The 139,868-nt window shown below is 42.3% G+C and overlaps 3 protein-coding genes and 1 long non-coding RNA gene across 9 annotated transcripts; 2 read left to right on the top strand and 2 right to left on the bottom strand.

The window, feature by feature from the left end:
* Nucleotides 1-1,400: 1,400 nt before the first annotated feature.
* LOC147335931 (nuclear factor 1 B-type-like) lies at nt 1,401-65,786 on the top strand. Of its 6 annotated transcripts, XM_086284020.1 has the most exons (13): nt 1,401-1,774; nt 3,257-3,379; nt 5,933-6,464; nt 39,544-39,600; nt 41,497-41,565; nt 44,087-44,207; nt 44,768-44,886; nt 47,837-47,971; nt 48,079-48,263; nt 50,332-50,470; nt 51,115-51,197; nt 55,193-55,281; nt 58,778-65,786. In XM_086284020.1, exons 2-13 carry the CDS (start codon nt 3,353-3,355, stop codon nt 58,908-58,910), a joined length of 1,689 nt encoding a protein of 562 aa, XP_086140146.1. In that variant the 5' UTR covers nt 1,401-1,774; nt 3,257-3,352; the 3' UTR covers nt 58,911-65,786. The 6 variants fall into 6 exon arrangements, with proteins under 6 accessions (XP_086140146.1, XP_086140161.1, XP_086140140.1 ...); XM_086284035.1 differs by lacking the exon at nt 3,257-3,379; XM_086284014.1 differs by lacking the exon at nt 1,401-1,774 and having other exon boundaries at nt 2,874-3,379.
* On the bottom strand, nt 12,934-17,516 carry LOC147335932 (uncharacterized). Its single transcript, XR_015127273.1, has 4 exons — nt 15,833-17,516; nt 15,549-15,681; nt 13,872-13,936; nt 12,934-13,773 (listed from the first exon to the last, which is right to left on the bottom strand). It is a non-coding gene; the product is annotated as an uncharacterized LOC147335932 (long non-coding RNA).
* A 2,129-nt stretch (nt 65,787-67,915) lies between the features above and the next one.
* LOC147335933 (sterile alpha motif domain-containing protein 3-like) lies at nt 67,916-88,616 on the top strand. Its single transcript, XM_086284075.1, has 11 exons — nt 67,916-67,997; nt 68,268-68,489; nt 81,208-82,380; nt 83,313-83,508; nt 83,678-83,836; nt 83,995-84,082; nt 84,278-84,433; nt 84,892-85,098; nt 85,362-85,533; nt 85,639-85,718; nt 85,823-88,616. Exons 3-11 carry the CDS (start codon nt 82,110-82,112, stop codon nt 86,117-86,119), a joined length of 1,626 nt encoding a protein of 541 aa, XP_086140201.1. The 5' UTR covers nt 67,916-67,997; nt 68,268-68,489; nt 81,208-82,109; the 3' UTR covers nt 86,120-88,616.
* A 25,958-nt stretch (nt 88,617-114,574) lies between these two features.
* LOC147335934 (B-cell scaffold protein with ankyrin repeats-like) lies at nt 114,575-137,860 on the bottom strand. The gene is made up of 16 exons (XM_086287570.1): nt 137,779-137,860; nt 137,102-137,497; nt 133,772-133,905; nt 133,556-133,694; nt 133,149-133,291; nt 132,046-132,160; nt 131,089-131,285; nt 124,387-124,450; nt 123,912-124,133; nt 122,160-122,219; nt 120,363-120,550; nt 117,397-117,460; nt 117,208-117,237; nt 116,884-116,963; nt 116,668-116,720; nt 114,575-116,511 (listed from the first exon to the last, which is right to left on the bottom strand). Exons 1-15 carry the CDS (start codon nt 137,789-137,791, stop codon nt 116,688-116,690), a joined length of 1,878 nt encoding a protein of 625 aa, XP_086143696.1. The 5' UTR covers nt 137,792-137,860; the 3' UTR covers nt 114,575-116,511; nt 116,668-116,687.
* Between the last annotated feature and the right edge of the window lie 2,008 nt (nt 137,861-139,868).

Genomic DNA, 139,868 nt, shown 5'->3' on the forward strand with positions numbered 1-139,868 from the left:
ATCTTTCAAATGGTTATCGATCAGTCACTTTTACTACAGCTGAGTCCTCTTAGTCTTAACAATACAAACAAGCGCTGGATACACGTGACTGCGGTGACATTTTTGGATGTTATAAGCAGTGTGTTAATGTCACCACAGCAGTGATGACAGAGGCACTAAAAATCTATTGTGAGACTTTCCATTCAATTTACGATCACATTTTCTGCTATTGTTGTGGATTGGATGCTCTGTGTACAGTAATGGGCATCCACTGAATGATTATTCACGAGTTTAGTCTTTCGATATAGGGAAGATGTGCAGTCTTTTAAACACACCGAACAACATGTGCTGTTAGTGTTTCTCTGTGGGAACAATTGGATAATATTAATAATTAAAATGTGTTCATATATTTTCTTAATGAATATTAACTACATGTCTCATGAACACGATTTGATCTTGTAGGAAGAGCTTTATTTTCTAGAGGTTGTTCGTTTTTCAAGGTCACTCGAAACAAGCCTGATCTGTCTCCCTTTGTCCGATGAGCACTAATAACCCACACACCTTGTAATGACTATTGCTTCCTCCATGTGTGCCTCCTCCACTATTCGGCCAGCCCTCGTGGGCACATCTTAATATGTGAAAACGTTTTCCAACTATAGTTTACTGTCATTTTACACTGATAATAGCACTACTGCCACCTCCTCTAACTGCAAATATTGAAAATATGAATCTAATTTTCATTACCACAGGAGACTGCATTTAGGGCAATAACTGCTGCGATGCAGTGCTTTCATCATCACTCAGTAACTATCGCTATTCAGCCCTGCCGTCCAGCAGCAGCCGCTCTGTCAACCCCAAACATGCACGTCAGAGGAGCGGAAGTGAGGGGCCCAGGGTACAGAGTCCCGGGGCCACGGCTGCTGGCCAATGAGAAGCAAGAATGTAAAGGCTATTACAAAACTGCGCTCTGACAAGCTGCAGACAAACGGGTTGCTCGTACCGGAAATTGTAATGTTTCAATTTCAAAATAAGATGTATCACGCCAGCATACGAGCCGGAGTTGATCTGAATTTGATATTTCATACAAAAATATTAAGAAAACCTGTGATATAATTCACAGTAGGACAATACTTTAAAAAATATGCTGCCACCTATTTGAAGTACTTTTTTTTCAGGAAGACATATTTTTGATAAATTCTTGATTTCGTGAAGAGCAATAGCGGCCCCCTAAAATGCGCAAACATAGAAGAAATTACGAATAGGTCTCAAGGTATTTTACATATTATTACAATGCTACTTTGGGTAAATATTTTATGTCAATTTCTGTTCAATTTATAGTTTTAAGCTTAAATTGTTTTATTTTGAAAGGTCGTATCGGAAATGGCGCTGTTTAGCCTACGTGCGGTTTGACGGTTAGTGCTGAGAGCCGGAGGGGCGGCAGCCAGCCAGGCAGTGAAAGTGAAGGCGGAGACCAACCCAGTGCCGAAAACTCAGCCTCTTCTGGATCACGTTCAAGTTCACTGGACAACCCTAAAAAACGATCCAAAAAAGTAAGACTTTAAGAGGAAGGAAGACAAGAAAAAAAAAAAGAGAAAAAAACGCGAGGTGCTCCTAACTTCTTCTCACCGATATCTGCCAAGAATTGTCTTCCGGTGTTGACTTTTTTCTTGCGAGCACTACAAGAGAGAAAACCCTTCAAAGCACAAAGTTGAGCGTGAGAAATGTGAAGCTACCGGCTTGTGTGTTTCAACCAGGCTCCAGGATTCCCCATTAATCCATGCAGTACAGTGCAATGGTACGTGAACGTGGATCATTACTACTTTCAAATGTTGTGTAGCAATCCTTGTGTACCTTTCTTTAAAAAAATATACTGTCCCGTCCTCACGGCTGGTGGGGGGGGAGAGGTGGGTTGACTTTGCAGGGACCACAACACAGGCACGGTCGGGCCAAAATTGTTGTAAACTTGGCACAGACTGTCCCGCAGCCTATTTTAACATCCCAGTCCCCCTTAATCTGGCAAATGAGCTCCGTGTAGACTGTTAACAGCTCTGTAGGGCACACACGTGCGCGCGCACTGTAGCGGCACCGTAACAATGTTTAACTTTGACTCCTTTTAGCTCTACTACTATAATGTTACTGTACACCTACCCACCAAGCTTCGCCCTAAATGAGCACTTCCTAACGGCGTTATCAACGCTTTTAAGTCAGGGAGTTTTATTTTGAGGAGGGGTTTCTGAGAGCACAACATAATTTAATAAATTAAAACATTTAATACCTATAAACTCATTTTAACGGGTGCTAAAGTTTAAGCTAGGTGTCCCTTTTACCTATTGTTTCTAGAACAATGCAGGCTAATTGTGTTGGAAATAGGTTTTAAAAAAAAAAGTTTAATAAAATGTACTTCCCTTTATTTCTGTCCCCCCTAAAGAAATCATATTTTAAGAAGTTCTCCAGCAGACGTTAACAGGCTAATAAAGTACTGCTGCTTGGTGTGTAACTGACAAGCTAAAAGGTTTGTTATCACTGTGAGCCACCAACACTGGGTTGAATTATCTGAACTGGAAACGTAGAGTGCGTGTGTCTTGTTGACACGGAGCTCGGTGGTTAAAAAAGGGTGGCAGCGGGACGTTTTTCCCCCCGTTTGTTTACGTTCGTGTATGTGACCGAGGCTGCGGTCCAAAGTCCCAGAAGGTCATAAAATAATTCTGCAGAAGGAAGGAAGGAGGGAGGTGTGCGTTTATGTGTGTGTGTGTGTGTGTGTGTGGGGGGGGGGGGTTAATGAATTTTATGCGGTGTGTTCATATAAAGCCGAGAAGGAGAAGAAGGTGCTTGGAGGGGTTGGATATGGTGTGTGTTTGGAAGGGGGAGGAGGGGGAGGAGTGTGACTGTGCAATTACGTGGGTGAAAAAAGTTGGGTCTGATTTGCTGGAATCGCGCAGGACCGAGGGCGCACCGGTCGATTTCATATCAAGTTTGGTTAAAGCAGGGGTGAACATCCCACACTCGGCGCCCTCTGAAGCTCCCCGTAATGCTTTCATGAGATAACGCCGCACAGAGACGCGCGCAGAGCCCCGTGCAGTTCAGGAGTACAGCAGCGGCAGCCTCGTTTCGCACACCGGCTCTACGAGTACAGTCCGTGCATGTCAACTTAAAAACAGAGAATAAAAAGTCGGCTGCAGAAAATCTGTCTTTGTCTGCGGTGAAGACAATCTCTGGATTTGCAGAAATTCATGGATGTTATTGGATAATTACTTTTGGTTTTTACGCGGATCCACAGAGTCTCGCATAGCGCACAGCGGATCCAGGAATGGCGCGATAAAGTGATCTGAGGAATCGCTCCAAGTACAGTCACTTTCTGTGTAGCCGTCTCGTCATGTATTCCCCGATTTGTCTAACTCAGGTAATTGTGTCTTTTTTTTTTTTAAGTTATGCATCTTATCGCTGTGATTTTTAATTTGTATAAAAATTGTCACACGGTTTGTTTTTTTTGTTTTTGTTCTTTTTTAGCCCGGGAATAGAAAGTTGAGTGTCTGCGCTGTGAATTACTTTCATAATTCTTATAAATAATACAGACTTTCCCTTGTAAGTAAAATAAATAAATAAAAGATATGGCATTAAAGCGAGGCAAAAACTTCTCGACTGAGATTATATGTTTTTGTGATAAAGTCGTGACACATATATTTTAAAATGTCTTTTCTACGAAAGTCCTAACGAAAGATCGGCTGTGTCCTGTTGGCGCTTGAAGTGCAAATCTTCACACGTTCTTCGCTCTTTACAAACTTTTGCGTAAAGATGAGTTTTAAGATAGAACCAAAAGACTCTATTCTTGCTAATCCTGTGTAAGTGGTGCAGGTATTTTTCTCTGGTTTAATTAGCTTATTTGCGTCCTCCAATAACCTCTCTCTGTCTCTCTCTCTCTGTCTCTCTCACACACACACAGGCGCGCACCTCCCGGCCCTGCTTGAGCTGTGGCTATACATATATATTTATATATTTATGTATATATATTTTCCAGGCGTATATTTTTTATTTAGAATAAAGCCCCCATACTTTAGGGAAGTGAAGTTGGAAGAAGATAAAGCCACTTGCACTGTAGAAAGATCAAACGCGTGATAAAGTTGATTCAGCGGTTGGACAGAGTAGCTGACTGTTTTGGCTGACTCAGTTTTACTGTTTATATTTTACTTGGCATAAGTAAGTGATTGACTGAGATGTGGTTTAGCTTGTACTTAAGAGGATTGTGCTTTTATGGCCCCAGCTGAAGTGCACTGCACAGGCCCTGGCCAAGTCATTTATCTTTACAGCATTTGGCTTTAACCTGGCTAGAAAAAAAAATTAACAGAATATTTAAAGTGATTTTGAGCAGGAGTGAAAAAAGGATTTGAGAAACAGTTGCGAGCGAACACATTTACTAGCATTTACACTTGCTTTTGTCATTTTAATTGGCAGCTTTATAGTGAGGAGATGACATTAAAAGAAGTTTTGAATGGATTTTTAACCTCTCTGAAAGACAATGAGGAGCTATACTATTCACAGTGAATATAATACATTTACAAGCTGTTAATGGAATCTGCAACATACACAGAGTTACCTCTTTCAGTGTAATAAATGATCATAATTTGACATTAGTGTACTGGAGCAGAGTTTTATCAGCGATGGAGCCTGAGACCAGAAATGTGGCTTTTTAGAGGAGCACCAGCAGCAGCCACAGATAGAGAGGGGATTTCTGTGGTTTGCTATAGCCGGCTTGTTGCCTGACTGCCTACAAAAAGAACAATAACTCGTCAAAAGTCTTCCCACCCTAAAAACGCCTGTGTATAGTTATTAAATCTGGCATTTTAATGACCTCAAACAAAAATAATTTAATGTTTCCATCCCTCAGCTGCAGTCCTTTCTGATGAGTTCTAGAGATTCCCAGAGAACAAGAATTAAGAAATGAAACAAATATAATTTATTGTTGAATCAGTGAATCAGTATTAATATTAGCCATTTAGTTGCTGAGTTGTTGTAGGAATTAGTGTCTGTTTTGTTTTGTATTTTTGAAGGGGGGAAAAATTGAGTGGCAAAAAATCCATAATGATGTGTTTTATTCAAAGGTAACAATTTTGTAATGCAACACAAAGTAGTGTAATATGACTGTAATACGAAATGAGTTAAACAAAAATGAATAGCTAAATAAAAGTGAGATGAAACATTTTAACAGTAGGCCGGGCTACCTAACCTCAACTTTTAGGAATGAAGCTGGGCAGGTGCCATTCCATGTGTTAACCTCAATGCTTGAAACGATTTGGCATGAAATCCTTTGAGTACTCGATCAACCTTTGCAAATACCTTTCACACTATTGCTTCATTTGATGTGCCGCCTCTCTCGCCTGCCTGTGTTTTATTCCGTTTTGTACATTAAGCTGGCATGTATACATGAGGCCGTGTGCATCGTGTCTGAAGAATGAGTATCTCTCTGCCTTCCTTTTTTTATTTTTTATTTTTTTTAATGGTTGCATCCCACTTCCAGATTATGGTATGTGGATAGTTTGATAAGAGAAATGCAACTGTGTGGGGCGCATGCTCCCTGCAGCACCAGCAGCAGCAGTGTTACAGGAGTCCCACTCAGAGCATGCTCGTGAAATGCGAGCAGAGCTGCAAGTGCATTCAGTCACCGGGCTTCGAGTTGATATAAACGGTGGAATTTACTTGTCACACCTGCAGCATATCTAGGATGGTAAAGCTAGAGTTCCTAATATAAAGAGATCATTCTTAGCTTGAAGAAACTGCCAGTGACATTATGTGACTGATTATGAGGGATTTTAAAATTGTGGTCTGACTTCCCTTCTGCTTTAAATTAGTAGCTGGGTAAACACATATTTCTTCATGTTTGATGACATGAGTTTCTGATTCCGTTTCTCTCCTTCTCTTTCTGTCTCTTTCTCCACACTGTGCCCCTCGGATGCTCCAGGATGAGTTTCATCCCTTCATCGAGGCACTTCTTCCTCACGTCCGCGCCATCGCCTACACGTGGTTCAACCTCCAGGCCAGAAAACGCAAGTACTTCAAGAAGCACGAGAAGCGGATGTCCAAGGACGAGGAGCGCGCGGTGAAGGATGAGCTTCTGAGCGAGAAGCCCGAGGTTAAGCAGAAATGGGCATCCAGGCTGCTAGCCAAGCTGCGTAAGGACATTCGGCAGGAGTACCGGGAGGACTTTGTCCTCAGCGTGACGGGCAAGAAGCCCCCTTGCTGCGTGCTATCCAACCCGGACCAAAAGGGCAAGATACGACGAATCGACTGTTTGCGGCAGGCCGACAAAGTATGGCGTCTGGACCTGGTGATGGTCATCCTCTTCAAAGGCATCCCTCTGGAAAGTACAGATGGCGAGCGCCTCGTCAAGTCTCCACATTGCACCAACCCAGCACTTTGTGTCCAGCCACACCACATAACAGTATCAGTCAAGGAGCTGGACTTGTTTCTAGCATACTATGTCCAGGACCAAGGTAGGTTTCAAGTTCATACTGATTCTCTGTGTGTGTGAGAGAGAGACAGTTAATGTTGTGCGTGTGTGTGTGAGAGAGAGTGAGTGATGATTTAGCAAGGTCAAGAGTCGCATGAGTTATTTTCTGGCAATTCTAAATCTGCCAGAGGAGCAAATGTACGACTGTGACGGTCAGTACTGTGCATACATTTATACCACAAACATTTTTATTTTTCTAAGCAAGCCTCATTACAAAAACAATGTCATCAAAATTAGATAAGACCATGTGTTAACTGTGTTTGCTTTGCTGAAATCCAGCAGCAGCTTATATCCCTGTAATTCTCCTGTAATTATTCAGTTACCTTGTACACACACAACCACACACACACACAGGATTGCACAACTGCACACACACTGCATAACTGATCCATTTGTTTGGAAATCAAGTGGTGGCATTTGTGGAAAGTTTCAGTCTTAAATGTCCAAATGCTGAATATATGGAGCAGTGTTATATTTTATTAATTCATTTATAAATAAATAAATAAATAAATAAATAAATAACATTTAATGTAACCTAAGATTTAAAAAAAAAAAATCTTTCACTTTTTAATCTCAATATTTTAAAAATAATCATGGCATTTGTCCCTTTTTAGTTTTCATTCCACGATAAAAATTTCAAACTGGTTTGTCTGCAAACACTGTTGATTTTCCACCAATTAAAATGGTAATACGTGTGCTCAATGAAGCGATTTCTAATAGTAAGTCACATTACAGACATAAAAACACTTTCAGCTGTTATAAAATTTAAAGTTTCTGTTTTTTCTGTTTTCTTCTTTGTGTGTCATGTTATTTCATGTTATTTTCCTGATCCCTAAAAAAACTGGATTCTTTTACATGAAAGGTTTAGAGGACACATTTTGCACAGTTTAGGAAGTGTACTTTATAAGAGGGTAGTAGTTATAGTTTTTGTCATGCATATATTTTAAATTGATGTTTTAATTTATTTCTTTTTCTTTCCAGAATTAATTTGCTAGGATTTCTTTCTTTCTTTTCCCTTTAATAAAAAATAGTAAAAATAAAATAAAGGCATTTCTGAAAGTCCAGAATAGAAACGGTGTTTCTAGTGTACATCACCAGAAACTGGTTTACATAGTCAGTCATGCAGACTGTAAACTGGGAGATTTTCACTCAGAGCATGATCAGAGCAGCGCCGCATTCAGATGTGATCTCTTCCAGGTTCAATGAGTTCTACAGAAAACACTTTTCACAGGATACTGTGAATGATGTTGTTTTTTTTCCTACTCGGATCTCGAATCAGATAACACCTTTAAAAGGCCTTTGAAAATGAAATTCAGGTCTCCTCTGACTGCGAGTAAACACATTTCAGTCATATACATCCCACACTTTTAAACCTCTCATGTGCTGCCCTTAAATCTACTGCAACCACACCGAATAGCCGCCACTACACTGTGCTCCCATTGGAGGGTAGTGGTATAGCTAGCTCATTATCATCAAACCCTGAGCGCCATTTTGTGTTTGATAAGTGCCAGGGAAAGCAGAAGGCACAGCACAGAGACAATAATGGTTGCCATTGGCACCGGGGTTGGCATCAGACCCTCTTTTGTGTCTTTTGTAGGATGCCACCGCTTCCCTGGTTTACATCTGCTGCATTTTGAACTGCTCAGTACCAACTCGAGAAACGGCATTTAGTGCTGTTTTTTCACAAAACTGACTTTATAAAACAGCCGCTGTTTTAGTAAACTGTATCTGAGTAGAGAGGACGATCATGTTGAAGATTCGTTTCAGTGTTTATAATAAAAGGTTAAAATAATGTCATGTTTTTCTATATGGGAACGATCATTTGCCGCCATCCTCAAAATTCCCATTGAGTGAAATGCTTGGCAAACGCCGAATAGCGGGGATCACTCAGATGGCCATCTTTTTCTTTTCCTTCTCCAGTTTTTGCAAACTAAAGCGGCGCCTTCTTTTCTTTAAGTTACCGAGCGGTCCACAAACCCAGACAATGCAGCCATGTTGTGGTAGCGTGCGGCACGGCGCCATTTTGTTTTACACGGTGCCAGGGAGGCAGGCAAAATCACCAGTAATGGTTGTTAGAGGTTTGGAGGTTGGCATCAAACTCTCTTTGTCTGCTTGCAGCGTGCCTTTGATTCGTTGGTTGGCATCCGCAATGCAGTGGGCACGTTGGGAAAGTTTTTTGACAGTGGCAGAATGGAAGCCGCTGCCTTTGTTCTGCTGCAACTGCACGAAACAAACAAACATACAATCAAACACAAAGAAAGTAGCAAACGGCTCGGGCTGCAACAGAATCTGGTTATTGTGCGAACTTTGTGGGGGGGAAAAAAGAGCGAGTTCGGACTGTGATTTTTAATGTAGTTCTGCTTCTGCCGTGTTTTCTAATCCGTTATTTCGCTGCTGTTATTTATTCTGGAAAATCTTTTTTTTTTTGTTACTTTTCGTGAGAAAAAAAATGGGGTTCATAGAGTGTTTGTTTTTGATTCTGGTGGGCTGCTGCCTGAGAAAGGTCGGCGGGTTGGCAGCGAGTGTACCGGGTGAATTTTGAGAGGGCACTCAGCTCCCTTGTTCTGGGGCACAGACGCGTTTAGCCAGGCAGAGCTGTAGCACCCATGTGCATGCCCAGATGAATGCCCGCTGGGAAGTAGGCTGGGGGCTGGGAGTGGGGGTTGTGGCATCCATTGTGCCAACTGGCAGGCCACGTTCAATGCAGGGCCCGGGCTTCTCACACTCACACACACATACTGCCGTGGTAATCCACTGCACCATTTTATCATTTTCCAATAAAACAAGAAGGGGAATTCTTATTTGTTTTTGTTTTTTTTAAATCATCAACTCTCACCTAGATTCATATTTTGCATATCCAGTTTGACAGCGTGATGGAATAGTTGCAACGGGGCATGTAGATAATCATCGTGTCGGGACATGCTGGGAGTCTCTAGGCCTCGTTTGTATGTGGTTTTTGTTAGGCTGCTCATCCCTGTTTGTTCACGCAACTGCAGAGATATACTTATTGTGTTCACTTGTTCTTTCTGGCCATGTATGGAAAAAAGGAGAAATTAGAGAATAACATTGTAAAAAGGCTTTTTTTATTAAGATTATTAAGATCTTACATGATCTTCAGTGACTAATTCCTAAAAAGATTTCCGAGCATTTAGAAAGTTGGCAGTGGATTTCCTCAGAAACCGTGAGAGTCGAGGATTGCTGAGGTAGTCCAAATCGGGATGAAAGAAGTCAAGGTCAAGCAGCCTTCCCATTAGTCGTGTGCTGAAAGTTAACGTGGCCATAAAACATCATTACCTTTACTCCCACCCCCACACCCCCTGTGATGTTTTTTTTCCATGATAGTTTGTAGAAATGGATGGATTACCTCCGGATACAAGCCGCCATGTTAATCAAAACCTTGTTTTACAATTGCCAGGCTTAACCTCTGCCCCTAAGGTCACGACCTTTACAAAGAGATGTGACAGGGTGTCCTCTGAAGTTTAATTGAGCAAAACAGATCAGTGAAAACATGCCTGTGCTGGCCCGGGGCACGTGGAGGAGGAAGACTTTTTGCCGTGGGGGTGGTGGTGGTCAGCAGAGCTGTTGGGGAAGGGCGGATTCTCTTAAGCCCCTGTCGTTGAACTCTTCAATCGGGGTCAAACCACAGCAGTCATGGGATCACCGGTGGTCTCTTGGCAACTGTTTGTCTCCGCTCTTCTGCCACTTCTTGTGGTATAGCCGGTGGTCCCTTGGTTCACTGGCCTAAGTGAGGGGGAGTAAGCCCTTGTGATTGTCTCCCGCACACACCCCTTCACCCAATGAACCAATCCCTCAAGCTGGGTAGTCTGGCTGGTCGGTATCTTCAAGACTCTCCACTGCCTGCTCGCCACACTGCTCGGGATCGCTGTTTGCATCTTGTTTTCCGCCTGGCTGCCTCAGAGGCTTTGGTCAGGCGGCCAGTGCGGAGGTCTGACCTTCTGGGTCACAGTGGAGGTCTGTGACTAAGCAAAACATCTAACCCTCCCTGCCTCTCTCCCCCCTCGTATCCCCTTATCCTCCTCTGCCATCAGGAATCACCCCTGCGGCACACTGCCCGGCCAAGTGACTCTCACTCCTTTTCTCTCCCGTTCTCTTTTCTTTTCTCAGTCCCTGGCTTTCCCTCAAGCCTGAGACTCTGACCATGACAGCTGTCCCAGGCCCAGGCGCTTGGCCAGAGAAATGGCGGCTGGGTTTATGCCAGAAACGTGAAACAAAACTTGTTGTAAGGAGGAGCGCATTAAAGACACCGCTGTCAAGTTTAACTACAGTTACTCAACTCCTTGTAAATTTTGTGCCATAATGTTAGAACAAGTCTGGAGAATAGCTCTCATTGCAGTCGAGATGGAGTTTTATCTTGAACATGAATTTTAAGGAACAAGCTAAACCCCAAACCCTGGGAAAAACCGTAACCACTGATGCCAGAGATATATAGAAAAAAATCTTCACAGTGAACTGCACAACCCTGTGCTTAGCTTCCATGCTGGCTTCCTTATTAGTATGCAATAGAGCCTGCGGTGTCTGGCTACCTCTCTCTCAGAGCCATAACCTATCGAACACATTCTCTCAATCTAATCCACTTAGAACTCCCTCCCAGCTTCACCGCTTGCCTTATTGATTTCCGCTTCCCACTAAATGTCTTCCCGATCCTTTTTCTCTTAACCCGGCAGCTATTTATGTTTTGCAGTGCAGCCTTTCTTTCTTTCCTTTTCTTTTTTTTTTTTCACTTGCTTTCTTGCTCTCTCGCTTATTTTCTTTCTGTATTAATGTCTTCACCCCCTTTCCAGGATCTTTGGTTGTTTTGTGATCTCCATCTGACTTCCTTCTGCCTTCTTTCCTCTCCTGCTCTTTCTCAAACAGTAACCTGGGTGCATTGCAGCCAGGTTGCCTGGCACAGTATGAAGCTTGTGTTATTAGCAGCGGGGCTTTGCTCGAGCAAATACCTCAAGGCTTAAACAGGCCGTGTTACCTCCTTAGCCCTCTTTTGTGTGCCATGTGTACATAAATCGCCATGGAAACAAGGCAACTCGGAGCAGAGGCCACAGAGAAATGTGGATGCTTTCTTTCTCAACAAAATTTACAACTCCCTCCTTTGCTCCGCTACAGTGTGTTTAATTTGCTTGTGTCACAGTTTGCGCTGTTGCATCTGTCAAAAAAACGGGACGAGGCCTTTCTTCTGCATTGTGAGGCTCAGGCATTGTGTTGAAAAGGCTTTTCTTGTGTATTTCAGCAGGAGACTCAGTTTTGCGTTCGTGGCTACACTTGGTTAAGGTCTGCAGTTTGTGTCATTAGTCTATGGTTAAGATCTCAGCTTCCCCACACTTTCCCAGGCTTTTTTGGGGAGGACCCCAAATGCATTTCAAATCCCCCCGAGGCCACTTGACTGGAGGACCGGCACCTCCCACTTCACCCGGATAGATTCCCCACCCCCCATCCTGTCTGCCAGTCCTACCAAATGAAGACAAATGGGTACATTCACCCTTATCCCAGACCTTATCACTGTCCTGCCTTACAAAGCGGGCCCTCCCTGCTGCCTGAGCTTCTCCATCCAGTGGCTGCGCCCTCTTCTTCACCGTTGTACTAGCGTAACTGCTAGAAAAACCTACTGTTGTCCCATCTGCCTGCTAGACTGGTCATGTAAGACAGCAGAGTCTGGAGTGAAAAGAAGGATAAGAAGGTTTAGAGGGAAGACAAAAAGTCTTAGTTAGAGAATTTGTGTGAAGATGTTCTTTGACCTTGCATTTTTTCCAGTCAGTCAGGAGAAAAGCACCCTCGAGTATCAGAATGAGACTTTTATGCAAAAGCCAGTCCCCTTCACCCAGGATGGAGGCTTGTGAACAACCAATGAAGGGAAGAAAAAAAAGGAAGGGGTAGTAGGTGGGGTGTTATTGGGAACTTTGGGCAGGGACAGACAATCGGAGTGGTTTCCCAGGAGACACTGACTTCTCTGAGCAGCACCCCCCACTCTGCTTTGCCCCATCAAAGTCTTTTCAGGCCAGACAAGGCCGATCAGTGGCCTAGAGTGATGGTTGTCTCTTCCTTTGTCTGGCGTTACAGTACGGCCCATCACTGTGACGGCTCGACAAGACCTGAGTGGAACAGAAAAAGAGAGGCCCGCCATCACAGCGCCGTGCGAAATGTACTTTTGGGTGGGCATGTTGTTGTTTGGGGTGGGGGGCGAATCCCCAGAGAATTTCTTTCTAAAGTCAGTGCAGTGGGTCAGAGAGGGGATATGGTGTCTGGGGCTTGGGAATGGCCTGCTTGGGACGGATTCATCAGCACCCCATTGAGTTGTCAAAGCAAGCAAAAGGAACTGCACTCCTCCCTCGCATATGTTGGGTTGACTTTTCCCAAAAAAAAAACAAAACTCCCAAATTTAGAAACCAACTGTTAAGCAGCAGCGCAATAAACAATAAACACTGAGTGCATATATATTATTTTTACTGGCTCTTACAGTAAGAAAAGTTATATAGCAAAAAAGGGGAAAAAGAAGTCATTTACATTTTTAGCATGTACAGCAACTTGTTTTCACGAAGAAGCAGCAGGGCTGTGTTTGATTAAAGTGAGCCATACACGGGGTAGACAGGAGAGGAAATGTGGACTTCTCGTTGTTTGTAACGACATGAAAATCCCATATCTCAGGATCACCAAACTGCAGATGTTACACATTTTCCACAGAGGTACTTTCTCCTCTGTCACAGGCAGTTCTGCTTCTCTCTTTACATCAAGGCATTAATAAAAAAACTCAGCGATTAAAAAGGAGAACAGAAAAGTGCACATTTCCTTCATATTATCTGTAGATGCATGTGCATAAATATGGGAGAATTGCACCGCCATAAATGCAGCATTCACAACAACCCAGCAACTTAAATCAGAAGTGAAAATAAGCTCTTCCTATTTTAAACCATACTACAAATTGTAATCACAAAATGTAGCTATTAATTATAACTTTTTCAAAATGAAACGAGGGGAATTTTGATGTTGTAGTAGTGATGAAATTGTTAGCCCAAAGTGCTAATACTTGTGTTAGGAGTGGGCTGGTCCAGTGCCGTGTGTGCTCCCGTGATTAAAGCCAGCAGGAGCACTAACAGGATAGTTAATGAAGTCCATTATTTTTCTTGAAGAAGAAGAGGCTTCGTTACCATGGTGTCCACTAAAAGTCTGTGTGACGATCCGGATCCCAACAGCTTGAGTTCTTCTCGAATTGTCCCGCTCTCTATGCTGGCACAAAGCTCCAGCTGGTTGTTTAGCTCACAGGGACTTTCAGAGAAGCGTCCCTAAATTTGACATGCAAATCCAAAAATGTACACATGGAGACCTGTGTTCTCACTTATGCACGTAGAAACTGCAACAAATCCGTCTTGTGGTTACTCACCTGCACTTCTCCTCAAAAGACTGCGTTTAGTTTTGGTGAGCAGCAACTCCTCGCCACTCCGGGAGCTGTCAGGCATAAAAAAGAAAAAGCTGAAAGTGGGATTCCTTTTTAAAAGCTTGTTCCAGATTTACCAAGTCAAGATTGTAATTAGGCCTCCAACATGTGCACATACCTCCAACCCACAATTACACTGCACATTCCTGCTCGCCCCCTAAAAAAAAAGCCTCTCCTCCAGCATCCGTCTCCTAAACCTAATGCTGTATTCTACATTAGTAGGGAAATTTGGCTAACAGGAGGTCATCAGGCTCTTGTTATCTGTGTTGTATCCCACTCTTGCTCGTTGAACAAAACCCAGACGCTGACTAATTTGAGCTCTGCCCAACAGGGCCGTGATGTAATCGCAGATCTTCCCTCATAATTTTCACCGAATTGTTTGCAACCCGTGGTCTGGGATCTGTGCTGGTTTAGCATAGTCCTTTTGAGCAGTTATGATAATGACTCTAGTTGACCTACAGATGGCTAAATGAGTAATGCTCAAGCTCATCATCTCTTATGGGATCCCCGCCGAGTCTGCTCGGTGTTTCCCAGGAACATCTTCATCTGCTTATGCGGGCCCTGTTCTGCAAACTGTTAGACGCTCGCCTGACATTTTTTACTCCCTTTTTTTCTGCAAAACTTCTGGCTGTAACTTGCGTTGCCATGTGTGTCTTGTTAAGGGCAGTTATGACAAATGGCAGCAGCTGTACAAACTAATCTCTCTGTAGCTTTCACACATGGCGCCCAATTAACAATGGACCACTGTGGGGCCCTAATCCACGGTGCAGCCATCCTCTGGTCCCGCTTGCTGAGCCAACTGCCCCAGGAGACTCTTCTCCTCTCCGCTCCTGCTAGCCAGCCTCTTAACTCCATTCAGATGGGAGCCGAGGAACAACGCCTTCAGTTGGAGACACGGCAGCCATCTTGTTTGTTTCCATGTTGGGAATCCAGGTTCCTAACGGTAAAGAGTCTGGGTTTTTAATGTCACATTGGAGTGCTTTGGGATCGGGTTGCAGCCCCAGAGAGAAGACGTGTACGTTACATTTGAATGTTTGGACTCGTGCACATGCAAACGCGTGTGCTTTCTGCTTGTGGGCCTGTGTGGTATGGAATAAAATACATGCAAGCAGATGAAGTTGATAGATTTAGCAAAATGTCTCAAGAACAGGTGGGTGGGAAGAGTTTTTTTGTTGTTGTTTTTTTAAATATGTGTGTGTATGTGCAATCCAGATTCCCTGTCAGTGGGCATATTTCCAGTAGTTGCATGATGAAATACTGTTTCTCCGGGCCTCAGATTGTTGAACGCACTGTGTAATAGACTTAAAGTTCTGGTGGAGAGCGTATTACTCGGTGTGCTCACTGCTTGTGCAAATTTATGGGATAAACTGTGTGAAGGCAAGGGAATGGTAGCCCACAGTCCTTAATGGTTCTTTTTAACTTTGGAATTATACCAACAATCACATACATAAACCATATTCATTCAGTTTCCCAGGAAAAGTTTTATTATGACTTTCTTTTCATCCAAGGGCATGTCAGCAAAGCTTCATATGGCTTTGCTAAAGTATCCCTTTTTCAGTTTTACATTACAATTAATAATTCCAGTCCTGAAATACAGTAAGACAACAACCCTTGGATACGAACCAGCATGAAATTTTTTTTCCACATTTTCTCCGCTCTTATCCAAAACAAAGCCACAAACGGGAGTTTGAGACTCAAAAGGAGGGTGTTGAAGGGTCGGCGGCCATCAGGAAAACGATGCAGGCCCCTGCCAAATCTATGACATGAATGAAACAAATGGATGAAGGAAAATGAAAATGGTTGGGGTGTGATCTCTGGCAGGCAGAGCGAAACCAGTGCCAACTATTATGAATGGGAAACTGCTGCTGAGCTAATGAAAAAAAGAACAAAAAAAAGAGAGAACTCACTTTTTTTTTTTCATCCGCCATCCAAGAATAATTAACCGCGGGCAGGCCTTCTGGTGAGGGTGGAGAAAGCCACAAGACACTTGACTAACATCTCACCGCAAAGGAGGACAGCGACACACAAAGAGGGGGGGAGAATAGGAGCAACAAAAGGAGGTTTATATGGGGACAAAGTAGACTTCTCAGTTACTTTAAGCTGTGAAAAGAGAAGCTAAAGGTGGCGTTTTTTTTTTTTTTTAAAAAACGGTAACTGTTTTAAAGGAAGGAATACAACATCAAGTCAAAATGCCCATAAAATCCTAGTTAGCTATTGATGCAGAATAAATGCATAAAATGATTTCAGTGAACAGACTTTTAACTTTTTAGCAGCAGGGTGTTTGGCTTCAGTACGTGTACTGTATCAGTTAATCAAGAAAAAGTTAGTTCAGCTTAATTTAGATTCATTAATCATCATTTACGAAGCCAAAAATGTCAAACGTTTCTTATTCCCAGCTTTCAGCCTGAGTATTTTTTTGCTTGAATCTTAATCTACTAGTCAGGCAAAAACCATAAAAGAAAGATTTGCTTTTGGATCTGAGAAGCTTAAGACCAGGCGTTTTGACATATAATAAAAAAGAATCAGTCAAAAAAAATGAAAACAATAATTTCTTCCAGCCCTACTGTCCTGTCCTGTACTGAACTGTATGCATCTCCCACAGCCTGCTCCCATGTAGGCAGGATGACATGATGGAAAGAGCAGAATGGGGGCCAGATGTATGTTTATATATAGGACCTGACAAGGATACAGAGCACGACACCAGGCAGAGGCTTTACATATCACATGCACATTATCACGTACACCATATCCTATAGTGATAAGGTCTGTATGTACAGTATGTTTAGCAAAAAAAAAAAAGAAAACCTGGTAACGATGCACGGTGGATAGAGCTTTGTCAAACCGGACGGATTAATGCTGAAAGAAGGTGCAGAGGCTAATTACAGGAGTTAGTGTGTGTAATCAAAGAAGAAGCACTTTAAAGTCTCAGTTTTAGTTCTTTAGTTGTATTTTTTGTGTGTGTTTTGCTTCCCTCGCTGAGAAGCCCTAAAGTGCCGGCTTTTATTTTAATCCTTCAGACGCCGCCCTGTAGCCAAGAACAGCAATAGTTTTGTTTTACCTTCAACCTTTGTCGAGTTCGGCGTCTTGTATGCCGCAAACATCGCCCGAAGGCTGACAAAGCATTCACTGTTTTTAGGCAAATGCTCAAAACAAAACGCGGTTTCCCCATTATGGCGATCAAAGCGCCGTTATCGACGATCAACATATTCTCACCCAAACACAGAGAGGAGAAGAATGCCCCATTGACTGATACTGCCTGCTAGGCTGGTTGCGCTGATCTCCTGAAGAAAAGATCAGTGTCGCTGGTGGACCCCACACTCCTCCCAACTGCCTCCCCTCTCTTTGCCTTCTTCCTGCTATATATGTCTCAATACTTGTGGGTTCTTAGAAAGGGGGAGCTGAAGAAGGCTGCATGTGTGTAAGTGTATTGTTGAGGTGCTGCCTAGGGAGACTATCCCATGCTGGCGGTGTGTGTGTGTGTGTGTGTGTGTGTGTGTGTGTGTGTGTGTGTGTGTGTGTGTGTGTGTGTGAGAGAGTGATGGTGGTGGGGGGAGCTGAAAAGACGGAGCCGTCACCTGCCAGACTGCTGGAATGTTAATGCCACGGCTCTGATAATTGGATTTTGTACAGACCGTCTGTGAGGAACGTCCAGCAACTTTCCCCCTCTTATTGTTCAACCCAGCCCCGGACCCTCAATAGAGCTTGTCTATGTTTATACAAGCACTCACGTCTCAATAAAGACTGTTTACAATGTGTGTGTGTGTGAGTGAGTGCGGTGTTGGACTTCTGAATCACAGAGCAATTGTGTGTGACGGGTGGGGGGGGGAGAGACTGTAAATGAAAACAAGTCGGTGTCAGATTATCAAAATGTGGCAAACATTTAAGATATTAAGAGATTTGTTAGGGCTTAAAATCCGATTTTTCAAGATTTTCCTGGTGTTGCAGAAAGATTTTCTCGGATTAAAGCTTTTCTTTTTTCAAACCTCATAGATGAACTTGCCACTAACTATTCATCAAATCACTCTAGCACCATTCCTGATCCACATGTCAAGTCGAAGGTAGACACACCCACTCTGAGGTCAAAGGTGGAGAGGAAGCGCTTCCTATTGGCAAAGTGTGTGTGAGGCGTACATGATCTCAGATCATTAGGGAAGTTATGGCTCTTGTTTGCATTGGGGAGGTGGGGTGGGGGGTGAGCCTGGATTCAGGCCGGGAGCTGTGACGCACTGGTTTCCCCCTCCGTGGCCTCCCGTGCTATTTCCACCCAGGCTGCAGCGGCTTGATCTGGTTAAACGTCTCGGCTGCACTGACCTGAATTCCTCGTATTCACCTCAGAAGACCCATGCCTTAGCCAGCCAACGATCCAGCCATATTCTTTCCCCGCAGCAAGTGTGTAAACGTTCCTTCCTGTACATAGAGAAGCTATGTTTAAAAAAAAAAAAAGTTATCCTATTTCCAGCTTAATTCCTCGGAGCAGAACTGCTAGGAACAATGACAGCGGTTTTTCTTTTGGCAGAGTGACTTGTTGTGATTAGATAAACAGCCTCTAATTGTATTTAATCTGTGTTAAAATAAGGCATTTGGAACAATTACTTTGGTATGTTTACCAAACAGCTGTTGTGTGGATCCTTTCTCCTTTTTTTTTCTTTCCACATCTTTCTAAGATATAATGGATTTGGTTCACCTCATTGATTAGTGGGGAAAATAAGATAGGCGCTACATTAACTTACGCATGGGTTTGTTTTCAGGCTTCAACTGTTACAGAAATAAAAGCACAAAAATCTATTTAGTTTGGGTAAGATTTCATTAAATTTAAATGGCTTTTAGTTAAGGTCCTGGTTTTCCATTTTGTGTCATTTCGAGAGTGTTCCTCTTTTAGAAAAGACAGTTGGTTATCTAAAGCATAGTATTTATAAATTTACAGGGTTATTCTCACATATGTACAATTTGTGAATTAACTTGCTTAAGATATTGGCTCCAGAAAAGAAAAGAAAGAGTTATAATAATATTCTTAAAATGTCTCACCATGTGTACAAAGACAGAAGCTTATTGCTGCAGGTAGGAGCCCTTCATTTCCCTCCACTGTTTTGCTCTTTTTCCCTTTAACCTAGCAGTAGTATACTGTTGCATAAACAATGGTCCTGGCAGCCACCTTTGGGCTGTTGTAGCCTTCCACAGGGCTGAACTCTGGCCAAGTGGATGTTGTTGCCGAAGACGGCCCAAAAGCCAAACACACAAGGCAACCGGAGGCATCCGTTCCAAGAGGCTTGCAGTCGGCAGCCAATACGAGGGGACAGTAGCATTTGACAGCTCTTGGGTTGTGTGAAGGAACTTGACTTTGAAATTTAAACAGAGTGGAATGATTTGGCCACTGCCCACAAAGTGACGCATTCCCTGCAAATGTCACAACTTAAATGAAACGTGAACCACTCTTTGGAGTGTGGGTGAAGTGCTTGTTTGTGTGTGCGCTGTGTGAATTGACATGCTGCTTGTGTTTAGTATTCATAATGAGGTGTTGCAAAATGCATGCTCTCTGCATATCTCGCTCGACTCACCCACCACCTGTATAAACAACAGTGCTATTGCGAAACGGTTCCAAGGAAAGACTCTTCCCGGGCTTGTCAGAATGAGGTCAGCGAACACTACTCTTTTTCTCTCTCGTTTTCCTCGTTCTCCCTGCCTCGCTCGACCCTGCTCTCTTAGTTGTTCTTTGTCCTTGTAGAGCACAGGAGGAATAAGGCCACTGGATCATCCTCAAGGCAGCTCTATCCACACACAGACTGTAAATGCATACTGCTGGGTGGAGATGCTCAATTATTTCCATAGTACATCTAATGACAGGACATTATTGTGCAACAAATGGGAATTTTAGTAGTTACAAAAGAAAAGTATTTAAGTAGCTAAAGGCAGAATTTACTTGGAGGACCCTTGGATCGTCTTGTAATGAGGATGGGAGGGTCACTTTATCCAAATTCTCACAGCATGACATCATCTGACCCCCCCCGATCATTTTACCCTGTCGCTGCACAAAAGCATGCTCAGGGACGTAAGAGGAGTTCACATGTATCATATGCTTGAAGTTGAGGAAGCAGCTAATCGCACCGCCCCAACCAAACGCCGTGCTCCCAGAGGCACTGGTGGCGGACCGCGTCGTGTCTGGAACGCTGTAACAGGATCTCCAGAGAGGAGCACAAAATGGGTGCTTTGTGTCCAAGATTTGTCCAGACAAACTCCGATAAGGAAACCCAACAAGGGCGAGCCAAAGGAGCAGCCTCTGTGACTTGGGCAAATAACCTTTAATCTAGGTCATGCAGCCAGATAGCGTCCACGGCAGCGATAGCCTAACTGCCAGTGGTGATGTTAGCGCTGATGGGAGCAATAAAGAAAAGGTTAATGTGGCCCTTCCTATGATGGCTCATAAAAGTTTTGTTTTTAATGTAAATACAATTTCTCATGTGCCATTAGGCTAAATGGGAAGCTGACCTAATTATTAATGAGTTCTCCATTTGGTCAAAGTTGGGGTCGATTCCTCATATGGTCGTGCATAAAGTGTCTTTGGGAACGATGCAGCTGGTGGCATTTTTAAGAACCTCCTACACATTATTTTCAGAAAGGGCCAAACCTTAAACAAATACTGTTTGGTTAGTTCTGCACGTTGTGGCATTGGACTGATTGCAGCGGTGGCCCCGCTGAGACCAATTCTCTTGGCAGTCATAACAAGACCCATACACGTCTCCCCCCATAACTGCGGCCAGCCCCTGGGGCTGTGTCAGTCTCCTTCTGCCCACATCTCCGTGCACGTCCCAAAACGATCTACAGGGGAGGAGGTGGGGGGGCAGAACTGGTTCTGCTACACGGACCATATGTGTCGGCAGACCACAAAACGCTGAAGCCATTACTTGGCCCACTCTTGAAATTGAAAGCAGGAGCCAGTAACAGCAGCAGCAACAGCAGCAGCAAGAGCTAGTTTTGGCTGAGTGTATGGGGGCAGTGTTGGGAAAGCCCAGTCAGATGGTAGTGCTCATGCTGACTTGTTGACGGCAGCAGGCTGCAGACGGCTAATGTCTTGTTGTCATAGTGCCAGCTCCTCCCTCTCATGACTTCTCAGTGATGACGCTTGTCTGCTTCTCTCTGTTTCAAATTTGCTAATGCGTCTACATGTGTGTATGGTTATTGAATCCCTGAAACGGGCTAATAGAGATCTGCTAACAGTGCCTTTTGGATGCTGTAACAGTTCAATAGCAGACTTTTATAGGGGAAAAAAATAAATATAACAGAATATACGCGCAAGTGGGGTTGCCATGTTTAGCAGGACTGGTTCCAGTATTTTCCCGCAGTCATTCCAGCTAGAAATGGAAGCTTACCGAGTACAAGATTGCATTACACGCGCTGAAAAAGAGTATTTAAGCAACTCTGCAAGCAGCTCTTATATTAATGATGAAAAATCGCACAACAGCTGCCAAGTAATTCTGCTCTTGCGCTTGGCATTTAAAAAAAAAAGAAAGAACAATATCTTTTCAGCATTAGTTAGCGGTCCCCCCTTTTTCTTAAATGTTCATGCTGCTGTGTACCGCACGTATCTAATGCATTAGTTCAGGGTATTGTTTTACTACCGCATACATTATGCATTGTAATTGTTGGTAATTTATGTACAAGACAGGATGATTTGTGGGAAATTTGCTTTTTTGAAATTTCTCATGTGAAAGACGCTGCGCTTGAGGCAGCTGGTTGATTTTATTAGTGATTTATTGCTCGCAGTTGGGTTTGTGCTTGAACATTAACAGGCTTTTTATTCACTGTGCTGTCTTTGCATCTGCATGCATGTTTGTCCTCCATTCTTGACTTAATTCCCATCAGCTGAGTTATGGTTCACTTACTCAACTGGGCCTCGTCCGGTGCCACTTGGTTTTAGGTATCATCTCGAGGCACCATGTTGGGGACGTAACACTGACGGACAAAATAACAGCCTTCTCCTCCCCCACTGATGCCTTTTTAGAGGTGGCACCCAGTTCTGTTGTGTGTGGCGTTTTGTAATGCATTTATTTATTTCTTTATTTGCTCAAACGGCGGGTGTTCGCAGGATAAGGGCTCACGCAGAAGACTTATCTTCAAGCGCGCGTCTGTCATCTGCCGCCGCAGACAGAGTGTTCTTTCATTCGCTCGAGTGAATGAGGGTTCACAGAGATTTAAGGGCCAGCATTGTTTGTGCTCTGCGATGCTTAATCACTTTTGATTGGACACCATATTAAAACTTGGGCTCTAGAAGGGAGAGAGGCTCTTCGTCTAGGACAAGTACCCGTGCTCCACAAGGGAAAAAAAAAAAAAAAAGGAGGAGCGCCGCCGCCTCGCTGGGTGGATGACGAGGACAAAGACACGCTGACAGAGTAAAGCCAAGAGATGGATGAGATGAAGATAGATGAGAGCGAAGGTCTTAAGCAAAGTGAAAGTTAACACTAAGTTAACAGTGCTACTTGCATAAGGCTTGCTGATTTTGTTCATCGAAAAATGCACGTGTTCAGCATTTGCAGCAGTTTTCAGCAATGAGTGTTTTGCAACAGTAGCATTAGAGGTTCTGCAGCTTTGCTTCCAGCGCCTTATCTTTGCTTGAGCTCAGCGAGTAAAGATGTCGACTTATTCCTAAAGTGCTTCACTTTCCCACACAGCCCCTGCACTCCATTTCACTGCAGCACTGATTACACGTAGTGTTTACATATTCCATAGAGCACTGTGACAGAGATAAACCTCTCCTGATGCTTATCCCCTGGCCACAATGTGGAAACCACTAAGATATAATGTAAACCAAAAGTCGCAGCTGCCCTTTCATGTCTCAAGTGCCAGTTCTGCGTGCTGAGCTAGACTTTTGAGAGCTTGGCTTTAAGTGGCATTGGTTAAATTGAAGTTAAAACCATCATACTTTTTTTTGTCCTCCTTCTTTTTCTTCTTCTCCCTGGAAAGCTGCTTTCATAAGTGCATTTTCAGTCTTTTCACGTGGCATCGCTCAGAAATACAAGTATGGAGGTGTTTCAACTTAAAAGGTATTGCATTAAACATTTTAAACGTTTAGCCAGCTCCTTTTGCTTTATAATCAGATGTGAAAAGTTTGAGCCGCTCGTTCTGGTAAAGAACAGTGTTTGACATGCATCGTTTAGAGATTTGGGAGTGAATATTTGTGGCTAGGGATATGCATTTGATATGAAATGTGATTAATGATGCACACATCAGCGCAAGAGGGGAGTGTTCGCCATAAAGTAGGTTGTGGGATTATACAGAGGGCTGCACTCAGAGGACGTCTTGCCATTAATTGGCCTGTCTCTCCTGTGGCTCCAAGTATTGCTGTCGCTCTCCTCAGCAGACTGCAGTTTGTACACGTTATCACTCTTGAGGTCCTTCGCAGTAAATGTGTCACAGGGAAATTGTGCTGGCCTAAAAATACCCTCGCATCGTCTTGCATATGGAATTCTGAGTGTCTCAGGGCTCTCAGGACCCGGCGCCGTATTAGTCCGTATAGTCAGCGATGAAACCGCTGCTGGAATCATCAGCTCATTAAAGGATCTTTCCATCTTCTTGAATTCAAGAAGCTTTGCATTCAAAGATTCCATTTAAACATTCATTCATAGTTGACATAAACGTGCCTCATATCCTTTACAGTTGGACTCCTGCATGTAGGGCTCGCCTCACCACCCTCTCACAGTCAGACACCAAGGGTAGACTTTAGAGAAGATGCTATGCCACAGTTGCCTGTGCTAACTAAGAGAAATGATATTGCAATCTTCTTTAATGATAGTGCTCTATGGCCGGTTTGTTATGTACCTCAGATCTTCTTTACGTGAACACCTCCATAGTCAAATAACTCTACAGTGAGTCTTAAACGGTCGTCGCTTGAACTTAAATGTGTAAAGGTGAATTTTCTCTTCACAGCTTTGACAGACTTGTGTACTCTTTGCTTTGCACTGACTCTAAGTTGTCCTCATAAATCTAATACTAATCCACCAAGTGCGAGCTCATCCCTCTTAATTTGTTTGCCCGCTTTACATCCATGGAGATGTTCTCCAGTGACATCTAAGCCATCACGTTGACAACCCCTAGTGGCGTCTAATACTCTGACTGATTCTCTTCTATAGCTGCTTTGATGCTCCCTTTTATTATGTTGGATGGGGCTATTTTTTCCCCTCCTCCTCTTGTTTACGAAAGAGGCCCTGATAAGGCCTTCAGTGCACAAAGCTGAACTTGCAGTCTGCTGCTTGGCCACTTGGGCAAAGCTGAGGCCTACTTTAATCAAGACATTAGAATGACCCACTTCATCTTATGCTAATTTGTTTTTTTTTTCGGTTTTTGTGGGGAAAATTAGCTCAGATTGACTCTGAAGAAATGTTTTTGGTCTGTTTAATAAGCTTATATCAAAGTAAATGTGCATTGAAGCAGGCTATGTAGACTTAATTCCTCTGTGTCTTTCTGCCGTTATATACCAGGAACCCTGTTTCTCTAACTCTGTCACTGCATTGAATATTTTTGCTTCGCTATTTGTGTGAAAGCAGGCGTAAGCTGGTGTAAAGCATAGAAGTGGCCCTTTTACAAGGTGCTAATGGACTGCTAGTTCTTGAGGAAAAGCAAAGTGACCGATTCATTAATACCAGTGTTTACTACCTGTTGCCCTTTGACCTCTGTCAGTCATGGTGAACTCAAATACAAGTTGTTGTTGTTCCAGCTTAAGCACCGTGTTTGTCTTTATTGACATGTTGAGTCAAATCTCCAAATGTTTGTCATCACATATCTGTATCAAAAGGAAAAGTGGCACGTTATTATAACATCTCAAATAATCTGAATGACTGACCTTAAACTTTTCTGTGAAAGTGTCAGAAAAGTTTCTTTTTTTAGGCTGGACAAGCATGTTAAATTGGAGCCATGCCATGCGGATAATAGATTGGATTTTGAGTGACATCACCAGCTTCTTAAAGAAAATAAACAGATCTCTTCCCTTTATAACCGGAAAGGTTGTGGGCACAAGATCCAAAAAGCTAAATCATAAGCCCAGAATAAGGCTGTAAAATACACAAGCAATGGCAACGATATGCTACATAAGCTAACTAATGCTGATCTCAGAATCAAAACAGTCTGCTGGTCTCCTGTGCTCTCTGTTGCACTGTGTTTGTTTTGGAGCTGAGCAGAACAGCAGAGAGCAGAGGAGAACAGCAGAGACATGGGCTAGGTAAATGAAATATTAAATGCTAATAAATGAATTGTTTGATAAATATAACGTAATATGTTTGTTTTTCTTTTGCTTTCTGGGGGATCAGGTTTTTGGGTCATTTTTCTTTCACTTTCACTCTTGTCTTTTTATAAACATTGGGATTGGCAACTTTGGAAAAGAAAAAAAAATGAGGCACTGACATGAGTGCGTGGCCAAACCTGCTACCAAAACACTGAATGGAGAGGCTCAGATGACAACACAAAGAAAGTGACTACATTCTCTCCTAAGCATGCCATTACTCCTCTAAATCTCTGCAAAGGAAAGAGTTGTTACGTCTATATTAATGTTTGACTTGTAGGACCTTTGTGATCTTTTTCTCTTCCAATATGTTATGTAACATTATTATGTGATATCACGTCAGACTATAACCTTAGTTGAGGATGAGTGTTAATGAGTCAGTGCCTTTCACACAGTAAAAGTTAATATTTACCAAGAAAGTTGTATTTGTTCCACTTCTATCAAACTTGGATTAAAGTGTGCAAGCCTTGTGAATGTATTCCTTGAAAATGTTTCGTGGCCGAACTGTCCATGTAAGGCAGCTTTTGTAGTCTCCCTTCTTTCCAGCAATCATCCTCAGATGTATTTACTCAGGCTTGTTGTCTTTATGATTTCCTCTGGTGAAATGTTCGTAAATAGCGGTGGATAAAACGAGCGGTGATTTAGTGACCTCGTCACAATGCGCCCCGCTCCAACGGCCGCTTCCTACCTTTGTGTGGTCGAGGGCTCAGGGGTGCGGCAGCGGATACATGGCCCGAATCCCGGCAGGCTCCGAGGAGGGAAGGAAACCTGGTGTCAAAGGCGATCGCATGCCGCTTCTGTTATCCGAGCAACAGACACTAGCGGTTTGACTCTGCCGCAGATTGAATGCCCGGCTGAGATACTGTTGAATGGATGTATGATACGTTTGGCAACGCGTTTTTAGATATAACAAGTTTTTTGCGTTAATTGGAAACTTAAAATACGGCATTTCTCCAAAATGAAAGCAGCAATAGCAACAAGAGGGCAGAGTCCAGTGAAAAGCTTGTTGCATGTGGACTGCTACTGCATGATTTCTTTCTCCTGCTCCGCTCAGTACAGGCCTCTCCTGTAACCTTGAGAGAAGCCTGCGCAGGCCCCAAGTTCAACGAGTGCATGAGGCATATTTTCGCTGAGCGTGCTTGGACCGCCCCACTAAACCCCTCGACCGCCCCCACCCCCACCCGCCCCTCCCTCCTCACCATACATACAGCTTTTTTTTCCTCTCCTCCTCCTAAAGAGGACTCCCTGTAGGCCTTGCCTTTCACGGCGGCTGCAAAGGAAATATATTATGTGTAAAAAGAATTCCATATGGTGTCATATGATCTGTGTAATTCTCCCTGAAATGATAAAAAAAAGTCACCTTGCACTCACAATTGTGTCCCTTGTGAAAAGTTCTGTAGCTTCTATACTGCCCTGAAACATTCAGTCAACTTTTTTCAACCAGTCAAAACAAGTTTTTTAACATTTAATATATATTATACAACAATTAATGGTGACAAACAAGAGGAACTGCTAACAGTGATGTATTATTCAATAACAAAGTACCTGCTGGAAAGCAGCAGCTTAACCTGCTCAGCAGGGAGTTACTTGGGACCTGCTCAGTTTGATTTGATAACAAAAGCAAAACAGAAAAAAAAAAAGCTATGCTTCCTTCTTCCTTGATAAACACCTGCAAATCAGTTGCAGCCAGTTTTCTGGAGGTGTGGTTGGAATCAGCTGTTATAGTTTACAGTGAGGCTGGCTGTGTTGGCTGAAGGGGGAGAGTCTGTGGCAGTCCTACGGGTAGGCTGTTCCAGGTAAGCCTTGCCAAGTTCAAGTGGCTTGGACCAAGCCCCACACCACAAATGGGAAGTGTTTCTGCAGGGCTGCCAACCTTGCTCGAGCTGCGACTGCAACAAGTCTGTTGTGCCGTCAGTGTCGGCAAAGAGATAGTGTTTTCTACATGCACATGCACATTCAAGCAGGCCCTCAGGAGGAAAAAAAAACGTTGGCAAGGTCGAGTGTATATATGTAGATGCTTGCCAGGAGGAGGATTACAGAGTCTGCTCCAATGGTGGCCCTTTGATATTCCTTCCAGTTCCCATGATGCAACTGTGGCTAGTGTCAGGAGAAATTTTTTTTATGACCTTTAAAGAGATTCCACAGCAAATTAGGTGCAATTACAGTTTGGAATAACTAAAATTCTTAAATAACTGTAGGCATAATATGGCATTAGTTTCTGTTTGTAATTTTTACCTTTTTAATTAGAATAAAATGATGAATTTGCAAGTTGATGATTCACCATATGCATTCGGTCTGACTAATTGTTAAAAAAAAAGGACGGATGAAAGGCAAAATGAGGACACCGAGGAGTTTGTAGGACCCCAGATAGTGAAAACACCTTGAGGAAAACTTTCTGTGAATATAAAAACCACTTCATCAGCAATTATGAGGTAAAATGGGAAATGCTTGTGAGTGTGTGCACACTTTAGCCTGTTTTGTGTGTGAGTGCAGTTGTGTGCAGTTGTGATGGAATGATAGAGTTAAGTCAAATGCAAAGACGATCACGTTTCCAAAACTTGCTGCTCTTAAAAAAACATAAAGAAAACAGCCACGCTTGCCTTCCTAAGCTGAGCTATAATTTACCCCAACCCTGATTGCCCTCTCACCCACCCCTGATCTCAGTTAGTGAACTTTTGGCATCTCAGATAAAGTGGGAAAAAAACAAAACATGCTTGCACAAGTGGAAAGCAAGGGTTGCAGGAGCTGGCTGCAAGGCGAGTGTAAAGGCCCCTGTGGAGTGGCCCTGAGGGGACAAATGCTAGCAGGCTGAGGAAGTGGAGGAAGGAGTGCTGGGAGGCTTGTACAGGGTGGTGGGAGGCGGGTGGGTTACAAAGAAAAGCGGCAAAAGGGGAATTCCTGTTCCTGAACTGAAAAGTGATGGAAAATGTGACTGCTAGATCTTGCTCATGCCGCTCCATGTCAAAACAGCCGAGTGCTGCCGTCATCTGTGCAAATATTTCAAGAGATTATGGTTCGGGAGCCTCGTGGGAAAGGCTGAAGCAAAGAGGAAGGCCAGACTTAACTGAAAGCCTTTCCTTCTTAACTCTATCACAGCAAGAATATAATCACAAAACCACAATATATACGATACCTGCAAACAAACCTGCCAGGTGAGGCCCGATGACATTGTTCTGTGTATGATCCTAACAATTTGGCAGCAGCCCATTTTAAAAACAAAGGCCCTTTACATTTCTCTTCTACATAGCAAGACTGGGAGAAGCCTCACAATGCCTGGGGACACGGCAGGCTTGCGTGCCGGCTACACACAATTGTTTCAGACAGTACGCTCAGCATAACCACAGTTTACTATGTAAATATGATTTGTAATGTTTGAGTGCTCACTGTGATGATAATCTATTCCCGAAACCCTACAACGCTGCTGATGTAACATTCTCTAATCATGTGACCAAACACTGTGGCCACCTCTGTGGATGTCATGCCTCGCTGTAGCATTGTTTATGACTTTCAAAAACAGAATCTGAGATTAATTTAGCGCCTCTCCTCTTCCCACTGTAAGCTGGCGCTGCACAGCCAAACCACATGTTGTTATTGCTGCAGTGGCAGAGGGGGCTGCCTCAGCAGGCCTCAGTCACAGAGAACAGATTTGCTGTTTTGTTTTTTTTTACTCGACTAAATGTGTAAGAGAGTTCTATCTTGCTTACTCATTTGAGTCTGTCTGGCTGTGAATATCTTGCTTAGCGTGCACTTAAGAGCGATTTATAACTTGTGGTGCAGCAAAGGGAGTAAACGGTTAAACCCGAAAGATCAGATTTGCATTTTGATCTCCTGTAAGACCCAGATGTTTAATCACGATTATGTGGCGCTTTGTTGTGGTAGCGGATAGGCTGTTGAAAGCACCGAGCCGCTGAATGTTTGTGTTTAAACCCTGCATCGGGGACCTGCAACCACAAAAGATGTTTTGCACCTTGACTGCTGTTAGTCGGATATCTCCAGACAGTCGGAGGGTCCACGAGGAGGTGAGGAGCTCCACTAACTCTGGATCACTGCCAAAGCGTTGACCTTGTGGCGGGCAAGGAGCTGTCACTCCCTTTTGAGTTACGTGAGAATCTGTTTTATGACGCTGTTTAATTTAAACCACTGCTCTGCATCTGACCGTGGCTCACCGAGTAAGAATTTAAGCGGTGCAGCGTTTCCACAAGAATCGCTTTTCTTTGCAAGAGTAGTGGTTTTGTGAAATCACTCCTATAATTTCCCTCACTCCCCCTAATAGCTTCATTCAATGGTCTTGTGCCAGTGGAGACACCGAAACCCCATTCCCCCAACTCACCCTCTTGCCCCCGAGCCTTGATCCCCACGGCTGCTTTGATTCGGACCAGCTCTGATGGGGCTGAGGGGTGGGGGCTCTGAAAGCACCGTCCTCCAGCCTCATTAAAAGGAAAGGAGGGGTTTTACTGACCATGCAGCATGCAGCCGGTTTTTAAACCACCAACAAACTCCTCAGTTCCCCTGCTGCAACTGAGCATTCTTTGGAGTGTTGAGAGAATGAGAGACATCTTTCTGTCATTGTTGCACTATTTAGAGTGAGACATTCAAGAAAGGTGTAAGCATTATTAAGCCTCGGGTTCTCATAGAGAGCTTAGCCCATGTGGTGTTTAAGTGAAATCTAAGTATCTAAAAGTTGGATGAAGAGGACAAATGCAAACCATGATTCAGAGTTTGATTGGTGCCAAAGGCACCGAGCCCTCTACCCATGATCCATGTCTGAGTAATAGATCAGGAGACATGATGATGCAGCAGCACAGTAGCTGGGATTGTAAAGAAGAAAGCCCCATTTGCACCTGCCGCTTCATTCCCTACTGGAGTTGTAATGGCAAATATAAACTGGCTCGACATCTGTTGGCAATGTCAGTAGTCTGTTTTTATGCTTGTAATGACACATTAAACTCTGTGGTTGTCCCCCCCACCTCCTTCTCCACCCTGTGTCCCGTTCCAAGGGAGCAGTGCCAGCAAAATCGTCTGAATGAGTGCACGCTTTGTTTTCCTTGTCTGTTTTGGGCCAAGATCTGGTCTTAGATGTGGTGGCATTCTATGATCGGATAATTCCTTCCACGTCCCCACTTTAAGGTGTGTGTGGGCATGTGTGTTTGTGTGTGTTTTACTGCCGCTTGCTTGGCAGACCTCAGGGAGTGCAAACAGTGGCAATGGGTGGCCAGCTGGAGGAGAGCCATTTTGCCCTGTTAGGGAGCACCCAGTCACCCTGACGCGGCCCTCGCCAGTGGGAAGTCCTCTTGGCTGAGGCCTGATGTCGTCGTAAGCGCTGACAATCACCGACACGTCACTGGCAGAGGCAGAAACGGGCACAGAGAGTTGCCCAGGCCTGAGTGAAAATTTGTTACCCAAAGGAAAAATTCTTTCACATGAATCACTTTTGAATTCAAAGTGCTCGTACAGATTGGCACATTGATTTTCATTTGAATTACCAGTCAAATAAAGCAGTACTTTGCATGTGTGTTTGCTTCAGGGATAAGGCCTTCAGGGTTTGGTGGTTGGTGCAAGATAAAGATGTAGGTAGCATTGCTTTTCCTAACTGTACTGCCTTATCAGTGCAGACCAGAGCAACATCAATTACATTAATAAAACAACATGTTGTGCATGGATCAGTCTAACTGAGCCAGCTACAAGTTAGAAATCTGGCAGCGTTTTCCCAAAGTTTTCTTTTATACGTTTTTGAAAATAAACCGTAAAAGTGTGATACTTCTTAACTGTGTGTGTGTGTGTGTGTGTGTGTGTGTGTGTGTGTGTGTGTGTGTCTGTCGAAGTTGAATGGAAGTAAAGCGGAGTTAAACCTCGTTAGTAGCACAACCAAGCTGTCCCTGAACTATGATCTGTTGGCCAACTTGTCTCTCTTGGGAGAGTGGGGAAATTCCCAGACCCCTAAACACCCCCGCCATCTCTCATTCCCTCTGTCCCTCCTCCCTCCGGACCAGTCGAGACGTGCAGGTTTGAACCCTCTATGTGTTTCTGGCCTCCAATGCCCATTGCCACTCAAGCAGCAGGGGTCCGGTGCATTTGTCTCATAATTATCCGACTGGATAGGGGGGTTCTAAAGATGAAAGAGACGAATCACAGAGCTCCTCTGTCAAAGGTCTGTCTGCCTGGCTGGGGGGTTTTGGATCTATCTCCCTTGTCCTCTCTCTCTTTCGTGGCATCCAACGCCCGCCCCACCGCCACCTCTACTCCATCACACACACACAGAGTCTTGCTTTTCCTCAAGAGCTGCCTCCACAGAGCATATTCACCAACAGTGAACGCTCGTGCACAGCCCCCCCTTCTACTAGCCACCCCGCTGATTCATTCACAACTACAAAACTGCAGAAATACCCCCCACCCTCACATCCTGAAAGACTTCAGACTTTCTCCTCTCTTTTTTTTTCCTCACCCCCTCACAAGCTCCACCCACCAACCATCAGCTAGCCGCCTACCTCACCCATTTGCCCCCCCTTACTCCTCCTCCTCTCCCTCATCCGCCTCCCCTTTTTCTCCTCTGCACCCTCCCTGCAACCACTTTCTCCTTCTTCTCCTCTTAACTACTGGCTAGGAGTTAATGGACTGTTTTGGCTAGTCTCCAGACGGTGAGTGTCACCTCATTAGCCTATAGCGGCTCGCTCCCAGACTGCTCCTTGTGTGTGTATGTGTATAGGAGGAGGACTACAACGACGGAATGTCATTGGTCTGCCCCCCCCCCCCCCCCCCCCCCCAAACGTCCCACCACACACCCCTCTTACCCTCTTCCTCTCCCCTTCCCACCACTACAATGAATGAGAAAACACGCATGCATAATTAAATCTATAGTCTCGTCCTCACTCCACCCTCCTTCCCCTCCTTCCTCCACAGACGTGCATTTAAGGGGAGAAAAAAAAAGCTCCTGCTTGGAAGTTTGCCACCGTGGAAAAATAGCAGTGTCTTCGAACCAGAGAGATGTGGCCAACCTTGCACCCTTGTATGGGCCCATTCTTCTTCTTTCTTTTTTTTTTACCCCCAGCTCGCCGAATGGCAGGGTGGCAACAGCGGGCAAATGTAAATGCCACCCGGTCCTGCCAGTCAATTACACCGCAACAAAGCTAATTGTTTGTTTGGTGCATAGCAAAAAAGATGCAGCGTTGGCCATTGATTGGCCCTTTGTCTCACGCACAGATGCAGCGCTCTCTTTTTCTCACAGTCTGGACCTGATGGTCGTTTAAGTTGTGGATGATGACGAGACCACACTTTTGGAAAATCAGTTAATCCACGTTTAAACAATTTTTGGTCCAAGATCTGATGATTGCTTTCATTATCAGTGAATCTGTTAATTATTTTCCGACTAGCAGATTATTTAGTTTACATAATCAGATATTAGTCCGAAACACTGATTAGAATCTGCGGGAGCTCAAACTTAAGCCTTCACATTGTTTGTTTTGACTTATCAACAGTCACCCGTTCAAAATGTTCAATTTACAAAGATTTGAGGGGCGAGTTGCATATCTTCACATTTTAGAAGCTGATACCAAAAAAAAGAAAAAATTGTTGCTTGAGAAATGATAAAAAAAAAAAGGTTGATTGATTTAAGTGGTTTCAGCACAAACGGCTTTCATAAATACATTTGCGCATACTTCTAAGACAGTGTCAGGGTTGTCGGAGGTGAAAAGTTTTGGCTGCAAACGATCTTTTTTAAAGCGTCAGGAACAGAGAAAAAGCAGATTTTCGTGAAAGGAAAAGAAAAGAAAAAGGAATGTCGTGTAAAAAGTGAAAGGAAAGTCCAATTTGTGAGGAAAGGGTGAACTGGAAGAGAGCGAAAGGAGCTGGAAACATTAAGTGGGGCACAGTGTGCTGACTGGAGACCAGCCTGCTCATTTTTCATTGGACAGATGAGCCACTGTGCCGCGTCGCTGTGTAGCGTAGTTCGTCTGCAGCCCAGTTTGCCGATTGCATCGTTTGCACAGCACACATCGGCTTCCCGCAGGATGTGGCATGCGTACCCCTATTTGTACACACGTGTATGTCATAGCGTGCGGATGACTGTAAATGCATGCGATTTGTGCGTCCGCACAGAGGTGGGTAAACTTTATTTCGCAGCTCAAAAGGTGGGGAAGTTGAATTTTAGATGGATTAACCCTCATCTGCATCCTTAGTTGTATAGCTGCGTATCCTTTTGAGCTTGCCAGGTTCTTCCTTCTCCTCTCCTGGGCCGGTGTGGCTAATGATCCGTCAGGCCATTCAGTCCCTTGTTCAAGGCCCACTCGCCACTGAATACACTCCCTCCCCGTCCACACTGTTTGGTGACCTCAATGAGGAGCCTGTTGTCCTCCCGGCTCAGTTAAAATGCTCTCCTCTTTTCACTGCCGTGAGAGTTTACCGAGGAGAAGGCACAGAGACTCGGCCAAGAGAAAGAGGGCCTGCTCTTCACCGGCATTAGTATGCAACGATTAGAAACAAACACACAAACTGATGATCCGCGCACGCATGGGCATACACACTGAGGCGGCAGCGGCCGTGAGCGTGCACTCCATTGAGAGACGGGCACAGAGAGATACAAATGAGCTGGGTCACACACAAAATCAGCCGTGCGCACACACACACACTGTATGGCTTCTCATTGTTCTTGTCTGGGCTGGGATCCCACTTGATTCCATAAGTCTCAAAACCCTGACAGACCTACTGTGTGCGTGTGTGTGTGTGTGTCTCCTGGTCTATTGAACAAGTCTGGGGTGTCTGTCTTAGAGAAAAGAAGGCAACATGTCATTGTTCTCACAGACGTTTCAACTTTGCCCCTCTCACTTTCTCTGAGCTTTTTTTTTCACTCGTTTGACTGAGTATATCTGTGTGTGTGTGTGTGTCTGTGTGTGTGCGTGTCTGCGTGTAACTCATCCTACTGTACCTGCATTCCCCGTCAGTGGCAGTCATTTGATAGGGTAGCTATCCGGATTACCAGGTGCTCCTTTAAGCCAATAAGAAATACTTGGCTTGTTCCAATTATGAGATAATCATTACAGTGTCACACAGTGTATGGCCGCCACTGCTGCAACACAGTCAGTCAGAGGAATACAATGGTATCTATATCAGTCTGTGCAGAGGTATCACTGATAATAAAACCAACCATGTGGTATAGAAGAGGCCGTAAGAGCCATTTTCTTTAGACTTTACCACATCCTGCTACGTGCAAAGTGTTGAAGTTCAGTCCTACCAAATATATGTAAAGGAAGCTTTCCCCCCTCTTCGTCAAAGCTCACCCTCCTTATGAGACAACGCCGCCCCAAGATGGCGTTCAATTTGGCACAGCGTTTGTCTTCCCTTCACCCTCGGCATCAATATCACTCTCCTTTCGGCCAGGTCAGGTGCCAGCCCTATGCAGAATGCCATGCGTGAGTCCTAATGAGGAAGGGGGGGGGGGGGGGGGTGAGATGCCAGAATTTGGTGTGTGTGTGTGTGTAAAGGGAGGGGTCGTCGGTGGGAGGCATCGCCAGTTGGCAGGCTGGCACACAAAGGCTGGCACGATAAGATCCTCCCTCTTCTGCGGGCAGATTTTCTCGCCCATATCTTTTGTTTGGCTTGTTTGGGTTGCGGCTCATCCTGATAAAGGCCACTTTGTTTAGACAACAAAGCGTGAGGGAGGGAGAGAAGGGAAAGATAGAGAGACAAAGAGAGAGAATGAGAGAGAAGGGTTGGGTGGGTTGGAGTGGGGGGTGATGGGGGGCATTAGAAAAGGCGGCAACGGGAGTGTGGGGGGCACCGGCACAGATGGAAACATTAAAAGAAAAAGAGAGAAAATGTTAAAAGAAGGCGACGCGAGAAGGAAAAAAAAAAAGAGAGCACGCACCTCGTACTGGATAAGACATTATCGTTGCAGATACACGCTGAACAGTAGATATGCACACAGAGGCGGGTATGAAAAGATACAATAGAGGAGGGATACTGTTGCAGGCACAGGGACAGCGATAGACAGATAGCGAGGAGAAGAAAAAGATTTGGAGAAGGGAGCAGGTTCTGCTGGAAGCCAGCCCGAGTAGTGTGAGGTCATCGACAAAAGCTGTGAATGATAGAAACCAGGAGCAGAGGAGGACACGGGACACACACACACATATTACATACCAGCACATGTACAGTCATTTATGCACGCCGTCACGACTTGTGTGACCCCTGTGCTGCACATACACGGACACACAAGCACTTGATACGCATTTGGACTGTGCATTTCCAAGGAAGGACAAAGTGGAGGCTCCCGCACCGGAAGAGGAAAGAAAAGCAGGAGGACACTGAGCAGAAAGTCTGCTCGGCCACATCAAATATTTACTCAGGAGCAGCTGTATTGTCGAAACATTACGCATCGGAGGCGCTCCGTAATTAGGTCGATATTTTCTGCCCCTCTCCCTCTTTCTGTTTCCCTACTTCTCTGGGAGTCCACCCCTCTGCACCTCTCCTCCGCACACTCCCCTCCCCTCGCCTCCCCAGGCTGCTGAAATGCGTCTTGGCTCGGGACCCATGCCTCTGGCAGCCAGAGTGCTATACATGTGCACAGAACCCCGCTCGGCATAAAATGGCTGCCAGACAGGCTTCTCCTCGTGAAATGTCGACAGCGGTATGCATCTGCAGGGCGTGCGTGTTGCGCGTGCGCACTGTTTTTTTGTGGAGGATATCTGTACGCGTCTGCAAGTGTTTGCGGACTAGAAACGTGCACCGCAGTAATCCAAAAAAAAAAGAAAGAAAGAGAGAAAGAAAGAAAGAAAAGGGGGGGAAAAAGCAACTTTCCCAAACTATGTGGCTAATTTAACCCACACTGTGTGCGTATGTGCATGTGTGTTCTGCAATTTAGTGGGAACAGAATGGGTATCATGCCAAAAATGAAGAGGGTGGGTTAGGGAGAGTGTATGTGTGTGTTTTAGTGATTCTGAAATCCAGGCGAGCAACACACTTGGGCGTGGAGAAACCTCACAAGCACTGCGAAACTTTCTTGCCGAGCCAGATTTCTGTTGCCATTACCCCTAATTGCCCTAATCGTTACAGTGGTATGATAAGTATCCCACCGGACGAGAAGGTGTAAGAACTCGTGGACACATCCAAAATACCCACAAGCCTTTTCTCCTGCTTTTTTCTTCCCCCTCTTTCTTTTTTTTTTTTTGCTGAGTAACAACAGATAATCTGATTCATACGTGGTACTGTGTTTTTTTCCGCTTCCTTCATGAACCGGTTTGTTTATTTAAACAAGTGGCAGGGACGGAGGGTGCCAAGAAATGTTGTTTTTGGAAAAGGGCCGCGTGTGTATATGTGCGCGCGCGCGTGTGTTTATGTGTGCGAGAGAGAGGCCGCGTGTGTGCGGTGTCTGGCCTCGCGATCGAGCCCTGCCAAACTCCCAGGGCAAAGCCGAGCCTCCTCGACCGCAACTGTTTATTTACAGGTTACACTACTGTTTATTTGAAGACTATCGGATTGGCTGGGCTTCTGCAAAGGACACCTTGTAGATACAGATACCAGGCCTCAGGCTCGTGCTTCACCACATGTTTACTTTGTGCAATCTTTTTTTTTTCCTTTTTTCAGAATAGCCTCTTTTATATGAAATTTCATTTGATATTTTGGAGTTCAGCACGGTTATCTTGTTTGCACAATTTCAAACGAGCGCTTTGTTCGGAAGCCTGTTGAATCACAAGCTAAGACTGTTCAATCCTACCTATTTAGTCATCTAAATAGATTTGATAGAAAGTTGATTTAGTGAGGTCGCACTAAACAAATAAAAAATGCATGCAGAAAACACCACGGGGCATGAAAAGCCCAGAACGAGAACGAGAGATAAAACGAGCACATCCGCAGACTCCCAAATGTGCAAGCGTCTTATTAAATATTTTAATCAAACTGAAAAAATAGAGGGAGCGTGAAGCTGCCCTTCTTGGGTCAAAGATAAAATGTAATGCAATAGGGGAGGTGTTTCCAGCTCTGGTGCAGACCTGGCAGATGTGCCATATGCTTGTATCCCACCTTGAGTCATCCAGGTGGTCTCTCCTGGTGCTACAGTGGGGCCTCATGCTGGAAGATGCTGCCTGGGATCTCTAATTGCCACGACCATCTGCTCTTTTTGTCATGGTTGCCTGTTCAGCCTTCGAAGAAGTAGAAAAAAAATAAAGGAAAAAGGAAAACAAACAAAAAACCGCACAACTCTGATCCGATCTAACCGAACTGTAGCAGCTCTCCCACCTCCCCGCTCCCTTTTCCCCTCCCCGCGCTGCCTTTTCAGCATTTACCTCCTCCCTACTCTCTTGTGCTCTTTTCTCGCCCCCTGCCTGTTTCTCTCCCTCTCAGCACTTCTCGGGGAGCCAGCGTAGAGTTGGCAGTCGTAACTAGACTGATGGATGACTCGGAAAGTGGCAATTGGGATGGAGTGGGGAGGGGTGGTTGGATCGGGGAGACAAGGCCACTGAGTGTCGTGCGATAACTTTATGGACATGTGCTAACTTCATGTAAAAGTTTGTGCGAGTGTGTGTTTGTAGGAGGAACTCTCTGTGTGTTGGTGGAAGGCAAAGAAAGCTATTTGGCTGATGTCTGAAATTGATTTGAACACGTTCAATGTGCAAGTTGCGATGTCATGCAGATTTTAGTATTGACCAAATCTACTCTAATAATTTAAATAGCTGACTACTCATTTAAATAATTTAGTAAGGAGCGGTATCATTTGTTTTCCGGCTTCCCAGCTTGTCAAGTTTAGTTTTTTTCTGTTTTATTTCAACTTTAAATGAAGTCTTTTTTTACTGCTGATCAGCCCAACAAACAAAAAGATCCATAGTTCGATCCTGAGAGGAGACAATATCCCTTTTTTGAAGAAAGAAAAAATAAAATAATGTGGAGCTGCCCGCTGTGGCGACCCTTTGTGAATAAGGGAGCAACCGAAATTAGCTTTTTAGGAGAAAGCTCAAACAGCTGAACAGTTCGATGATGAAAGCACAAGTCGCGCTCAAGTTTTCACATGTTTTGGAAGTGTAGCAGATCTGTACCGTTGGCCTTTAACTTGTATGTTACGCATACATTTTTTAAAAGTTAAACATTAAAAGGGGGATTTTTTTCCCCCTTTGCTTAATGTATGGTCCTGTTCCCTCCCTGCTTTGTCATTGTTGAGCTTCGGCCAAGAACATTCTGTTTTTGCAGTCCTGTTTAATAGTCAAATTTAGGAGTGGGGGAACGAGAGAGAGAGAAAGAGAGAGAGAGCGGGAGAACCACATAGGGAGAGAACAAGAAAAGAATAAATCTTTCAACGTATTTTTTTTTTTCCCCTTCTCTTCCACCAGCCTCTCTTTTCCTTCTCTCCGTTGCCTCTGTAACGCAGCTCATGAGAGCTGCGGCAGGAAAAGGGGTGTTGTTCCAAGGCGAGGGTATCTGAGTTCACCGTCTCTGGCTTCTTGGGTCTCATGTTAAATGTGTAGATGGTAATCTCTCTGCTGCTTCTTAGTGCACCCCGTCTGTCCCGGGGCATGTATGGGCTTGGACTGGTTTGAACTATTATTGGGGTCCCATTAGGAGCCCCCTGCCAGGCATGGCTTGGTCTTAATATACTTTAGCGTGCGGTTATAATATCCTGTTTATACCGATGTTGACTGTTATGCTGCACGACTTATAAGGAAACAAAAAAAGGTGCCTTTGATCAATCACTGGGCGATGACGAACTCGTGAGGAATGATACGTTACCCTCCCAGTTAGGCTGGCAGGTAAAACACATCAGTCCGCGTGGCCTCATACCACAGCCCTGCGCACCATAACCGGTGGAAAGAATTCCCCTCATGTTTCCTTGTGTTTCCCCACCCCTCCTGTCCTCTCTCTACGTTTTTTGTTCTGTGCTTGTATCTTGCGCAGCAGGACCAAACACATTTTGTATGCCCCTTACCCCTTCCTCCCAACACACCCCCAGCCTCTTTGAAAAATTACCCAGAGGTCTGCGGGTAAAAACATTTAGGTTTATAGGTTAGTCCGTGTCAGACGCAGAGCTTTTGCTTCAGTTTACTCTCCCATTAATGATAATCCTGTTCAAACAAAAATGACTTGTTCATTGTGTAGTGGGTGCACTTTCCTGGAGAAACAGATAAGGAAAAAAAGAGGGGAAAAAACCTTCACGCGCTCGCGCAGCAAATGACTTCTTGCTCCCACAAAGGTGTTACATGTTACAATAAGAAAAAACAAAAATAAAGTCGGTTTGCATAGTTGCGTAATTTTTCAAGTTGTACGATTTGACCTTTGCTGGAAATAATCAGCGCTGACAAGAAAATATTTCACTTTGAGCGAGACGTTGCTGCCTTCTTTTTGAGCTAATCCCCGGCCCTTCTTTCTGTGTGTTTGCAGACTCTCAGCAGTCAGGAAGTCCAAGTAACAATGAGCCAGGCAAGAACCCTCTTCCAGGTATGTACACTGCCAGTCATCCTCCCTCCTGTCATCAGTCCATTGTTTTCTGTGCAGCTTTCCAACTGTACAGCAGCTTATCTACACTGTAACCTACTGAATTTAAACAGTGTGCTAACCTCTGTGACTGGAAGGGAAAATACCTAAGTATACAAGCTATGTTTAAGCAGACCCAAGGTATATACCAGATGGTCCTCTGTGTGAATACTCCAAAGAAATCGTCAGCACAAACCAGATTTAGCTAAACAGACAGTTGGTAAATGTTAAAAAAAAGTAAAATTCAAGTTAGTATCACTTTTGAAAATTCCCTGGCTAAAGCCTAAGTTGTAAACTTTATGTCGGCTAAGGAAAGAATAACATTTGAGTTCATCACCCCAGTCGGAGCTTCTGTGTTTTCAAAAAAATCCAAAAAGATCTGGAGTGAAAATGTTACAGCATATTGCGCCTTTGGCTGGTAGTTGAGTGCGTCAAGGTGAGCCAGCAGAGCTGAGCTGTAGAGAATATTCTTTGACAGTGCCGTTGTTCCCCTGGACTGACCTGCACTGTGTCGTCACAGTGCTGGAATGAAAATAGTTCGAGAAGTATAATTAGTTTTCTACCTCAAGAGCAGGTTCTGCTGATACCGGTGCCAAGAAAAACATGCTAGCGAGCCAATGACTCAGGCCTGGGAGGCCTTCGGCAGTGGCACAGTTCCTCGCAAAAGCCATTGGCTCACTTGAGGCATTAAGCTTAGTAGGTGCCAATCGAGATGCCCATCTATCTTTCTGGCACAGCCCGAGTGCCTTTGGCTTTAAATCAAAGCAGAGCCAGCTTCATTTGGGTGTCAGTAACTTGTCTGAGTATTTTACATGACTGACAGCATCTGATTAGCGCTGATGAGTTCTGGGCAGGGCATACACACTATAGTGTAAACCGGGGAAGAAAACACACACACACACACACACATTAGGGGTACTTTATTTAGTCTGAAAATTGTTTTCTAAAAAACAGAAGAAGAAAAAAATCTGGCTGTGCTTAAATAACCGTGTTCTACCTCATTCAGAGCAGCTTCGTTTAAAAAAGAAAACTCGAGCAGTCTAAGGTTCTGCAAATGATCGTTTTTATGATTATGCTTTTCTGCAGCTATTTCATGCTGTTATATCGTAACAGTGTCAATATTTACAGTGGTGAAGTTCTACCATTGTATTGATCAAACGGGCAGGACCTGCTGTTCAGCACGGACTCGTCTTCAGTTCTCACAGCAGCGGCAGCCTGCGTGTCCTCCGCCTCTCTCACACACACACACACACACACACACACACACACACACACACACACACACACCTGTCCTGTCACTCTTTGCTGCGCTGCACAGGAATGGTTTTGTCCTCGGCATTTGTTTAAACATGTCAGGCCAGAAACAAAGCGAGTCACTCAGCACTTGTGCTTAAAATACTAGATGGAAAAAATAACAACAATAATACGAATAATAATAATTGACGCTTTCAGGAAATAGACCGTGACCCATGCACTTTCCTTTTCCATTTTTCGATTTTTTAAAAACTGCCCGTTCCTAAATCCATAATCCATAAATTATATCCATAATTTAATGTATAATACATTCTTTATAATCTTATGATATCTTCCAAATTTAAAATGTTTTTAAATGACAGTTTGTTTTGTTTGAACAGTTTCCTGACTGAAAGAAGATACTAATCAATTTGCATGCAAACACAACTTGAAAGGGGGAAAAAAATCATAATAAAAAAGAAGAAATAAAATAGGTTCTTTAGCTCCATCCATGTCTAATGAAATAATTTAATAGCCGTAATAAATCTCGTGTTATTGTTCATTTTACAAGGAAATAATTACATGAGAAAGCCACAGCTTCATTAATCATTGCTTATTATGTTTCAGTGTATTTGGAAGACAGTTTCATCAAATCAGGAGTCTTCAGTGTTGCAGAACTAGTGCGAGTGTCCAGAAGTGAGTATAGAGCTCTTATATTGCTTTTAATGTGTGTGTCTTTCTCTTATCACTGATCAGACGTGTGGTTATGTTAAACACGGGTGGAGCCAAGCTGGAGCTTTAGAGATATGTTGACAGTGTAACAGGTTTAACAAAGTTAATATCAAGGTCAAAAAGCTGACACTCTGTCGGTCTATTCACAGGCAACTAGGGTCTAATTAGTGAATAGAACTGAAGGTACGACGATTGAAAAGACTCGTGTGGGTGTGCGCAGGCTCTGTGTGTTAATGTGTTTTCATATGAAGAGAAAAAACAGATTTAAGAAAGACAAAACAAAACAAATAAAAGTGCCTTAACCCTCAACAGCCACTTAAAATTCTGTTTTCCTCATAATCTCTGTATTTACTGAAACCCACCACACAGCTGTAGTGTGGATAATCCAGTTTGGCTGGTCTGCTTTTGCGAGAAAAAGAGCACTTGAGTGCACAGCTGTCTGTATGAGCCTGCAATCATCTGTATAGACATGTCCGCCCCGCGCAGAGCCGTTAACCGTCGTCCCTCCAGGACTCCAATGATAACTGAGGGCACGTCAAGGCACCTTTTACCTGTGTTGCCTCTGAGCTGTAACTGTAGCGAATGCGCCTGTGGTGCACAAAGACCCCAGTCACCCTCAACAACGAGCGTTTTAAAGAAACATACCTCCATGTGTTGTCTGTATCTTGCACCGCCTTCCAGCTAGTTTTAATCCGATGGTTAGTGTGGTGTAGAATAAGCAGGGATACTTACATAAATTAGGAAATATTTATTGTTGACTCATGGAGATCACTTATGAATTAAATATGTCACTTCCAGCTTCTCAAGGAAATTATTTGGGTTTTTGGAGTAGACAAAACAAACAATTTTAATATGTCAGCATGGACTTAGGAGGAGAGTAGGAGAAAATAATTGTATATAGTTTAAGTATGTCTTTATATTTGGAAAAAATCTCACTGCAATGCTAACAACAAATGCTGATTAAATCTGAATTTTTTGGTAGTTTATGTAGTGCATAGCACGTCTCTGATGGAAGCGTGAGCCACTTTGTCTCAGCTGTCTCGTTCATTGTGCTGTGAAAGACAGGACCTACTTGTTTCCATGCTCGCACACTGAATATCCTTTTGAAAGACTCTGTGTTTTTGTTTAGTGTTTAATGTGCCCCCTGACCAGATGGCCTCTGAGCTGCCATGTTTGCTCTCATGTGACCGAGCCTGGTTTCACTAAAGCCGACTGAAGTCGCGCTGGAATTTTAAAAAGGTCGACGGACGCACAGGAATTGTCACTCACTCAGCCAGTCGCTCCCTGGGAAGATATCTAAGCAGCCGCTCGTCCGTCATCGCGCTTCTCTCCCAACTCTCCAGGCCGTTGAGACATTCTTTGAAGTCCATGAAAGGGGGGCTGCGGAGTTCAAGGCTGATTTGCAGTCCTGCATTTCGCCGAGGACGCTCATTATTTGCAACAGGAGCCTCGACTGCAAGTGTAACAATATTTTGTCAACAGAAAACGTGGGCATGCACGGGCAACTGTTGAGCGAATTTACTCAAAGTAAATCCTCTCCTGCAGCTGATTCAGAATCATTGTCTATTTAATGTTTTTGTTTTGGGGTGGTTTTCACGCCTAAATGTCCAAGCCCAGATGATCAAATGAGATGACTGGCAGGGTGGCCAAGTGGCATCGTCAACAAATATTGTGCTGAGCCAAGAGCCATAAAGAGAAACCAGCACACAGAGAAATCGTCGGGAATGTTCAAAGCTATGAATGAGAAAATTAAAAAAAAACAGACAAAATAAAAACAATGGTCTCATCTTAAGCGTCCGCGGGCCGGGTGCATTCCTCCACAGACAGCTCGGTATGGGTAGCAGCGGGTAGGGGCCTTTGCCAGGGCTACAGCGGGCTGCCAGGGTGGAGGCTGGCGGAGGGATAGGCCAGTGGTGAACCTCAGACCACAACAGACGGCGCCACACACTCCATCCTCTCATCCACTCCAAACCAACCAACCGCTCGAGCTGCAGGCTGCCTTGCGGGCCACACACTGAAGAGAGATAAAGTGAGAGGCAGAGGAAAAAGAGAGCGGGAGAGAGCGAAGCTGGGTGGTGAACCTCTTTTGTTCTGTAAACACAGGCCTGGCCCCCACTGAAACAATATCCCTCACCTTGACCGCAGTGAGAAAAACAACACCTTTTCCACTGTAAATCATTATGTGAGGAAACTGCCAAGTTTTGCGCCCGATGATAAAGAAGTGAAGGAAATGCTGGCGATTGTGAACGTTTGCCACGAGTTTCTTTAGAAGCAAGCCGAAGGCATCGTTTTAACTTTCACAAGAGGCATTTAATGCAAAAAGAAAAACATTTCACTCTTTAATTTGTTGTAAAGCCAAATAGAAATCTAGCCAAATAAAAATAACTCGCCTGTTCTAAACACACAAGCCGATGAAGCCGTTGTGCATCTAATTGTGCGAAAGATGGTGATGACATTGATTTCCTTTTCTCTGTGTCCTTTGCAGTGCCCATTACCCACGGTGCAACAGTAAACTTCTCCATGGCGGACATGCCCAGCCAACCTTACTATCATGACCTGAACTCCAGCGTGGGGCTGCATCGCCCCCTGTCCTCCCCTCCTGGCAGGTCAGTGGAAGTTTCAGGATAAGAGCTATTTGGAGATAAAAGTGCTGCTGCAGCGTCAGAGTGACTTTGCTTTCTTATCTGATCATTTTAAACACAAAAATATCTTATTAAATTTAAGGGAAGTGCACTGACTTCTTCCGAGATACTGTTTTGTATATATTTTTGCCAAAATGAACCACAAATGAAACAAAGATGATGACAAATGTGCCTACCGCATTATACTACATTTGTTTAGTCAGTATAAAGCTGCATCCCTCTGCTTTCCATCTTTATGCTAAGCTAAGCTAAACATCTCCAGCCCTTAGCTTTAGAGTTAGCACACTAACAGGAGAGTGACATCAGTCTTCCCATCTAACTATTGGCAACAGAGCAAACAAGGGTGTTTCCCAAAATATTGGACTCTTCCTTTTAACTAAGCTTGTACATAATGCCAGTTAATCTTTGTCAAACATCTTCTCCAACTGCCCCTAAATCAGTATTGACACCATCTTGCGTTCTCGAAAGTTGCGGTCCCCCAAACTACTGTCTGCATCAAACCGTAAACTTCTCCATGTGTGCAGCAAAAGGCCCAAAACCGTCAACATGGAGGAGAACATGGACACCAGCCCGACGGGACCCGACTTCTACTCGTCACCCAGCCCGCCAAACAGTCAGGCAAACTGGCGCGACAGAGACGGAGGTGAGTCTTTCCCAGTATCGTTCTCCTTCTAATTTACATGGTTGCACAAACATACAGAGTGCTCGGCTCACGGTTGCACAAGAGCATGTGGAGATAATTTGCAGAGGGATGAGAAGATCTTGTGTCCTTGTATGCAAATAGATCTGATCAAAGTGAACACCTAGCATTGTTTTGCAACAGCAGCTGAACTCTCTTAAACTCTCAGCCTTGTCATAACCTACAGTGCATCAATGCTGCTCACCGCTCTGAAAATACATACCATGGCAGATATAGCCTTGGGCATCAACAGTCATTATAAATACGTACATTTGTTTGGAGTTGCTGGTTGAATACAAATCTTTGTTCTCTCGCACCTGTCGCTTGTATAAAGGAAGTAGCGTAGAGTGTTGGCTCAACTGCTTTGAAGTGAATTATTATCTGTATGCAACAGCTCCCTGGAATTTCCTTCTAAGTTTGTGTTTACGCGGCGCTTTCTTTTTCATAAACCTCATCCGATTTAGATCTGCAGTGAGTTATGGACAAAAAGCCAATCAGTGGACTTTTGATGATCGAGTTCAATGCACAGAAGGGAAAGAACTCGTAATAAGCGAATGCATGGGGCTCACATTATAAGGAAGTAGATAAAGATGTGTGTTTCCGTCCGAGAGAGAGTGAGATCTTCACAGGGCCGCTTGCACGTCTTATTTCGCCGTCTCCCGGTGCAGAGCAGAGCCCGTCGCCCTTTTAATAAAGGCCTCGCTTTCCCACGTTTCCAGATCATTCTCACTCTCTGCTGACTTCCTTCAACACTCCGATGCCCACACTTCATCTGGATTTAACCAAGTGAGGCAGTAGTAAACATTTTGTTTGAACGTGATGAACGGTATCATTGAAAGTAAAGCACATCTCTTCCCCCCTGTTGCGGCTTCTAGCTTCGGTCTGAACTTTGAACACTTCTCTTTTGGTTTGCTCAACTATTTTAATATAATAAGTAGGAAGGCTGAGTGGGGAAAAACACCACATGATACACAGGAGGCGCAGCACTGGTGGGATTCAGCCACAGCCCAATGTGGCTGCATGAAATTTCAGCGTGTCCCTGTGCACAAGGCCTGAGAGTATGGCTCTGTGTAAACTTAGACACTTGGGGTGAGGAGAAAGGGAAAGCAGTGGGTAGGAAACTCTCCAAAGACAGCCATTACTCTGTCAAGAGAGAATAAATGAGAAGTGGGGTGATATTAAACCCATATGAGTCATACTAAGTGCCAAGCAATTATTTTGTCCACATGGTTGCCGTTTGACAAAACCTCACCATGTAGTGGAAGAAATAGTTTCTTTCTTGTGTTGTGCTCTGGTTAAAGTACTGTACATTTTCACATTTGTCTCCTTTTTTTGCATTACGGTGTCATATTTACCCCCTTTAATACAAAATATATTGTTTCCAAAGGACGGCCAATCCGCTCTAACTGCAAGGACACTTTGGACCTTTTTATTTAAACTATTTAAAGTGTTTAACGTCTGTTAATTAATTGTCCAGTTTAATTTCTTGGGACAGTCTCTGAAGCAGTTAATTAGCAGAAGAGAGGAGACGCTGAATACTTCTTCTAGAGAAAATATTTCCCTTTTTTTTTCTTTTTTTTACTGGAAACATTAGGTAGCGATATAAATCTTCTCCAAGGTATTTCTTCCTCTGACACAAAATGAAAGCACTTAAGCCTGTATCCTCTTGCAACCTCAGACTGGGAAATCCCCCTGAATTCCAGCCACCTTTGTCGCTCTCTCCTCTGGTGATGAGCGATTTTTCCCGTCACTTGGGTGGATCCTTCCCTGTTGTTAGGAAAAGGGAGGGAAGGACGGTTAACGCTACAGAAACGTCTGAACAAATGGGGTTTACACAGCTTCTTTCTTTCTTTTTTTTTTTGGAGGATGGGGGGGAAGAGATGAATGATGTGAAAGTTATACACCGCAAGAATCTGTGACAGACCAGAAAAGCACTTGATGAATGTTCATAGAAGAAGCACAAGCAGACATAAGCCACTGCCTTTCGGATCTATTTGTTATCACGTTCCCTTCAGACACTGCGTCTTACCATGGAAAATTGAAAACTGCGCAGCCGTGACAGCAGAACATTGCTCACGAAAGTGTAGAGCAGCAATAATGAGCGACTCGTAAGTTGAGTTTGTGCACCTACTTTGACTTCATAGAACTACACGAATTGCCTAAACAAATTCCGTGTCTTGTGCTGAGCCTCCAGGATTATTCATGGGGAATTACGGTGGCTTGTCAAACAGTGTGTGAGGCCAAACAAAGCAGATGTAACACTGTAATATTCTATTTAAGATTACGTGAGGGTCTTGAGATTCCTTAAATCCTATTTGAGCGACCAGCTGCTTTCCGACTGCGTGTCACTTCACTGGATTTAATTGTCTTCTCAGACATGACAGAAGACACATTTTTTATTTCTAGCGGATGTCCGGTGGTTTATAATGATTCCAGAGATTATATGTGATTTTGACCCTTGGGGATGTCTGCAATTTGCAGAGTCCATTTTTCATCTGTGAGTTACATTTGCTGGCGAAAGGGAAGGGGGGGGGAAAAGAAACGGTCCCCTGATCGCACTAATCTCAAGCAGATCAAATTCTGCTTAATTTCAACTGTAATTCATTTTTGGCACTCAGCTCCTTTCATTCATGAGAAATGGAAGAATTAGTACAAGCTACGGGGAAATCTTTGATTAATTTTCAACAAAAAAAATTTAAAAATCTGCAAAAGAAAATATTTAAAAGTTCATTTTTTTCCATTAGGGAAGTCATTTCATGTCAGGGAAGTTGGGAGAAACTTTTTTTTACTTGAGTCCCATGACTGTAACCTGAAAGAAGCTCAACTTTCGAACTTTTGAGCAATAATCAAAAAGGCTCGCTAACGTTTTCTGAGTGCAGATTCATTCACGTGTTCGTGTGCCCTTCCCTACCAGCAGACATGTCCTCTCCTACGATGAAGAAGCCAGAGAAGCCGCTGTTCAGCCCGACCTCTCCGCAGGACTCCTCACCACGACTCAGCACTTTCCCTCAGCCTCATCACCCAGGCCTAACAAGTGTAGGACACAGTGGTGAGTTCCAGATGCTGACTCTCTTCTTTAACGTTTGACTTCATTCCCTGCCTAAACACAGTCAAAGGCTCATACTCTCTCCGCTCCTTTGTCTGCGTGTCTTGCAGTTATATCGGCGAGGAGCCCCCCTCCACACTCGCCGCTGCAGTTCTCGGCCTCGGCTATCTTGCCCCCGACGGCGTCGTCCTACTTCTCGCACCCCACCATCCGCTACCCGCCTCATCTCAACCCTGCTGATTCCCTCAAGAGCTACGTGCCGTCATATGACCCGTCCAGCCCGCAGAGCAGCCAGGTCAGACTTTTTTTGTCTTTTCGTTTTTCCCCCGTGTTTTCAAAAGGCTGTAAGCCAGATCTTCAGCCAGAAGTCGTAGGGTTGTTTGGCACAACTTTCACGGTCTCTAGTCGTTCTTTGTTATATTATTGGGCTCCGTTTCCATCCGACAGATTAAAGATGAGAACGAATGTATGAATTACAGCATTTGTTTGTCTGTATTTCAGCATTACTGCCTCATTAGTGCTTTTTGCATCAGGGAAGATTATTTTTTCCTGCTCTAAATATCTTTATATTACAAACCTCAAACTGCACTTTTTATACACTTAGGATGACTAAATTTGATGGACTCCTGCCTCCCTCCCACTTTTTGAGGGGATAGAATATTGGAAAAAAGGCAAAACTACACTTTAAATTAATGAATTTAGTGTAAATCACATGATATCAGAGGAGAAAGTACTGATTTTTTTTTGTTGCCACTTCATGTGACAGAAAAAGCATATATATATTCTGCTTGATATACTGGACAAACTATTGCAATTGCAGTCACACATGACAAACAATACTGCACGGAGACGTGGCAGTAAATCAAATAGCTCTGGGCTTTTCTACATTCAGGGTACACACTGCGGCCAGTGTGTTGGAGAGAGCTAGCAGGCGTCTCTATAGATGAGAGAGCCGTGTGATATTTATGTGAGTTTTATATCCCCGCTGTTCTAACTGTAAACAAAGGCCTCGTAGACGGCTCCATCTCCAGAGCAGGGAGCGGGCTGGAAGTGTGGGGAGGTGGGGAGGAGAGAGGGTTACTCCAGAGAAAAACCGCGGGGAATGATAAAGGTTGTAAATATTTGCCGTTGCCGGGGCCCGGCTCTTGTGCAGAATTAACTGGCCCTCTGCTGGGGTGCTGGAAAGTTGGGGGGGGTGACTTGGCTAGCGAGGTGGGCTCCGGTAGGGAAGAGAGAGCGCAAGAAGACTGAGGTGAGGGGGGTAGCGAAGGTTGGGGGGGCACAGCAAATAACACAGCGCTTATAATCCCATGGACGAGTGCCAGAATGTTTTTATGCTTGCTTTAACGCAGATTATATTACACTCTAATTAAACATTCTATTCACATGGAAGGGAACCCTGCGGACACAATTCTTTTCCAAAAAGGCCTGTTTGAGTTTTGAACTTGGGGCGGCCCCGAAATGAACGCCCCAGACAGTCTCCAGCCGTCTGAAAGAGTAGCTCCCACTAGCTTCCTTTATTTCCTTCTCCATATATATAGTCCCACTGCTTTTCTTTCTATACTGGCACATTCACGCCATTGTAACAGGTCACTCCACAGCTCTCTCTCCGTCTTTTCATGCCCGGGTCCCCCTAAATTCCATTTATGAGCGCCATTAAAATCATTGTTTAGAATCATGTAGGAATTACATTGTCATTGACTGAAGATCTATTGTTGCTCATGCCCCCCAGAGTTTTGGTAATAACTGTGACAGGACAGCGGCTGAAAGTACTAAAATCCTTTCTTCAGGCGGAGCATTAAGTGTGAGAGTCAGTGGTCCAGCAATCTTTTGTTGTTAAGTGTAAGTTTCTCAGGGCAAACAGAGGCGGTTATGTCCCGTCCCCCCCTCCCCCGAAAAGGAGGGAAATGACGCCGTGATAGGATGTTCAGCCTCTTTAGTGTTCAGTTTGTTGCATGCTTGTCTTGGTTTATTGAGATCTACCCCTCTGCAGATTAACAAGGGAGCAAGCGCTTGTAAACTCAAGTCACTGGACACAGTCTGTCGTTTTATAAGGTGACACGTTTTTGGTGGCGGGCAAAGCAAATGCGGTTCTTACATGTGGATGTTTAGGGGGGAAAACAGATTTTCTTTGCTTTTTGTGTTAATTCAGATGCATTATTTGAGTATGATCCTGGTTTCTATTACTCCTACTGAATTATGTTTCAAATAAAAGAGAAGTGAAAGATTTTAGGTGGTGTTTTTACAAGAACATGCAGCTCGTGTTTGCTGTGACACTTATTTCAGGTCTTAAAAAAAATAAAGTGCATAATTGTGTTGTTGTTGTGTTTTTTTTTTTTATATCATCTGTACCCCACCTGCAGCCTAACAGCAGTGGTCAGGTTGTTGGAAAGGTCCCAGGCCACTTCACCCCAGTTTTGGCTCCCTCCCCACACCACGGCGCTGTGCGACCTGTCTCGCTTTCCATGCCAGACACCAAGCCCATCACCACATCAACAGAAGGTGAGCTCCAGTACCTGCTGCCCACTACTGACACACAGTACCTACAGTACAGCAAATACAGCACTTCCTCACAGTGTAGTAGCTCACGCTAGAAACACACTGGATTGTGCTTTTTAATGTAGTGTATAGTCTGTGCTCTAAATTTGCATCTTTTCAATTTGCATCGCACTTAAGGTGGAAAGTCATTTCTAAGGGCAGCACTGATCTAATTATTTCTCTTAGAATAAAATAACCCTTGAAGAGTAAGTGAACATGAGAGTGACACAAAGCTAGTTAGCAGTTTGTCTGTTTCATTCACTCAGTATCAGTATTCTGGTAACCATGCCAACTGTATGGCCGGGAGTATGCTTGTCAGTGCAGCCAGGTGAGACCATAAACCACTAGTGGGGGACAAAAAGATTTTAGGCTGTGTCTGACATTAGAAGCAAACGATAAAAAAGAATCAGAGTGGTCCCAGCATTGAATCTTGCGGAACCCCTGCAGGCAGTTTTCACTATATGTTTATAGTTTAGAGTATCAGTGGAATTTAACAATGTTACTATGGTTACAGCAGTCAATTCCATGTAAATTCCCGACATCCAAATTTGAATCCAGACACTTATTCCTGTTTTTGTTTTGTTTTTTTGTGATGCTATGCTACCCAGGCTACTCATCGCCTGGCACGCCAACAGCTAATCGTTTTGTGAGCCTAAACCCTAGAGATCCCACCTTCCTGCACCAGCAACAGGTGAGGTTTCACCCCCTTCAGCACTCAGCTCACCTGTTCATCTTATCCTTTCACCCCTTCCCACGTCTCCACCCATTTTATCAAATCCCTGCTCTCTACAAAATCCAGAAACACACTGTTACTGACTTCTAGGGAGCAGTAAACGATCCCTTTAGATTAGAGCACTTCAGAAGTTCAGATTAAACAACAGATAAGTTGAGGTCAACCATAGCCGTGGATGCTGGCATAAAAAATTAGCAATGCTTTCTTTTATTTGTTTGTTTGTTTGTTTGTTTGTTCAAACCACAATTGAACCTTTGATATGCAAGCATAATATTTTCACTTTGGAATTGAGAAGCTTAAATTAACAGCTTAAATTATGCCCATTTTAAACTATCATTTTGAGTGAGTGTGCTTGAATTTAAATTCCACACTTGAGGAAAAAGAGACCTTAAGAAAGGTGAAGGGTCATTGCCATTAGAAGCTGGATGGTACACATGGATGCTTTTGAGAGTGAAATGTGTTTTTGTTTCCTTTACACGTACTTTAGAAGCTCTCACACGCATACCACACGTAGTCAGCACACTCATTTACCTCATTTACCGTACACGTGCTAAATATGTAGCGTTGGCGTCGGGTGGTTGCCTCAGGACTGGCTACAGGATGTCCTGGGATAGATGTGTGTGTCTCTCTGTGTGTGGGGGTGTGCGTATGTGCGAGGTTAGAACTGTTGCGGTGTTGTCGGACGAGAGAGGGAGAGTGCTCTCCCCTACCCAGTCTTATTGAAAGCGCTGTTCTGAGCCAAGGCTTTTCCAACCACAACTAATTGAATGCATCTGCACACAGCTACATAATGATCGCTGGGTTTCTCCTCAGCTCACTTTTTTTTATGTTTAGTTTGAAAAAAAAAAAGACAAAGCTGGCCTCTATTTCCTCACTTCTCTTTCTGTCTTTCCTTTTCTCTCTGCCTTTTTCACTTGAATTTCCTAAAATCAGGGCAAAAAAAACCCAAAAAAAAACACAGGGGGGAATATTTGTCAGCAGTCGTGGGATGCTTTTATCCCACTCGGGAGGAGAGGGAGGAGGAGAGGGAGGATTCACTTGGCTGATGTCGCACAGTTTGTCTTCCACATTTCTAGTAGCCCTGCTACTTCTTTCAGTGGGGCACAAAGTGACTACACAAGACAGCGGCAGTCTGAGAGTAGCTGCATGAACTGCTGAATTTTGTCCAAACCGTGGCTCCCCGAGGCTACAAAGCCTTTCTGTTTCAGATTTTGAAATCAGCCAGATATATAAAGATCCCCTCAGTAAGGACTGTTGGCACTTAAAATAAAGAAATATAGTCAAAGATTTAATTACTAGTTTTATTAGTTAATGACAGTTATGTTTTGTTGGCATAATTCTGTGATTTTATTGCACTGACAAGTCAAAAGATGAATTATTTTGGGCCTTACATATTCCCTTAGATTTGGTTTGGGAAGCATTTTATCAAAAAGACAGTAGCTTAGAAATGTAGAAGAATGAGAGCCTTGTAAGCATAACAATGATACCTTTCTGAAAGGTTACATGCTATATCGCCAAGAATAAATGTTTGTGTCGGCTTAAGGAAGTCTAAATAGTCCTCGCATTGATTCATCATGCTTCTGCTTGTCGCAGTTGTTTTTGTTTTCTGTGGTATGATTTAGCGGCCTAGGATCTGGCCCCGTGGAGCGGAGAGAGACACCGAGCCAAGTCCCTCAGGACTAAACACTTTCACCGAATGCTCAGTCATTGTCCTCATCTGGCAATGATGCGTATTGTGTGGGGGGTCCATAAGACTTTACTGACGATGTCAGTTGTTTGGTTGAAGCCGTTTCTGGCTAGGCTCGGTAGGAACGAGGACGAGAAGGAACGGGAAAGAGACAGTCAAGGTTTTTAAATGCGGTCAGCCTTGTGTCTGGACCGTGGAGGTTCAGTCTCTGTCTGTATGTGTGATTGATAGAGGCCGTGACTTCCATTGAATCTGTTTCACATTTCCTTGCCGCTGCCAGAGATATTAAATAAAATAAACCAAAAGCAGAGGGCTCTGATGGAACGACAGTTTTTGGAATACCCAAGTTTCCTGATCATCACCGAATTACGAATTATTGTTAAATTTATATCTCATTGCTATAAAAAAGCATGTCTCCTGTGATAACTTGCTAATAAATTTAAAAAAAAAAAATCTACTTCTCACCTCATGCCTATTTTAAAATGTCGCACCACCGAAATAGAGATCCTCGGACACAGACACACTAATACTAGGCTTCAAAATGAAAACACAAAACAAACCACCACCACCACACGCTCTCACACCTGCTCTACGATTCCCAGGCAATGAATGTGTGAAAACCCTCCATTCATCTCTCGCCTTGGTTAACCCCTCGAGGGAATGCCACCATCTAGCATTCCGCAGGGAAAGATCCGTGATCAGATGTCATTTGGTATTATCTAAGGAAGGATTCTAATCCACAATCTGCCCGCATCTGTTTGCTAACGTTCCCCGGCTCCTTCCCCTTTTTTCCCCGCTGCCCGTGCGACTCTGATGTGTCGGTGCCAGCGGACAGATGGCGAGCCCCTCGAGGAGCGGTGGCACCGAGCGTCTGGCCCAACCCGCGCATTCTCTCCAAGCTTTTGTCAGGCTGGAGAGTGCGGGAACAGCGTGGGGGTTTGGTCTCCCAGCATTTGATAAATACTGAGAAAACACACTGAATGAAACAAGTTTGCGTTGTTTCCTATTCAGTTTTATTAATCAGCCGCTCAAAGCAATTCATCAAGTGAAACCGATACATTAAATTGAAACCAAATGACTGTTATTGCGTCACCGTTGCTTAAAATGAATTCCCTTTGCTGGTTGTTTCTTGCCATTACTTCACATTTGTTCCAGGAAAGATGAAGGAACACAACGCAAACATCCCTCAATTTAAGTATGGCTTAAGTAGGAAACCATCAGCCCCCACACCACCCCTCCCTCCCGATGTGTTCATCCAGGTGCTCGGAGAAAAAAGAACACATTTCTTGACCGTTGCAAATGGCTCTGAATATTCAGCGTATGCGTATATCTGATTAAATCCCTCTTAAGAGCCTCTGCAAAACGTCTGCCACTGCACGAGGAGTGCTAACAGTGCAGTTTTATCCCGATGCATTACTAAATGAATGTGTTGACCACAGGGCAAGGTTAGGTTGGTATTGGCAGAGATAGCTCTCAGCTGGATTGCCAACACGTGCGCTCGCATAATGCATGCAAAGGAGACACAGTTTGTGCGTGGCTTTTTTTTGTTGCAGTAATTTGTAATCTGTATGTCAGGTTGGCATGTCTTAAAACAGGGGAGAAGGGGTTAGTGTGCGCGTTGGCGCGTGCGTGTATTTGTGTGTGTGTGTGTGTGTGTGTGTGTGTGTGTGTGTGTGTGTGGGCGAGTGCTGTAACTTCATTGTAATTGCGACCCTTAATCAATAAAAACAGTTAGCTAATGAAAAAAGTCTGCATGCTTGAGGGCATGCGTCCTGAATCTGAAAGTGCACTTAGAGTGAAGCAATCATTATGGACAGGGTGCATGCATCCAGTGGATTGCATGGCTTCATTGGTTTACCAGGTAAAATGAAATAAATAAATAAACAAGATAAAACAGTAGAGACTGCTCACAGATGAACTTCCTGTATGATGCCACTCACATTTTCTAACTAACTAACTTCGTTTTGTTTTTTGTTTTGCTTCCAGGTTAGCTGTTTCCACTAACTGTAATGCATGCTTTTTATTTTCTGTCTGTTTCACCTGTAGCTGTTATTTTATCTCAATAAGTATTAAAAACACTGACTCAGTTTTCATTCTTAGGATTCATTTTGGAGCCTTTTTTTTAAAAAAAATCTATTTTTTATTTCCCGTGCTCCTGTCCTAGGCTCTTTTGCATGCATGTGTGTATACAGTGTTGAGTTGTAGTGTAATCTGAAGTGGAAGTTGTCTTGGCCCAGTGATCTGACTGCTAGGTTTCAATTGACAGCTGAGGAAGTGTGACTGGAGCGTGACTCAAAACGGCAGGCATTATGGCCCCAGTGCCACTGACGACACTTTGGGGATTACTTGGCAAAGGTAACCTTTTCATTCTTTCATGCCGTCTCTCTCTGTCTCTCTTTCAGCACATGCACAAACACACAACATATAAGCATTGAAATGAGTAACTCAGTATAATGTATGATTTCCTTGATTGTCTCCTCTTTACGTTCACATATAAACGCAATTACGGGGCCAGTAGCCGTGGCTGTTATTGCTGCAGATGTTGACCTTTTTCGAGATGAGGTCATGCCTTTGATAAAACACACGTTTCCTTGTGTCTCCCTCATGTTTTCTTTCCCCCGCCCCCTTTCTGTTGCTTCATCTCCTTTTCCATGCCTTAATAGTTTTATACATTTCCCAGTAACTTCTTCTTGTTTTGCACTTGAGAATTCGATTAGCAGCGGAGTCCCTTCATTCAGTTTTCCCCAGAACCAACTTTTGTAAATGCACACGAACACAAACCACGAGAGGAGAAGGTCATATTTTCTTTTCATATCTGTTGGAAAGCGATAAATACAAATACCAATATTATATTTCGCTGCATAACGACAACTCTTGCAGTGTGATTCAGCTTTTGAAATAAAGCCTTTCTTCCTCTTGGATTCATTCTTAATAAAAACAACAAAATAATGCTTTGATGTAACTAATTTGACAAAGCATGTGGAAAATTTAAAAAAGGAAGTAATTTCAGGTCAGATTGTTAGCCATGTGCGGTTAAGTTGCTCGCTGTATTTAAACAAGCTTAGCTTTGTTTAACTTTGTGCTTAAGTAATGCTTTACTCTCTGTAACTTAAAGTTACAGACCCCCCACCTTCCACACACACACACACACACACACACACACACACACACACCCCTCCTCCCTCGCTTCCATACTGTATCTCTCCCTCTCTGGGGGAAAACCTGAACCATTTCACCATGCTAGAGCGAGCAAGCTGAGCTAAGCCTTTTCCTGTTACGTCTCCCCTTTCCCCTTTTCCCTGGATATGTACAGTGTGTGTGGGTGTGTGTGTGAGTGTGTGTGTGTGTGTGGGTGTACAGGTCATTTTGCGCTCGCTGAAGTTACAAATGTTTTTACAAACACAAACGCACACAGCAGAACCCCCTTCGAAAGGCCTCCTAATGGGCCAGTAGAGATAGCAGAGAAAAATGTCCCCCGCTGCAAGCCTGAGGTCTCTTTTTCCACTCGCACTCCAGCTCACTCCTCCTCCTTTCGCCATGTGACTCGTACAGTAATAAGAAAAGATAGAATAGATCCCGACTGGATTCAGTTTAGTTATTGCGAGGATGGGGACGGTAATTCTATTACACTTTTTTTCCCCTCTTTGATGGATTATTTACGCCCAATCGTTCAACATACAGATGAGATCAGTTTGATTTCTCCTTTATCTTGCTCGCCCCTTTAAATGGGGCGCTTCGCTAGGCCTCTTCAGTACTAGCCCTCAAATTAAAAAGCTGCCAGACTCGCATGTTGCTATTGTGCAGGAAATGGGTCAGCAATCCATTAAGATGCCATTAGATAATCTAATTTAGGGAGCTAATCCTTAAACGAAGCACGCTGTATGGCCAGGCTGTGCTCGCGGGGAGTAGAATTAGTGAGGTTTGGGAGCCGGACAGGGCAGGGGGAGGCCATCTTGAAGGTTACCTAAGGAAATGCGGCGATGGAGGTCAGGTCTTTTAGCCATGCTCAGAGCTGCTCGTGTGGAGACAAAATCTAGAGGAGCTGCACTGATGCAGGTTAAGATTGCAACAACAACAAATAGCTTCAAATAAAATGTTTGTCTTTATGTTATGTCTTTTTAATTATTTAAAAGCTACAGGGGACAAAATGCCTGAACATCTAACTTCCTGTGAATGGGGCCCTTAGTTCCTGCACAAGTTCAGTCATACTAATGAGGCAACTGATCCCCACACACACACACACACACCCTAATGCATGCACAGACACTGATGCAGAGAGTTATTCTGTACTGTAAAACAAAAAACCTACTTATAGGATGCAGGTGCGGACAGGCAGCCAGTTTAAAACTGATCTGTGCAAAAAAAAAAGTGCATTTTTGTAGCTGTTTGACCCCCCGCACACACCTACTAAACAATGTAAGTCATTACCTGAGAGGCGTTTCATAAGAAAAGCGAAACATTGCGAGATAAAAGAAGGGAAGGAAGGAAGAAAGAAAAGGAGAGCGCTGCAGTCCTTGGCCGCTCTGTGCGCTCTTTGTTCAGAAAGGTAGGAAAAACTTAATCCCCCGTTTCCTGTCCGATGATTTTTGGCAGAGTGAAAGAGAGAAGGAGGGAGGGAAGAGGATAGAACGAGGACGGGCTGGACGGTAAAAAAAACTGCTAGAGAGGATTAGCCTTGAAGTCTTTTTTTAACACTTTGCGCACTGAAACGCAACCTAAAACTTGAGTGATGTTTGCTTTTGTTTTGAATGCGTCTCCTCGGCTCTTGTGTTTTCTGTCTTTCACTCTTTATTAGCGAGTCGGGCCTCTCGGGCCGTGAGGTGAATTGAATTTGCACTTCCATTGTTTTAAGTAAAAGAGCGGTGACTAGTGATTTGTAAAAAATGCAGACTGGTTGATGAGTTGCTTTTATGAGCCCAGACAGTGTTGTTCTAATACTGAAGTTTCACAAAGAGTCGAGTCTCTGCACAGGAGCATCATCAGACTCGAGGCTTGTCTTGTGTTTTGTTTCATGTGAAGAAAACCCCCAAAAAACAAAACCTCCTTGTCCCCTTTTCCCATCTAAGCCTGCTTTCCTTTTCTTTCCTTTTTTCTGCATTTTCCCTTCACTCCTGCGTTCCTCACTTTTATCTGTTTCCTGCTCTTTTTTCCATCCATCACGTTTCAGCTGCTGCAACAGCGTGCTGATGCTTCGTATGCGTGCATCGGTTATTGGTGAAAAGTGTAACACAGGTATTTTCATACTTAGCGGGAGTGATACGAGAGGTGGGAGGGGGTTAGATGAGTGCACACTGGGGCCCTGCGGGGAAGAAAAGAGCAAGGGGGGGCTAATTATCTGACATCTACGTTGCGCAGCACCCCTCGGGAACAACATGCTGTTTGTTCCCGCTCGCGTTTTCAGTTAGCACCGTTGCTCCCCAGGAACAATCACTGTGTTGTTTTGCCATTAGCGTGAGATGAATAGGGATGGAACAGCTTTGTGTAGGGACCCCCACACTTTTTACCCACAACCACTCCTCCTTCACCGCCGCTACCAATCGCGCTCCTCCTCCCCCCCATCGCGCTTTTCTCCACCGCCGTTAATGCACAGAAGAGCGGCTGCGTCACGGCCCTCTCACACGATGTCCTTCACTGGGAATCAAGTGGGATCCCCTCAGCTTAGTTTAACGAGCTTTTTTTTTGTTTATCTGCGTTTGAACAAACCAACAGCGAGACCACGAACCTCAATGACAGCAGAGCTGGTCATTAGCGAAGCAGCGTTCAGGATAACTGGGTGAAAGAATCTGATTTTGACTGCAAACGGCACAGGAGTAATCTCTTTGTCTCTCTCTCTGTCTCTCTGTCTCCACAGTCCTGGTACCTGGGCGAGCTTAGTTCCATTCCAAGTGTCGAACGGGACTCCGATTCTGCCAACAAATGTCCACCAGAACTACAGCATAAACATCATTGGTGAGCCCCTGGTCCCCGCCGAGACAGGGAACTGATCACACAGAGGCCGGATGACCCCCAGGGTGGATAGATGGGTGGGGGCGTTGGTAGTGCGGAGCTAGCACTACAGGTGTCCACAGCCATGGATGAAACCAGCAAAGCAGCAAGCGCTGCATAACCCTCTCTACTATCCCCCCCCAACCCTCATCCCAGCCCCTCCTTGTTCCCTCCCCACTCCCGTCCCTCCCGATGATGGACACTGGCCCTGAAGTGAAGATGAGGGTTCGTTCAGAGGAAAGAAGAAAAAAAAAAAAACCAAGAAGCTTCAGGTCTGCTGTCTCCTCACCCCGGCCCACACACACACAAACACACACACCTACCACCCACCAGTCAGTTGTTGTGTGTTGCAGAACTTTGCAATCCATTCAGATACTGTGATGTATAGATGCCTTAATGTTTTATTGCATGACACTCTAGTCTCTTAGCGGCGATTCCTATTATTTTTCCATGTTGGAGGAAGATGTAAAATCTAGATTTACAAACACACCCACACACACACACGCATAAGTGAGGGGGTCTGCATATTTGACAACCTCTGCCTGGTGGATGGCTCAGAGACTCTAAGCTCTCCAACTGAGACCTCTTGAGAAGAGGCTTTCCCGCATCAAACGATTCACTGTGTGCACCATAGGAACAAAAACTTGTGAATTCAGAGTGTTTCTTCTTCCATTTGATTTCAGTTTACTGTGATACGACTCTTTGTTCAGAAAAATGTGTTGACTTTGTTTATTCTTTACTGCTACTTACTTCATGAATTAATGTAAACACTTAGGCCCCTTTCAGACATGGCTTCACGGGTTTGTCAAAGCGATTAAGACCCCGGTAACTCTTACGTGAACGCTCCTCATGGCAGCGCCGCAGACAGCCTCGGTATGTGCAAAAGGCTTGCTGCATTTGTGGCCGCAAGATGTGCCCGGCGATATTTAATTCTCTTCGCCGCCACAGACCCTGTTCACAGGAGACATTTCCACATGACAGGATGATGGCTCAGTTTTCATTAAGTGTCCCAGTAAGTCATGGCAAGCTGGTCAGTGAGCAAGCAAACGCAACAGCAGGACTTCCCCGACCTTTTTACTTGGTCTGAGCCAGCAGCATCTCTGAGATGGGCACAGGATGTTCTTCAGTGGCAACGCTGGACGCCAAAAGCAAACCCTCCTGGCTGAAAGGGCAACAAAGTCTGCACAAGTTAGGATGGGTGCTGGTGGGGTAAACTGCCATCATCTGGAGCGTCATCCAGCATCCAGACAGATAGCAGTTCCTGTCCTGTGGGACATGTTTTGGCTAAAAACCGCACCAGTTCACAGCTTTCCAATTGAAAAGTGATGGTTAAGAGGTTACCTAGAGCGTTAAGTGGTGACACCAGTGGGTCGTCACAGAACATCTGCATGTTGCACCCTTTCCTGCTTTGATATGTTAAAATATCTGCTGTGAAAACAGTGAAAACGCCCTCTTCTGTACGGTAAACTTGTGCATGCCTGTCCGTCAGTACGACTGAGACCTGCGCCGTGTCGAAAGCTGCCCGTAAATGTTAAGATGCTGTCAGATTAATGGAGAGGAGTGCATGTCTGAAAGGGGCTTTATGGGTAAAGGTTGAGAACTCTAAATGCAGTTTTCAAAACAACACTAAATGCTAGGCTTGAGATTGGACCCCTCACGAAAGAATTAGCATCTCCTTTAAAAAAAGGAATATAAAAAAAAAAAAAAAAAATGCGACAGAGGCAAGTGCAATTGAATTTTTGAAGGGAAGCTATCAGTCTGTCAGCCCTAAGACTCTAAAGGAAGGGGGATAAATATGAAATGTTTTATGGGTAAAATGTTTGAGAAACATCTGAATTTGATTTCAGTCACGATATCCGTCTCCTCGCGTGGAAAAAAGTAAAAAAAAATTTAAAAAGTAAAAACATTAAGTAGGAAAGGCAGTTGAAGGCGAGCATTAAAGCTACCTGTGCAGCGCTGAGCAAAACCAGCACTTATTTTGAGCCCTTCCCATCATTATGGGGAGATTTTTTTTTTTTTATTTATTTCAGAAAAATCGTAAGTAAAGAAAACGAGATGCACATAGTGCGCATAAATGTTCACGATGAGATCAAGAGCATACGCATTTGGCCAACAGCTTCTAAAGCTTATGTTTACGAAAAAAAGAAAATAAGAAGTGTTAATTCATGGGAAAATTTGTATTATTCATGCAAATGTAGCGTGGGCTTATGGGTAAAGCTACAGTTTGTGCAAGGTTAACTCTAAAGTGGAAGAGGTTGAAAGCTGAAATTCCGAATCCAGGTGGTGGCAAATCCCCGAAATCAAGAATTGCGCGTGGCGTGTTCACGGCCATTGCCTCTCCAGTCCAGACATATTTATATACGAGGAAAAAAAAATCTCTCCAGTACTCTTAATTTGCACGATGACATATAGTCCACATTACGTGCCTTGCCTTTGAATATAGAGACATCACTACACTTGTTTTTTGCTGCATTTATCATTATAGAAAAAAAAATTAACATTTTTATGATAAGAATTGTTTTGTACTCTGAATGAAATTGTTGATTTTTAACTTCATGTACTACTCTATGTCACAGTTACATTGCATATCAAGGCTGTGTATAGTTGCCGTTTTAAAGTTTGTAATCAACCAGCATTTTTTTGTTTGTTTGTTTGTTTGTTTTCAGTATTTTGGTGGTTTTTCTAATAACCTGTCATCTTTTGTTTTCCTTTTTTTTTTTTTTCTCTTTTCTCAATGCTCATTTTGTTCATCTTCCAGTTACTATTGCGGAGGGTGGAATTCAGAATTATGAAAATTATGCAATACCAAGTTTTGCCTATGTAGGTAGTGCTTATAGATGCGTCAATTATTAGAAGCTAGTTTGGAGATAGATAATATTGTAATGCATTTATTTTGTTGATATCGTTGTTTGTCGTTGTTGTTGATGATGTTGTTGTTGTTGTTGTTGTTGTGGGTGTTTTTTTCTTTTCCTTTTTTATCGACCAAAGTGGGGACTGCTTTCTATGCAGTGTGAGACAAGGTCTTTTTTTTCTCCTTTTTTTCTTTCTTTAGCTTGTAGGCCTACCGAATGACGGTGAGACAAGTTCCCGTGTATTATGAATTTGGGAGATTTGGGAGGAGGGGTGGTATTTTTCTAGAAATACTTATCTTAAAATGATGCACCCTTGGGCTTGCTGCGGCTGCAAAGTCACTGATTGGTCTACTGTGACTCTTACTTTCAACTTTCCACCTGGGGTGCTAGCGTGTGACCTTGAAGGAGCTCTTTTTTCTTCTTCTTCCACTGGAGAGACAGCTTGACTTGAGCGCGACAATCATTTGAAGAAATCATTTTTGCGTAGAATCCCGTTCTGTCTCGGCTCCCCGAGAGCCGCAGCCGATAGCGTCACGCGCGTTTTTCGTAATCTTTACGCCGTGCTATTCTAGATGTCGCCTAATGCAATTCCCAAGTAGATGCCTTAAACACATCAGTGAAGTGGCCTGTGACTGCGCAACAATCACACACCGACTAATGCTAGTGAGACCTGTTGAAATCAGTTCCAGACAGGCTCAAGCAAGCCTTTAGAAAGTATTTTATAAGTAGTAGATTTGTATAAATGTATATACGATATGCACATATGTCAATTCCTGAGACGCTTCCCTAGCAGAAGCCCCGTAGAGTATGTTAAAGGAAATATTGGACTGCAGGAGTGTGGTGTCTTCTAACTTCCTGTCCAAATGCCCCCAGTAGAAGCTTAAATAGAATCCACTAGGAGAAAAAATCTAGCACTTAAATAGCACATAGGCAATCATCTCCCCCACCCCCCATCCTCGTCCTACAGTGTTCAGAAGTCAAACTAAACCTCTCAGGCGTATTACAGGGCATTATTTATATCAATCGATACCTTGCCATTTTTATTGTAAAAAAAAATTTCTCGCAGAAAGCTGCAGCGCGGCCAGTGCTGCTATGACACCTTTTGCACTCTTTCCCTGCAATCGTGAAAGAAACGTTTTCCTTCGGAGAGTTCCCCCGAGAGCTCTCCGGCGCCAGCAGAGGGCTAAGGAGCAGAAATCGTTGTTAAAAAGTAATCCTCAAGTCAAGCTCAATCTCTCCGTCTTCACCCAGATTTCTCACGCAGAAAGAAAATGTTTGAAAAAAACAAAACGAAAAAAGTCACCCCGTTGTAAGTGCACTGCTCTTTTTTTTTTTTTCTTGGTTGCTTTTTTTTCTTCTAAAAGGAAAAAAACTATAAGTGCTTTGCAGCCTTTGGCCATTGGAGACCCCACTGAAGTGCATTGTCCCCAAGTGTGTGTGTGTGTGTGTGTGTGTGTGTGTGTGTGCGTGCGTGTGTGTGCGCGCGCAACTTAAAAGTGTGTCAGGGTCACTGTGCTGTTGTGCTGGTGTCTGTTTGAAGAGGAGACTGTACATAATGGTAAATATCCTGACTGCGTCGATAGCTGCGGTCTGCGAGGCTGAACTCTGCTTTGGCAGCTTGAGCGTGCGTGCAAGTGCGTACGCGGTTAAATTTCCGAGCTGGATGTATGATCGAGTGCCTCCGACACTACACAGCGATAGAAGATGAGGGTCTTTCTGTCGAGGAAAAGAAAAAGCCTGCCGTAGGACAGGAGTTTGTACACTGTAAACTTTCGGGGGAGTTCTTCTTTGAAGCCCACATTTGTAAATGTTCATTTCTGGGGAAAATGAGTCAATTCCATTTTAGGAAAAAAAGAAAAAGAAAAAACAAACAAAAAAATGTTTTTTTAAATTTGGATTTGTTTGTTTCAGAGACTGGATTTGAGTTAGAACTCTCCAGGTTTCTCTGATTAGTGTTTTCATCAGGTGTTCCTGTATGTAAAGAAAAAAGAGGGGGGGTCGGGGAGGGAGTGTGTATTCTGTACTGATCCATAAATATTAAGAAACAACAACATTGAAGGCTTTTTTTATTCTTATTAATATTATTTCTGAACTTGGTTAGTGCTTAGATATTTCCACTTGGGAAAGACTTCATGAATATTTGAATTGTTGTTCTTTCAGTAGTGTGGCCATAGAGCGTGTGATGTGATTTATCTCGGGGGTTGGTTTTTTTTTCTTTTCTTTGGAAATGGGTGTGAATTCTTGTCCAACAAGATTGTGGTGTGAGTGTGTTTCTTGTAGCAGCTGGGAAGTAAACCTGTAAGGCAAAGGCCCCAGTTTGCACCTGACCTTAAGTGAGAAGCAGGGTAAAATCTGCAGTGACAAACGTCCTTGATGAATCTGTCGGATTTTATTTTTTTCCTTTTTCTTCTTGTTCTTAAAAAAAAAAGAATCACAATTGTCGCAACGTGATTGGTGCTGCATCTCACCGTATATCTGGCAAGTTTGGAGCCGTGCGCGTCGTTCGCATGCAGGCGATGTTGTTTTAAGAATTTCCTAAAAGAAAGCATCCACTCATTTTGCACTTTTGTCATTTCACACGTTGTCAAAACCTGATGTACTATAGGAAACCCTCCATTCACACTACAAACAAATACTACATGCTTTTCAGGTGCTTCAGATTAGGGTACTGTACCTTCCAGCTGAGCTAGTGTTTTCGGGTTTAAAAAATCAGTGTTCAACCCATCAGCAGCTTCAAGAGCCCCCATTCAGAGCAAATACTGAGACTGGAAAGTATTATTACACTGATCGCTGCGATCGCAGAGAAACAGGACGACTTTATGCAAGGAGGACCTGTGGCACTCATGCAATATGTGAGATTGTTCCTTTTTAACTGAATGTCACACATTCTGTAGGGACTGAGAGGCTTGTACACATGCAGACTTAAGAGAAAACTTCATTTTCATCCTACATGAGCAATATACATCTTCCATACTTTGGCTAGCTGCTAGTCACTTGGCATCAGGTTGTTATGAAACATGAAAAACCAGCATTTTTACAGGATGTAACATTCACCAAAAGGAGACTAAAAGATAGCAATGCAGTGCCTGTTCAAGCTGTCCAAGTGTCTGTTGTATACAATATGTAGAATGTGATAAGCTTAACTTTCCTACGTGGCGAGAAGAAAACGGCGTCACACCAAGCAGAATGTGGCAAACGCTTCTGAAAATATGCTCTTTATCACTTCTTTTGGTGTTTTTTTTTTTTTTGTGTGATTTATTCATTTTCGAATTACGTCAGCACACGATGCCCACGTCGGATTTGTTAAAAAATAATAATAATAGGAAATTCTTCTTTTTTTCTTTTTTTTTTCAGGGAGGGAGGGGGAGTTGGGCGGGAGGGTCAGTGCTACATTAAGCGCAATGACGGAATTTCTTTAGTCACCATTTTTCTCTGCAGGGCTGATTTCTTTTTGGGTCTTGTGGCACTTTTACTTCCCGCTGCGCACACATTTCTATTTTAGGAATCACGGTGGAATCTATATTTAAATAAATATATAAAAGGAACAACAACAACAACACCAACAAAACAATATGTAAACAGTCTCCAGTAGTGATCGTAGTTACACTGCAAGTGTGTGCAAAGGTCTATGTATGTATCTGAATGTATGTTTTAGAGGACTTTTGGAAAACCTTTTTTTTTTTTTTTTTTTTTTTTGTTCTTTTCATCTTTTCATTTACAGTTTAGGAGCCACAGGTGTCCATTGTGAACTGTATAGCAAAGGCCTTGATATCCCTTCTTTTATTGATTTTTATCAACGCCACCCAATAGGCGATGCCTTCAAGCTAGTTACATTTGGTGCAGGGGCTAAAATTGCCACAAGATTAAAATCAGTGTAAATAAGGCTCAACTTTTTGTGATTGTTACTGTTATATCCAGCCTATACTGCTAGCAGCTGTTTTTACTGCAGTCAATTACTGGAAGTGGATATATTTCCTATGCAAAACTGTTTAAACAATAAAATGAGCTATGCTACAAAAATGACTTCATTACTGTGGCTCTTTCTTGTGTTTATTTATTGCATTTGGTCCTTGCTGATTGTGAATGATTGCAATTTGGCACATAAAAGTCCCAGTTCGATATCTGGTGACATTAACTGATGAACAAGTAAAGTGACACAGCTGATGTCTGTATTGAAGACAGCTGGCCGCAAAGCCACCTTAAATTTAAAGGTGGCTTTGCATGTCGCACAGTTCAAGCCAATGATTTCTTTATTCACATTTAGACCTGCGTGCTCGAGAGGAAACTGAGTTTTTGCCTTACAGCTATTCTTTGTATATATGCTCACCTTGTTATCTGAAACTTTGGCCATGTTTAATAAGAGCATCTACTCTCACTGCCCTTTTTATTAGGAATACCTGTTCAACTCCTCATTAAGACAAATATCTCATCAGCCAATCAAATGGCAGCAACTCAATGCATTTAAGAACATGGTCAAGAAGAGCTTTTGAAGGTCAAACCAAGCATCAGAATGGGGAAGAAAAGATCATTTAGATGAGCTGCTTTTAGTATTTCAGAAACTGCTGATCTGCTGGGATTTTCCCACATTTTTCCCACTCTAGGGTTTGGAAATAATGGTCCAAAAACAGAAAATACCCAGTGGTAGGGTAAAAAAAATGCCTTATTGATGCTTGAGGAGACTGGTCAGACTACTGCAAGCTCATAGGAAGACAGCAGTAAGTCGATTGTTACAACTTAGGTTGCAACTATTAGGTTAGGCACCTTTAAGATGTGGTCAAATGGGAGATTCTCATCATGGATATCGAGCCAATAAATCTGCAGCAACGGTGGGATTCTGTACACCTACACTTCATGTAGGCACACCTAATGAAGTGAGTGTATGAGTGAAGCAAGGTAAAAGAAGACAATTAACATTATGAGTTCTTTACCTAATTAAGACAGGGCTACACAATGTGAGTGTGTAAAAAGATTTCAGAATACCCACACACATGTGCATCGGTGAGGTGTTTTTGGAACAATGCATCAATAGAAGTATTTGCAAAATGCCATCAGCTCAGTGAGGGCACTGACCATATCATTATGGATAATGTTTGTCATTTAGTGTTCGATCACAAGCATCCATAAAACTGCTATTCAAATATAATATAGATATGGGAGAAGGAATCGTGTTTACCTGGAACAGACATTTAAAAAAATGATTGCTCCTTTAAAGTGAACTCACTGAGAAAAAAATCTTGGAAATAATAAAAGAGCTTCACTGAACCCATACTAATGCTAGTGTGAGTTTTTGCTGTGTCTGTACCCCTTTGGTAAACACACACGTCATCACCTAAAGCTTCTCTCTCCTACAATCCAGAGTGGCAGTCTAATCGAATCTACAATTACCATAAAAGAAGACAATACACTATCAGTAGGTATGATGGGGGGGTCACTTGGATCTTATAGACCTTAACCTCACGTAGGTAATGTGAATGTGTCGAAGGGTCCACAGTATGCATTCAATAAAAATTCATTGCATCACATTCCTGAAAGCAAGAAGAGGAAAACAGGGATAGAAGCTGTTGCAGGGGTGGAATAAGGACAGTGTCAGATCAGAGGAAAGACGACTATTTGACTTTAAGTATTAAACTAATTGGATTTCCTTGATTCTTAGAAGTGTGTCTGTGACAGTTTGCTCCGAAAGCAAACATTAGTTTTCATGTCCTGGAAAGATCCCATGACCCCGCATACCCATGCTCCATAAAGGTATTACTCCAGCTAATCTGCTGTAATGCGCCAATCCCCAAGGGATGGGAGACAGACTTCAGTGCTCGGACCAGAGCACAATTGGTCTGCTGGGACCTCACGGGTCACACAAGGTAAGATCCATCTGGGTCACTGTGTCAAGCACATGAAGCTCTGATCGAATAAGCTTTTCCAATGGGATTGAGGACATTGAAAGAGGCAAAAGTCAGGCTAAAGCGCCAATTAAGTCTCATTACGGACCTGTGTGATGTGCTCAGGGCTCAGCTGGACACTTGATGGCAACAACAGGAACTGTCAGTTGGTGCCCACAAGACCAGGTGCGCTGACTTCAGCACAGGCGCCCTCCGAATGGTGGTTAAAGCGCTGCATGTTGCATACCAACAGCAGAAAAGCCCACCTGGCCTCAGGCACAAACCAGAGTTCATTTGGCTATCATTAAAGAGGACCAACAATGTGGCACGCTGATATAAGATTACCCGATCTATAATGGTAATCATTATGCCATTTATCAAAATTGGCCAGTTGAGTCAACATCTGGCTTCAATAGGGGGCTCTTGTCGGTGAGGGTCTTGGCACAGTCTTGTACCCTACATATTTTCCACTCTCTTTTATCAAGGCCTGCTGTCAGTGATTTGACGAAGCTAAATAGATGATGATTTGGCCCTATTATGTTTCGCAGGACTCAAGCAAACAGGATTTGTTGATTGCTTTTGTGTTTGTCCTTTTTTTTCCCGCCCTTTTCTCTTTCTACCCATATAGATCCAGGAGAGGTAACGGCGTCTTGTGGCTCTCCAACGTGTGTCTGACTGTGTACCGAAAAGAGGATGGAGAGGGGAAAAGCACAGAGAGTACTCTCACACAAACCTGTGAGTGCAGGGGCTGGACTGAACCGCTGGATTCAAGCCAAGGCCGGCACAAAGAACTCTGTCACATCCCCAAGTTTTATGGGAGGAATATAATCTTGTGTGCTGTTGGAATCAGGTAATGAATGAATCTGATCCTGTCGTCGTTTGGCATCAAAGTACGAGTGTAATGTACTTTATCTAGCAGGAAGTAATTAAGGCAAACTTTGCAGTGATTGATATTACTAGAGTTTGGCGCAGACACTGTTGACACTGCTTATGATTTCAATACAAAAGGGAAACTATAAAATAGATTGCAAACTGTCAGCGCTGCTCTCTCTGCAAATAAAACCCACAAGGGAGAGATTTCAGGAGTCAATGTTTTGCTTAAATGAATTGTTTTGTGGAAATATTGGACTGATACTCTTTCATATTTGTCTGCTGAATGTAAAGCTGCAGCCAGAAGAGATTGCCTTCTGGCTATACCTCTGAAGACCATGAATAAACACTGGACTACTGCTGAAGGGATTCAAGAGGTGGCTGTAGCTCTACAGGTTCTCAAAGCCTTATCAGAGTAGCTCACTACATGTAACAGGTTGAGTTTTTGGAGTGCTAAGTTAGCAGCTAATGCTATCTAGCTTCATTAGCAAGGCTCAGGCACAGACTGAATGAGCGTGTTACAAAAATACACATATTTGCTATTAGCGCTGATAAAATTATACTTGAATTTCATCACACAGTGCTTGAACAGGCACCAATGCCACAAGCATGGTTGAGAAGTCCAGTTCTGTGATTAAAATTAGCTGAGGTGACACCTAGCATGTATTGGTATCTAACTTAAACTTGCAGTGTGTAAAATCTCACCAGTAAATGTCAGTAGGTTGCAAACTGCCATCAACTGAGTCCTGCATTCTTGCCCCTCCTAATTCAAACGCATCAGGTGGTCGCTGTAGGACAAAAAAGTCTTGCCGCCGTTTGTCTGTGTTGTTTACCTCAACTGTCAATATGTGTCCACGTTTATTTACTCTGGAGAAGGCTGTAAAACTTTGTTGAAGGACTTAGATATCAGCTAATGAGTCACTTCTGACCAATGAACTGTTCTGTGTTTTTGCCACTGTTAGCCGGTATTAGCCTATGTGTTGGTGTTACTGAAACTGTCTTTTATGTGGATCTAAAATGGTTAGACTTAGACACAAGTAAACTCTCATATGAAGTGAGAAGGTAATGAAACTGAAACTTAATCAGAGGGAAAGTGGGATTTTTTAGGACACTCGAGCCTAACATTAGCTAGCATAATGCTATCTTAGGAACATCAGTTGTTTAGTCAGCTCATTGTCAGCTTTCTGGAGATGGGAGGGTTGCATTTTTAATCTGCTAACAATAATCCGGTTGTTCAGTCTGACGTCACTAGCCGTGTCTGGGTCTAAACTCCGCTGCAGGTCCATATATCCAACGATCACTATGGCATTACTGAGAGTTGGAAAAACAGTCTAAAGTCTTTCATCTTTAATAAAATGATCAGCGTTCTGCTCTACCAGGTGTAACAATTGAGTTTAACATCCAGGCATCCATGAAAATGGAATTTATGACATTTAACGGAGTTAGAAGTTAGCAGGAAGTTAGCTCGCTAGCTTCTATCTAAATATAGCATGTCCTGACTGCGGGGTTTTGGAAACAAATTAAAACGTACATCTCTGTTATCACTTCCAACATAAATGAAGACAGAAAACGAAACAGCAGTGACGTTTGTAGGGTTACTGAAGTTTGGCTAGCTGGTATATAATGATGTGCTACGTGACCGCTAGCGACACAGCTATGCTAGCATAATATGAACAAGCTAACTTTTTTTCCACTCGATAAAAGTTAACGTGAGTGTTCTCGGTGGTCAGGAACAAATGTAATCGCATGGCAGGGTGCTGTAAAAGGACCAAACTTCAGCCAGGAGAACAACTGAGATAATCCATCCACAATACGAGGTTAGTCATTCATATACTGCTGCATGGGCTGGGCTGTAGTTACATCCTAACGTTTTAAAAACTGAGCTTAAATAAATGATTAGTGGTAATAAAAGCCGAGGGAGGTCAGCAGTGATCACTGACTGTTTTAGGAGCTTTTTGAGATCAAATATAAGAAAATACAAAACATTAAACATGTTAACAACACAAAATCCATATTAAACGCAGACTACTTTAGACCCGGAAGTAGGATTCGTCGCGTCATCACTGAACAACCGGATAGAGCCCATCCCTATCTATTTTTGATAGATTAATGACAACATTTTGATAGCGCATCAATTTGTAAATTATACATGCTAATCAATGCATATTTGTGAATTTAACATATTTTTTTATTAAATAAGCTAAAAAAATGACTTGCTTTATCTTAAAAAACGAATACAGTGTAAATTTACAAGTTATACAAAGACCACTGAGTTTGCAGCTGCTATAAAAGGGAAAATACGCTATAAACAATTCTTTTTTTTTTTGCACCAGGCTGTAGACAGCTGCATTTGTTCTATAAAGCTGGGTATTTTAACTATCTGTTGTCTGTGAGAATTCACTCAGAGACGTGAATATCTATTTAAATATTTCCCCCCAAAACAGTTATTTTAACTAATTAACGACAGCAGGGCTTGGTTCGCTAAAAATATTAGAGACTTCTAGCGTTTTAGGAATTTCACAAAAGACAACCTCTTTCAGTGAACAACTTCAGCCTTCGTGAAGGGACCCTCAAGATCTCAGGCAACAGCCCGCGTTTGTTTGCAAAAATGTAGTTGAAGAGAGCTCTGGGAATAAAAGAGGGCTGTCTAAAAATGCACTAGTCCTAAATAGTGCTCTCGGCTCTGTGTATTCCCACACAAATTTGCATAAATTTCATAGTCTAAGTCATGGACTGTGGCTGGAGCGTGTTATTAGTCTATCTATAGGTGGTAGTACAGACCGATCACACTGAGCCTTGTTGTTATCTCACTGAAAGCACCCCGGTATTACACCCTGCGGATTGAGAGTGGGTTCTTAAGATCGTGGGATTTGTTCACATATTAAAGCATGTCTGTTTGGATGCGCGGAAAAGAAACAGGTGTTCAGTGTTTATGTGTGTGTGAGAGGGAGAAAGCGGGAGAGCGCCTGTGTGTCTTTGTGTTTTCCTTCTGATGTTTGTTCGAAAGCGCGCACGCACATGGGATGAGAACCCATCATTCATGTGTGCGTGTGTGCGTGCATTTGTGTTTGTGTGTGTTTGACTTGACAGAGGGGTGGGGGGTGCTTTATTGAAAAGTACTCCTCTCCTCCCCTGTTCAACATGCTGGATTAGCACCAGCAGTTTCCCATGGAGCCGTCCCTCCCAGCCCCCCTGCCCATTTGCATAAGGCGCAGACAGGCGGAGATGTGACAAACAAACCTGGCACACACAGTGCCGGCTGCCTCTCGTACGTGAACTCTTTTGCCTCTTTCTCGCCTTGACAAGAACAAAACACACAAGATAGCTCAAGCGAGCCCACCTGCATGTGTGCTCCTCGGGATAAAGATGTGTTTCCTGAGTCCAAACTCTGCTGCATAAATAAAATTAAAAGCAGTGCCAGACTGCAGTTTGAGGCCTGTATTCCTCCGGGTGATCATAGTGATTCACAAGTGCAGGAATGTGAGTGGCTCAAGGAGGTGAGAAGAGCTTTCGTTGCTCTGTCATTTGGACAAAATTCCCCCTGAATCAAAGTATCCTCCCCCTCGTTTTTCCCTCTTCCTCCAAGATGGTAATGTTCACCTTAAAACATCTTTACTGTACTGTAGCTACATAACACTGCACTCTGCACCGCTGTCTGGCCGCCAAGTTCCTATCAAGCCCCTGATTTATGGCGCTTGATGCATTCCTTGGCCCTGGCGAGCAGGCAGTTTAGCTGAAATATGAGACGAGATGCAAAGAACACACTCAAAGTGAATTTCATTCCAGCCTGCCTCCATACTGCAACGCTGCTGCAAGCCTTCACATTTTAGCAACCTGAGGGATTTTTTCCCCCGTTTCTCTTCTAAATATTTCGGCAATGTGGCCCGTCTGCCTCTTCAGCATGTTGCGTTGGGAAACAATAAAAGTGACCTGTATCCCAGATGTCATAAAGCTTACAAAACCCCCTTTTGTTGTTGGTTGCAGCGTGCAGCTTTCAGCCTCCCAAATTACACTGGCATTAAAAACTACAACCTTCCCCTGTCTACTTACATGCAGAAAATTGCATGCAGATGTATATAAGAACAGAGAGCAACACCTTTTAAGTCGTATTCTTTTTCTTCTTTTTGTTAAATGGCTTTTTTTTGCTTTCGCAGCAAAGAGCTGTAATCAATCAAAAAGGCTTTAAGGGGCACTTTGTCTTCATTTGGGTCTTAATGTAAAATTGCCGATAAACTCGAACGAGATAAGCAAAAGCAGACATTTGTGAACGGGGACGAGTCCGTATATGATGAGTTCACTGCCGCGCCTGCTTTGCTTCGTCTGCTCCCAAGTTACAACACTGCGATTACATGCTTTATTAAGTGCTGAAGTGCTCTCCCTGAGTAAAAGCAGATGTCACCGCAAGTTCTGTCACTGAGTCTGGATCGGGGTGCCTGTGGTCAGTGTCTCAGCCCGCCCGGAGCTCCCTGCGGTTTGCCATCAATTCAGCTCGCAAAATCATCGCCAAACAAAGTTGGTGAAAAAAGACAGAACAATAAAGGGCTTTTTAGAAAAAAAACAACAACAAAAAACCTCACTGTATGTTTCTATTTCTCCGAGCATAATACAATATCAATATACAGGATGTTAGGAATTAAACAACTGTTCAAACAAACGATATGAGGGGAAAGACAGATGTTCGCCCGCTGCACAATAATCTGGCCTGTTATGAAAAGCTTGCAAGTTAAGCGAATTTCTGCTGAACCAGGAACCGATTCGTGTTGCTTTAGAAGCGTGATGCGCACGTGCCGGCGGTGCCGCTGCAGACCCAGTTCAGCAAGAAAAACACGAGTTTTGCTGTTTGCCGTTGGCAGGGAGAGAGTACGGTAACCGTCCACGTTGCCCTTGCGTTGTCACGCACGCTCACGCTCGCTGAAGCGTCCTTGAACAGCACGCTGCATCCATATCAGCTTCTGCCACAAGCTGCTATTCGGTACACAGGGCTGACCTTTGACCTCTTTTTGAAGGAGAGCATATCGCTTCGCACACTCAGTTAGTAAACAGATAAATAAACCAAGAGAGAATAACAATAGCCCTCTTCTTACTTTATGAAAGCTCAGATAATTAGATTAGCTCGCTTTGCTTTGCCTAGAAGTCTCGTCCTGTGACTTACAGTGCTCAGCATAAATGAGTACACCCCCTTTAAAAAGTACAGATTTAATCAGCAGCTCAATGAACGAAAGAACAATTTCCAAAATCTTCACAAGGCTGAGTTTTATTGAAGACTTGTTTAACTCCATAACATGAAATTAAGGTTAATAATATAACTTAGATCACAAAATCTTCAGTTTTACTCAAATTGGTTGAAGCAAAAATGAATACACCCCACAACAAAAACTACTACATCTAGTATTTTGTATGACCACCATGATTTTCTAGGACAGCACCAAGTCTTCTAGGCATGGAATGAACAAGTTGGCGACATATTGCAACATCTATTTTTTTCCATCCTTCAAGAATAACCTCTTTTAGAGCCCGGATGGTGGATGGAGAGTGATGCTCAACTTATCGCTTCAGAATTCCTCACAGGTGTTCGATTCGGTTCAGATCAGGAGACATACTTAAATGAACCATTCAATCACCCTGTTCTTCTTCAGAAATGCAACAGTAGCTTTAGATGTGTGGATCTTTTTTTTGGAGTCCCAGTAGTCTTCATCTTTTTCAGCATGGGCCCTAGGAAATTCTAGGCATGCTTTTTTGTGCATGGGCTTTAGGAGAGGCTTCCTTCGTGTACAATACCCATGCATGCCATTCCTCTGCAGTTTGCGCTGTATGGTGTCACAGGAAACGGTCACTCCAGTTTGGCTTTATACTGCTTTAGCTAACTGCAGTGAACTTTCACTGCAGTTAGCTACACTTTCGGTCCGCTAGTAAAACGTAGTTCTATTAATCTGCGCTCGATTACTCTTGAACCGGAACCGGATGTAAGTCCCAAAAAAACTGAAATTTGGAACTGAAATTGAATTGTAGAACTGAAACTGGATGGTGACAAGTGAATCTGAAATTATTCGAGAGCTAAACTTTTAAAGGATAAAATACGGTTTCAAAGCAAATTAATTCATTTTCAAAATATAAAATTCAATGTCAATTTAGTGATGATCATTTTCAAACCAATAAATTGAATTTCAAATTAGGATAATTCATATTCAGTTTTTAAAAGCATTTATTCAAGTTACAATTCAGATTCAATCCGAGCAATTCAAATTTGAATTTAACTTATTCAAATTCAGTTTCTGATGGCACAGACTTCTGCCCATATTTCTTTTCCATGTGGAGCCATTGCTGACAGCATGAAATGGGAAGGGCTTTTCTTTGTTAAGTAATGCCCTTTTATAGTCACCTGTCAGCTGGACACCTCTTAAATGAATCATTAGACTCACCTGTGGTTGAATGCCTGTTAATTTGAATTTTGTAGTCTTAAGTGTGGCTTTTCTCCTAAGACTATAGTTGGGGTGTACTCATTTTTGCGACATGGGCTTGAATGTGCTCGAATGAATTTGTTAGGGAAATCACTTTTTTGTGTGTGCAAATTCACAAATCTTGTTTGCAAGATTGCAAACAAGATTTGATCATAGAAAATGTTGACTAAAGGGTTTTTGACAAATGTAGTGGGGTGTACTCATTTATGCTGAGCACTGTACCTCCTGTTTCTTTTCTTGCTAATGTTGAAGTGTCTGACTTTTCCTGCCCCCTTCAGTTGATCAGTTGATTGATTTTATTAATGATGTCTAGCCATTTATTCCAGCTACAAGAAGACTTTTGGCAGAAATTTTGATATTTCTCCCCCAGAATTGTTTTTTCCTTTTTTCCTTAAGTGTCTTTCTCTAACACTGCACTATTAAGCATAATATTACAGTACATTTTACTACGTTAGGCCTAGCAATAGGCCTAAATTTGCCATTTCAAAGGGACAGATCGCACTAAAATGATGTAGTTGTTTTAAAACACATAGGTTGTCATCCATCTCGATTGTCTCGATTGTGGGAGTTGTCCAGTTTTGGAGTGTTTTGGAGTGAAGGGCTCTTACTTTGTGCTAAAAAATGCATTTGAAAAACTCGGCAGTCTCTTTCTACAAACCACAAGTAGGTTACTTAAAAACGTCCGGCAGCCGTGCTGTGGAGAATTTAAAGTGGGAGCTATTATCTTTCTGCTGTCTGCATCTGTCAACCAAAAGAGTTGCGCAGCTAGTTAACATTACAGCTCAGCTGGTGTTTACAACCTGTCAAAACAGACTGTAAATAAAAGATAGATGCAGCCGCTGTATGGTTATTAAAATATTGTTCCTTTTTCTTTTGTTTTTTGTTTTCTTCTTCCGATGTCATCTCCGTGTTTTGAAAGTGGACCTAACAAGCAGAGCTGTTAATCAAACGGCAGAGCATACCGTGCTTTTTTTCTTCTTTTTTACTTTAATGGAAATCGTAATGAGCAAAATCAACATCATGTTGTATTCGGTATGATTTGAAACTGGCGACTGACGCTATTAACTCCTTATGAACGTGTGTACTGAGGGCATGCGTCAAAGGAGACAAATCTGTTCCCTGTAAGCATCTATACCAGTGTTTTCCAACCACTGTGTTGCGGCACATAGGTGTGCCGTGAGAAATGATCAAGTGTGCCGTGGAGGATTATCTGGTTCCACCCGATTAGTACTCTAAGCTACAAGCGTGATTAACGGGCAGAACAATTAAATTCTCTTCCACTAGAGGGCCGTACAACTACCTGCTCTAATTAAATGGTTTGCCAACTGCCAGTAGAACAGAAGAAGATGAAGAAGAAATTACATAATAGTCACGCTGTCAGACGACAGAGCGCGTAATAGCAATACATAAATATTTGAAAAGAAAAAAGTAGCCAGTTTCGACCCAGATGAAGGCCCTAGCATGAATAGTGGTCAGAAGAAAGAAAACAAAAGTATACTGGGGACAAACCGAACCAATTCCCTGTGCCTGGTGCGCTGGGAAAAATGATCAACATGCTTTTTGTGACATTTTGGTTTGGTGGTGTGCCGTGTGATTTGTCTAATGTGAAATATGTGCCATGGCTCCAAAAGGAGAAACACTGATCTATACAACCAGAGGAGTGGCCTCCTGCTGGACAAAAAAAAAAATGCAGTCATTTTTATACAGGTTTCACTTTCTATGGAAGCCCATTTCTGCCACTAAAACAAAACAAAACAAAAAAAACTATCCATCAAATTTTGAGTTATCTTTCTCAAAATTTTAACTTATTAATTTGACAATAATAACTCAAAATTTTGAGTTACCATTGCTAGTCAGTAAACTACGTGAATGACGTTATTTTCTTGTTACCCGGAAGGATATGGATCTCAAAACCGGATCATGAGCTACCAATGTATAGCAACAAATTGGCTCTTTCGCAAGTACGTTTACTGATACCATCGTTCCCTCGAAGCTGGACAGGAAACTGCAGGATCTAGGACTGAGCAGCTCCCTCTGCAGCTGGATCCTTAGCTTCCTGTCTGACAGACGCCAAGTGGTCAGACTGGGCAGCATCACCTCATCCCCCGTCACACTGAACACTGGTGCTCCACAGGGGTGTGTACTGAGCCCTCTCCTGTACTCACTCTACACCTACGACTGCACAGCCACTAACAACTCCAACATCATTGTGAAGTTTGCGGACGACACTACAGTGGTGGGTCTTATCACCAACAGTGATGAGACAGCTTACAGGGAGGAGGTCAGCGCCCTGACCCACTGGTGTCAAGACAACCATCTCACCCTCAACGTCGCAAAGACAAAGGAGTTGATAGTGGATTTCCGGAGGTGCAGAGAAGTACACACCCCCATCACCATCAGCGGCGCTGCTGTGGAGAGAGTGAGCAGCTTCCGGTTCCTTGGCGTACACCTGGCTGAGGATCTTACGTGGTCAGTACACATAAACAAAACAGTGAAGAAGGCGCAGCAGCGCCTCTTCTTTCTCAGGAGACTGAAAAGATTCGGCATGAGCCCCCGCATCCTCAGGACCTTCTATCACTGTGCCATTGAGAGCATCCTCACTGGATGCATCACCACCTGGTATGGCAACAGCACCGCCTACAACTGCAAAGCTCTCCAGCGAGTAGTGCGGTGCTCTGAACGGCTAATTGGAGGTGAGCTTCCCTCCCTCCAAGACATCTACAGGAAGCGGTGCCTGAGGAAAGCGGGGAGGATCATCAAGGACTCCAGTCACCCCAGCCATAAACTGTTCAGACTACTTCCATCAGGAAGGAGGTTCTGCAGCATCCGGTCCCGTACCAGCAGACTGAGAGACAGCTTTTTCCATCAGGCCATCAGACTGCTGAACACTTCATAGACACCTCAGCTTCACTACTGGAACTTCAACATTATGCACTCCATACTGTACAGTAATGCCACTGTTTTGCACATGTCTCACTCTGTATATTTTATTTTATTTATTTTATATATTTTATTTATTGTTTACTCTATTTAATTTGTAAAATATGTGTACACACACACACACACACACACACACACACACACGTAGAAAAATATTTAGTACCGTATTTTCACGACCATAAGGCGCACTGTGCTAAAAGGCGCAGTCTCAGTTATGTGTGCCCTTACTGTATTTAACACACACATAAGGCGCACTGGACCATAGGGCGCATACAAGTACCGTATGCGTATTTAAAAATAAAGCGGGAGCAAACCTGAATTCGGTACCTTACTCACATTTCTATTGCCGGTAATCGTCATCATCAACAACACACAAGCATACAAGTGTGCATATTTAAAAATAAAGCAGGAGCAAAACAAAGTTTGGTACTCACATTTTTATCATCAATCAAACCCATTGAAGTCCTCATCCTCTGTGTCTGAATTGAACAGCTGCGCTAAATCTCCATCAAACATGCCAGGTTCACTGTCTTCACTGTCAGAGTCACTTTCCGTGCCGTGCGGCTCCTCGGAAACGATGCCGGCTTTTGCGAAAGCTCGAACAACAGTGCCAGCAGACATGTTAGCCCAAGCATCTACAATCCATTGGCAAATTGTGGCGTAACTCGCCCGGCGCTGCCTTCCACTCTTAGTGAAACTGCGTGGAAAAAACCACCTGGTCTCCTTACATACACCTCCCTCAGCCAGTCTTTCATCATTTCCTCATCCATCCAGCCCTTTTCATTTGCCTTAATGATGATTCCTGCTGGAAACTTCTCTTTAGGCAAAGTCTTTCGCTTAAAAATCACCATAGGCGGCAGTTTCTGTCCATTAGCATGGCAGCCAAGCACAACAGTAAAAGAAGACTTTTCATACCCCGTTGTGCGTATCGCTAGCGTGCTGGTCCCCTTCTTCTCCACAGTGTGACTCACCGGGATGTCAAAAGTGAGCGGGACCTCGTCCATGTTTGTGATGTGGCTGGGCTGGATGTTTTTGTCGCCGATGTGTTTGCTGCAGTAGGAGCGGAAGATTGCCAGCTTTTCCTTATAATCCGCTGGAAGTTGCTGCGCTACCGTAGTCCTGGTCCGGATGGAAAAATGGCACCGTTTCATAAAACGAAAGCACCAAGACGGACCTCCTTGGAAATGTTCAATGTTCATCTCTTCAGCTAGTGAAACTGCTTTTAGCCGAATGGTGACCGTCGAAACGCTTCTTCCACTCGCTCTTTGCTCGATGATCCACCGCTCGAGTCTTTCCTCCAACTCGGGCCACCTCGCCTTATGTCCGCGGAAACTCAGCTGCGTTTTCTTGACCTGCCGGAGCTTGTTTTCCAGCTTCCTCCATTTGCGAACCATCGATTCGTTAATCTTAAATTCTCTCGCCGCTGCTCGATTTCCATGTTCCTCCGCGTAGCTGATGGCCTTCAGTTTAAACTGTGCTTCGTAAGCGTGTCTCTTTGCCATTTTCAGGGTTGTTAAAACAACGATGTCCTGCATAATGCACATACCTGTTCTTTTATACAGGTATGTGCGATTGTCCCGGTATATACGATCAACGCCCACACTTCACCCTTTAACGTTCTCATGGTGTTCTCTACTACGTCCTCCTTACAACACATAGGGCGCACCGCGCTATAGGGCGCGCCGCACTTTTTGAAGAAAATCTAAGACTTTTAAGTGCGCCTTATGGTCGTGAAAATACGGTATACACATCCAGAAATGCATATACTATTATATATTGTACATATATTTATTAGTTTCAGATGTAGCCATTCTTGTATATTGCTTGTTTACATTATTGTATTTGCACAACTCTGTTGCTTGTGAAGCTCGCACACAAGAATTTCACTCACATGTGCTGTACCAATGTACCTGCACATGTGATGTGACAATAAAAGTGATTTGATTTGATTTGATTTGATAGTAACGCCATGTGATTCAGCTAATAACACAAGGATTTCATCATTTGTGAAGCCACGTTGAAAATACTCAGCAATTTACGCATTCATGACTGGCTGTAATACCGGTAGCTTAGCTGTAGCATTTGTGGCTGAGGGCCTCAGCTTACGGGTAACAAGGAAATGACGTCATTCACGTAGATTACTTATTGGCAGTGCTAACTCGAAATTTCGAGTTACTTTTCTCAACATTTTTAGTTATTTTTGTCAAAATATGACTTAATAAAAATAATAATAATTTTGAGAAAGATAACTCAAAATGTCAAGTTATTTCTTTTTGTTTTATAGTGGCAGAAACGGGCTTCCATACTTTTCGGATCTGGATACTGCTTCACCTTTTATATCATGTCTGTTTTGGTGAGACAGTTATGGTGGGTGTATTTTGGTGGAAAATATTTTTTTTGAGTAACCAGGTACTGATTTCTGTAAAAAGTCATTGCTGATGAGTTTTTTCAGAATTATTCTTTTAGAGTAAGGCCCATTTATTTTTATTTTTTATCTTTGATAGAAGGCAAACATGTCTACATGTCTATCTCAGGAACCAGGCCAATCAGACCAAAGCACTCTAAACAACTGCTATCTTATGTCACATCCCACCAATAATACAGCACAATGCTTTTTCCGAGGAATGAACACATCGTATGTTGTCAGGTGTTTTCATTCCTGAGAACAAAGTCACTAATAACTATTTATGCAAAAACCAAATGATTATTTTCTTCTTCCCATATGTGTTACCCAACACTCACAGGGAACAATGTTAAGGCTTTACCTACCATAGTATTAATTAATCATTGCACATCTGTAAGCGTGTATGCCCATTTCTGTGCCTGTTAGTTTGTTGACTTGTGTGTGTGTGTGTGCTACAATGGTGCTTTGGCACTTTGGCACCTGCGCTACATTATAAACCTAAAGGCTTGGATAATAAGCTGCAGGTGCACTCCTGGCAACCAGGGAGGAGATGATGGGGTTGTGGATGGTGGTAGGGGGGTGGGTGGCACTGCTGGAGTGTTTGTGTGAGTGTGTGCTGGAGGGGGTGGGGGGGAAGCTGGGTCACCTGCTGTTGTTGGTTGGCGCACAACATTAGCAAATATATGACGTCAACTTGGCTCCTATACCTCGTGTACATCGCACGCTTACTGGACTTTTTTTTTTTAAACTTCTTCCAGGAAACTGGCTTCAAAGTGCTCAGGAAAGAGAAGCGTCCGTTTCGTCCATCCATCCCTCCTCGTTCATGCCACTGTCAATAATTATTGATGTTAATTACCGTGATGATTAGGGTAATTTCTTTATGGCTTTGTTGGCAGGTATGCAAAGCAAAAACGGGCCTGATGGAGCGGACTGCAGAAGGGGCTTCTCGCATTGATGGCACAGAGTCGACGTGACAGCCAATAAGGAGGCAATCTACTTCATGAAAATCTAATTATGTGATGAATGGTGCAATGTATAGACTGTGGCACGGTAATATTGTACTCCCACCTGTGAACGTGCTAGCTGGAAAAACTGTTTATGTTGTGGGCTGGCTACTTTTTAAAAAAAAACCACTGCTAATACCTTAAAAATGGTGTCCACAAACTTCTGCCTCACGAACACGAAATCTGTGGATTCAAATGTAAAAATGTTTCAGGCGTAACAAAATAGTTTTGTGTTACTATAGCTTCAGAGTCTCTCACCTGCTTAACATTTACTGTGCTTTCTGCTCAAGCCGGGTTATATTCTATGTTAATGGTTTCCAGACTTGCACAGTCAGAAATAGGGGTACGGAAGGAGTACATTACTGTGCCCCAAGGTACAAAAATGACATTAATACAGTCTAAGGACAAATATTGGACCTCGGGGGAACTATCTGTACCTTTTTTAGCATCTGAAAGGTACATACATGTTCCTTAATTGTGAAAAGTACTTATTTGTACCCATTCTTTCAAAAGATAAAGTACAGGTTGATTAAGCTCTTTTTGATTAGAGGTTTTTTTTTTAAATTCTTTTTGACAGTAATTTATTTGCAACTGTATTGATTTAAGCATATATTTTAGTGTTTTTATTTTATTTTTTATTATTTTCATTGCTGTTGTTGTTTTTGTATTCCCTGAACCCCCCTTATTTTTAAGCTGCTTTAAGAACAACGAATTTATTTGAAAGAAAAAAAAGTAAAAATGCATTTAAACATTTTTTTAAGAGAGCGTTTTTTTTTTTAAGTATAAGTATTTGGATGAATTGCAAAAAAGCACCCTCGGAGTGCGAGTTGAGCCCATCCTCACAACATCAAACAAAAAGTAGAAGAAGAAACTCAACGAATAGCTGGTGGATTCTAGAACTTTCTTTAAATGCAGCAGGTGCCATTTTGTTTTATCAACGGACGGAGATGGATTACGAACTTGCAAGTCCTGGTGTTCTCTGTTCACTTTCAACCGAGGAACTCTTAACAAAAATACAAGAGTGGGGCTTAGATGTCACCGAAGCTGAAGCTCAGCGTTTCAGAGGTAAGTTTTATTTAAAGAAAAATGTAGCGTAATTACTAATTATTGGTTTAGCCTAGCTTAACGTATATTAGCAATTTAGCTAGTTTCGGCACTCTCTTAGCTCAAATTATGTCTTTTTACAAACGTTTTTACAAACGTTTCATGTGTAAAGTTGAGGTCACAGTTCTGAAAAATGAAAAATGTGTACACATAGTATTTGTATAAGTTTGAACTTATATATGTGGTTCGGCCACAGTCTATGGGTTCGGTAACCCCTGCGCAGCGGAACGGCGCGAAATTTGATTCCCTGGTAGCTGAATGCAGTTTACCGTTAGTGTATTAATGGTTTAATAAAATCACGTTTTTACATCCACTCCAAGGCCATTAACACACATGGGCGGCGTTTAAAGGAAATATCTTGACGCCGCACTTGTTTAAAATATAACAAGGGTGTCGCAGCTGGGGTTTGATAGTCCCGTTTTCAGCAATGTGGGAACTTTTTCAGCATGTAATCTGAGCTTGTAATACGGTCCTGCGGGTGTTATCGCTATAAGTAATCGGTCTGAAAGAACAGACGGCAGAAACTGTCGGAAATCTGGAGAAAGGAGTCACCTTAGTAGTGAATATTAACAAATTACAGCATTCTAGTCTTTTTTTTTTTTTCTTCCAAACTTGAAAGGGCACAAAAGCATGCTCAGACTCTGCTCTCCTGTGTCCAGTAGTCCCAAACAAACATCTAAATTTAAAAATGAAAACTTTGCATATCAAGAGGATTCACTCTAAAAATTTGGTTTATTTAATTTACTGATTTTTTTAATGAATATTTCTTTGAACTGAAAGAAGTTGTACAAAAGGTTTTAATGTGTGTGATATACGGTTTTTACCCATGTAAAAATGTGGTGTTAAATATTCTTACATGGAATTTAGAGTTTGTACTACCATTTATCTTGCAGACAATGAGGTTGATGGTGACACAGTTGACTGCGGTCTTACTGAGACTATGGTTGCATACCTTTTCCAAGGATCCTTCAAAAAGCAGGTTAAATTCAACCAATTTGTGTCAAGGATGAAGGAATCTTCAGTGACGCTGACTCTACAGACTGTCTCTCCAGAAGACTGGCAACCATCTACTTCGTCAACTTCAATAAGGTATTTTCTTATTTATAATGAAGTTAGTATGTCTGAAACATACATGTTGGCCATTATGCACTTTTAGGATTTAGTTAATATGATCATTTTTCCTACCATATGTATTGTTACTGTAGTGTTTTATACTTCAATTCATGCAATAAAAACAAACATTTAACTGTTTTCACAGCAATGAAAATACTTTGAGACTGCCAGCCTCTTTTGAAATTCCAAGATTTCCCAAAAATCTGCAACTAAAACTGGACAACAAAGAACCGTGCCATAAAAATCCAAGGGACAGACACACAATAATCAGAGTTCTATATGAAGCTGTGGCACAGTATACTATGTAAGTTAATCAGGGTAATGTTAGCTTGTTGCTTTAGAAAAAGCTGAATCTGTCATATTGAAAATAAACGCTACATTACTAAGAAACAATAACTGACACTTGATAAAGTTTGTTTGTCAGCAGTTGCTCTAACACTTATGTTTCTTCTGATATTACAGGTATCCCACAAATTCTGAATATGTGCAAGCTGTGAAGACGCTGGTAATGAAGTATCCTTTCCTCAAGGATCGTGAGGGAAATGGTTATGTAAGTTAAATTTAAAATTTGCATAAGGTTCCTTCAAGATTACAAAGTAAAAGTGAAGCTTTTTTCAATCTTGTTTTGTTAGTAAGACAATCTGTAGCCTCTCAGTAGGTTTGTATGAAGTATGTTTACTGATTCTTTGTTGGGTGTATTTTGTGTAGATTGTTTTTACAGTAACTTATGTTTCTGTTCAACAAGCACACATGGCATATGTCTTTGAGACGTAAATTCAAATCAGAGCGGGCACCACTAGTCGACAGTGAGGCAGTGAGGCGTTGTAAGGAGAAGTTTGGTTCTACGAGGAGAGGGCAGCCTAATAAATGTCAACGAACAAGTCAGAGAAATGTTTGTCAGGTTGGTGTGAGGGACATCTTGAGCTATAAAATGTTCTTGCCTCTGTTATTACATCTAAAACTAAGGATTAGGGATGCAACTGTACCCCTTTTTTCAAACCAAAACTATACCAATACTTGGATTAGAGCACTTGCTAATACAAAGTACCAGTGCTAATACTTCTACCTCACAAAATATTATTAATTAGAAGGCGCTAAAAGAGGGTGAACTAGATTTAAAAAAAACCAACATTTTAAATATGACTCCAAAACTAAAATTTCAAGTTAACAATTAAGATTTTATGTGAAATTATTTCAGAGTTTCCATATTTTAAATATTGGTTCATGGTATCGGTTAACTTTAAACGATACGAGTTCTTTGTGATGCACAGATCGTGTCAGCTCTAATTGTATATTTAGTCTTATGTTGGGTTTCTAATCTGTTTTGACTTTCTCTTCTCACTCTTGCTTTCTTTCAAGGGACCATGCGTCCAAGGAGAGGATTTATTATCCATCGACGCCCACTTAAAGGTCTTACAGTGCCAATATCAGAAGATGCAACCAGATACCATGGTGGTTCATAACCGTATGCAGCAAACGTTTGCTTGGCGGCAAAAAGAAATTGCAGATGGTATGCCTGTGGAGGATGTGTTGAAGAAGTACCCCTTCTTAGGGATGCCTACTGGTGTAAGTCAGAAAGCTGAACTGAACTTGGAAATAGCTGTCACATTTAACATGTTTATAGTAGTAAATTTTATTTGCCCTTGACCTTGCTTTCTTCATCTGTCCCTCTTTCCTTTTTTTGTATGTTCATGTAACTTCTTACAGTATTGTTGTTAAATTCTATAAAAAAATAATTATGCAGCACCATACATAATTAATATCAACTTTAGATTATTTCATTTTCATACACTGTTATTTTGTACTGAAAATTAATTTTTTACTTGTAGCTGTGCAACGAACTCGGGTGGATCCAACCAACAACGGGTAATGTAAGCCAGCGATTTCGTGAAGGGCTCTCATGTGTTGCAGCAAAGGTGATTGACGTTACACGAGGGAAAACCCCACTCTACCAGCTCTACCTTGATGCAAGAGAGGAGGCTCTCACTGATGACCTACCAGGTATTTGCTTTCAAGGCTTCCATTTTATATAATTTTTATAGGTAACTGGAAATGCCAGATAAAATGCATGGGTGATCTTGTGTTGTTTTGGGGTTTTTTTGGCAGATCTTGACACAAGGGCTGCACTTTTATTCCTGCCATACGTCTTCAAGGAGAAACTGGATCTCTTTGTCATACTTGGAGAGGTGTGTGTATTAAAATATTTAGTCTATATAAAAGGAAAACAAATGTATCTTTTGTTAAGAGACTAAGATATTGCTTTCCTCTACCTTCTCTTTTGACTTCAAAGGTTCATCCGAAAACCCCCTATCCAACTGTGCAGCTACTTCATGAAGACTGGAAACCAGTGTTCTCCAGAAGCGCTCCAAACATTGTGAAGTTGGATGGCAGTGAAGTGTGCAGAAGCTCGTGTATTTTTGAAGGAATCATCTCTTCTTTCTGCTTGTATTTCGTCTTCAACCTTGCTTATCCAAAACATCTGAAGAACACCCTGATTTTTCTCCAAAAGTACATTGTGAAAATAGATGAGGGTGAGGACCGGCCTCTGCCAATCACAGTCACCAGACAAATAAATCTTCTGTATTGACCACCATGCCTCAGCCATATCAGTGCTCCAAATGTGGCAGAAGAACCTTTAGTTTGACAAAGCTTATTCAGCACATAGGACTTATTCATTCCCATGATGCCAATTTTGATATAACCTGTGGACTCAGTGACTGCTGTTCTTCCTTCAAAAAATATGAATCTTTCAGACGACATGTGTATAGGAAACACAGAGAACAGGTGTTGTGTCCCCATAAAGACTTAGATGAAAATGAGCAGGAGGTAGTCAGTCCACACCCAAATGAATTTGCAAATGACATGACTGAAAATATTGAAACCCCTCCATCCTGGGATGAATTTTTGATAAATTTCAGAGACAATCTTTTCAAGTTCATTCTTAAGTGCAGAGAGAAAAATTCTTTACCAGTCTCTGTTCAGGAAGAAATTGTGGAAGATGTAAATTTTCTGATGTGTTTTTTCAAGGAGAACTACGATGCTTTTATAGCATATCATTTAGAGAAAATGGGTCTTGATGTGTCTTTGTGTCCAGAGCTTAAAAATGTCCTGCATTCAAATGAATTTTTTGAGAAGGCTTCAACAGCTATTCGATCTCCTTATTTGGTCAAAGAACATTGCAAATCAAAGCTCAACATGACAGAGCCTGTTCATTGCAAATTAAGAGACTCTGTGGGTCATACAGTTGGCTCGTATTCATATGTGCCTGTTGATAAGGTGCTAAAAAATTATCTTTCTCATGAAGACATACAAGATCACATTTTTTCAAGTGGCAATTTGGAAACTGATGAATTTCTAACAGATTACTCTGATGGAGAAATCTTCAGACATCATCAATTCTTCAAGGATAACCCAAATGCACTGCGACTCCATTTTTATGAGGATGAATTTGAAGTACTTAATCCTCTAGGATCTAAACGATCCAAACACAAACTTAGTGCATTTTATTACACTGTAGGCAATTTGGACAAAAGGTACACTTCTCAGCAGAGGCACATTCATCTAGCGTTATTGGTACGCTATTCTTTCGTTAAGCGGTGTGGTTGGCATGTTATCCTTAAACCTTTGCTTGATGATTTGGAAAAACTTTCCACTGATGGCTTTACTTTTACCATTGATAAAACTGAACACACTATTCATGCTGCTCTTGCAACTTTATCTTGTGATAATTTATCAGCTCACATGATTGGTGGTTTTTCTATGTCATTTAACACTGGTAGAATTTGTCGGTATTGCATGGCTTCTTATGAAGATATGAAACAATCCTTTGAGGAAGAAAGCTTTGTTTTAAGAACATCAGAGGTTCACCAGTATCATCTTGCACGAATCCAAGAATTTCCGGATGATAAAACAATATATGGTGTAAATAGTTCATGTCCTTTTGACAGACTGAGTTATTTCAGTGTTACGCAAGCTTTACCACCTGATGTAATGCATGATCTGCTGGAAGGTGTAGTTCCTCTAGTTATGAAACTAGTGATTTGTAAAGCCCACACTGAGAAGCATATTACAATTAGAGAGATCAATGAAGAATTGCAAAAAATGCCCATCGGTCAGAATGACAAAACAAACAAACCAGTACAGTTATCAGAGAGACTTCAGAGTGTTGGTATTGTTGGATCAGCATCTCAAAAGTGGTGCCTGTTCAGATTGCTGCCATTTCTGATGGCAGACCGTGTGCCACCTAATTGTAAATATTGGCATGTTTTTCTTCTATGTCGTGAAATAACAGAGATTGTAATGGCTAAAAAAGTGCGAAAAGAGAATATTTTATTGTTGAAGTTGCTTGTCCATGAGTTTCTCACAAAACTGAAAAGTGTATTTGGGGATGTAATTACACCAAAGTGTCATTATTTAATCCACTATGCAAGACTGATTGAAATGTTCGGCCCTCTACGTTTGTTATGGTGTATGAGATTTGAAAGTAAGCACCAGTATTTCAAAACGTTGTCCCGCAATTGTAGAAATTTTATGAACATTGCTACAACTTTGAGCAACAGACATCAGTTCAGACAGTGCTGGGAGTTTTCTAACAAAAGTTTACTTGGTGAATTTGAAAATGTTTTTGGAAAAAGTGTGACTACACCATTTTTGTCATTACCACTGGAACTGCAACAAGCACTGACAGTCTATTGTGGCTTTTCTGAAGTTGATAGTGCTAAGAAAGCTTTCCAGCGTGTGTCAGAAGTAATTGTGAACAGTGTCAAATACTGTGTAAGAGATGTGTTTGTCATTGATGTACTGCATTCAGAGAAGATTCCTCTGTTCTGGCAAATTAAGTACATATTTAATATTGACACAATGTGGGTCTTTTGTGGAAAAATTCTCATTCCTCTGTTATATGACAACCATTTTCATTCATACAGTGTTAGAGTTGATAGTGAATGGACGTTGCTAAAACCTGGACAGGAAATTGATGTTGCAGCTTATGACACATACTCTGTTGATAACAGTTTGTATGTAACAGTTAAGCAATGTATTTAAGAAGGTAATAAATGTGACAAGTATTTTTGACTTTGTATCTTCAATTTTTCAAATCCTGAGAGGAAAAATATAGGAAATCTGTGTGTAGATACTGAACCTTTAGAAAGACATTTTTGTACTCCTTTTAAGGGTTCTTTTTTGTACTTTATACTAAGGGTACAACTTTGCCCTTTAAAGTACAGGTTTGACGTGTAAAAGGTACAAATTACAAGGGTACAAATCAGTACCCACAGTTTAGGGTACAGAACGGTACCTTAGAGGGTACCACCCCAGTGACAAGCCATTGTACCCCTATAGGTACATTTCTGTACTTTAATTTCTGAGTGTGTGGTCTTGGCTGAAGCACATTGTTGTGACTCAGCCAGATCTCTCAAAACTGTGACTGACTTAGAAATGTTTGTATACTTTAGTCGAGAGTGAATATAGATGTTCTTGGTTTTCATACGATCTGAACACCACCAGGGTCAGGTAGATCCACAAAACGGGCCTGAACTTTTTAAGGCTTTAAAACTTTCCCAGAGTGTCGCGTGTAAAATGGCCCTGACAGCCTTCAGCTGTGTATTCTTGTCATAAATTGTATTAGCTCTGAAGCTGTTTGCAGCTTTACATTAATAAGGACCGTCAGCCCACGTGAAACGTGCTGTCTCGTTATGAAACATATCAAAATGACAAATTTGAAATCCTTGGTTTAGAAGAAAGGTAGTGAGGCAGCGTGCAACATATGGCGCCGCGCGTCCAAACCTGGCAACAGGCAATGGATTAACAATGAAGATTTGCTCTAAATGAAACAAAAACCTCTCTCTCTCTCAAAAAAAGGCCCGTCATTAAAAGGGCTGCAAGAGCAACCTTCACTTTCATGTGCCCAGGGGACTATATGAGACAAGAGAGGGAGTCCTTTTTTGATTCTTCAGCTGCATTTGGAGAAAGACTGGAAATGCATTGAACTCTTGGATCTTGTCATCCGTGCTTTCCCATATGGCATATGGATCTGGGCGCAGATCGAAGGATGAGACACACACAAAAAAAGAAAAAGAGTCCCATATGTGTGTCTTTTTCTCTTCATTAGCTCCCAGCTAAACAGAAGTACTTCCTCAGCAGCTTGATTGAAATTAATGTTGTTAAAAATGTCAATACGGACGCAGCTCATTCACTCGAGGACCTGACATCACAGAGAGTTTGACATTGCGCTGCGAACAGATTTGAATATGTGGAATAAATGGCATGTTTAAGTTGCCATTCTTTCTTCCTCTCACTGCTTTTGGTAAAAGTGAAGGCAGGACCTGTCACCCCTCTGCGCTTAAGAACGAGCCCTACGGGGTGGAAGAAATCTCCATGTCGAACTAACCTGACATGAAACTAAGAAGTGAAGATGCTCTTTACACCCTATATTAAATTCTGAGAATGTACTATGAATTGAACCATGTTTATTTACATATTTATATGAAGCATGCCACCTTAAACCTGCTTCAAGTGAATTTCACACAGTAAAAGCAGTAAGAATAATTTCTGGTACATCGATACCTGGGGGACATTCCTCGCTCCTTGACAACTACAGGCTTCACTGTATTATTTGAGTATCTCTATTTGAAGCAGGTACAGTGTATGGTTGTTTTATCTCTGTGGAAACAGCTTCCTGCTGTAGCTCGATAATGGAAAGAAAATGCTAAGTCTAAACCAAGCAGCTGCTTCTGGTGATGCTAATATTCCCCCCTACACTCTGTAAGGAGAGGTAATTTTATACTCTACATTTATATTCTAATATGTATTACAAAGATATATTTTATTAAGGATGAGGGAGCTTTGAGTGACAGGTAGACAATATTTTGTAATGTTAATCACTCAGCTGCACTTAAAGACACTCTAAATGAGTCTGCTGTTCAGTTTTTGTAGCAAGCATCTTTCGTTAGCCAAAATTAGCATTCCGCTTATTAGCGGCTAACTAGCTAGCTATTGCTAGTGTTAGGTGACAGTTCCCCAGGCAACTCTTACCTCTTCATATAGTCATGCCTAGCTAAAATAGGATGGTGATAGCAAGGGTTACAGAAAGACTTCAGGTCCTATTGAAGTTTGGTGTAAATGCAGCTTTCAGTCTTGACCTCTGTGAACCGTTTTCTAGCTTATGGGTTCAGTCACTCATTTTTGGTCATTTCGGTCAAACAAGAAGAAGAAAAGAAAACGAGAAAAGAATGTGTATATATATTTTTTAAATATATATTTATATATATATATATGAATATATTTTGTAGTTTGTGCTGTGTGTGTATTGTAAACTACAGCCTAGTTGTTGATATGGTTGGATGTTTTGTTGCTGACTGAAATCGCCACTTAGGTGGTTTCTGAAGTTTTGAGCAAACCTGACATTTGCAAGTTTAAACATTTATGACCTCCACCAATCAGAGAAATCGCTGTTTCAACTCAGGACAGTAAGATAGAGTAATTCTTTTCTACAACTCCACAAATAAAATGAATAAAATGCTATAGCTCGAAGTAAGTCTTCTTTGGATGGTTACAGCTTTTTATGAGAGGAATTTTACTACCCGAACTTCACCGTCAAGCTCTATTTTACCAAGCTAATTGATGACATCTGTGGTGGCATCTTTTAAAACCACAACAATAAGCAGAAAGAGGGAAAAATGAAAAAAATGCTAGGTATACCTTAGGGATGATCTTCTCTTCTTCACCTCCGTTACATGTTTTTACGTTACACATTACACAATGGCTCAATGTCATTTGAGCCATTGTTTACCTAAGAATATGAAACTAAGCAGCTTTGAGAGACATTACATGTTAATACACAGCAAAATCTCCAGTGTTAAATTAACACTGGAGAGTCTCTATATGGGTCCACACCTCTGAGGGTTAAATACAACACTGTTGAGTGTTAAATTAACACTTTTGACAGTGTTATATGCTTAAAAGTAACCTAGTCAGTTTTGAAGATTAACAATGGCTAACATTGAGTAGTGCTGATTTTCTAACACTGGAAAATAACTCAAAATGTTAGAAATATTCCAGTGTTAGAAAATCAGCACTGCTCAGTGTTAGTCTTTGTTAATCTTCAAAACTGACTAGGTTACTTTTAAACATATAACACTGTCAACAGTGTTAATTTAACACTGGAGATTTTGCTGTGTACTTGTAGCTTTTTAAAGTACAATTATTCCGAAGATTTTGAGGAATACATTTCCTGCTGTGGTTTATAAGGTAGAAGTCCCCAAAACTTTAGGATTCAGCTACTTAGGTTCAATCCATTAATCCCACAGCTCTATTCCCACCGCAGTGACCCCTCCCTCTGTTAGCCTGAAACAAAGTACCCATTGTACCAATGCCCTCATTCTCCCTGCAAAACCAACACCCTCATAAGGATTTTCCTATCCCAACCCCTTCTAACCGCAACGTTAAATTAGTCACATCCAGCCGTAACTGAAAATCAGCGTATATATGGATTTATTTTACCTGCCAAACACCACTTATCTAAGTCGTAAAATTGCATTTGACCTTATTATCTGCACACAGCACTTAAAAGTTACCTGTGCTGTTATTGCATTTTGTCCTCTGAGTTTTTCTATTTTGACTTTCAGTTGCTGAAGCTGCTGTAAACTTTTTATTTTGGGCCCTTTTTTTTGGAAAGCAGAAGCTCTCACTTGACATTTGAGGAAATTAGGTGGGTTGCTTGCTGCCGTCATCATGTGGGCATCTTTATTCACAGATGTTTCACTCACTTAGACCTATGACAGCTTCAGAGGCCCGGCAGGAAATTCCAGTTTCCTAAACTCATTCGGTTATGACAGCATTTTCTGTGCAAAAAGGCATGATTTTTTTCTCCCATAGACGGTGTCGGTTTGCACATGCCCCCTCCCCCTCACCCCGCCTTGACCCTTTTTGCCTACGTCCTGAGAGGGATGGGCATAAATCTGCTGTTACCTTGAAGGTGTTGACACTGGGCCCAGCACCAGTGAATTGCGCTGCTGCCTCAATTAGCCGCTCAGGATCTTGTGTCAGAGCCATGAGGACAAGAGCGGTGATGTGATACCCTGCAGCTGAAGCTCTGTCACTTACCTGGTTGCTTCATAGTGTGCCTTAACATATCATGTGCCCGCAACATGCTAACACATACATGCTCTCATCTCTTTTTACATGGATCCGGCAGAAATGTGACCACGGCGGGTGAGGCGGTGGGTGGTGGGGGAGGCCTCTGCAGGTCCTCGACTCCTCCTTAGGTCAGGAATGTACTTCTCTAACCAGGCCTAACAGGAGGTGGGAGGGGGGAGAGAAAAAGTTACAGCTGATGTGATGTTATATATTCTCTGGAAACTAGCTGTTGCCAGCAGGATTAAGGTTAAGGAGCATTCTGGTGCTAGATCTCCGCTTAGGGGCGTCTTGTAGCTCGGAAGGAGTAGTGTCGGCAGAAGGGGGCGAGTGTTCCTCCCCGTTACCCCCTAGCCACCCTCCTCCAACTGCCATCTGATGTGAGGTAACATGTGAGGGCGAGCTTCCATCTGTCCACGGTATACGCTAGCAGAAGGTGCAGCTAATGAGGCTTGATTTGCTGCTGCACCTGCCTCCAATCTGGGGGGCGATGGTAGTGGTGGTGGTTGAGTGTGAGGTTTTGTATGAGTGTGTGTGTGTGTATACTGGGGATGCTCTATCTCACCAGCCTCCACTCCTCTTCCACCCGCCCCCTCTCCCCCTCTAGGTGTAATCATTGGTTAGCTTGTATGGGAGCGCCTGCAGGTTGATGGACCCTGGGAATTCATTAGGAAGTAGGTGAGGCCTTGGGTTGAAAGGGCCTTTTGACCTGCCTCCAAACACCCTCACATTACAAAGCAGAGGACGATTCAAAGGGAGAGGGGAGTCAGCCAACTTGTCGATGCGCCTTCCCTGCTATCACGCTAGCCCGTCTTTTGTTAAAATAAAACATTTTGACTCTCACACTGTTGCTATTTTTTTCCCCCTTCACAAAATCGATTTATTCAGACACAACTCGAGCGCCAGTTGAGTTGTTGCTTCAGAATTAAAAGCAAATTGAGGTTGATGAAATGCAACCAAAAACAGGATCTTTCTTTGGTAGCTGCGGATGAGATTGTTTTCCTTCCCAGATGGTGTTAGGGGGAGGTGTTATGTCCACATGTTAAATGCAGCATGTTTATCCCCCTTCCCTGTTCCCTGTCACAGATACCATTTGATACAAGAGCTCTTCAGGGGCCAGTTATTCCAGGCCATTGAATCCAGATCAAAACCAGCCCTGAATTTTTCCTTTTTTTGGGGTGGGGGGGACTCTGTTTTCAGCTCCTCTTTTCTTTTCTATCACTTCTTCGCTGCTTCTTCCCCGGCTCGGTATAGCGAGGCCACAAATATGACCACCTCTCTTGGGTCGACTTGTCATGCAAAACATGTAATTGTGAAAGTTTTTCTAAATATGTTGTTTTTGGCAGTAAATTTCAGACGCGGTGGGAAAGCGAGGGGGAATTCTGCACCCTGCGGTTCGATGTAAGTATTTTGGACGGGGAAAGGACACAGAGAAAACCAAAGAGAAAGAGCTTGTTGCCCCGAGGCGGCACTTATAACTGGTAGCAAAGCCATCACTGGGAAACAGTCTTTAGAAGCGGCGTGAATAATCGACGGGATGATGTCATTGCCGACAAAAAGCTGTGTGCCACTTTAGATTATTTTCAAATTAGCTCCTCCATTCAGAAAGGACTTATACGTGGAGGCCCAAATTAGAACTCACATATTAATGACTGACCTGGAAAGACTGGTAATGCTTAACATATTCACTTTTCATTTGGAGATTAGAGATAACACTCACAATCACCAAACATCCTGGGAATCGACTCAAGGATGTTCTTAGAGCTAATATTTTAACTTTCACTTTCTCTCACATGAGCGTGCTCGAGACTGTGAAGGAGATCGGCATCCTTGACTGGCATTAGAGCCGTTTTCATCAGAACTTTAAGGCCGTATTTTAAGTTGCCTGACAGCAAAACAAAACAGTATGGACTCGATAATGGTACTTGAGCCCTGCAGCCACTCCATAAATCGCATTTTAAACTCATCCCCTCTTTGAAACCTCTAAAAAAAGACGTCAGAGTTGAGAGCTGTTATAAATCAGAGCTTCGTCACCAAACGAGACGAGAGCTGAGATAAATCCAAGTCCTGTGCTTAAATTATGAGCCAGCTCCATGGGAAAAGAGTTTATGCTGCGAATCTGAGAATGCTGATCATCCCATCGGGCTCATTTGTTTACTTTTAAATTCCCTCTTTTGTGGGTTTGGAATTAGAGCAATGTTTGTGCTTGCACTGGCCAAGGGGGAAATCACTTGAGATGTGATTAAGAAAATGGATACTGCCCTCTTCTGGCAGCAGCAGTGATCACTTCTAGAGAGAACAGTAATTTTATTGAATATCAGTGTAAGCTGGCATTAAAGTTGCATCTTATAATTACAGCAATGATCAGTGCAGTGCAGAACGAATCACCAGCGAACAAATGGGGATGTTAAACTACTTATTTGAGCATTTGTAGTACTGACTGATAGTGAAATGTAACTGTTAGTGTTGTTTCTCCTTAGTTTTATCTGATTACACAGAGATTGTTTTTACAATTCACATAAGACTTTGGAGGGCAGGCCATCGGGCTCCAACCAGGTAACTGTCCAAAGCTTTTAATGACCACTGCAAATCATTCATTACAGCGAGGTATAAATCCCATATGTTTCCTCTGCCTCGCTCTTGTGTGTGACGGTGCTCCAATCTTGTGGCTGACGTGGGTCAGATCTTCAGGCAGGTGGCTGGGAAACAGAGGCAGATGGGCTGAGCACGCCACCACTGAATCTGTGAAGTTCTCTCTTCAGTTTCAAGCTGCACCGATGGGCCCTTGAATTATTACCGGGCCCCCCATTCATAATTAGCCCGGGCCTGGTGGAGACTAAAGCCCCACTAATGACGCCTTTGTTGCCGCTGATCTGCAGCGCACAATCAACAAGAGAGGACGTATGACTGGAGAAGCAGTCCCACACTGAGCGATATCGTGCCTTTAGGGCAGCCTCTCTAAAACAATCACGCATGGTTTCAGCTCTCCCCTCGTTAAAGATGAGTGTTCACACGGGGCGTGAGACAGAGCGGGTATGTGTGACTCAGGGAGAAAGTGACGCTTGTAGGTCCAAGGATATGCCAGTTCCCACAGGCAATATGTGGCTTTTGATAGGCCATTAGTGTCTTTAGTGTTAAAGACTCCTCCAGCCTATGACAATCATATTGAGCCTACATTAATCTCTCTCTCTTTGTCATATAATTATATATAATAATTATATATATTTAAGTATGTACTCCAGCACCATCTGGCACTTATCAGTTTTAAATGTTTTTTTCTAGAATATACTATATTTTAGAAACTATTTGTCACATTTATAAAATGCCAATATGAGGGCCTTTTTTAAGTTATAAAAAACAGATACTATTATACTATATGTTAAATTTAGAGAAGCTTAAATAGAAGCTGAATTGTTGCCATGTTGTATTTTCATTCTTTCTAGCATTTGAGCAAATATTGATTGACTAACAGGGAACAAGCTCTGATGTCAAACTGTTCTCACTGGAGTTAAATTTGATGTTCAGACAATCTTCATTCAGAAACAAAAGACAGGTGTACAAATCTTATTTTAACTTCATTTAAAACCCCAATAGTACATTTTTAAAGTAGGTTGAAGAACGTCACCTGTTTTCTTGATGTCCTTTAAGTCTCCTCGCCCCGTGTGTGATCCCCGTGAATTTGGAACAAGTCAGACTTTAATAAAGTGTAGAAAAACATGCAGAAATGCTGCATTAAAAACAGTCAAAATGTTATATATTCTTATCTATCTGTGTTGTGTATAAAAATTTATGTCAGAGAAAGCTGCTGTGGAGTATTTGTAGGATTTTTTTATTTTTGTAGTTAAATAAAAGTGTAAAGTAGTATTGATGAAGTTACACAAAACTACAATTTCATTAAATATTCTCTTTTTTTTTTGTCTGACTGTCACTGAAAAATATTATGTAAATATACAGTACAATTGCTGTTTCAATTGGGGAATCGTAAAGGAAAGGAATTTTCCATGGATGTTTTTCAATGCATATTGTGATTCACCATTTAAGAAAATGACCATAAACAAAACAAAAACTGATGGAAACATAATAGAGTATTTTCATTATTTATAAAATATAGTGTACATGATTGTTTTCTCCCATACTTATTGGTATTTAAATAATGCGCGTAATTTCAAACATGCTATCTGTTATCTATTACACCTACAGTACCTAAGGCCTATCCCATTTTTGCCACATTTCACTACAAAAAACACCATCCCACTGCTTCCATCTGCCAGCTCTTCTTCACCTTCTTCTTTGCCCTTTTCACCCATCATATCAAAAACACTCAAAAAAAAAAAAAAAGAGAGAGAACCCACTCCCACTGATGAGTGCAAGGTCACACATAGGTCTGAAATAATCTCCTACTTTCTTCCTCTTGGTCACAGCACTCATCTTCTACCTGGAAGTGAGTTGGAACGGAGCGGCAAGGAAAGGAGGGAGGCGAGGATGGAAGAAACACAGAGCAGGAAATGAATCGCATCTGTGCTTTCTTTTCATATCAAGGACTTCATTTGACTTCAAAAAATGTTTAAGTATTATTTCATATGCATCACGTCCACATTGATACTGGAGTCATTTAACATATGAGACAAACACAGTTTCCTTTAGAGTGCGCACTTGAACATCACTTGAGCCTCCGCTGGTGAAGGAGACTGAATTTGGCAGCTCCTGTCATCTTGGCAGTATAGTGGTACCAGCATCTGTTTCTGACTCACAGTGGCATTGAGAAGCTGGAGTAGGGAATGGATTTATTTTTTACTTTTGGGAGAAAACTTAAAAAATCCTGGTCAAATATGAAGTGTCTAATGGCGCTTAATGTCTCGCGGGGATGACGGCAAAGTGTGCCTTTGTTTGGTGCTGCAGTGGAGGTTTGTTGCTTAGTAAGAGAAGTGTGCAGATGTGCTGAATGAAGCTGAGGGTGCTTAAATCTATCCAAGAGGGGGTGGATCCCAAAGTCCAGAAACTTGGCTCTTTTTCAAATCAAAGTGTATTTGTGCATTTATCAGTCAGCACTGACATCCTGTGTTAAAAGACTTCTTTCCACCCACTGGTTAAGTCCAGCTTTGAAGTCACATGTGGAAGGATTACCAATCTATACATGCCAAGGCAGGGGTTAAAAAAAAAGGAATATACTCTGGATTCTTTTTAATTATTTCTCAGAGTCGAAGGAGTGACTTGAGTTATGTTGGCTTTGACAGCACAGTCGATGAAAATGAGCGTTAGGATTGAAACACAGAGTTGGGACATCGAGCTAAATTCAGACAAACTCAGCAGCTATTTGGATTTGTCTTGTGTTGTCAAAGGTTATACTGGCGTCACCCTTGTGTTTGTCTGTTTCTGTTGCTTTCTCTTGCTTCCAATTTAATTTTGAAGAATTTTTCCCGTCTTGCCTTTGTTCTCATTCCATCCTCATTAGTGTCCCACTGAGGCCGCCTGTGCCTCTGAATGAACACAATGGAGCTGGGACTGAGTATGGAGTCAGCATCCTATCCCTGCTCCTGTTCAACCTATATGCCAAAGAGATCTTTTGGAATGCTGGGCTTGCTGATTGTGAATAAGGATTTTGTGTTGTTGGGGGCCAAAATACGAACAACCTCAGATATGCAGATGACACGCTTTTAATAGCAACCAGCACCCGATGCATGAATAACCTACTGAGAAAGCTATAACATGGCACTACTACTCAGTATCAGTGGTCTCCAACCTTTTTTCCCCCACGGACCGGCCTTTAAGGTGTCGCGGATAAATACAACAAAATAAAATGATACGACCGAGACAAAAACTGTGGTATTTTGTAAATATAGTAATAAACGCAAATTCATTGTGTAATTGTGTAACTCTATTAGCAGCGTCCTCCTGAAATGCGCCAGCAACGTTGAGAGTAACATCCTCCTCTCTGCCCTTAAATGCTCTCTGGTCGCTATGGTAACGTGTAAATATTTCTTTCAAAATAAGACATGCAACTACAACACAGAAAAAGACCTAGGGAAAGCGAGTTAACGATAAAAACCCTGAAAACCATAAATTTCACACCCGATTCTCAACTCTCAGGGCCTGGCACCAAATGACTCTGGCCCGGGGATTGGGGACTGCTGCTCAATATGTCTAAACCCCCAAATCCTAGCAGCTAAAAACTACACCTTCAACACAGACAACAAGAAAATAGAAATATTCAAGAACTTTAATAATGAGGCCACGTCTACGTTGGAAATCAAAAGGAGCAACGAGGAAATCGCTGCATAAGGTCTTCAAATCCAAGGACATTTCTCTGTTGATTAAAAGAAGACTTACACATGGTCAGATTTTTTTCATGGTTATAAATACTTGTGACAGTTGGACAATAAGAAACCAGGACTCAATGAGAAGTCAGTGCTTTTGAGTGTCTCCTGTGTTGGAGACAGGTTTTATTAGTACTGTGGACAACCAGCGGGACAGCCATTCAGCTGTGGAAGAAATCAAGCCAATAATGTCACTGGAAGGACAAATAAGGTAACTACAACCTGCTGAATTTTAGACACATCATTAAAAAACAAAATTACAAAGGGACATCATGATTGGAAGAACAGAAGCAACAGGGTGCAGAGGAAGACCAGCAACGGGTTGGCTGGACAACATTTTGACAATGACAGGAAGTAACTTTGGATGGGCTTGATCAACTCACACAGGATTGGTCTGCTTGTAGATTATTTATCCCCCAAGTCACTATAGACTTGGCCTTAACTATGTTTCTTTACTCGTCTCCCTGCTGCAAATTTAGTCTTTTCTCAGTTTTTGTTGGATCATTGCAGCTCCCACCTAACCTGCTTCTTTTCCTCTTGCAGCAACTTTTGTCTTATTTCTTCATAATGTAAAGACACTTATTTTAGTTCCTGATTGCCAGCCTTCCTTCACATCCTACACGTGGGTCCATTAAAAAAGCTTAAACATTAAAATCCTGACAGGCTTAGCTTAGTCTAAAAAAAAAAGCTATCTTGGTTTCTTAAGACTAATAAACTAATAAACTTATTTCACATGTTTTTGGTTGTCAAATCTTTTCTCAACTATCAAAGTGGAATTTAATTGAAATTAACATCATTATATATAATCAATAATATTCATTTAACTTAGCTTCAATAACTACTTTTTTCCCCCCTTGGTGATCCATCAACAGCCCCCACCCTCCACCCACCCAAACCCTTTGCCAAATGCAAAAATCTGTAGAAATGTTTTATGGTACGCAACATGGCCATCACTGTAATGTAGCCCCCAAACTCATCTCTAAAGAGATTTAAAACTTCTCTCTTTTTAATGACTGCCTGACAAGTGTTATGTTGCCAACATGTTTTCCAAGATCTAATAATTCAGCCTTTGGCTCACAGCTCTTTTGAAACTGATTGTTAAGATGTTGTTACAGATGTGCAAATGCTGCGGAATTAACAATATCTGAGCAGCGCGGCTCACTGATTACATTGAAACTAGGATGCAGGAAGCCAGCTGTGGAGAAGCCCTCTATGGTTTTTGGCATGTTGGAGCCACTATTTGCAGCCAATTGTTCGAGTCTCTGTTGTTTTACAGATCTGAGCAAAAGAGCATGCAGTGATACAGCAAACTGATTAAAAGAGGACATCACAGCACTTGAATGTGCATTTGTGAAGTGAAAATGAGAATATTAGGACTTTATAGAGAAACCCCGAGTGTTTTAGATTTGTGTTATTCTGAGAAGTTTTGCCGAAACACATATTTTTATTACATGCCAGTGTTAAACGCCTCATGGAACTATTTTAAAAGGGATTTGGAAAAAAGGCCAGAAGCTAACAGTTTCCAGATAAGATTCCACTTTTCTCAGCACTTGCAGTTCCCCTGCTGACCTTCCTCCTGTCAGAAGAATACACATTTACCTCGTCAACAGTGCGAGGCTCCTTAAAGGAAAGCTGAAAATCCATAATGTGAAATGTGATTTCTTCTTGTTTCCGGACATACTTCTTGTTTCGGGGCAAACTCGGGGCAGACAGCCACTGTGCCTAGTAGATTAGACTTCTCCAGTTCTTCCTGTTTCATTCCATCCAGGTGCATACTGGGAACGCTGCCATGTATATCCCTCGGTGCACAACAGTACAACGCAGCTGTGGAAGCCACCTAAATTTGATTCCTCTCGTTGTAGCCTAGCAACGGTGGGTATTAACGCACACAGGCTGGATGGGTGCAGTTCTGGTGCCAGAGGCAGGATGGGCGCCTGGTTGCAGCTCATTGGCAGATGACATTGAGTGAAAGCTGGCATTCTGAGATTAGGGGATCAGATGCTCACAGCGCTCTATGCAGGAAGTAGGATGAAATGTAAAAATCAATGCCAGGAGGGCTTGACAGGTCCTTTACACTTGACGTGCAGATGTACACAGATACGCCATACATAATGTTGTTACACAGCGCATGAGCCCGCATGTTTTAGTTTGCTGTACACTGTAATTTGCTTTTTGGAAAGAGAAATTTATTATCTGGTGATGTAAATCCGAAAATGAGCATTTCAGAAATCTGCTATCCGATCTTGGCTCGTCCTGCAGATAAGACATTTGAGAAAATATTCTGGCACGTTTCCAATAGACGCAAATTCCTGCCGTCACCTTACCTATTGATTTACTCGGAGTAAATAAGCTAGTGTTTATACTTGTTGTGTTAAGAACATTGCACAGGGGTGTCCTGGCAGCTCTGCGGTATAAAGTGTGTGCCTTGTAAACATGACTTCCTGGTCTGAATCCAGGCCAGGACCTTTGTCACTTGTCTGTGTTGTGTCTGTTCCACCTGCAAAAAATACCATGCCCACTCCCCTCAAAGCAGCCTTTGGACGACGCGGCCAACAAACACACCTCTTGTGGATTTAAAACACAGCCTTCGCCAGCAGCACTTCCACTGGCTTGAGGCCGCTGAGCGGGGGGAGGCTTCTCTCCCCTGAAAGCATTGGCAGCTACGCTAGCTTCTGTTTTCTAGAATACCAGATGCCTCACGCCACATGCTTCAGCCACTTTGATTTCATCTCTGTGCAGTTGTTGATCAGATCTGTCTCTGTTTGACACAACCTGCCTCCCGTCTCCCTCGTAACTTTCATCTTTTCCATGCCGGGCAGGCAGGCGGCCGCGGCTGTCTTGAGATGTCACCCGGTGACGTGCAGTGTCCATCTGGTATACGATGTAATGGGCCTGGATGAATGAATGGCCAGCCACTCCACTGCTTCCTTTATGATTCTCAGCAGTGGTGCTGTCCAACTTTGATTCCCCAGTTATTAGGGAATTGAATTCCCCACTGAGGCGACGCCCAGAGGAGAGGAAGAGAAAGAGACACACAAAAGGAGTGTGAAATCTGTGGCAGTGCTACAGAATATGCTGCACAGCCCACCACTGCTCTCTTCCTGGAGCCTCTTCTCTCTTTGTGTTAGTCTGTAAACACATTTGCACCAGAGCCACTGCTCCAAAATGTAAAGATTTGCAGCAGCAATTCATTGTCAGGCATGATCTAGGGCTCTTCACTTTTCACACAGGCGGAGAGGAAGTCACTCAGTTTGAAGAGCAGCACGTCCTCTGAAGGTCACGTAATGAAACAAACCTCCTATAACAGAGATGGAGTAAACTAGGTGGATAACCCTCAGGGGATTTTGCTTCATCTTAAAAACTATTGACGGTTTCCCTCTGAATTTAAAGGGCTCCTACTGGATCCCATCACAAGGGGATTAAAAAGGAAAAGGGCAACTGGGATCACTTGGAGAGCAGACCCCTTCCACTTGAGCCAACACTCAAGCAGGGATGAAGTGGAGGCGTAGAGGCAACCCAGAGGGAAAGAGCGCAGAGGGAAGGGAGAGACGGGGAGGTGGCATAGTTTGGATTCCCAATATGTGTCCAGGGAATCCGAAGTGAGGCCAGATGGCACAGGCCTGCCGGTCTTTGGGAATCACAGCATACGGCGGCGGGATGCATGGCAGAAGGTAGCGGGAAACAGTGCCGGGGTCAGCTCTTGATGTTGGACGCTCCCCGGAGCGGTTCCTTCCATCCCTTTGAACAAGAGAGCATCTCCACACAACTGTGCCGCTTCTCTGCTTAATGCGGCAGTTGACTTCAAACGCAGCGCTATTCCCTCCTGCCCAAAACCTCCCGAGTTCGAAACATATGTTATCAGACCCGATGAAAACACCGTGCCAATAATGTGCCACTGAGCGCCACGTATGGACATATGTGTTCTGTTTCAGCTGCAACTTTCATCTCGTACAATTTCATTCGACTCGCTGGCGGAGCCGACATGTGGGAGCTACGTCACAAGGCCGGAGCGAGGTGCGGCGGCGCTTCGCGGTGCCTGTCGTGCCAGCGTGCTTCGCCGTAGACCGAAGCACAATATGATGGCGGCCAATTATATATCAGTCAGCTTTCGGAGACAGATGTCCAATATAACCTGGTTAGCGCTAATAGGCAGATTTTTAAACGAGTAATTATTCATCGTTCGCAGACCAGTAAAAGAGACGGATGCTAATATCTGATGCTGAATGTGTGTGACAGGTGTTACCAACGATTTCCCTCAGTCTCTCGTGGCAGCCACCACTACGCAAACATCTTGAAACATGTCTGCATTCACGTTGCAGTGATCTCACATTTTTTGACACATACTCTTTGACTTTGGGAAAGAAACAGCCCTGTATGTGCATACTGATTATCTTCCTCTATTTCTGTCGAAATAACAGTTTTTTGGAAGCCAAGTGTGGTGTTATGCTTGTTGTCGCATCTCCATATCTGTGTATAGACTAAGATCCCCTCATTATTCTCATTAATGGTCCATCTGTCATCTTGGCAGAAGCCCACTGGTATAGAGTTAGCTATGATTAACATTTAATCTATATGATTTTCTAATGAAAGCAGGGGTACCGCACTCGGTAATGATTGATTTGTTTCGCTTTTTTAATAATGGCTCGAGTTGTTGGAGAAGATGTTTCACTGTGTGCTGATTATGGTGCCATTGTTTTCTTAATTTCATAAAGTGCTGCTTCTTAATCTGAATTTCCTTATTGTGTTTTTTCTGAAGTTGTCATTGTGCACGTCGCAGGGGGAATGAAAACGCTGTCACTCATGCATGAAGTGCTGTTTTGTGTTTTTTTGTAGTTCAGCTTGTGACATGTCAATTTTCCGAGGGCCATCAAAAGGCTTAAGGTTTTCAGTGAACCGAAAGTTCACACACACTGTGCGTTTGATCGATATTAAAACAGATTTGGAGAGTCTGTCTAGTATTTCTCTGCAGGTCGTACAAGTGCAGAATAAAAACGACTAGGTTTTAGTAAGTAATTAAGATGAGTCGGTCACATAATAAAGAAACAAAGCAAGTATGAGGTCAAAGTCGCATTTGATCTGTTTTGCAATCTGTATTCGAAATTCACATAAAGAACAACTGTAACAGGAGAACAGGGAACAAAACAGGTAGAGGAAAAAAGAACAGGCTGCATATATAGGTGCCATATGTGCAGAGCAGCGAGGAAAAGAACTGCAGTAAGATTACACCGCAGAAAACCAGAACTGCATTATCATAATCCCCTGGGAGACTGCTTAACTTCAGTTTTACCATCTACAACAAACTAAAGCTACACATGGAAATTTCCCAGATCCCAAAGCGGTATCTGTCTGAATAACTTCTTTGGTTAAATTTAAAACAGCATTAAACACAGAAAAGCTGAAGAGAGTCTTAAGCTGAGCTCAAACATCAACATTTATTTGTCATTGATTTACCAAAAGAAATCAATGGGATGCTAAACAATAGTATATTTAATAATGTGTTAAACATCCAGCACTTTTTTTTTTACTGAAGAGCAAAACAAATAAATTATACTCTTCAAGTTGCAGTGATTAAAGTATGGTCTAATTCACAAGTACAATTCAACTAACACAATCAGACTCACTTTTATTGAACACAGTCGGTAATCTTTCGCAGTACAGGCTGGAAAATTCAACCGAACCTCGACCTCTGCGCTAACGACGTCTCTAAAAATACAGGGAGTCAGGTGGTCCAATTAAAGAGAAGAGACTAGAAGTGGGGGTTGTTCTCGTGTTATTCCTATAAATAAATGCATTAAAAGTCTTGTTACTGACACAAAAGTCTGGACTTCATAAAAGTGATTCAGTTTGTGTCCTGATCACAAGAGTGGAAGCTGGAAAACAATTCAAGAGGACGCGAGTGTTCACCGATCCACATTCGGACACTTTGTTTACAAGCAGGGGAACTCTTGACATGATTCTCGGTGTGATCACCAAGCAGCACCAAACCAACTTCAAAATAAAAGAATTGAAGTTTTTAAAGACTAAACAGATTTTCCACAACACATCTGGAACAAATGAGAGACAAAATGCTGAACACTATATGTAGCTAAAAAACAAACAAACTACACAACATCATCAAACCTGTGGCGATTGGCGGATGGCTTCTGGGGCTGGAGGCTTTGCTGCTAAGGGAATCAAAATTATATTTAGTAAATTTTAGGTGAGAATATAAATGGAGAGGGTTGGTGATGCAACAAGACAATGACCCTATATCTGCTCGTGTGTTAATACCCAAGTCAGATTGTGTTTGTCTTCAGTTTGGTTGTAAAGAGCCAGTTTGGAAATCCCGGTAATCCCAAATGGTTAGCAAACTTTCTCTTTATGACGCTAAGTTGTGTTGCTGTTGTCTGCATGAGAAACAGATCTGTAACCTTCCATAGGCTCACCGAGACATCTGCTGTACATGGCAACATGAATAGAGCTTTTGGCTTGGGTTCAAGGCTCCGAGAGTGCCTTTTGTCGGTGAACGGTCTATTGTGGGTGGATAGGAGGATGGTGTTTACGGTCGCCACTACCTCCATGGCCCCCGCAAGGAGGATAATGAGATACAGTTGTTATCAGTGACAGCCGAGGGCCACGAGGAGTTGTATCGGCCCGGTGCCTCGACTCTGATCCTCCCAGAGTGGGAGGCAAGATTGGAATGATGCTAATGTTCACTTGAAAGCCTTTCTAATTACTTCTTAGTGGGAACTGCACATCTTTAACTGGAGAGATGTGACATGAAATTTAGCATATAGTTAATAAGCTGGTCCGACTGGTCATTTTTGCACTATTTTGCTCATTAGTAAGTTGCATAATTTGCATTTTAATTGACCACAGCTAGTGTTAGACTCTTGAATAACTTTTGATAAGTCTAAATTTAGCTAAAGATACACAAGGCTAGTAAAAAGTTGCTTAGAGGTGTAGTTCTGTTGGTCAACATATAACCTCTGTGGAAGTCTGCATTGAAATCCCTCTCATCTTAGTGACTCATGTTAAGTTTCCCAACTTAGCAGCAGAAAAAGAAAAAGGGTATGAAAGCCTGGTGTAAAAAGGGGTACTGTGGTATGTGATAAAGTGAATGAGCAGTGGAACACTTTCATCCTCACCACTTGTCTCATAAATATGAATTTTATACACCACAGTATATTATTTTCTACATGTGCTTATTTGCTATGTTTTGGCATTGCCAAGGTAACACTGCTTCACTTACTATTCTGGGTTTATTTGTGTTAGCATTATGTTGCAGTTAACATCAAAGCAATTGCACAGATGAAGGCAAATACAGTCTATCTTTTATTGTGTTGTAGATGTTTCCTGTCATTTATTCCTTTGTTCATACTTTACTATTGTTTCTTTGTTCTGAGCCGTAGTGGAGGTAAAGTGTTTGGGAAGGAGGCTCCTCCACATCTCCTGACTTTTATAGTGCTGGTGATTTCATGGTCGATATGACTGGGTTACATCAAGACGAGGGTTTTTCTTTCAGTAGGAATGTTTTCTTTTGTGTGAGTTTTTTCTTGTCTGGATCACGGAATCACTAGTCAAGAGTATTTGTCTTATTGGGAGCTATTTAGCTGTGTAAATTAGCAAGTTATTGAGTTACAATTGAAGTTCAGTAAAACACATAAGAAACACACAAAAAAACCCTACACAGAAGTATTTTTGTGGAGACATTAACACAATGAAACAGCTGTGACAAGCTAACAGTGACAAGCTAACAGTGACAAGCTAACAGCTAACGGCTACTGGCTAACATATATATATAAAATCATATGACTCATGAGATTAAATCACATATTACCTGCATCTTTTTCTACCTTTGTGTTTTATGACATTTTGTTATTTTCTATCTCTGTTGTGTTTTATTCAACTTCTGTTGTATTTTGTGTTTTTCTTTTTCTGGGTATTTCCTTAAGCAGTGGTGCTTTTGACCCTTCAGGGCCACAATAGATTTGGGGAGTTTTTGGTTTGACTTTTGCACATCCTGTAGAACACTTTAAATAAACTGCTCATCTCTGGGAAAGCATTGCCAGACTGTTTTACATGGTGCAAGGACAAAAATGTTGAAAGACTCCTTTAAACTGAATTAAGACTTTAAGTTATGCATATTAGGAGCATGGCAGCTGGCACGTAGGTTTTCGGTACATGCAGTGCTAGCTACTAGCTGTCTGCTAAATGATTTCACAGGGACATTTTTATATAGGCACAATAAATACTAGAGCCCTGGGCTAAACTAATGTTTCCCACTGAGTAGGCCTGTGCATATTAATATAATGGAAAGTATTCAAGCATTACTTTGTAAACTGGCATACTATTCGGCTGACAGAGGTCTGATTTAGAATTAAGACGTTTTGATCTAAAATATACCTTAGTTTGAACTTTGACATATCTTTTACTCACCCAGCCTCACTCTAATCACAGATGCCATTCATTCTTATCTCAGTGCTCAGACCAAACATAAAAGCGAATCAGTAGTAGAACCCTTCACCCAATATCCTTGCTGGATATAGCACAACATCTTAATTGATTTGTTCCAAAACCAGATGAAGTGACTCACAAAAATCTGTACTATATGCCCTCAGATAAGTGCAAAAAAAAACAAGATTTCTGCTTTGAAGAGTATCCAACAATTATATGTGGTATTTGCGGACAAACACCATTGTTCATGGAATTTAGGGTCGAAGCCGAGGCCCTTACAGATGATTTATGTATTCAGCTGGGGATGGGGGAGGATAAAATGGGCAAATTTCATCTGGCTGTAGAAAGCTCCAGCCCAGCGGGCCTAGAGAAGGCTTAAACATAAGCAGGACGGGTGCCAGGTCCTCTCCTCGGCCATTGTGCTTTAATTAACCTACATAGGAGCTGACTGCTTAAATGTGCAATGATAGATAAGGCCCCTTGGATGATTGATTTATTTACTGCACATGCTAGTGATTTCCATAACATTACAAGCCATATGAGGCACAAAAGTCATTAATGCTCAATATGGCCGTCAATGTATACAACATACAGTAAAACCTGCTTTCAGGTGGAGGTAAGCTAATAAAAATGCAGCAAATGGATGGGAAATTTTGGCTTGAAGATCAGCCAAGGTCACTGATGTTCCAGTAAATAACAGCGAGGACAGGAAATGATGGAGAGATGTTGAATTCACGACTTTTAGAGACATTGTTTTATAAAAGCACACCAGGTCTGGCTTTGTCAAGTGAAGTCTGGCATGGGCCCAGCAGCAGTCTGAGGCTGTGATTGCAGCCGAACGTCTCCATCAGAGAGCACTAGAAGGTAACGGTGGGATTAAAATGGGCACTGCTGGCACATACAGGCGGGCAGGGTGTTTCTTTCTTTTTTTTTAGCTAGGCCATTGTTCCATATGTGCTCCACCTGCGCCTCTCAGAGCCTCGCGCCAAACACACGGCCGGCAGGCTCCACCATCCTCGCTGATTGGAAGTTGCCATGGTGATGCTGGAAGCCGGAGCTGAAAATAGGGGGGGTGTGCTGTAAATCTCAACATGGTATTTTTTTAATTTAGGAAATTGGCAAAGGAAGTGTAGTAAATGAATCGGCGTTAATAATAATTCACATATGGGACAAAACACAATTAGGCTGCTTTTGGCTACAGGCAAAGAGAAGACAGCTCCCTCTAAAATGTGATCTCATCTCATCAAAGGCACTTCAGCTTTCCCAGTAGTCCTGAGTGAGCAGATAGTACGGCTCTATGTGATAATGATGTTTATGGAAATAATATGACTGAAAGTTATCACTGGACACAAAGAGCAGCGAGATGGAGACATCAATCATGCAATGATGACCCATAAATTGATTCCTTATCAGCTCGTGTAAATGGATGGAAAGAGTGATTCAGTGCTTTGGTTTATTAAATAGAAAACTCAATTTTTTCTCCCTCCCCACTACCAGCACTGTTTTGTTTCAAAAGTTAGCTTTTTAAAAAAAAAAATTATTTCGTTTTTTTATAAATTTGTTTGGAGTGCAGAGGAAAGCCGAGCAGCAAAGCTCACCCGTAGCTTTTAATAACACGATGGCCACCATCCAGCTTCAGACGAGTCCTGGGATTGGCTGATCCCTTCACACTCTGGCACCTGGAGCAAGCCTGAAGTATATGTATGTGTGTGTCTGTATGTGTGAGTGGGAGAGGGAGAGGGTGAAAGAGGCTGTCATTGGTGGCTGCACTATTGGAGGCGTGACACAACGAGAATCAAAGGCCGTCACCTGCAACCGAGTGAGAAGAAAAATCATTAAAATGGTTTCAGGCCAAAAGCCTTTGCATAAAATCCGAAAACTTTTAGTTTGGGAGAGGAGAAAAAAACATTTTCTCTTGGTTTTAAATTCAAAGTTCAAAGTGCATTCAAGGAAATTCTTGGCTTAGGTTTTGGTATTTGCAGCAGGTGTGAGGGAATACGTGAGGAGAAAAACCTTCCTGACTAAAACTGTCTGCGTTCGAGTTTGTATTAAAAAGACAAAGCTGCAGCGCTGCCCGCAACACTCAGTGGTGACCCACGTATTTGTTTATGATTGGCAACCCCCGTCTGAAAACGGCTGTGCAAATACGATATGTACATTTGCATGTTTGTTGTCATTCATTTCACCATTAATCCATAATCCAAACTAAACTGGCGGTAAACAGCATTGCGGGGGGAGGTGTTTGGTTGTTCAGCTGTGGCTCCAGGATCATCCAGTGATACATGCAAAATGGGGCTTTGGGTCAAGATCACAGCACAGATAGAAACAGATAAAAAAAAAAAAACCTGCCGTTTTCTCTGCACAGAAATCCTCAGCAGCGTTTTCTATACTTCTCAAGTTGGTGTTGTTTATGAGACTCCTGCGCCAGCTTAGCCGGTGCGGAAGTGACCTTTCCGAGTCATTGAAAATGCAGAGTAGCTACAGACAAACTGACCTGCAGAGGAATTAGCCGCTGCTCCTTTCGTCTCCTGCAAACCCAACAGCTTGAACACGCCTGGGCGCTGCCTCACAAAGGCGCTCTATGGAGGAGGCCTATTAATCTTCCCAAAGCCTCAAAAAAGCAAAAGAGTCAGTGTGGGCCCCTAAGTCTGGTGCCCGGGGCCCGCAGAATGGGGGTCCTTGGCAGGCTCTGTGGGGTCAGTCTTGGCCCTGGATCAAATAGGTGGGGGTGGGACAAGGGCACAGGATGGTGTACCTGTGCCCTTTAACAGATGCCAGGCTGAGGCTGGCTCCGGGGAGAGGGGAAAGGATCATTCCTGGTGCTGCTGGCCTTCACAAACATCAATCAGGATGTAGCTGTTCTTCCTCCATCATTAAAGAGGAGATAGAAAGAGGGTAATCTGAAAGCGCTGCAGCTTCTCCGTCTGATATTTAAGGGCCCGGAGTGCGACTGAAGAGAGCGAGTGACACCTGTGATGCCGCCACTGCATTACGGAGAGAAATATTTTATTAGGAGTTTAATCTTCTGATACATGAAGCGATAACAGCTGACAGTACAACATGCAGATTGCGAGTGTGAGTAATTATTTGCCTGCACTCTGAGTAAATATTGAAGCAAAATAGGCCCGTTCTGTATTTTGAGCCTTTTGCGGCATGTAAAAATAGCAAGAAATGATCGTTAAATCTTTAAAAATATAAGTATTTAGTAGTTCCCTACAAACATCTGCTGAAACACATTACACATACTGTTGCAATGGATGATATATTCCTTCAGAAAGATGTGAAAGGAAAGAGGAAAGGTTGTAAAATTTGCTGGCTTCTAGTGGGTGGGGCTTTTAAATTAAATCAGAGGCCCAGGTGCAAGAAGGCATGAAGGGAGGGGATCTTTTTCCTTTTTTTTTTCCTTTAACTGAGCCAACACCTGCCTTTAGCTTAGTTTACCTTTTTGGGACTGGTCGCAAGCAGCAAATCTTAACAAGAATCTCTGTATTAGGTACTATTTAGGCCGGCTGCTGGTGCTGAGAAATCTACTTAAGCTAACCTGACTTAAGGTAAGCCCTAAATAACCCAGTGCCAGCAACCTTCAGTTACTTCCTGTAAATCCTTTACAGGCACACCCGGTGTTAAAAAAGTAGAGCTTCTAGTCATTCACTGTCATGTCTTAAATATACATACATGCATTTAAGTGTGTGTGTATTGTCAACAGCGTGCACCAAACCCAGTGTTACTCAGAGGGTGTAACAGTCTGTCGCAAACGTTAAAAGTTAGGCACTGAAATAATCTTTTATAAGGGAAACATACAAATATAAAGTGGTGTAATTAAAAATGAATTCATTACTCAATAAACTCAATTATGCAAAACCATAAATTAATATTGCTCATCTCAATATACAACATAAATGAATGAGACCAAAAATAAATCCAAAGCCATTAAATAAGGTTGCAGTTGTGAAGCCTCGAGCTGTTTTCACTATCGCCGTCGTCAAGCCAGAGGCACGTCTGACCGAGGAGCTATTGAAGACTGTAATTTGCAAAATAAGCATCTAGTTGGATTAAATGAGACTTGGAATTGATATTTTACAGCATAAATTTATGAGGAACCTACTGAGGTCAAAGATCAAGGGAAACAGGGGCTGTTTTTTATGGCCTAGACAATAGCGACTTCTTTTTGCCACCGGTTGGCAATCAGAAAGAATGCAGGTTCAAGGCACTCCTCTTTAGGCTTCACTTTTCCAGCATCTGCATTCTTTTAAAAGAATTATACATGTGGAATTTGCACAGATGGCATCATGGAGGGAAAAAAAGCAAACAAAACACCAGTTCTCTGCACAGCAAGTCTGTCTACCATGGACACAATTCATGCAGAATCTACCTCCAAATCATCATTTTATTACAGTCCAGTGATTTATTCTGGTACATTTAAATGATAAAAATTTAACTTTCATCACATTTTAGAGCGCAGAGATTCATAATCAGTAAGATAAAACTAATAAATTCCGATTATTTCCTGCTGTTTGACTGTTTGATCCCTAGGGGTGTAGTTTTGAATTCAGCATATTTGTGGAGGGGCTGAGGTAGAAACCAAATGATGATTTTTCCTTAAATAAACAGTCTGTAATCAAGTTTCCTGAGCTCTAAATGCACAAACAATAAAGAGGAAACATTTAATTTGATTTCTGTCAAGTAAATCTACGAAAAGCAAAACCCTAAAATTATCCTGTTATTGCCTTAATGCTTCACTATCCTTCAGCTGGGCCTAATGCCTCTTAAACAAACAGACCTTGCTCAGGCTTTTCAGTGTTTGTAAGGACTTGTCAGAATAGATGTACCCTGCTGTGGCTGCTGCTCTTTTCCCCCCACAGCCTGCGAGGACTGAACAGAGCTCTACTGTGCCTCGGCGGACATTGAAATTCCCCCGACGTTTGTACAGTGAATTCCATTTCCGTGCCTTTTGATTCATACTTCTTTTTTCCTCCTCCTTTCCCCCTGTGAAGTACCTTTTTGTCCCCTGTTTGAACTTGGGTGAAGAATTCATCTGCAAGTGGAGGTTGGAGGTCAGACAAAATGGGCGAACTGAATGACTTAAGGAGCGACGGAAAGGGAAAAATATGAGGAATGGTGGCATGCATTGACAATGAATAAGATTAAATAAGGTCTGCAAGTGATGGCTTCCTCTGTTAATGCGATTAGTGGAAGTGGGCTGTTTGTATAAGCGTTAATGGGAATTCAGTTGAAAGAAGTAATGGTGATGAATATCCAAAGTTCAACCAATCCGACCTGTGAAGAAGAAGGAGCTCAGAAACTGTTACGCTTTAAAAACATTGTTTTATTATTAATGTTCTTCTTTATTAGCAGTAACACGTGCTCACAAGAGTGATGGCAGCTGGCCCGCGACACAAACTCATCTAACTGGAAGCTAAAAAAAGAAAGTCAGCATGAACTCCTGGATTGGACGCTTTGTTTTTGCTCCTGTGCCATACACTCTAGCTGCTCAGCTTTTTCTTTATAATCAATGCTGTCTACATTTACTGTTGAGGTCATCTCTGAGCAGCTTGTTCTCATCACAGTGAGGTTCATCTATAACTATATGCGGTTTGTGGATTAGGGGATGAAAGAATGCCACTGACTGTGAAATTGCCTGATTTTTATCGGGGATGTTGGTGAGCAGCTGTGCACAATCCTCTGCCCTAATCTCGGGGCTGGAGAGGGGACTGGGCAAGGAGGGGAGGTGTTTGTGTGTGTTTTTGTCTCCCTGCATGTGTGTGTGTGTGTGTGAGAGAGAGTGCTGCGTGCATGCCAATGTTGGAAAGGTTCTGAATGGTTGTGTTTATGCATGATCCTTCAGAAGACTAGTTATCCCTGATAAGTTATCCCAGTGTTGTCCCAAAATCGGTGGTGCTACAGGGATGCAGGATTCAGTAGATGACTGTGGCGACAGCTTGGCTTTTTCTGTTTCAGTTGGTAAAGGCCAGTAAAAAGATATGTCATAATAATATTATTGATGCATTGACTGTATAATCCTGTCTCTCCACTATCTAACCAAGTCTAGTCCTGGAATAAGGATAGAGAGGAAATCTAATTAAAGTTCATGTTGCATAATAGTGAATCCATAAAATTGTATTCTGTCTACAAAGTTTCATATTAAATTAAATTCAGTTTGACTTAGCACTGAGTCACAACAACAGTCACCTCAAGACACTCTATATTGTAAGGTAAAGATCCTACGGTAATACAGAGAAAACACAGACAACCCCCTCTGAGCAGGCATGTGGTGACATTGGGAAAGAAAAATTTCCTTTCAACATGAAGAAACTTCCGGAAGAACCAGGTTCTACAACTTCCTGCCCACCTATTTGAGCAGACAATTTGCATGGGGCATTTGAATGTCACTAAACTCTGTGGTGTTGTGCTCAGTTTACTGTTTTAGCTCTTTTGAAAAAATGCTCAGATATGCAAAAGGCCCAGCAGCAACTGGGAGGCAGACAATTAGCAACTCAGTCATGGAGCATGGAGCAACTACAAAGCGGGATATTTTCCTTAGAACGAGCCAAAATGTTCCTCTCACCCATAGCCTCCTGACTTTATGGCAGTAAAGATATTCACAGGTGAAAAAAAGAGTTTTAATCTCTGTTTTTAATTTTCCTCTTAATGACAGCTAGGTGATTTCTTTTTATAGTTAATAATTAAATTTAGGCTTACTGTTAGGCATTATATAGCAAGTGGAAGCTGCTAACTGTTTGCTAATTACTCTGCTAGTTACTGAACTGGACCTCTTTACAGTTTTTGTGGTGCTGGTGCCTTCTGGACCTTTTTTAATGGAGTTAGCTAACAAATAGCATGGTTTGCCATGTGGCACGGCCCATTCAAAAAGTCCATACTCTATTTTTGGTAAGTGGAGCTCTAGTATTTTACTGAGCTACTTAGCCTTGCTAGCCAAACTTGCTAGCATTAGTGGAAAACTTTACACCATCTTTTCTAAACATGGTCACTTCTGGCAAGTTTGCCATTGTGTTAAATTTGAGTTTTTAAATCAGACTTTACAAAGCAATGTGCGATGCTATAGTATCTTTTATTTAGCCTAGTCTATGATTTATACATAGAGTGCTTGAAAATATATCCTAAAAAAAACAAAATAAAGTGCATTACTATTTAGTACTATTTGAAATGTAATTAGATTTTTATTGTATATTTATGGATTTTTTTTAACAATGCATTGAATTTTACTGTTTATGGAAATTCCCAAAAACTTCTGCAAAAAGTAGACAATGTACTAGCAAAAACTTTGGAGGCCATTTTACATGTATTGTGGATTTATTGTTTAAATGTCTATACTTTTACTAAAATTTGCACAGCACAGTAGTATAGCTCTTTGGAAGTCATGTTCATACATATACATTTATGCAATTAAATGTTTTAGAGATTTCAAATGTTTATAGTAAAATACACATTTGGTAAAAAAAAACAAACCTCCAACTCACAATTGTATGAAGTGTGACCACTTTTGTGACCAAAAAGAAACAAAGTTACAGAATAGAGAAATACAGAAAGTGTCATTTCGGTCAGTTAAATAACATATACGATCAATGTAGGAAGTGTGTGTGTAGATTTATGTTTCAGAAACATCACAAGAATTTCTTTTTTCAAAGTGGATGCAGAGTACAGGGTTTGTCAGTCTTTGATCGTGTGTTTGATGTATTGCTGCCCACATACAGAAGCATGCTTTGTGTGGGCAACGCATGACACTGAAGTTCCCTATCTCCTTGTCTCTCTGACTAGGGAATTATTCCAAGTGGTGGCGCTCAGAAATTTGCATACACAATGATTTGAGGCCTATCTCGATGGCCGTGCCCGATGCACGGACTGAAATAAACGCAGCAGGTGACAGGCAAACATATGCCTCGAATGCCATGGGGTCCCGAAGCCGGATCATCTCCAAAGGCTAACTGGCAGGTCTAAGTAGAGACGGCATTAATACATATTATTCACAAAGAGCATGATTGAACAGAAAAATGTGCCCGGCGTGTACCCAGCTGCTTTGTTGGCACACAGCTCAGCCTCTGCCTGGGTTTCAAGACTGAGCTTGGATTTAGCCATGCATTCACTGAATTCCCCATGCAGATCTTATTCATTCATTCAAGCACAGGCAGGGCTATACCAACAAACTGGTGTCTGTGAGTGTGAGAAAGAGTGTGCTCATATGTGCCAGTTCCTGAATGGGTGTGTAAATCACAGCAAATTTAGATTTTTGACAACTATGTACCGTAAATATTTGCTGTTCACAAATGTGATTGACGTGATTTAAAAGCGCCGTTCTAAGAGGGTATTTATTAAATTTGTAAAACACAGAGATGGCTGCATTGTGGCAGCTAAACAAAATGATTTTCCCGGCAACATCAAGCCTTCTTTTACCCTAACATGACTAATATTTCTGCTCTTCGCAGTAAGCCGGCTTACAGCTTTCATTTTCTTTCCTTCAGATTCATATTGACATTTCTTGGCTGACGCGAAGATCGAACACATGCTTCGTGTTTGCAGCCACAGCAAGACGTAATTAATTGATGTGCTCATCTTCTGATTACATACATCAACATGTATGGATACATTTTTCCAAAGCTTGCCACCCAGTCAATAGGAGGTCACAGGTGCATCTGTACTTACAGATGTCTTCAGACTGTGGGTGCGATAGCCATATCTAGAGATATGACGCCCTCTAGAGGGAAACATTTGGAGGTTTTACAGGCCGAGACTTGCTGGCGTGAGCGCTGCCTTTCTCTAGAGAAGAAGCTCATAAAAATGAGAAACACATAATTTCCTCACTAATTATTAAAATTGTGGTTTAGTTTAAACATTTACAATTGTGAGCGAATTGCTGCAAATTCAGTAACAAAAAAACTGTTAGAAGCAGTTTAATCTACAAAATTACAGGAATACTAACATCTAAGTTTTCACAAAGCAAAACTATATGATGCTAAAAACCTTTCATTGTATTGTATATTACATATAATTATTCAAACTAATGCACTGATACAAGTTATCCTATAAGAGGAGGGTTAAGCTGGATGTGGACTGTGTAACATCCTTTTTACTTCTTATTTCTCTGAAAGAGAAAACAAAGAAACAAACGTGTTTATGTATTACAACAGATCACAGCAGCTAAAAGTCATAATTGAACAGAATATTAATAGTGTCTTTGGAGCCAAACAGAAAATATGATTCTGGCTTAAATAATCAAAGAAGTGGATTTCATACTCACAATCGATATAGGACTTGCATTCACCGTTTTTCGGATTTTCGGAAAAAAGCCGTCTGCAAAAGAATTTGGTGAATTGCTGCATTATTATATTTGCTTACTGGGACGTCAGTGTACAGTATTTTTTTTTGTTTCAAGCAGAATAATCAACAGATGTGATTAAATGATATATTAATGCAGCTGAGCCAAACTGTCCTACTGCAAGTGAGGTAAACGTACCTGCTGTGCTTTAAGCGGCTTGCTGTAAAAATCAGACTCTGCTGGTTGGTTTCCTCTTTGACTTCCATTCACCGCAACACCTGGGGGAGAAATTATCCAATATGCACTGCTGAACAGAGAATCATTCGGTAAAAGAAAATAAAGGACTCTCATTTAGCGCTGGTGAAACTCACTAGATCAAAACACAAGGCACTGGGGATTTGATTTAATAACACTTCCCGGAGGATTAATTTCCCAGCACTGCGACTGGAGCTCGAGAAACTACAAAGGCATGCAAACACAGATTTCCTCTGCGCGCGCTGAGATAAGTTTTTAAAGACTTACTTGCCGTGTGATGAACGATGTTGATTTTATCTGTAGGGAGAGAAGACTTTTTAAGCCATTTACAGTATACAGTTTAATACACTCATTTGTACCGGGGTTATTTATTCCATATACTTAATATTTTAAAGAAAACCAAAAAGTCTCTGCGATGACAGCACAGTTTAGCCCACATAGAATGTGAATATTTACCATAGACGCTGTCGTCTGCCTCTCTGTTGTTTATGATAGTGGCTCTCAGATGGCTCAGCTTCTGCTGTAGAGACAAAGATCAGTGCTTCAGTATTAGACTGACTGTACAGAAGGCATCCAGGTCTTTATACATTCTGAGATTTCCATGATGGATCCGTGTTATGTTTACACTGGCTAAGACAAAGAAAAGAGCGCGTTTCACAGACTCATCATAAATCTTTCGGTGCTTTCGTGGAGGTCCAGTGGAAAACATACTGCAAATATAGTCCAAGTATGCAACAACCGAGCAGAACAAAAGGGTGGAGGTAGTTTTACTGACGATATTAGTCCGCAGACCAATAAATCTGCTCTCTGTACTGCGCTGCATTTCAGAGAGCAATATACTTTTAACTGTTGATGATGTTGATGTTAAGGTGCTACCTTGATCATTTATCACTAAGTCTGTTATAAGATGTGAAAAGTAGTAAGAGTCAGTGCTGAAATGCCCAGGTGAAAGCTCCTTATATCAAATATTGAAAATTTGTGTAGCAGAACTGGTGACTCTTTAGTCGGACTTTGATACAGTGTGATCTCTGTTGCTCTACTCATTCTTCTCCTCGAGTCTTACATTTTGCAGGTATTGTGACTTGACTTCAGTGTTAGGCGGGAAACAAATTCCTTTAGCTTCTACAAAGGCGTCTACCGCTGTTTTACAACCTCATAACCTGTCTGTGTAACGCACAGCAGCGCACCGTAGACCAGACCTTATAACTTGCCTCAACAGGAAAAGCACAGGTGTTACTAATAACATTAAAAATGTGTCTCAAAAATGAGACGGTGAGCCAACAAAACCAGGACCCTGAAATAAAAGCAGGTACATGGAATTAGCGCATCATCTGTTTTATTATTTCCTACTCTGACGTGCCAGAAAGTATTAGGTGAAAAAGGTTTGTTAAGGCAGATTGAGCCCGAGCACTTCATTGTAAATTAACTGCAGTCCTGATGAAATTTACAGTACTGTGCGAAAGTCTCAAACCACCCTTCATGTCTTTATATTTTGCAGCAATTTATTCAAAAACCTGAAAACATAACTGGAAAGTGTATAAGGAGTTTGTGCAATTCTAACGAGCTCGAAAGTGAGTATTTGGCATGACCACCTTTATTTTCCTGCACACACACAACGCTCTGAGGCAAGCTGTCTTGTCAGTAATCCTTTTTTTATCCAGGTAAAAATCTCATTGAGATTCAAATCTAATTTCCAAGAGAGACCTGGCATCATGGCAGCAAAAAGTCAAAACACAAACGCATAAGGGTGAAGTAGTCATCAGGAATAGTTCTCCAGGCTTCTTGAAGGACATTCAAAGCTCTTCTTTGGATGTTTTCTGCCTTTTGTTCTGTTCTCTGTCAAGATGATCCCACACTGCTTCAGTAATGGTGAGGTCTGGATTCTGGGGAGGCCAATACATGACTGATTATGTTCCATTATTTGTGTTTTCCTTTACCCAGTTATGCTTTTACTTTATTATCAGGGTGTTTGGGATCACTGTCATGCTAAAAAATTAAGCCCTTTTCAATCAAACACTTTTCAGGTTGAATTGTATGGTGGATCAAAATCTGATGGTACTTTTCTTTGTTCATAATTCCACCAATTTTGACAAGATCTACAACACCACTGGCTGAAATGCAGACCAAAACCATGACAGAGCCTCCACCCTGTTTTACAGATGGCTGTAGACTCTCACAGTTTGGATTCATTACTCTATAAGACGTCTTGCCACTGATTTTACGTCCAAATTGGCATACAGTCTCTTCCTGTTTCCCTTCCTTAAATAAAACTTCTTGACAGCTATCCTTCCACTGAAACCATTAGATGGAAGGTCCAGATGCATCTCATGTCCTGTGTTAGGTCTTTGGTGGATTATTTTTTTCTATTTCTTAAGGACTTAACTTTCTGTACTGCTCACTTTCTGTAGATAGTTTTTTTTTGTAGGCCTGTCACTTCTTCTTTTCCCCCCACTTCTCCAGTTTTTTGAAGTTTTTTATGGATGGATGGCACATCAAGCCAAGGCATGCCAAGTTTACGGCTAAAACCTCTTTGGGAATCACCTTGTTGGTGGAAAACTACATTCCTTTCCTACCCTGGTGTCCTAGTGTTGCACAGCTACCTGATAACGAACAGATACACCTTCCCATCATTCCCCTATCTGGAACTTAACAGCAAGTAACTTGTGTTGTGCTTCAAATCCTTCACTATAGCTGTTACAGTATTTTGATTGCACAAGTTTCACATTATTATTTATGAATTTATAAAGAATGCCAAAAAAATACTAGATAAAAATACCCCTCAAAACTGGACTGCGGAGCTATTAAAAACTGCTCTCCCTCTCTCTATCATTGCCTTCTTGGTTAACAACATAAGACGCCGATGCAGGGTAGCTTGCCGAAAGCTCTAGATTTGACAGACTTATTTTTTAAGGCACAACAGCTGAAACCACCCAGGTCATGTGATATGTGCAGTTTGGTGTTTGAAGAATGTGTGCGTAGAGGCTCCTCGAGTTGCAGGTGTTGACGAAATAGAGTAGCTACAGGAAAAAAACGACAGCCAGATATTGTAAACATCATTTCTGCTACTTTGTGGTGCGTAACAATACTAGAAAACAGTACCATGTCAAAATTTACATGCTGCTGAAAATAAGAAACCCTTCCCTTCAAATGTGAGTTTGTCATATTTTTGGCCCCTCTGGCTTCCTGTACAATTCATAACAGAAACCCTATTTTGAATCAGCGATTCTTCACTTCTTTCTTTTTTCTGGCCTACAGAGATCTTTAAAACCCGAGGGACTGTTTTCTTTATTGTGACACATGGTTCCCCAGATGCATACCACACTTGCCTGATTATTCAGTATTTGTATTGTATCGTGTGTGGACCTGCTTGCTTCTTTCAGATCCCTTCATGTGAGTTCGGTCAGAGCGTGCAGCGATCCTACCTGCTGCTTGGCATCCAAGTCTTTCTGAACGTGCTGCCAGTCGCTGAAGAGCTCGAGAGCCTCGTCCACAGTAAGCGAGCCTGCCTTCACCTGCTGCTGGAACTCAATGAGCTGCTGAAGCCCGTCTATCTGGTTTGGCACAAAGGTGTCGTAGGTGGTAGAGACACTGCCTTCTCGCCCGCGTGCTGCTGTAAACGACAAGCCCATAAAAACAATAAGCAGGAACGTTTCAACATGTTTACTGCTGTAGATTATAAAATAATCATAATGTAAGTCCTAAAATATCCACCCATAAATTAAATAGCTGATTTCTAGTTGGGAGAAGATAGAAGGAAGAAAAGCCCGAGTATAATACCAAAGCAGCTGGTATCCATAGTCGGGTAATGTGAGTTCGCTCGGCACATCTGTGATGTCTGTGAGTCACCGAGATTGTAAGTAATTTTCGTGGCGAGTGTGATGATCTGTGGACGTGTCATTCAGTGTCACTAATGGAACAGCGAGGCAGACAAATGGCTTCATCTCTCTGTAGGTGCTCACCATTGCAGTTCATCCTTTTTTTTAAACTTCTTAGCATGTGGCTTTGCTTAAATCATTTTATTGCCTTTTTTACTGCGTGTGTACCCATTACACTGCTGCTTTAATTACTGCCTTCCCCATGCTGATTACTGGAATATTAATCTGCTTAACAGAACACTACAAATTATTTCATAGCGTCTCCATTAACTTATATCATCCAGCAGGTAATTTTAATAGACAAAAAATTACAACAAAAAATTAGAGGAAAGTATTTATTAAAAAAATGATTGGCACATCTAATCTTAAGTGATGATATCAGTCGTAGCCAAAGAGGGAAATACAAGCAACTGTTTAAAGACATCACAAGCATGAAAAAAAGCATTAACTGCTTATTCTAGCTGCAGGGCTTGTTTGTTTCAAAGTTAATGAACTGCGACTGTCTGTCCCAAACAAAGCAAAGAGTAAAGCGGCAAAACATATCAAAGCTACTTGCATTAGTATGCAGGCGACTGCTTAGTCAAGCCTGAGAATAAAACCCTGATATATCTTCAGGATTATCTCAGCATGGGTCTGGAGACTGCAGATTTTTAGCAGGAAGTCTGCATCACTGAGGGCATGGAGTTTGAAAGATGCAGATGTTTGGATATCTCAGTGGTCAAAGCTTATTTAAAGCAGCACACAGGCAGAAATAAGGGAACGCTATCGGAAGAATGTCTTCATGCAGCAGTAGTTCATGGAGTTCTAGCTCTAGTTCAGGGGTCCGCAACCTGGCTCGCGCGCCCTTCAGCTGTGGCTCATGTGAGCTTTGAACGAAAAAATATTGCAAACTATACGAAACAATAGGAAAAAAGATTACATCTGTTATCCATCTGACTGTTTTGCGGCTAAAGAGGCTCTTTTGATGTTGAAGGTTGTCGACCTCTGGTCCAGTTTATACACACATATCCCAGAAGCCACTTTGTTGGTCCGCTTGTTCAACTGTTCATTAGTGCAACCAATTTAAGAGTCCAGCCCAGTACTGACAGGGCGTACCTAATAAAGTGTGTATGCATTTAAATGATACCAACTGAAGGGCAAATTGTATATGATGAAACAGGATTAGCGCTGCTTTTTGTAAATGATCACATACGACTGGTTAGCACTGGTTTCCTAGTGATGTTATATAAGTTACAAATATTCAAGTAAAGTCCACGTACCTTAAATATTGTACTAAATGACTATTGTACACATTGATCACATGTTACTTATTGCTCTTATTACTATATATTACTCAACACCTACCTTGTTTAGAGGGAAGTGAGTACAGATCTCCATCGCCTGGTGTTTTCTTCCTCTGGAACACTGTTGATGCACAACAGTTTTATGTAACATTGTGCTAATAATGTGGTAAATATCTCTGTAATTTTCCACTAATTATCTTATTAGATAATACTACTAGAATGATGAAAACCAGATCTGAATCTTAAATTTTTTCTAATTTGTGCCTGCATTTTAACTATCCTGCCACACGATGGAGCCATGATCTTATTTCAAAGCACCCTGCTTGTGGCTTGTTCGTAGCTTAGTTTAAAAAAAACCATCCAGCACTGTTTCAGAAATGACAAACGTAGTGACATCTGAATATATGTTTAAAAATCTCAAAATAAAAAATGCAGGATCTTGGCTCTTTGCAAAGAGACACAGTTGAGCTCTGAATTGAGTTAGACACTCTGAATGATGCTTTTGGTTTCCTGTCAGCGCTCTGAATGAAAGACTGCACTGTTTTAGCTGTCAGAGGCGGGGGAGCTGCGGCCGTGTGACCAACGCTGGATTTCAAATTCAGCATCCACACCCTGGAAGATAATCCCAGCCTCTGACTCCGTCCTCTGTGACAGCATCTCCTCTTTTCCACTTCACGCTCAAACACGACCTCTCTTTCCTGCCTCGCTCATAATACAAGCCCGGCTTTGTGGCTTCATTCGGCCTCGGCGTGTCCATGTATGTTGCATATGCAGAACTGCCTGCCCATGGGATTGAATTTCATTCACGTTTTCAGTCTCACTGAGCCCGAGATGTCGCTGCTAACAAAAAGAAGACTCCTCAGTGTTTCCACTTGTGCCGTGTTCTCCAATAACTGGCTCGTTGCCTAATCCTCCACCGAGCCTCATCTCTGCCCTCACATCTTTGACTGCGGTGGTGGGAGTTAGGGGCAAAATGTGATCCTTGTGTGGTTTGAAGCTCCTCTGTCTCAATAGATGGAAACCTCAAAATCCCTCTCCTTTCTCTTGTGCGCTCTGGGGACAAGGACGATGGAAAACATGTGTAATGACTTATTCTGGCTGACTTGGCCTTGATCTGGCCAAGATTGGTTGCAGATGGCAGCCCGGTAGTTCCCTCTCTATTACTGAGAGGATGGTTGGGGTGCAGAGAACTCAGTGGTGCACTCAATTCCTTGTTTTGCTTCGTAAATCCCACCGGGAACGGGGTCGGCTCAGTAGATACAAGCAAGCTCACTAAAGAAAAAAAAAGGGGAGCTATTTACTGAGCCGCTCTAATTAGTTTCGTCTATTTGAATGCACGTGAATGCGAGAGGCGGGCGTAATATTGTCTGCGGTAATAATTAATTGCGGCCCCGCGTGTTCATTTTTGCATTTGCGAGACGGAAAAAAGAGAAGCCACAGCTGTTTTAATGATTTATAAACCTTGATAATACCAGTCACTTTTGGATGTTTCATCTTCATGAAATATTCACACAGCTGTAATTGAACAGTTAGGGACTGCGGGCTCTCAAGGCAGGCAAATGGGTCTTTCTCCAGACTCGCTCGTGTTTGTTTTGTGACGGGGAGCGACTATGTTCTTGCGGTTTCTGAAATCAAAACAAACTGCATCACAAAGCAAGCTCTCTTTTCTCTATTCAGCGCTCTGCAGCGCTCTGCTGATGGTGGCGATGCACATTCCAGGCCCTTCCTCCCCCCATCCTGCATAACTCAGAATCATAATCATCACTATTGTATCTGTCTGAATGAGTGATGCAAGAAAAGAGTCTCAAGTTACCTTGAGTGATGTAAGGGGTTTTGCTGTCCATCAACTGGGTGCCTTCAGGCCGGGGTGTGGGTGCTGGTGGGCGGTTGGCAATGACCACTGCTTTTGCTTTAGCTGAATTCAGGATGGTGTCGTATTCACCATTCACCCCCAGCGGTGCGTAGAGATCTTCATCCTCCCCCTCTTTTTCCTCCACCTGTTGCAGTTTCTGTGTGTCTGTGATGGAAAGATTCCCTGACACACAGAGTGTTTACTGCACTAAAGCCTCAGAATCATAATGGATGCTGCACATGCCGTTTTTGTTTTGTTTTTTTGGCCACTTGTCATTTCACAGCTGATCAGAAGCAATGCTACACGATGTCCCCATCATTGAGGGGAAACGAAATGAAAGGAAACACAGTGTAATCATATGCCGGGGGGCATAAAACAATTCCATTACTGGCTTGCCTTCTGCCCTCCCTCCACTTCCCATCAGTTGCTCACTCACCTGCACTGCACATCATTTCGTACACGCTGGTATCGTCATTGTCCCCGCCTGAGCCAGACATATTCTGCAACAACAACAGAACACCGAGATGCATTTCTTGCGCCCGTCCAGGAGGCCACTTTAAAGGATATTTGTCTTGCATTGTGATACAGTGCAGCAAAATGTGGATTACTCCTTAGCTCGCTCTCCCTACTTTGCCCGCCGGCTCTTTTTCTCACCTGCGTTCTTAGGCTTAGAAATTGAAAGCTCAGAGCACAGATGACTCTCCACACACCACCACAGGCTGATATCTTCTTCCGTGCACTGATTTGATATTCAGCATTTCATGTCAGCTGTGACAAACGTCCAGATTATTAATCGAGCTTTCTCACTGCATCTGTTAGGACTTGTGGAAAAGCAATTTCAGGGGACCATAATGTGAATTACAGAGGTGTGCTTGTTACCCCGCCTGCTGGCTAACAGAAACCCGTTTTCTCTCTGACAACAAAAGCTGCAGCAGACTAGGCCTCTTCGCTAATAGCACGCTGAGGGACAGACAGGGGTATGATCAGGGTAATTATGAAATCAGACTATCTTCCCTTTTCAGTCTAAACATATCATTTAGTGAGCAATTCAAGACCCCTTTGCTCCATATCAGACCGCATCTATAATTAGGATGAGAAACAGATAATGATTTGCTGCCATATTTCAACTTCTGATAGAGATGCACATTCTGATATGGCTAACAGAAAAAAAACAGACAGTACCACTACATTTTTAAATAAAAACAGCTTTTACTGCATTGTAGCTTTTCCATCGAAAGAGTGAATATGCAATAATATCTACTGATTACAGCTGACCCCGCTGCCGCTTTACGAGGATACATTGTGAATGCAGCAATGTAAATCTGCAGAATGCATGAGATACAGCTCATTTGGATCAAAACATCCACCATATAACCCGCCCTGCTGCGTGTGCCGTTCCCAAGCAACACAGCAAATCATGACTCAATTAGAATATTGCACTGTTCCGAGTACTGCAAATTACACATTGGCTGCCATGAATGCATTACTTAACAGTAGAGGTTCATAACAAGCCCAACAGGTGGAAGGGACGGGTTAATTACCACCACTCGATCATTGAATTTTAATAGTCAGATGCTGTGCCGAAGCACAGTGTGGTATTTTCAGGGGTAGTTCTGGACCGAGGAGGGGTATTTGTTTACTAACCACAAATGCTAAATCATTTTAAAGATGCCTGAAACTGCAGAAGCCCCATTCATTCCAGACAAATTCAATATGAACTGCCGCAGTCCAGACAGTATACATCTAACATGGGATAAGGGCCGTAAATCTGCCTTTAACAGCTGAAATGGCCAATTCACAAGCTTGCTCTTCGCTCGGCTCTCAGCTTTAGCGTGCTCGCTATCTTTTTGCATACTGGTGTCAGCATGGGAGTGTTTGATGTGTGGCAGATTGCAAAGTGTAAAGCTGAACATCACACAAGTGCTGTGCAGTTAAAAATCTGTCCAACTTGTTGTTTTTTTTGGCATAGAACAGCTAGTTGAGCTGGCGAATAAATACTTCACACTTCTGTAAAGCTAATTTTGCTCAGGAATGTGTTACCTTCGCACTTTTCTTTTCACACAAAGCCAAACATGTATTATTGAAGGCTAACACAGCAAGCATAAATCAGTTGTGCTTACATCAATCTGCTGTCAGTGGCAATGCTAAGATGTCGGTTACATGTTTACCATAGTTGACCTATTCTTATATTAAATAACAAACAACTGGGAATAATGTTCCAGAGGGAGAAGTTTTTTTTTTAAACCAGCATTTTACTGTAAAGAAAATGCCTACTTTGATATATCAATAATTTATCCTTCTTTAAAGGTGACTTGATGCTAAGTGACTGCCCCAAAACTAAATTAAGCTAGCACTAGCTTATGTTAGCGAAAGTGCGTATCAGACAGATACTGATAGTGACATTTTCTAATGGCTCATCATATGTGTTACTTTGTCCTGAATGAGACTATTAATTATTTGTTCATTGATTTCCATGGCACTCACATGGCATACAGTTAGCATCTCAGTGTATACCTGAAACGCCGCTAAAGAAATGTGTAAAGCTGCACGTGGGTGTTCAGATGAACTCGTTTTCTGTTAGTTAGAAGGCATGTGGACTAAGGAACAGTGAGAAGAAGAGACTATGCAAAGTAAAAGCTTGACTAGAGTTGTAATATTCACTGAAAACATTATACAACATTAACACTTTAGAACTTTTATGTTACTACCAACATAAGTCGACTGTAACATAAGCGTTATTGTACAAAAACTCATCCATTCATCTATTTTCTTCTACTTACCCAATTCAGGGTTGTGGCGATTCACGCTCACAGCTATGGGCAATTTAGAATCACCAGCCCAACAGGTGGAAGCCCAATTAACCTAACCCCACTAACTTCATGTTTTTGGACTTCGGGAGGAAGCCAGAGTACCCGGAGAGAACCCACACAGACACACGGAGAACGTGCAAACTCCACACAGAAAGACCTAGGCCACATGGTGGATTCAAACTCAGGACGTTCTTGCTGTGAGGCAAGAGTGATAACCACCAAACCACATTACTTTAGCCAAGTATACCCCATATCATAAATACAGTTTGAGTAAGTTTGAATCTAGTTGTGATTTCACTGTGTAGAGATCTGTGTTTCCACAGACGTGCATTAGAAATTAGAGTGCAGAGGTGCTTCAATGGATAGCCACTGCCATATCTACGCATATATGTCTCTATCAATATTTACCATACTATGCTGAATAACATCGTCATGCCAACATTTGCTAATTAGAAACAAAGTCGAGAGATTCATCATGTAGGACTGTGAGATAAAACAACAACAACCTAATCTGTTTCACTAGAAACTTTGTCAAGCTGACTGAACGATGTACGAATTCAGGGGATTGCTAAATTCAGGCTTCTTCAACCTGTTAATATCTGCAAAAGCTTTTGATGGAGCTCCATCCAGTAGCTGATATATTTCAAGTGTTTCTAAACCAGCTATGCTAGTCCGGAGGAATAAGTGCTTGGTGAAGTGCAATGGATATGCAACATATAGTCTGGTAATGAGTGGTAAAACAGCGTTTTACTTGAGGAATATGCAAATGTTAAGCAAATCTCTGGAGCTGACGCATATTACCGTGCAGTTACTAATAAACCAAACACCTTATGCAAAATATGGTCAGCTGATATAACAAATCTCACGACCAGAGTCTAGGACGTCACCTAATTTGGATTTTGTGAATTTGAATAGGTGGATACACGAACAACACATAAAACGTTCTTTGTAGCCTTCGGGTGGTGAAGTTGCTAGCTGATTTGTATTTATCGAGTTGTGCTCTGCACTCAAAGCGCACACAGTGAAATCTTGCAGCATGAGCACAGAGTCCATCGAAATGCCAAGTGACACTCAGCCAGATTTGTGACCCAGTTCTGAAATATTAAATAAGGAATATGCTGGCTTGTGTAAGTAATTGAGTGAGCACATTGCAGTCTGAGGACATAAACATTGTTGATACCAGCGGAGCATTTTCTATATTTGTATTCTAGTTATGCTCTCCCTGAATAATTCAGCTTTCCCCTCTGGAGCAGTTCACAGCTAATTAACAAAGAAGTGTGGTGCCGGGGCAGACTAGTGGATCTAACGCAGGCCCTGTGAGTGATTCGGCCCGTCTATGAAGCAGGGGGCCAATCCATCTAGGATTTATTGACAGAGTGCTGCTACGCTGACGCCCAAATCACTGATGCATCATGGGTTGATTAATTGGAGGTGGTGGGGGGAAACACTGCAGATGATTTAATGAACCGAGGACAAAAAAAAAGGAACAAAACCCACAACACAATCATGGCTCTCATAATTTCTCCTCCAGGCCACATGCAAGCACAGTATGTGTTGTTTTTAGCTGTCGAGATGAATACCCTCCAATAAAAACTGCCAAGAAATAACACTTTCGTCTGTGTGCTGTATCTGATGTCTGTTAGGTTGTAGCTATAGACTCCTTTTTGATAGACCTCCGTATGACTCGACCGCTCCTCTGTCAGTTCCGCTCCAACGACTTATTGTACACTCACAGCGAGCACCCGCTAGACCGCTCTGATCGAACCTCGCTCACTATGCACTCACTCTCAATTAGCAGCGTTGCCAGGGGGATAAATACATTTGCAACAGCTGTTGGAGTGCCAGGGCTTTCTATAGGTTAGGCCGAGGCATTAATAAAGCAAAAATGTTTTCGACATCATAAGGAAAGATGAGGGGAAATTGACATTTTCTGACTGAGCATTAAGTATGTCTGAAACAACCTGATTGTAATTTGTCTGATTGGCTGCCGTAGCTTTTATTTTTTCCTCTGTTTCTTTTTTCTTTGTCTTCTGTGCCTCCCTGTCTGTGTCTCTTACCTCCTCTTTTATTTTGAAGTATATTTTCTATGTTGTTGTTCTTTTGTTTGGTATATCTGTGCTTCATTCCTCTTCCCCACAGAGTGTATTTAGTTTGTGCTGTCACATGAAGCTGGTTATCTGCTTGATAAGATAACCCAGAATTTATCGATCTAGCTATGAGTGTGTTCACATAAAAAGGGGGTGACATCTGACCAGTCACAAACGGATAAGGATCTCTGGAACATAACCTGTTCTGGAGCAGGTGATGTCTGCAATCTCTTAAGAGGTTAACAATATGAAAACACACAGTTAGCCCTGAAGTTACCTGAATAAGCCCAAAGCTCATCATCTTCTCTTAAGCTGATTTTATTTTTATTCCTTTTGTGGGGATTTTTGTGTTTTTCAATTCAGTTTTATTTATACAGCGCCAAGTCACAAAAACAGTTGCCTCAAGGCACTTTATATTGTAAGGTAGACCTATATATAATAATACATATGGAGAAAAACCCAACAATCATATGACCCCCTATGAGCAAGCACTTTGGCGACAGCGGAAAGGAAAAACTCCCTTTTAACAGGAAGAAACCTCCGGCAGAGCCAGGCTCAGGGAGGGGCGGGGCCATCTGCTGTGACTGCTTGGGATGAGAGAAGGAAGAGAGGATAAAATACATGCTGTTGAACGTCCTGTCTCCTTCCCCTCGCCCGCAGTGCTGCCCTTAACTAATCCTGGTTCTGTTCAACTTCCTGTTAAAATTGAGTTTTTCCTTTCCGCTGTTACCAAGTGCTTGCTCAAAGGTTGTTGTTTTTTGATTGCTGGGATTTTCTCTGTATTATTGTGGGGTCTTTACCTTTACTATACAAAGGGCTTGTTGTGATTTGGCGCTATATATACATAAATGTTGATGTTTCTATTCAGGTTTTGAGGTGTCTCTCTCTGAAACACTATTTGTTTTCATAAGAATGAGTGCACCTCTGTGGACATTTGTGGAAAACATACTTATCCTTACTGATACAAAATAACACTTTTATTTAGAGCTTTAGGTAGGAAGATTTGGTAACCTCACTTAAGAAGCTTGTGGGTATCATGAGCAATCAAACCTTGCTCAAAATTGATGTTCGACTACCTCACAACAGTGTACCAAAGATATACCGCTCCGGCTAAAATGAATACACTGAAAAGCTTTTGAGGTTCACTGACAGCAGATGTGCAATGTTGTGTAATATTTGCATTACACACTGGAAAAAAAGGACCCGCTGACCTTTCTGTAACACTGGGTGCGTGATGTGTGTTTTTGCTTTGTTTTTTGGTTTTGTTTTGTTTTTAAATATATATATAAATAATGTCCTCACGGCCTAATGAAATTAGTATCGGAAAGAACATTGTGATCCTACAGGTTTATCAAGTAAAGTGAGGTAGGTGCACGCAAGGAATCTATTAAATATGGATTACCTCTAATTAGCGCGTGAGAGGCTAACCTGCGGCTCAGGCGCGAGCGCGTCTGCACAGCGAAGTGGAAGGTTGAGCGGGAAGATGATCTCCGCATTAACATGACAAAATGGCAGCTGTTACGCAAGGACATTTTTAACATCAGCGGCCGCATTAATTGTCTGAATGTATGCAGACGACCTGTGCTGGGAGCCATTGTGCACGCATGAACAAACACCGTCTTTCTAATCTCTGTGGGGGTGTTCCATTAGGAACCTCACAGGCCAGATATATTGAAGATGGGAGGAGGGAGCCCACCATCCATGTGCTAACTGAGTCATGATCTGGATATAAAGACGCAAGTTAGGAGGGAGTGTGTTCGCCCCTCCTCGCTTTCAATCCTTCCTATTCTCTCCATTCCTTTCATTATTGATAAGGGACCAGTCACTTATTGTCCTGCTGCCGTACTCATTTCAGTAAGAGCATTCCTAAGTGCTGCACTGCTTACCCCGGCTTTTAGATCTCAAGAACAAACGTCTATCTTGCTATTTTCCTCAACTGTCAGCAAGTAACTGGAATTCAGCTTACCTAAAATGACATCCAAGCAGCTCTGTAACAATGATTAATGGATTCACAGCTTTTTATTAAAATTAGAAATCACTGAGCCGGAAAGCTGCAATCAGATATTGTGATTTTTCTAATAATGTCTTATGAATGTCTTGCATCTATGGAAGGTTAATAAGCCAGAAGCATGATCTAACTTGTTGCAAGGATCAATTCCACATGGAATAAGAGTCAATATGAGCCCAGAAGATGAAACGCACACAGCGAGAGTGAAAGAAGTCTTATAAGGACGTAGTTACCAGCATCTCTTTCAGTATGACGTGAACCTCTGTGTGGCCGTGACTCTTGGCAATCTGAACGGGAGTCTGTCCGTGACGATTGGCCGTGCGGAGTGTTCTTACAGCACCTGGACACTGCAGGAGGAGGCTGGAGACATTTCTGAAGCCGTACCGAGCGGCAAAGTGGAGGAGCGAGGGCACCTCTGCACGGTGGAGCTCTGCGGGGGATGTTTGAGAGTTTAGGTCTTGGAAAGGAATTTCCATCCATTACATTAAGGCTGAAATTGAAAATGAGCTGCTGTATCACGTAATAGCAGCAGATACCTCTGCCTTGTGATAACTTGACGGCGATCTAGTGCAATGTGGGTAATCTAACACATCCAGGAGCGTCAAAGAAAGACAGCTTGGAGGTACTTATTGACCTGTTTGTCATGGCAACATTTCCCTGTGCCCTTTTCAACAGAGTTAAGAATCAATCTCAGTGGCTGATGAAGCCATCAATCTGCCACATAATGAGCCAAGTAATAATGGAAGGCTTTTTTTCCCCTTTCAAAGTGGATACTGCGCTTGATGCAAGTGGGACCTATTTCAGCTGTGTGCATTATGTTGAATTCACGTCATTGCTTCAAGACATGGCCAGGAAAGAGAGAATTAGGTAGACATTATAGTGCAGCAATGCGGCACCTAATATAAATGGCCTGATCTGACACTTTCTGTTGTCATAACCTGCCGCAGCTTGTATCAGCTACACGTTAGACGTATTGATTTGTAGCTTCTGTCTGAAGGAAAAATGTTTTCCACACAATTAGGGATCGTGTAACTACTGTGGTTTGGACTGTGGATCTTCTGACAATCAAACAAGAGTTTTGTTTTTATACATTTTATATACCAGGTTGGGTTTTTCTGTCTTTGCGATTACTCAGCAGATGCTTTTTAATGTAAAGTTCAGACTAAGCAATCCACCATGGAGAGCTGTACCTCTTTCAGGTGCGTTTTCACACTGCAGTCCTTGAAAGCCTCCCGTGGGCATGTTCTCCAACAGCATGGAGGCCAGTTTCTGATCCAGCGTGTTCACAGAGGACACCTGAAAAGCCTGAAATGCAAACACAGTCTAGTGAGTAATGGCTGTAAAGAAAAGCTTGCAGCCTTTTCTCTTAATGACCAGGCTGGAGGCCTTTTTTGTTTTTATTTGATGAACGAATTAAACATATGGATTAAAAAAAAGTACAATGGAACTGTTGTTGATGTTATACTGAATTTACAGTAGAGAGACCATAAAAGTGCCAGGTTGATTTTTAACCACACACACATCAGAGGCGTGTCCGGGCCTTTAGTTTGAGATTGTCTTGGCAAATTCTTCTGCTGGCGTGCCTCGAGTGTGCCTCTTCAGCAAAAGGGATCTAATCAAATCAAGTGTTCATGGCTCCAAGACAGCTGAAACCTGCTGTCCTTTAATTTCAGAAAGGAGATGGTGAATGGTTGCTCATAAAACACCAGAAGAAATATGCTGATTCAATCTAATGGATGTTTTCCCACATCTTTGTACTTTTAGGCTGTGTTCTGAGGTAGTGATTGACTAATTTTGATGAGTGAGTTGCATAATCGTGAGTCACTAAGTAGCATTGCGCAGTACCTCAGAAGAGTTACTTCTATTGTTAAGGGGGAGTCTGGAACAGCAGTTAAAAGTGCTCTAAACATGAGTAAGTTAATGATTGACTGCAGGTATTTAAATATATTTGCAAGTGTTATATGTTTGAAGTCCCACTGCTGTTTCTGTGCACACATATAATGTGAGCTAAGAGCCAGTCTTTAGTACAATTATTTAGTACAAAAACCAAATGTTTTCTTGTTTTAATGGTTCCTCAATTTAATTGTCCACCTCTGTAAAAATAGTTAGAAACAGACTCTAAAGAAAGGATGCGGAAATAGAAACAACAGAGATCATTGATGTATGTATAATGAGGAAAATTTCCCAGTTCAGCACTAATCCTTTCTGGGGGAAGTAGTGGAATTTCCCATTTTAAAACTCAGATAAGGCATTTATTCTTTATTCTTTACCCACATATCATTTATGGCTTTACCTGACACATGAAATCTACAGGGTCTGTTACCCTCGAGAGCAGACACGCGATTTCTTCGATGTTGTTGTAGTACTGCAGCTGTGCATCATTCAGCGGTGCTCCACCGCTGTAGACAGTCACTCCTACATTTCCTGCTGGAAAATCTTCAGTAAAAACACACAGATAACACACAGGCATGGTCAGAGAAGATACTAAGATTTTTGTGTGTGACCAAGTTGTTATCACGTGCCAAGAAGTTACTTTAGCAAACAGCCTATTATCTTGGTTCAACTATTTAGTCCCTTGTATACAAAGATAAATGACTCATTCAAAGAAGATCACTTCGTAGGACTTTAGAGGCTTCACACAAGACAGAATAAAGCTTCATTAATCATACAGTCATCACAGTATTTTATTGTTTTGTTCACCTGGGGCGCTGACACATAGGATCCTTTCATTCCAGCGGAGAGGCTTCACTCTTAGCGTCCGACTCTTACCCGTAAACTCAACTTCAGTGTCGGAGCCAGCCACCTCATTTTTTAGAAGAATGAACACTTCCATAGAGCTCTACCAAACAGACAGTACACACGTTACATGTGCTTTGTGAAAAAAAAGGTTTACTAATGACTAGATGAGTTTCTCACCCCACAGGGAACTCTGGAAGGAACCACCATAATGCTGGATCTGGCGCTGTCAGCTCCAGACAACTGCATCTGCACCCCCTTCAGCTCTGATGCTGATGGTTTGTGTGTCATGGGGTTCATATTTGCTGCTGAGGCTGAAAAAGATAGACACTCAATAACATGCTGAACTATGCACTGAGAATTTCTACAAAACACATTTTTCAAATAGCAGTAGCTATCTGAAACATGTGTTTTAGTTACTGGAAGATCCCAGATGGTTGTTCTGCCACTTTGGCCCGAGCTGTAATATCTTGCCGACAGTCAAAGACGTTGTCATGGTTGTCGACAGCATTATAGAGCCACTGGTGGTTAGCAGAGAATGAATTCCTGTAGCATTAGGATAAGTTTCTTGCAGTCGATTTTGTGGAAATGTCTAAGCATGTACCTATACTGACTCTGTACAGCACCACAGTGGATCTCTCAGTATGTGAACTCTCAATATGAGGTCTGCTGGTCATACTGTTTTTCTTTGTTTCTTCAACCATTGTTCCTAGATCTGCTTCACATTTGATAATCAGGTGCTGGAGATAGCAAGGCAGAAGGTTGCAGCAGTTCACATTGTCACCATTATGCTCCCGACTCTTAAAAACCTTGCCACCTTGGAAACACACTCATCTGCTGCCTTTAGAAACCTCCTGCCAAGCTTGCCTACTCATTGGTTCTCACTAACCCACTAACTAACCTGCTCACCAGCCAACCCACAATCTGCCTATTGCTCTTGCTTACATTGGCTTTGCCACCAGCTTCCCACAGACCATCATCATAACTTCATTCTGATAATCTCCTCTCTGGCATCTTAGGCAGTTTCTAGTCTTCCTAGAAGACTAGTGGACATCGCGGCAAATTGCTGACAATGCTGAGAGAAACTGTAAATAAACCCAAGAGCTATATCTCAGATTCTATGTGCCTCAGTTAGCATGCTAAATGTTAAAGGTCATGACAGTGCAATTATAAAAAAAAAACTGAGCAAGTGTGATTTGTTTGGTGGTTGTTTGGTGGGGTGGTTAGGAGAAAGGCTCGTGTCTCTAAAGGAACATGGCAGCAATGCTTAGGTCTACAAAGTTGCATCTGAACAAAACAAAAGAGTTCTTGAATAAGGTCCTTTGAACAGATGAGACTGACGTGGAGGTGTTTGGTCATAATGTGCATGTAATACGTCATCCATAATGCGTCATGTTTGGAGAAAACCAAGTGTATCAACACCTCATGCTAACTGTCAAGCACAGTAGTGGAGGGGTAATGGTTTGGGCTTATTTTGTAGCCATGGGATCTGGGCAACATGAAGTCATTGAGTTGACCATGAACTTCTCTGTATACCAAAATATTACTTAAATAGGAGGCTATCTGTCATGCAGCTAAACTGGCTGAAACTGAGCTACACAACAGGATAATGATCCCCAGCAGAGCAGCAGAATAGTTGATAAAGAAAAGGATCTATCTGCTGGGCCAAGTCACACTCCAGACTTAAATCTGATTGAAATGCTGAGTCCTTAAGAGAGCTGTGCATAACAAATGCCCACAAACCACAATGAATTGAAGCAACGTTATAAAGAAGAGGGTGCCGAAATTCCTCTATAATGACTTGAGAGACTGAAAAATACATACAGCAAACAGTTAATATAGCTGCTAAAGGTGGTGCTAAAAGCTGTTGAATCGTGGGGTGTAATTTTAAGACCTGGTGAGAACTTGATGTTGATTTGCTGTCATGTCCTAACATGTAAAACCTGGAAAAACTGGCAGAGGCTGTACATTGGTTGTATGGCTGCCAGGGGAATGAAGGCAATGATGTTTACTGATGATGTGACTGCTGACAAAAGTAGCAGGATTTGTGAAGTGTACAGGGTTATGCTCTCTGCTCAGATTCAGCCGAATGGCTTATGACCTAAAGCATACTGCAAAGGTTTTCTCATGGCAAAGAAGTTGACAGTTCTTCAATTATCAGGTCAGCTGCATGTATACTTTGTCAGGTATAATACTGGGATAAAAATACTGTATGAGCATGTTAGCATGCTAATGCTAGCCTTTTGCTCAAAACATCGGTGTGCTCAGAAGAAACTGATAGACCTGCTGCCATGGTTACATGATGTTCTCTTGTCGTTTACTTACCTAACCTAGCATGGTAAATAGAGTTTTTAATTTGATGATTTCACATGTGTTTGAAATAGAAAATCTAAACTCTCCTTTTTCATTGGAAACAGCCTGACGCTGATGCATGTAGGTACAGAAACCAGTAAAGAAGTACGCTTACTTTACGTGGGGTACGCACTTATCAAACACCCACATGTCTGTTGCATGTGTCAACAAACAAACAGCTTCATCCTGCATTAATAGTGAAGGTGCTTCTGGGTTAAAGTGTAACTGTTTATAGGCTCCCGCTCTGAACCACTTCTCATTGCAATGAAGCAATGCTGTAAGTGCTATTGAATTTGCATGGCTCACAATGAGTAATCAGTGGTGTCTGAATTTGCATCAAATGTTCCTCCTGCTCCCACACCTGTTTAAATAGAAGCCCACTCCTCCACTTTATGGTTTTATACAAATAGTGTAATTAGGAAAAAAACGGGAAAGGAGGCAGAGGATAATTGGCGGGGCAGATGAGGACATGGTAGTGATACACGCAGTTTCACCAAAGATGTCTCTGCAGCTGCTCCTAACAAATATTGGATCTTCAAAATGCACAATTCTCATGAAAAAAAAAACTGAGTAAACAGGTTTCCAAGCTGCTCAGGCATTCTAGCAAATAACGAGCACTCGTCTCTCCTCGCATTTATTACAAGGGAACAGCAAGGACATTTGTCCTAAAGGAAGGGCAGGTTGAAAAAGCTGTTCCGGGTTTTCAAAGCTGAGATCAGCACTGAGCCAAAAAACATGTTTTTAACTGTTTGTTTTTAACTGTCATGCATTGAGATATTTTGCATGCTATTTGAATTCAAATTCAAACCTTAAACTTCAAACATAATTTTTAGAGAAACACTAGGTAGCGTTAAGACTGGAATAACAGTTGGAATGATGTTGAGCTCAAAATATGAGATGTGACAGAGTTGCGGGGTATTTCACACCTGACTGGTTCATGAAATAAGATCAGAGACCTCATGGGGTGGCAATGATAAAAGATACCAATAGTTCAGTTTTACTCATTATCCACTCTGCAGGAGGTGGTTGATTTGCTTTTACCCATTCTTTTGCACTTTAGCCAATATTAGCATTCCTCAAGTCCTATAATCTTCTACCAGGCTAAAGACAATGGTGCTAACACAATATATGGTCAGTGATTTTAAAAAGATTCCATACCTTTTCTCACAGTGTCCATCACAGTGGACAGGTACTCAGAGGCGTCTTGTTCACTAGAGATCTGCGTGCACTCATCACCGTTCAGAGGCACCAGCTCTAGCAGGGGGTTCAGGCTCTCCACCCCACATAGCAGAACCACCACATGAGCCGCAGGACTCAACAGGCGTCCCAGGAAGAAGCGTTTCGTCGGGCAAAGACCCTCCAGCAAGCCCTTGGAAAGGATTAGGAGCTTGCAGGTATACTGGACGAGCCTCAGGAAATCACCCTTCGGACTGGTCGCTGCAGCAATGTCATAGCAGCAGATCCCAGCCTCTGAGATGGGACCAGTGAAAACTGACTGTAGGTAGGTAGCCCATTGCTTTGCCTCAGTGTCGTAGACGATCAGCAAATCCCCAGCTATATGAAGAAAAAACGTTATGGTTTCAGTATTTTATGAAACAACATTATCTAGACTTTTCTGGAGCTGAGCCACATAGAGGTAAACTGCCAAAGTAATCCCTGTTTATTTAAATATATAAAAACAAGTGAAATACAGAAATTATTGATCTGGTGATGACAACAAAATCAATCAAAAAGCATTAACTACAAAAATCACATACTACACAATCATTTTTCACTATCCAAGATAAAATAGTAATAATGGGCTAATTAATAAATAATATGAAAAAGTAGCCTACCTGTGTGGCTCATGTCTGCGGTGCTGCTTGTGTGCAAGGCTGACTTCACAGTAACTGGATGGCTATTGTCAGGAGGCGTGCAGATAAGAGGCTGTTTCCGTGCCAAAGCAGACAAAGACTCAGCTATGATGACCAGGAAAAAGTTAGGCTTTGATGTTTTGCTTAAAATATACATAAATAGTTGCTTGATATACGCTATGAAGTTAGTCTAATTGAGAAGTTACACAACTTTTTACTTTTTGTCCTTTAACGTGATTAGAAATTTCCCAACAGACCATAAGAGATAAGGACATCAGAGGTTTAGTTTTGCTCTTAAAATGATGCTGACACCATAAAAGCTGGCGTGTTGTGCGTAAAAGGGAGTTATAAATTTATAGTCATAAAATAATAAATAAAACACGATGCTGAGGTAATGGAGTAAACATTATCTAAAGAGGGCGGCACATTAAGATGAAAAAGATTGTTGTCAGTGTTTGTTTACATCTTTCATGCTGAAAAATCTCATTTGTGTGGAGCGTTTTTGAGTATCACCTTATCACGTTGTATCGTAGACATGCCAAATAAATTTTATGGTATCCCTTATAAAGACAAAGTAGGCATTCAGGTAAGCGAAAGAGGAAAACAGAAACCAACAAAAGGTCATCGTCAAGCAGAGCTTGAGTCACAGACTTGACCGGAGTTTAATTAAGCCTGGGTACAAAACAAAGTGTTAGAACCCGAGGCGTGTTAAAATTAATGATCTGATGTGAATGCCTCCCGTACAGCCAGAAGTTTAAAAAAAGAAAAGGATTGTCTGACCTACCAGGCGCAAAGCTTCTCATTGAGAGAAATGTAAAAGTTAGGGCTTCATTAACTGCCTCCACCTGCCAAACAACTGACTCATACCACACAGGTGTCTCATTAATAGCAGTTTGCAGCCGTTTATGTCCTTTCAGTGTTAGAGGGGCGACTGAAATGTACAAGTCGAGAAAATGAGCAGGTGAAAGTTGAGGTCTCCTTCATGCAAATCACTGGCTCCGTCTATCTGGTGACTCACCGGCCACAGATCTTCCTGTTCCTGTACACGCAGATCCAGACTGGTTCACTCAGATTTATTCATTTGTTTTTATTATCGTTATTTTTTTGTTGCCAAACTACGCTGATGAAACCACTAAAACAGAAAACCATTGTATTCTGTATGAACTATTCTGCATTTGGAGGAAGCCCAGCTGAACATAGTTGACAATGAAGCGACAAGCACCTAAAAACATGTAGTCAAATAAAAATGGCCTTAAACCTGACCTCAGATCAATGACTCACTGTGTACAAACACGTGAAGCTGCAGATCCTGTCCTGAGGGTGGTGCCAGTGGGAAAGACATAGAGTAGTTGAAATTTAAAAAAAAGGTTTACCTTCATGGAACAATGAATGTTCCTATCATTTTCTTTTAATTAATTAATTTATTTATTTTCAGAAAATGTGTCTGTTAGATAGGGCAAAGTACAGACAGGTGAAAAATATAAAGAAAAATCAGTATAAAAAGGTCTTTCCCGTATGTGTTCAGCTGGGCTGAGATCCAGTCGCTGTGAAGACTGCCCCTCATAACCTGTATGAGGGGTTACTGACATCAGAATAAAACAGATTCTTCATATGATTAAAATGATCAATAGGAGCAGTTTTATATTGATTTCCTTTGATCGTTCCCTCTGGGGAACATGTATACCCAAACCTGGCAACCACATTACCCTGGAGCATAACAAAGTCATGAGAACCTTTCACTTTAAGGGTCAAAGGTGAATTCTTTGTCTTCACTTTGTCACATGCTATCTTTGCAAATATTGATTTATTGTCCCAGGGTTGCTGCAAGAGGATGCACATGGAGAATCTGATGTAGAAAGGTCAGGGGGACCTCTTATATATAAGCATTAAGGAATCCTTTACTTCTCAGTTACTGTGAGAATATTTTGCTATAATCTCATAATATAATCTCATATTTTACTTCTGAATTTTTACTTACGTCACAATATGCAATGAGACTTTTTTTAACTATTATTCAAATCTGCTTTGTTTTGTTTTGTGTGTAAATGACTTGTTAATATATTTTTAAAGCT

Source organism: Aulonocara sp. 'chitande type north' Nkhata Bay, linkage group LG3, assembly GCF_057382095.1.
Source record: "Aulonocara sp. 'chitande type north' Nkhata Bay isolate Kocher_YH1m ecotype deep benthic linkage group LG3, A_spYH_male_GT1.1, whole genome shotgun sequence".
Lineage (NCBI taxonomy): Eukaryota > Metazoa > Chordata > Actinopteri > Cichliformes > Cichlidae > Aulonocara > Aulonocara sp. 'chitande type north' Nkhata Bay.

Coding starts and splice junctions, on each gene's coding strand:
- LOC147335934 (XM_086287570.1), bottom strand. Junction 131,286..132,045: donor TGAAAACGCACCTGAAAGAG/GTACAGCTCTCC, acceptor CATCCCCCGCAG/AGCTCCACCGTGCAGAGGTG. Junction 120,551..122,159: donor CTCACTTCCCTCTAAACAAG/GTAGGTGTTGAG, acceptor TGTCGTTTACAG/CAGCACGCGGGCGAGAAGGC.
- LOC147335931 (XM_086284020.1), top strand. CDS start 3,353: ATGTATTCCCCGATTTGTCTAACTCAG. Junction 50,471..51,114: donor CATCACCACATCAACAGAAG/GTGAGCTCCAGT, acceptor TATGCTACCCAG/GCTACTCATCGCCTGGCACG. Junction 55,282..58,777: donor TTGGGGATTACTTGGCAAAG/GTAACCTTTTCA, acceptor CTGTCTCCACAG/TCCTGGTACCTGGGCGAGCT.
- LOC147335933 (XM_086284075.1), top strand. CDS start 82,110: ATGAATTGCAAAAAAGCACCCTCGGAGTGCGAGTTGAGCCCATCCTCA. Junction 83,837..83,994: donor GCTGTGGCACAGTATACTAT/GTAAGTTAATCA, acceptor CTGATATTACAG/GTATCCCACAAATTCTGAAT. Junction 84,083..84,277: donor ATCGTGAGGGAAATGGTTAT/GTAAGTTAAATT, acceptor CTGTTCAACAAG/CACACATGGCATATGTCTTT.